The sequence below is a fragment of the Gorilla gorilla genome, chromosome 12 (genome assembly GCF_029281585.2).
Source record: "Gorilla gorilla gorilla isolate KB3781 chromosome 12, NHGRI_mGorGor1-v2.1_pri, whole genome shotgun sequence".
Classification (NCBI taxonomy): domain Eukaryota; kingdom Metazoa; phylum Chordata; class Mammalia; order Primates; family Hominidae; genus Gorilla; species Gorilla gorilla.
The window spans coordinates 78,870,236-79,000,839 of NC_073236.2; the positions used below are offsets into that span (position 1 = coordinate 78,870,236).

Consider the following 130,604-nt stretch of genomic DNA (forward strand, 5'->3'; position numbering starts at 1 on the left):
TGCTTTGAGGAGCACTGAGGCCAAGGTGCCTGGAGCTGCATGAGGAGGTGGGATATGGTGGTACCTGAGGTAAGACAGGGAGTCTAGGCCTGCAACTTTTAAGGACTTTGACTGCTCTGAGTGAGATGAGAAGCCATTGAATGGTTTTGAGCAGATGAATGGTATGAGTTGACTTGTTTTAAAAATAATCATTCTGGCTACTTTATGGGGAACAGAGTGTAGGAATGCAAGGATATAAGAAGAATTTTTGTAGATGACAGCTTCAATCCAGGGAAGAGATGATGGTGGCTTGGAATAGGGCGTTAATAGTAGAGGTCAAAAGAGGTGGTCAGCTTTAGATATATTGTGAAGGTAGGGTCTACCAGATTTGCTAATGGATTGGATATGGGTGCTAAAAGAAGAATCAAGGATGACTTCAGGGTTTTTGGCCTGAGCAACTAGAAGTATGGCATTGCCATTTACTGAGTTGGAGAAGACTGAAGGAGAAGTAAGTTTGGGAGGAAGACCAAGAATTCAGTTTTATGCTGAGTGTGAGCTTTAATTAGATTTCTAGATAGAGATGTCAAATAGGCAGTTTTATGAGATCACAGGGAGTGAGGACATCTAAGAAAGGCGAATGGTCCAAGGAAACTTCTTCCCCTTAAAAAATGAGTGTAAAGCTAAAATCATAGGCAACTTTAAAGGCATAGATTGAAGTAGTATAAAATGTAGAAAACCTCCCATACCTTGAAAGCTCACTTCAACTGCTTTCTGCCCAACTTAACATTTTAAAGACATTTTGATATACATACAAATCTAAGCTCCAAGAAGCCTAAGAAAACCCCTTAGGGGTTACCTTGGCCCATGGGCCTCAAAAATAAAAAATTAAGTTTTTCAATGGCATAGCCATTACAAGTTTTATCTTAAATTTGCTTGAAATTTAAGAATACATTAAAACATTATAAAAAGAAATATAAAAAAGCGTGTTTTTTTTTTTTTTTTTTTTTTTTTGAGACAGAGTCTCACTCTGTCACCCAGGCTGGAGTGCGGTGGTGTGATCTCAGCTCACTGCAACCTCCGCTTCCTGGGTTCAAACAATTATTGTGCCTCAGCCTCCCAAGTAGCTGATAGTACAGGCACGTACCACCATGCTCAGCTAATTTTTGTATTTTTAGTAGAGATGGGGTTTCACCATGTTGGCCAGGCTGGTCTCGAATTCCTGGTCTCAAGTGATCCACCCGCCTCGGCCTCCCAAAGTGCTAGGATTACAGGTGTGAGGCCCTGCGCCTGGCCTCTGAGTTGTCTTTTTATGACAGCTTCCAATTTTGTATTCGCTATGTCCAAAGTTGTATGCTTCTTCCCTGAAAAAAGTTTTTTATATTCTCAAATACAGTATTATATTCTCAGTCAGTATTATATATACAGTATAAATATAGTATTATATTCCCAGTTAGACAAATACAAAATGCTGCATCTATATAGGTGGTATCAAGATTTAAAAGGATTTAAATCTTGCAAGTTATACTTGAAAAAATTCATATGGAAAGGAGTCACTCAATTGCTCATTTTGCATACTGCCAATACCTGAGTACTGACTACCTTGAACAAAACCATGACTGTTTGGATTAGTACTGTTTGATGGTCCCGACTCATTTATCATGCTGTTATCTGCACAACTGAAGTCAGTTCCCTCAAATGCATCTGATTGTGAAACAAAAACAGCAGTATTGGAATTGGCGCCTGCTGACATACTGGAAGAGGACATCTGATGGAGCTGTCTCAAGTCTCTTGGGTCTAACACTGAATTACATGAGGGGTTTTCAAGATTCATGCTCAGAAGTCTTGGATTATCAGTCTCTCCCATGCTGTCACTGCTGGTTGTCATCATATTCACAGAACAATTAGACAGTACGTTGGGATCAGAAATACCATATAAATCTGCTGATGGCATGGATGACGCTTCCATTCCGACTATGTCATTGGCATTATTATAAATGCAAGCATTAGAAGCATTTAAATCATTCCCAACAGGTATTCTCAGGAATGGTGGGATACCTTGCGAATTAGAAGGAAGTGTCCCTGTTGAAAAACTACTCAGTGGGTTTGTATTGCCTGAGCGTGGGGTGGGGTGGGCCACTGATGACCAGCTTGAAGAAGGCAGAGGTGCCATTGAGGCATGATGTGACAATCCACTTGAGATGGGCCCAGGTGAGGGATAGTAGGATTCTGCTTGACTTGAAACCCCTGTAGGCATTTCTCTCACAACTGCATCATGAGAAAACAAGTTTGGTTCTGTGGGAGGAAAAATTTATTTTACGAAATTAAAATGAACAAAATTATAAAAAGTATTTCTAAATTAAAATTGTATAAGCACACAAATATATGTAAAGAAAAATGTCAAGGAAACCAATGTAACATTTCAAATAAAAAAATGTAAAAAGCACTAAAATTATTACACGAATCCAAAATGAAATTCTGTAACATATATACCGTTTTACAAATACAGGTAAAATGATTTTGGCAAGTTACTTTGGCATATGTAATTTCACTTCAATTAAATATGAAAATCTAGTTTCTGAGGCTCTATAAAGGTATTTTTGAAAACTAAAAGACAAATATTAGAATTACAATTAATGGGATTCCAAACAGCCAAAATCATCTCTTACTCTTCACTTTTAGGAGAAAATGGAAGGATGGAGAAAACACTCATTAGGGATAAGAAAATACACATAACTTTTAAGATATATTACAACAGAACCCTAAGAGACTATAAAATTCACAGTCAGAAAAAAATTACAGAAAAAATTAATTCTGTATCTATTTACATATTATACAAATGCTTTACAAACTAAACCAGGAAAAAGCAATGATTTAAGAATGTACGTGGGGGAAAAAAGACTTCTAATTAGCCCTTGGTTGAATTACCTAAACTAGGGATTGGCAATTTTTTTTCTGTAAAAAATCAGATTGTAAATATTTTAGGCTTCGTGAGCTATATACAGCCTCTGTTGGAACTATTCAACCCTGTTGCCGTAGTGTTAAAAAAAAAAAAAAGCAGTTTAGAGATAATATTTAATCAAATATTCATGGCCGTGTTCCAGTAAAATTTTATTTATAAAAACAGGAAACTAACCAAATCAGTAACATTTTTTTCATAACGCAATGTAATTAATAAAATTGCTACCATATGAACAACATGTAATTTCTTGAACAATAAATCCCAAAAACACAATCAGTTTCTAACACAACCTTCAGAAGCCATGCTTAATTCATTCTATACTGAAAGCATGAAAAATGTGGAGAGAAAATTTTCAAAGAAGCAGTTATTCATTCCTAAAAATAGAATTCCAATATATTGTGCAAAGTACTGGTCTTTCTGATCACAAGAAATATGCTATAGGAAATAAAATACCTTTTTTGAAGTATCTTCCTTCTCCAATTGAACCGAGGAGACCAGGTCTTGGTCTCTCAGGAAAATTAACTGTTAGGATAAAGTTTTTCCATTATTAAATGTCATTTGAAAAATAACATTATCAGTTAAAATCTGAAAAATTGGCCAGGCGTGGTGGCTCCCACCTGTAATCCCAGCATTTTGGGAGGCCAAGGTGGGTGGATCACCTGATGTCAGGAGTTCAAGACCATCCTGGTCAACATGGCGAAACCCTGTTTCTACTAAAAATACAAAAATTAGCCAGGTGTGGTGGCACATGCCTGTAATCTCAGCTACCCGGGAGGCTGAGGCAGGAGAATTGTTGAACCTGGGGGGCAGAGGTTGCAGTGAGTTGAGATTGCCCTACTGCACTCCAGCCTGGGTGACAGAGAGAGATGCTATCTCAAAAAACAAACAACAAAACAAAACAAAAATAATAAAATTTGAAAAACTGAATAAAGTAAATAAAACAAAACCTATTTAAATATGAATTGATCCAAAATATTCTTACCGTGATCCTGGCACAGTTTCTGGAAAAGCAGAGTCGTCTTTTGTTTCTTTGCTTTATTGCCGTAAGTATCTGATTAGAAAGAAACCAGGAAAGCAGATAAAAAATTATAGGATTGTATCCTCTTCTTTAATAAACAAATATTTTATTCACATATAGTAAATGTTTTCAATAAATATGTATGTAAGTTGGATTTAATAAGTATTATAGAATATGTCCCAAATCAGTAGTATCAGTAGAAAAGGATATTTTTCTCTTAGTAAAAAATTGTTTAAAGTAATCTCAGCACTTTGGGAGGCTGAGGCAGGTGGATCACTTGAGCCCAGGAGTTTGAGGCCAACCTAAGCAACATGACAAAACCCTGTCTCCATAAAAAAACAGAAAAATTGGCCAGGCGCAGTGGCTCATACCTGCAATCCGAGCACTTTGGGAGGCTGAGGTGGGTGAATCACCTGAGGTCAGGAGTTTGAGACCAGCCTGGCCAACATGGTGAAACCCCATCTCTACTAAAAATACAAAATGAGTCGGGTGTGGTGGCGCATGCCTGTAGTCCCAGCTACCTGGGAGGCTGAGACAGGAGAATTGCTTGAACCCAGGAGGCAGAAGCTGCAGTGAGCCAGGATTGCGCCACTGTACTCCAGCCTGGGCAAGACAGAGCGAGACTCCATCTCAAAAACAAAAAAACAAAAAAACCCCACAAAAATTAGCCAAGTGTGGTGGTGCGCACCTATAGTCCCAGGTACTCAAGAGGCTGAGGTGGGATGATCACCTGAGCCCAGGAGGCTGAGGCTCTGGTGAGCCACGATCATGCCACTGTACTCCAGCTTGAGTGACAGAGTGAGACCCTGTCTCAAAAAAAACCCAAAACAAGCTGTTTAAAATATTCATCTTGTTTTCTTATCACACAAGTCAATAATGTCAACTAATGCAATAAGGTTTGATAAGAAACCAATATAGAGACTACTCTCTGAGTGGTAAGTGCACAAAGACTAAAACAGACCTTCAAAAATAAAATAGAAATTTTAGTAAGCAGTTTAGATACTTTGAAATTATTCCATAATCAAACCTCTTCTTGAAGAAAGAGATGCAGAGACCAGCCTAGCCAACATGGTGAAACCCTGTCTCTACTAAAAATACAATAGTAGTAGCCCAGCGTGGTGGCACGTGCCTATAGTCCCAGCTACTCAGGAGGCTGAGGCAGAAGAATCGCTTGAACCCGGGAGGCGGAGGTTACAGTGAGCTAAGATTGCGCCACTGCACTCTAGCCTGGGTGACAGTGAGACTCTGTCTCAAAAACAAAACAAAACAAAACAAAAAACAACCCAACAAATAAAGAGATGCAAAGAGCATAAAGAAAAAACCAACAGAAAGCTTCCAGGAAAAGAAACACAAATTATGAATATACATAACTGTACTCAAATGAATCTTATGAGAAGATGTTATTAGCAGGACCACTTCAAGAAATATATAAATTATTACCAGCAAAATGTCATACCTTTTTCATCTGGCAGATATCTAAAATCCATAGATTCACTAACTTCCTGGTCAGAAGGTCTCCGCAACTGCATTTTTACTGTTACGGGTTCTGTGATAGCTTTGCAATATGGTGGAGTTTTGAAAACAATGGCTACTTGACGGTGTACATCAGCTTGTGAAAAGATGCCTTTTGCTTCCCAATCGTTCAACACAAAACGAACTTCTATGTCATCTAGTCAATAAGAAACCAAAAAAAAAATGGGAAAACAAAGTAACTGCATCTATTAATCTAAAATTTATTCTAAATTCAATGAAATAAATAAATACCTTTCTGAACTTTGTCACAAAGTAGAAATATTTCATCTCCTCCTCTGACACTTCCACAATTCTTGTTTACACGACAAATCCTTAATTCTGCAGTATTTGGAGCACCTAAATATAAAGGATTTTCAAAAAAATGAGTTGCTACCTTAGTAATATTTTATTTCTTTTTGCAGGGAAGAATTTGAGCAAAAGCATTCACAGAATAAAAGTTTTAGTGTATAGATAAATGACACTAAATACATTAATCATCTATTTATCTGTCCACTTCCTAACTGCTTTACTTTAGACTTTGTGGCTTCATTTCTAGGTAATGACATATTCTCTAATTACATCTCCCTGCTTCTAAATTCTGATTCCGCCAATCAATCCTACCCACTGTCACCAGATTAATCTTCATAAATCATGACCACATCCCCATGGCAATACAATTTTCCCTATGGCAATACATCTCCCTATGGCAATACAACTTTCATGCTTCCTTTATAGCCCTAAGTCTCTCTATCCTTCTACACATAAAACAGGTATATCATACACCATTGGTGGACGTATATATAAGTCTATGTACACACACACACACACATACACACACACACACACACACACACACACACACAGTATTTTGGGGGAAAGTTTCATAATCTTTCAAAATGAGATATATCCATATCCTTTGAGCCAGCATTTGCCATGCAGTGAGCCATGACTGCACCATTGCACTCCAGCCTGGGTGACAGAGTGAGACCCTGTCTCCAAAAAAAAAAAAAAACCAATAAAAAAAAAATATACAAGAATATGTATTGCAGTACAGTTTGCTAGGCCAAAAAGAAAAAATGAGAAAAGAAACAAACCAAATGCCTTGTAAGAGGGTAATTAATAAAATTATGATATAACTACATAATAAAATATGCTGCTACTGAAAAGAATAAGGTGATTAAAAGGAAAATGTCCAAGATATATGGTAAGAAGAAAGTTAGTTTTTAAAACAATCATCACTTATGATTTTAAGTTGCCAAAATTGTACTGTGTCAAAAATGATGATGATGACAATGTATCTGTGTATGTACAGGAAGAAGAAACTGGTAAAATATGCACCTAAGGATAGTGATTATCTCTGGAGGATGAGATTAGAGAAGATTTCCTTTCTGTTATATATTTCTCTAATGTCTGGAAGTTTTCCTATCATGAATATATTGTTTTCCTAATTACCAAAATACTTTTAAGAATTAAACTATTACAAAAAACAAGTTAAGACTACAAATATAAGAAAATGAAGTACTTACGGTTGTCATAAATTGGGTTCGAGACAACAGGAGGAAGAGCAGTCGTCAAATTACCATGTTCATCAGGGAGAAAAACTTGAAAACATAGTCTCACCACATTGAGGTCACAATCTTCAATATCATTCAGCTGTTTTTCAGGGACTGAATAGAAAAAAAAAAATTTAAAAATGTAATAGTCACATAGACCTAAAGACTTGCTAGGTCCTCCTCCCTGCCCATTATAGCCAATAACCTTGAATAGCATCCAAATATGTATGAATAAAAATAGAACAGTATACAATCTCAAGAATGCCTTTTATCATTCTTATCAAGTAGTCACTATCTAACAGTATTTGATAAATTAAAGCCATGTTCAGGAAGTAACTATCCCCTCACCTGGGATTTAAAGCAAAATCCCAAGTTGACATTAATAACAAATCAAAGTTTTAAAAAATAGTTGCAGGTTTGTACACAACAAAGAATGGCATTTACCTATTCATTCAACAAATATGTATTTGGTCCAGTTGTTGTGTTAAGGACTCTGTAAATTATCTCCTAAATCTGTACAAGAATTACTTTCATCCCCATTTTACAAACGAGGAACTGAGTTTAGTTCGTTTTTTTGACATGGGGGTCTCACTCTGTTGCCCAGGCTGGAGTGCAGTGATGCGATTTTGGCTCACCTCAACCTCCGCCTCCCAGGCTCAAGTGATCTTCCCATCTCAGCCTCCTGAGTAGCTGGGACTACAGGCACATGCCACCACGCCGAGCTAATTTTTCTATTTTTTTTGTAGAGATGGGGTTTCACTATGTTGCCCAGGGTGGTCTCAAACTCCCAGGCTCAAGTGATCCACCCACCCTGGCCTCCCAAAGTGTTGGGATTATGGGCGTGAGCCACTGAGCCTGGCCTGGAACTGATTGTAAAGAGATGAATTACTTGCCCAAAGTTTCACAGTGACAGGGTGGAAATGTGAACTCAAGTCATTAAATTTAGAGCCTATGCTTTTAAAAATTGAAATCTATTAGAAAATTGTACATGTGTTGTACATAAAAATGACATACACAAGAGTATCTACTAAATGTGGATCAACATTTTAAGGATGAAATACCAAGAAACAAAAAAATGTTAAGATAGCTAGTTGCCGTAAGAAATTTTATGTGCAAACTTAAAAAATGTTTTAATTAAAAATTTTACAGTTCTATAAAACTAGAAAAGCTCATGATAGAATATAGTATAATAGTTTGTTAAATTAGTATTTGAACCAGAAATCCAGTTCCAAAAGAAAATATTGCCTTTTCAAATGCCATAAGCTATAGCAATAAGTCATATTTTTAAAAAGCAAGACATGCACATTATTTACATAACAATTTTACTTTGCAAAGTATTAAATTTTGAAACACTAAATTTAGAAACATAGTTAAGCCCAAATTCCTTATTTTACAGGCAATAACTAATAAAAATGATAATGTATTTTGTACTGTTTTTATTTAATGACATTGAGAGTCTACTTAGCTATCACAACATTTGTAAGTATCCCAGTATTAGCATTCTTATGCCTAATCTTTCAAACAGTGCATAAAAACACATCTGTACTCTGTACAACTGAAAGGTCAAAATGTTATGATACCAAAACTTGTGTTACAGCAGCATACTCTACTGGCACTATTGTGTAGGCAATATATGAGAGCTACCTCTTCAAAATCCATTTTTACAGCATTATAAATGTAGCATTCAAGATATTAGTGTCTCTCAATTGCAAAGATGAGTAATCAATATGCAAAAAAGATAAATTTGTAGCTAGATGTTCCTGGTAAGTTTAAAAACAAACCTATGTGAACTCTGTGAATGGATAAACAAAGTGTGGTATAGACCTACAATGGAATAAACTCAGCAATAAAAGAGAACAAACTGGCCAGGCGTGGTGGCTCACACCTGTAATCCCAGCACTTTGGGAGGCCGAGGTGGGTGGATCATGAGGTTGGGAGATCGAGACCATCCTGGCTAACATGGTGAAACCCCGCCTCTACTAAAAATACAAAAAATTAGCCAGGCGTGGTGGCGGGTGCCTATAATCCCAGCTATTTGGGAGGCTGAGGCAGGAGAATGGCGAACCCGAGAGGTAGAGCTTGCAGTGAGCCGAAATCGTGCCACTGCACTCCAGCCTGGGCGACAGAGCAAGACTCCATCTCAAAAAAAAAAAAAAAAAAAAAAAAAACAAGCTATGGGTATACACTCCCAAATGAATGTATCTCAAAACCATGTTGAGCAAAAGAAACCAGATACAAAAGTATACTGTATGCTTCCATTTACATGCAGTTTTAGAAAAGATTAATCTCCAGTGACAGAAGGCAGATTAGTAATTGCCTGAGGCAGAGGCAGGGTAGAGAACTGAGCGAGAAGGGGACCAGGGAAATTTTAGGGGGTGATGGAAATGTTCCATAGCTTGATTGTGGTTATGTGGCAGGATATATTCGGGTAGATTTTATTGTATCTCAATAAAAGTTTATTTTAAATATTTTTAAATGGCACATAAAAGAAAAATAAACAAACTGGTCAATAAGCCAAAGTTCAAAAACATTTAGTCACATAATAGTTCTACTACAGGGAAGAAATTCTACTTATTTCTCAAAAAAAATCACTGTTTATGAGATTTTGCTTTGAATCTTCTCAATGTGTGGAAATACAATTACTACTGCATCAGAATTACTTTCATCTCTGCACAACATGGTTAAAAACTACTGACAGGCAAGAATCATGACAGATACCCGTTTTTACCCAATGCAAGATTCAGTGTAAGGCTGAAACCCCAGCTCAAAGCTTCTTTTCTATAAAGCCTAACTTCATCCTCTGCAATGGAAGGAATATTTCTCCTCTCTAAATCAGTGCAAGACTTGACCTATACCTTTCTTATGCCCTTAAAAGTTTTAAAATCTTACATGATAATCATTTATGTATGCCTCTTCTATCCTATTAGACAAAGTTTCAAATGAAGTCAGAAGGGATGTCTGATGTATCTCCACTAGGTGTTGAACCTAGTAGTGATATTTATTATACATTTTCTCAATTAACATAAATGACTGAAGAATTACTTAAAGGCCTATTGAACAACCAAACATTTAGATACTTTTACAAGTTACTGAAGAAAGCATAAAGTAAACGTTAATAAAAAGAAGTTCTACTTTGGTAATGATAGATGATAATCTGTAAACTGGGACCAATTCAACCATGAGAATAAAGTGGACAAAATATGAAACAAAATTCCTCTAATGACATTAGAGAGCTAACAAGGTCATGAAAAATCATGCGACCAAGATATGAGAGAAGAAAACCCACAGTTCAGAATGAGAGGCCACTTTTATCTGAATATAGCCTGACAATTTTCTAAGAGATGGTTAAGAATATATTGAGATGAACTCTCAATAAACTATAGGGAAAAAATAAAGGAGTTGAGAGTTTGCCAAGGATGTGGGATCTGATAAATACCCAAGGCTTTGGGGGATTTGAGGTCTGGAAGAGCTATACCCTAGGAGTAAGGGTGAACTGGAAACATATCAGATTTCAGGGATGAAAGCCCAACTTCAAATAATCTAAATCATTCACTGATTTCAGGTGACCTGGGATTGCTAGTGTACCTGGCCACTAGCCAGAAGAAAATTTTCTGCAGGGAGATAATATTGTAGGCCTAAAATCTTTACTCTTTTTCACAGAAAATGACTGGTATTTTATCTTAAATAACCACACATATGAGGAGGCAAAATAAAATTTTTTTTTTTTTAAAAAGAAAGCAACAGGCAATAAAAACATACCACAAAGGACCCAAATAATGAAGTTTTCAGACATATAATTTAAAGTAACTATACTTAATATATTCAAGGAATTAAGATTGAGAGTTTACTGGAGAACTTGAAACTGAAAAAAAGGAATCAAATTCTAGAACTGAAAAATATAATAAATTGAAATTAAGAATATAATCAAATTTATCAAAAGTTTTATAGAAAACACTTTGTGTCTTGTCTTTTTATACCTCAAGGATTAAAATGTTTACCAACATAGTCTACCAAAAGTTTTTAAAATGTTGATTCACTTTTAAAGCCTTTAATCCATCTTCAGCTGATATTTGTATATGATGTGAGGTAGGGAATCTAACTTAATTAAATAACTATTTTTTTTCAAGCTTCATTTCTCAAACATTTCCTCCTTTCCTCTTGATATGACATGCCACCTCTGTCATACACTAAAGTTGCATATTTCCTTAGCTCTGTTTCTGGGCTCTCAATTCTTTTTTCTTTTTTCAATAATTATACATTTTTATTTTATCTTATAAAAATTGGGTGAATATGTAGATTTAAATTGACAAAACTGTGTATTGAACAGTTTTGTCTTTTATAGCTTAGAAGAAAGATTTTGGGCAAAAATGAAATATCTCTTTTGGAAATGATTTATTTCTATTTTATAATACTTCTGAGCACTGTTGCAACTTCAGAAGATCTTTTATATTTTTAATTTCAAATCTGCTTATATAGACAGTAAGTCTTCACTTAATGTCTTCTAGGATGATGTCTATAGGTTCTTGGAAATTGCAACTTCAAGCGAAACAACACCATAATAAAACCAATTTTACCATAGGCTAATCAATATAAATAAGAGTTAAGTTTCTACGGCAGACTATGGGTCACAAAAACATCACTAAATTTATAAGTAAAGACCAAAACGCTTGCAATATTAAATATTGAAATAAATCTGAGCTATACATACATTTAAGAAAGATTAATAAAAACAAGTTAAGATAATGATTTACCCAATTATTCTAGTTCAGGGTCACAGGTGATTGGAGTCTCTTTGGGGCTCTCAATTCTACTCCAATGAGTCAATCTGTCTATTCTTATCCCAATATGACACTGCCTTAATTAGTATTAATACTTCTATCTGATGAGGTCAATTTTTCCTCATTGTTCTTTTTCTATATTCTGTTCCTGTTTAGAATTATCACATTTAATATGGAGTTGCATTGAATCTACTTATCAATTGGGGGAAAATGACTTTTTTTTTTTTTTTTTTTTTTTTTTGAGACAGTCTTGCTCTTTGCCCAGGCTGGAGTGCAGTGGCACGATCTCAGCTCACTGCAACCTCCGCCTCCCGGGTTCAAGTGATTCTCCTGCCTCAGCCTCCCGAGTAGCTGGGACTACAGGCCCGTGCCACCACGCCCAGCTAATTTTGTATTTTAAGTAGAGACGGGGTTTCATCATCTTGGCCAGGATGGTCTCAACCTCTTGACCTTGTGATCCGCCTGCCTCGGCCTCCCAAAGTGCTGGGATTACAGGTGTGAGCTACCACGCCCGTCCTGGGAAAATGACATTTTTACAATATTACTATTAGAGAACACGGAATACCTCTCCATTTATTTAAGTATTCTCTAAGATCTCACAATAAAATTTTATAATTTTCCCTAAAGAAATCTTATCATTTCTTTGATTTGTTTCTACATACTTCATATTTCCTGACAATATTTGTTTTAATGATGTTTTCCAGTTATTTGCTGCTGAGATATGGAAATATGACTGACTTTTATATATTAATTTTACATCCACTAACCCTTTTAAACTTTATTTTTTATTCAGTCTCCAAAAAGACTGTCAAAAATTGCCAATGCTGACTATACTGCAAGTCATGACAGCAGGATATTAGGAAAAAGTTTTCAATTAACAATAACCACTCCTGAGATAAACCTCACTTGGCTATACTGCCAATGCACAAAGCTCACTCTTTTAAACTTATCTGAATAATATATTTATATATCTTTTGGGTTATCACTATAATAATTTCAAATAATTATAGTTTTATTTCCTCATTTTTCAATCCTATGCCTCTACTTTTTGGGGGGTCTTACTGTACACTGGCTACAATGCTCACTGCTCTGGCTATGACCTTCACTACGATGTTGAATACAAGTGGTAAAAGTGTGCCTTGGTTTCTCATTCTTAACTTCAAAGCGAATGCTTCTGATATTTCTCTTATTTAGGATAATGCTTGCTGTAGGCTTTTTAATAGATACATATCATTCTATAATACAAAATGCAGTGTTTTATTCTGTAATGTCAAAATTGATACTCAGTTTTGTTTGTTTCGTTTTGTTTGAGACGGAGTCTCACTCTGTCGCCCAGGTTAGAGTGCAGTGTTGTGATCTTGGCTCACTGCAGCCTCTGCCTCCAGGGTTCAAGAGATTCTAATGCCTCAGCCTCCCAAGCAGCTAGGATTACAGGCATGCACCACCATGCCTGGCTAATTTTTGTATTTTTAGTAGAGACGGGGTTTCACCATGTTGGCCAGGGTGGTCTGGAACTCCTGACCTCAAGTGATCCGCCCACCTTGGGCCCCCACAGTGTTGGGATTACAGGTGTCAGCGGCCGTGCCTGGCCTGATACTCAGTTTTAACATTTGCAAAAACTAACGGAAGGAAGCATGAGACCAATCGACTTCTCTCAAATTCCTCTTAAACTAGTTTAAAATTTCACTTTGTAGTTAGTCAAAATATAATGTAATAACTGTTCTCTTGTTCTCCTTCCTTTTTATGTTTTTTTTTGTTTTTTGTTTTTTTTTTGAGATGGAGTCTCACTCTGTCACCCACGCTGGAGTGCAGTGACGTGAGCTTGGCTCCCTGCAAGCTCCGCCTCCCGGGTTCACGCCATTCTCCTGCCTCAGCCTCCCGAGTAGCTGGGACTACAGGCACCCGCCACCACGCCTGGCTAATTTTTTGTGTTTTTAGTAGAGATGGAGTTTCACCTTGTTAGCCAGGATGGTCTTGATCTCCTGAACTCGTGATCTGCGCACCTCAGCCTCCCAAAGTGCTGGGATTACAGGTGTGAGCCACCGTGCCCAGCCCCTTCCTTTTTATGTTAAATGTTTAATCTACCTTTAGAAAGAAATATCACTCCTTTAACCCTAAAATCAGTAGGTGTGTAATGAGAATTTCATTCTTAACCAAGAAGATATTATCATGCTATATTTCTTTCATAAGCAGGAATTAAAATTTAAAATCAATTATGATGTCTACTAGCTCTAGAAGTGTAACATTTCTAAAATTCTAATACTGTCAAACACTACTGAAATAAAAATAAACAACAAGGCAAAAATACACAGCATATGGAATAATAATTTTTTTTTTTTTGAGATGGAGTCTTGCTCTGTCGCCAGGCTGGAGTGCAGTGGCACCATCTCAGCTGACTGCAACCTCCGCCTCCTGGTTCAAATGATTCTCCTCCTGCCTCAGCCTCCCAGGTAGCTAGGACTAGAGGTGCACGCCACTATGCCCAGCTAATTTTTGTATTTTTAGTAGAGATACGGTTTCATTATGTTGGCCAGGATGGTCTGTATCTCTTGACCTCGTGATCCGCCCATCTCGGCCTCCCAAAGTGCTGGGATTACAGGCTTGAGCCACTGCGCCCAGCCTGGAATAACAATTTTAAGAACTATGTCTCAGTCGGGCATGGTGGCTCATGCCTGTAATCTCAGCACTTTTGGAAACCGAGGCAGGAGGATCACTTGAGCCCAGGAGTTCAAGACCAGCCTGGGCAACATACGGAGACCCTGTCTCTACAAATAATAGAAAAAAAAAAATGAACTAAGTCTCACTTAAGGAAAAATATAAAATTTAGTTATAATTAATTTATATTTTTGTTACTTAAAAAGTATATAAAGTATCCCATATGTATAATAATAAAAGTTGACATTTAAGTGTTCATGTGCCAGGCAAACAGTAAAGGTGCTAGAAGTATACTAGAAGTATATCATTAATTTACTCAACCTTTCAACATACTTATTGAGTATCTATTATGTGCTACCATAGTAAAGTGTTAGATACAAATAGGAAAAGACAATGCCTGACCTTAGTGAGATGAGTATCTGGATGAGAAATAGATACATAAACTAAAATTATATAATACAACATGAAAAATTTTATAATGGAAATATGCTCAAGGAATACTGAAAGCAAGAAAGTACACAAGTTCTGCCTAGGGTAATGAAAAAAAGGCTTCAAAAACTCTGACTGCAATAAAGAAAGGACAATGAAGTACACATGAGCCATTTTTTTCAAACTTTAAGTTTTCAGTTGTAAGGAAAGGCTTTTTCTTGTATTAGACCAGACTTTAGAGATAAGAATCTATGTTAGACTACTTATTAAACTGTATTCCCTTTCAGACTACTAAGTAATGTAGTTTTCCCAAACTCAACTGTATAGCAGCCTTTTACTCTCATAACAACTCAAGATTCTCTACATGGGAAAATAGTAAACTACCTAATAAAACTTAATTGCAAATTCTTTATTGTCAAAATCAATTTTATTGCACAAAATTTAATATACAGTTTAGATATTCTATGGAGTTTAACTGCCGCATACTAGAAATCCTAATATTTCATTACCAAAATACATAACTAGAAAATGATATATAATTACAAATTTTTTCAGCTTTTGCAGTTAAGAGTCCTCTACAAAGTCTAACTGCCACTCTTGTTCTAGCTAAGTAAACACGGTTAAAATCTGATATTGGAGTCCTTAATTAAATTCCTCACCCAATTTAGACTTTGGCATATATTAGACAATTTGAATAATCCTTTACTTGAAGCCTCAAATTTGACAGTATTAAACTGCTTTATGCCCCGTTTGCTAGAGACTGTTCCTTAGTTTTAAAGAACAAATGGCAAGAAAGATAAAGACCGACCTTAAAACACACTAGTTGGGGAATCTATTGTGTGCAGGTAGGAAACTCAATAGCTCAAGGTACTTAGCTGAGAAGACAGAGATAACAGTAAAACAAATACATTGTTTAGGTGCCAAAGTGAAATGGAAACAAGATTCCATCACAGACCCTGTCCACAAGTAGCATGAAATTAATATTTTAAGAAAATTCCTGAAGAATCAAATGATCTAACAGATAACACAAAACTTTCAATGATTAATTGCTGAGTATACTGTATAATTAGGAAGATGTTATCTCAGACTTAAGAGAACTGAGAAGGCTTTCAGGGCATCTCAGGTAAGGAAAACAACTGTGATATTTTTGGTAGAAAAGTACAAATAAGGCAGGGCGCGGTGGCTCAAGCCTGTAATCCCAGCACTTTGGGAGGCCGAGGTGGACGGAACACGAGATCAGGAGACCGAGGCCATCCTGGCTAACACGGTGGAACCCTGTCTCTACTAAAAAATACAAAAAAATTGGCTGGGCATGGTGGCGGGCACCTGTAGTCCCAGCTACTCGGGAGGCTGAGGCAGGAGAATGGTGTGAACCTGGGAGACAGAGCTTGCAGTGAGCCGAGATCACACCACTGCACTCCAGCCTGGGCAACAGAGCGAGACTCCATAAAAAAAAAAAAAAAAAAAAAAGAAAAGTATAAATACGACATGTTCGTCCATTTATTCTTTCAACCGTTTTAGTTTGTTTGTTTGTTTTTTTGAGACGGGGTCTCACTGTCACCCAGGCTGAAGTGCAGTGGCACAATCTGGGCTCACTGCAACCCAGCCTGATGGGCTCAAGTGATCCTCCTACCTCAGCCTCTGGAGCAGGCTGGGACTTGCAGCACGCACCCATGCCCAGCCAATTTTTTGTAGAGACGGGGTTTCACCACATTGCCCAGGCTGGTTTCGAACTAGACTCAAGTGATCCACCCACCTTGGCCTCCCCAAGGGCTGGGATTACAAGCATGAGCCACCGTGCCTGGCCCTTTCAACACATTTTAATTAAGCTTCTTTCATGTGCCAGAGATACATGGAAGACAGTCCTCATCCTCCAGAATTTCACGATTTAGTGAAGGAAAAACAGGTAATCAAAGTTATAGCAAACCATATTAGAAATATGTACAGGTACTGGCTGGGTGCGGTGGCTCACACCTGTAATCCCAGTACTCTGGGAGGCCGAGGTGGGCAGATCACCTGAGGTCAGGAGTTCAAGACCAGCCTGGCCATGGTGAAACCCCATCTCTACTAAAAATACAAAAAAAATTAGCCGGGCGTGGTGGCGCGTGCCTGTAGTCCCAGCTACTCAGAAGGCTGAGGCAGGAGAATTGCTTGAACCTGGGAGGTGGAGGTTGCGGTAACCCAAGATTGCACCATTGCACTCCAGCCTGGGCAACAAGAGCGAAACTCTGTCTCGGAAAAGAAAAAAAAAAAATATATATATATATATATATACACACACACACACACATATATACACACACACATACATACATACACACACACACACAGGTACTTTGGGAAAACAGAGAGAAGGTCAGGGAAGGCTTTAAAGACGATGTGATCCTTAAACTTGGAGGGTGAGTAAGAAAAATTCACCAGGCAGATCAGGGTATTTCATGCAAAGGAACTGCATGTATAAAAGCACAGAGGTAAGAAAGAACATGGCTCTTCTAACAGTGCAGATAGTTCAGAACGGCAAAAACAAGTAAGTGCATGTGTGCACTCAGTGGTAGAGGAAGGAGGGGTAGGAAGCTGAGGTACAGAATGAAAGCTAGAATGGAAAGGAAGGCTTCCGGATTATGAAGGGCTTTAAAGGCCATATTTGAGAAGCTGAACTCAGCATGTAGATCAGATCAAAGTTTCTCAAAGTATACTCTGTGGATCACTTGCATCAGAATCATCTCAGATAGAGATTTTCAAATTGTAGCTTGGGAACCACTGATTGTAAAATTAATTTAGTGGGCTGAGTAAGCACTAACAATGCAAGAGAGAAAGAAAAAGAAGGGAAAGGAAATGTACAGAATAGAATTGAGTACACTGCATGTAGTGGGGCGATATGGTTTGGCTCTGTGTCTCCACCCAAATCTCATCTTGAATTGTACTCCCATAATTCTCATGTGTTGTGGGAGGGACCCAGTGGGAGATAATTTGAATCATGGGGGTGGTTTCCCCTATACTGCTCTCGTGGTAGTGAATAAGTCTCACAAGATATGATGGTTTTATCAGGGATTTCCACTTTTGCATTTTCCTCATTTTCTCTTGCTGCCACCTTCTAAGAAGTGCCTTTCACCTCCGCCATGATTCTGAGGCCTCCCCAGCCATGTGGAACTGTAAGTCCAATTAAACTTTTTCTTCCCAGTCTCAGGTGTGTCTTTATCAGCAGAGTGAAAACGGACTAATACATAGGATATCGTTGTCCTAAGGGTGTGGTGTATGTATATATATTGAACTGAAAAACAAAATATATTCCTTACTGTGGGTCATGGTGAAAGAGTTAAGAAATACTGATCTAGATGTTTGTTAAAATGCAGATTCCCTCCTCTCCCTCTCCCTCTCTTTCCACGGTCTCCCTCTGATGCCGAGCCGAAGCTGGACGGTACTGCTGCCATCTCAGCTCACTGCAACCTCCCTGCCTGATTCTCCTGCCTCAGCCTGCCGAGTGCCTGCGATTGCAGGCGCGCGCCGCCCCGCCTGACTGGTTTTCGTATTTTTTTGGTGGAGACGGGGTTTCGCTGTGTTGGCCGGGCTGGTCCCCAGCTCCTAACCGCGAGTGATCAGCCAGCCTCGGCCTCCCAAGGTGCCGGGATTGCAGACAGAGTCTCGTTCACTCGGTGCTCAATGGTGCCCAGGCTGGAGTGCAGTGGCGTGATCCTGGCCCGCTACAACCACCTCCCAGCCGCCTGCCTTGGCCTCCCAAAGTGCCGAGATTGCAGCCTCTGCCCAGCTGCCGCCCCGTCTGGGAAGTGAGGAGCATCTCCGCCTGGCCGCCCATCGTCCGGGATGTGAGGAGCCCCTCTGCCTGGCTGCCCAGTCTGGAAAGTGAGGAGCGTCTCTGCCCGGCCGCCATCCCATCTAGGAAACAAGGAGCGCCTCTTCCCGGCCGCCATCACATCTGGGAAGTGAGGAGCATCTCTGCCCGGCCGCCCATCGTCTGAGATGTGGGGAGCACCTTTGCCCTGCTGCCCCGTCCAGGATGTGAGGAGCGTCTCTGCCCGGCCGCCCCATCTGAGAAGTGAGGAGACCCTCTGCCTGGCAACCGCCCCGTCTGAGAAGTGAGGAGCCCCTCCGCCCGGCAGCCGCCCCGCCCGAGAAGTGAGGAGCCCCTCCGCCCAGCAGCCACCCCGTCTGGGAAGTGAGGAGCATCTCCGCCCGGCAGCCACCTCGTCCGGGAGGGAGGTGGGGGGGTCAGCCCCCCGCCCGGCCAGCAGCCCCGTCCGGGAAGGAGGTGGGGGGGCCAGCCCCCCGCCCGGCCAGCCGCCCCGTCCGAGAGGGAGGTGGGGGGGTTAGCCCCCCGCCTGGCCAGCCGCCCCTACTGGGAAGTGAGGAGCCCCCCCGCCCGGCCAGCCGCCCCGTCTGGGAGGGAGGTGGGGGGGTCAGCCCCCCGCCCGGCCAGCCGCCCCGTCCGGGAGGGAGGTGGGGGGTTAGCCCCCCGCCTGGCCAGCCGCCCCGTCCGGGAGGTGAGGGGCGCCTCTGCCTGGCCGCCCCTACTGGGAAGTGAGGAGCCCCTCTGCCCGGCCAGCCGCTCCGTCCGGGAGGGAGGTGGGGGGGTCAGCCCCCCGCCCGGCCAGCCGCCCCGTCCGGGAGGTGAGGGGCGCCTCTGCCCGGCCGCCCCTACTGGGAAGTGAGGAGCCCCTCAGCCCGGCCAGCCGCCCCGTCCGGGAGGGAGGTGGGGGGGTCAGCCCACCGCCCAGCCTGCCGCCCTGTCCGGGAGGGAGGTGGGGGGTCAGCCCCCCGCCCGGCCAGCCGCCCCGTCTGGGAGGGAGGTGGGGGGGTCAGCCCACCGCCCAGCCTGCCGCCCTGTCCGGGAGGGAGGTGGGGGTTCGGCCCCCCGCCTGGCCAGCCGCCCCATCCAGGAGGTGAGGGGCGCCTCTGCCCGGCCGCCCCTACTGGGAAGTGAGGAGCCCCTCTGCCCGGCCAGCCGCCCCGTCCAGGAGGGAGGTGGGGGGGGTCAGCCCCCTGCCCGGCCAGCTGCCCCGTCCGGGAGGTGAGGGGCACCTCTGCCCGGCCGCCCCTACGGGGAAGTGAGGAGCCCCTCTGCCCGGCCACCACCCCGTCTTGGAGGTGTACCCAACAGCTCATTGAGAACGGGCCATGATGACAATGGCGGTTTTGTGGAATGGAAAGGGGGGAAAGGTGGGGAAAAGATTGAGAAATCGGATGGTTGCCGTGTCTGTGTAGAAAGAGGTAGACATGGGAGACTTTTCATTTTGTTCTGTACTAAGAAAAAATTCTTCTGCCTTGGGATCCTGTTGATCTGTGACCCTACCCCCAACCCTGTGCTCTCTGAAACATGTGCTGTATCCACTCAGGGTTGAATGGATTAAGGGCGGTGCAAGATGTGCTTTGTTAAACAGATGCTTGAAGGCAGCATGCTCGTTAAGAGCCATCACCACTCCCTAATCTCAAGTACCCAGGGACACAAACACTGCCGAAGGCCGCAGGGTCCTCTGCCTAGGAAAACCAGAGAACTTTGTTCACTTGCTTATCTGCTGACCTTCCCTCCACTATTGTCCTGTGACCCTGCCAAATCCCCCTCTGCGAGAAACACCCAAGAATGATCAATAAAAAATAAAAAAAGAAAAAAAAAATGCAGATTCCCAGCACACCTGTCTTTCAAGTCACCTGCTTGGCCCTCTTCCAAGTGTACTTTTCTTCCTTTCCTTCCTGCTCTAAAGCTTTTTAATAAACTTTCACTCCTGCTCTAAAACTTGTCTCGGTCTCTCCTGTCTCCTGAGGAGGCAAGAATTGGGGCTGCTGCAGACCCGAACAGATACTTTGGCTGCTAACACACTTTGGTGCCATGTGACTCGGATAAGTTATTATTTTAAAAATATTTTTTAAAATGTAGATTCCCAGGACCTATACCAGCCCTATCAAATTAGTGGAAGTGTGGCCTGAAATCTACATTTTTAACAAGTACTAAGATATTCCTATGCACATTCAAATTGAGAACCACTGCTGAAGGGCTCGGGAAGGAATGAATTTGCAAACAGGCTGGGTGTGGTGGCTCACGCCTGTAATCCCAGCACTTTGGGAGGCTGAGGCGGGTGGATCACAAGGTCAGGAGATTGAGACCATCCTGGCTAACACGATGAAACCCCATCTCTACTAAAAATACAAAAAATTAGCCGGGTGCGGTGGCGGGTGCCTATAGTCCCAGCTACTCGGGAGGCTGAGGCAGGAGAATGGCGTGAACCCGGGAGGCGGAGATTGCAGTGAGCCGAGATCGTGCCACTGCACTCCAGCCTGGGCGACAGAGCGAGACTCCATCACAAACAAACAAACAAAAAACAAGTAAACAACAACAGGAAACATAAATAGTGGGAAGGATGAACTGGCAGGATTGTTCCTTCCCCAAATCAATATTCATCCAGGCAGCATGGTAGAGTTGTTAAAATCATGACCTTAGAGTCAGGGGCTCCCTATGTTCAAATCCTAGCTCTACCACTCATCAGCTATATAACCTTGAACAAATTACTTTCCTTTTCTTTTCTTAGAGACGGGGTCTCGTTCTGTCGCTCAGGCTGAAATGCAATAGTGAGAACACCGTTCACTGCAGCCTTGACCTCCCAGGCTGAAGCAATTTTCCTACCTCGGCCTCCTGAGTAGCTAAGACCACAGTTGTGCAACCCTGCATCTGGTTAATTAAAAAAATTTTTTGTAGAGATGGGGTTTTACCATGTTGCCCAGGCTGATCTCAAACTCCTGGGCTCAAGCAATCCTCTCCACCTTGGCCTGCCAAAGTGCTGGGATTAAAGGCATAAGCCACTGTGCCTGGCCTACTTGATTTTTTTTTTTTTAATAATTTATTTTTTTTGAGATGGAGTTTCACTCTTGTTGCCCAGGTTGGAGTCCAATGGCGCGATCTCGGCTCACCACAACCTCCGCCTCCTGGGTTCAAGCGATTCTCCTGCCTTAGCCTCCTGAGTAGCTGGGATCACAGGTGTGCGCCACCATGCGCGGCTAATTTTTTTTTTTTTTAATTGAGACAGAGTCTCGTTCTGTCGCCCAGGCTGGAGTGCAGTGGTGCAATCTTGGCTTACTGCAACCTCCACCTCCTGGGTTCAAGCGAATCTCCTGCTTCAGCCTCCCAAGTAGCTGGGACTACAGGCGCGTGCCACCAAGTCCAGCCAATTTTTTGTATTTTTAGTAGAGACAAGGTTTCACCATGTTGGTCAGGCTGGTCTCGAACTCCTGATCTCATGATCCCCCCACCTCGGCCTCCCAAAGTGCTGGGATTACAAGCCTGAGTTCACTTTTCTATGCTTCCATTTTCTTATTTTTAAAATTGAGTTATTAATAGTACCTATTTCGTAGGCTGTTATAAGGATTAAATGAAATAAAATATATAAAACACTTACTATCTACCAACAACTATTTTAATTGCCATTATGAGAATTCACTATTAATATCATGCCTGAGTCGGGCCCAGTGGCTCACACCTGTAATCCCAGCACTTTGGGAGGCCAAGGCAGGCGGATCACTGGAGCCCAGGAGTTTGAAATCAGCCTGGAGAATATGGCAAAACCCATCTCTACAAAAAATACAGAAACTCTGGCCAGGCGTGGTGGCTAACACCTGTAATCCCAACACTTTGGGAGGCTGAGGCAGGAGGATCACTTGAGGTTGGGAGTTCAAGACCAGGCTGGCTGACATGGTGAAACCCTGTGTCTACTAAAAATACAAAAATTAGCCAGGCGTAGTATACATCTACAATTCCAGCTACTCGAGAGGTTGAGGCACGAGAATCGCTTGAACCCAGGAGGTGAGGGTTGCAGCGAGCCGAGATTGTGACACTGTACTCCAGCCTGGGTGACAGAGTGAGACTGTCTCAAAAAAAAAAAAAATTAGCTGGGCATGGTGATGCACACCTGTAATCCCAGCTACTTAGGAGGCTGAGGTGGGAGAATCACCTGAGCCTGGGAGGTCAAGGCTGCAGTGAGCTGTGATCACATCACTGCACTCCAGCCCGGGCATCTCAAAAAACAAGCCTGATTCTGAGCTGCCAAAACTAAGAAAAAGAAATTCCACAGACAGCATCTTCCTTTTTAATGCCTTTACCACTGGAGTCAAGGAACCTGCATATGAATTCCAGGTCTGCCACTTATATTTGCAGCATGATTTGGGACAGTTAAATAACAAAAGTCTCGGTATTCTCTTCCATAAAGCAGAATTGTTCCAACGATTAAATAAAGTAGTGTGCATAAAGCACTAACGTTTACTCCCTGACATACAAGAAGTGCTTAATAAATGATAGCTATCACTTATAATTTCCTTGTTTTATACTGCATCTAGACTTACCTGCCTCTTTAAAAGTCTGGCCTATTAATTTGGCAATGAATCACAATTTTAAATGAGCATACTCTTGACCCAGAAATTTTCCACTTCCAAAAATTTATCCAAGGGAAATAATCACACAAGAGCTCAAAGTGTATATTCAGTGGAGCTTTTAAAACAAAATGAAAACAACATACATGTTCATTAATAGAAGACTAAATAGACCGGGTGCAGTGGCTCATGCCTGTAATCCCAGCACTTTAGAAGGACAAGGCAAGTGGATTGCTGAGCTCAGGAGTTTTGAGACCAGCCTGGGCAACATGGCGAGACCCTGTCTCTACAAAAAATACAAAAACTAGCTGGGCATGGGCATGGTGGTGCACCAACAACTTGGGAAGCTGAGGTGGGATGACCACTTGAGCCCAGGATGTCAACGCCGCAGTGATCTGTGATCACATCACTGTACTCCATCCTGGGCGACAGAGCAAGACTACCTCAAAAAAAAAAAAAAAAAAAAAAAAGATGACTAAATAAACAAATTATGTTCTACCCAAACAATAAAATATTCTGTTAAAAAAAAAAAAACAGATTTGTAAGTACTGACATGGAAAGTTTAAGGTATATTCCTGAGTGGAAAAAAATGAAGGAGTAAAATAGGATATATAGCATGATTCCTTTTTTATAAAATATATATGTCTACATATAACTACACATGTATAAAGAAAATTCTAGAAAAATATACATCAAACTTAATAGCAGTCTCCCCTGGTAAGACTGGAAGGGAAGAAGGGGACTTTTACTTTCCGCTTTATACTAAATAGTATGAAAAATAAAACCTAGAGAAAAGAGATGCAGATCTTATGGTTCATAAAACAGTAATTATCTGTGAATATATTCCTTAAATTATCAACGTATCTCAAATTATTTTTATACATCCAGGAAAAATACAAACCAACAGTATCAGGATGTCTCAAATATGACCAAGAAATATATTCTTTGAAAATATTACAGTCATTTAATTCCTGACTTCTGCATATTTAAGTAGCTGCAAAGACTTCAGAATGGAGGCTACTCTAAGTATAGGATGCCAGCATCTAGTGTGGTAGTACTTATCTATTCAAACAATACAGAGTGCTTACAAGTAACAGTTAGCCAGGGAGTATTAAGCATTTATACTTACAGCATGAGGCAGATAGTACCATAAGTATAAATACTTAATAAATGCTATCCCCAATAAAATTCACTGAACAGTAGATATCTAGTCATATACACAAATATGCTATGAAAATACTTTGTGTGATTTCTATTATTTCTATGCTTCTTCTTCCACATTGGGATTAAGTGTTACCCTTGAGCTAAATGCACTCCAATACCTTATAAACACAGTGCCTATTTAAAACTCAAAAGGGGGGAGTGTATGTTGTCTGCTGGAAGTGGCATAAGGAAGGCCATGTTCAAAAGGATCACAACATTTTGAAGTTTTATTATATAAAACAGTGACACTCTCCAACAATACCAAAAACCTCTCTGTGCATAAGATTTTTTTCAACAACTGTGAAGAAACTATTTTAAATAGTATACATCATTCCTCAGATACAGGTACATGTCAACAAGTAGAAAAGTAAACACAGAACTTAAAACACAGGCTGAAGATATAAATAGCTGGGCACAATGGCTCACGCCTGTAATCCCAGCACTTTGGGATGCCAAAGCGGGTAGATCACCTGATGTCAGGAGTTCGAGACCAGCCTGGCTAACATGGTGAAACCCCGTCTCTACTTAAAATACAAAAATTAGCTGGGTGTGATGGTGGGCGCCTATAATCCCAGCTACTCTGGAGGCTGAGGCTGAGGCAGAAGAATTGCTTGAATCTGGGAGGCGGAGGTTGCAGTGAGCTGAGATCGCGCCATTGCACTCCAGCCTGGCGACAAGAGCGAAACTCTGTCTCAGAAAAAAAAAAAAAAAAAAAGGGAAAGAAAAAAGAAATAGAAATCAACACCCAAATAAATAGAAATGATTTTATCAAACATACTTACCATTGAATGGATTGATTCCTGCCTTTATTCTTGTAATAATAGCTTCTTTTACTTCTTTTTTCTTCACACATCGAATACCCAAATTTTGGAAACTAGCAGGAAAAAAACAATATTCAAAACTGCATTATAAACACAAGGAATATTGCAAAAATCAAACATATAGCAATACTGAAGTTATCATGCTGTCAGTTGTACATACCAAAGCATGAATGTGCTTCCAATTGCTCTGATAAAGATGAGAGAGTAAGAAGTGGGATTATATGGCTGGGCGCATGGCTTGTGCCTGTAATCCCAGCACTTTGGGAGGCCAAGGCAGGTGGATCACCTGAGGTCGGGAGTTTGAGACCAGCCTGATCAACATGGAGAAACCCCGTCTCTACTAAAAATACAAAATTAGCCAGGCATAGTGGCGCATGCTTGTAATCTCAGCTACTCGGGAGGCTGAGGCAGGAGAATCGCTTGAGCCTGGGAGGCAGAGGTTGTGGTAAGCCGAGATCACGCCATTGCGCTCCAGCCTGGGCAACAAAAGCGAAACTCTGCCTCAAGAAAAAAAAAGAAGTGGGGTTGTACTTCTAAGAACTGTTAAAAGAAAAATAATATATACTATATCATTTTAACATACAGTGTTTTACAATTACTAATATGCCTATGTCAAACATACCAAAATATAGATTAACAGTAAAGCAATATTAAATGGTAAAATTTGCCTCCCAAACAAATTCAGAATCAAATCAATAAAGTCTGTATGTTTGATAATGTAAAGCAAAAGCTGTAAAGAGATGTTCACAGGTTGAAGCCCACAGGTATGTTTTGCTAGGCTCACAAAAGTGTTGCCTATATTTTTAAAAATCTGCACAGGTTATCTACATTTAGAAATCAGGTAATTGCATATGAACATCTGGATTTCCGGCTTCTCTTGTACATTTTAAAGACCTGGCAATACTAGGTTGGCACAGAAACAACAGGCTAGGGACTGAGCCCCATTTATTCAGGGCTCTTCAGTTTGCTACAGTGCGTGTTAGTCCTCCTACACTTGATCCACACCACTCATTTATGCTGCTTGCCTAGCTCCACAGAGATTTGCTTTTTGAGCCCTGAATTCACTGTTATTAGCAGTAGAATATGTTTTGTGCCACATTATATAAAGTTATAGCCATTCATCATAAAAATTACTAAAATGTTTTTGTATTAGAAAGAAGTTTAATACTAACAAAATTTAACAAGTTTCAAAATGTCATTTATGAAAAACTTCCCAATAGCTACAAATACTACTAATTTGCATATGTGTAGCATAGATGATGGTGGGGGGAACTCCCCCACCACCACCAGTCATACTTGTTCCCACATGGAAAAACCATGACATCAGTAAAATTGGGTGGGCGTGAATAAGGAAGCAAAACTCAATTATAATAACATCACTATTGTTCAAACTTCACATGGCACTTGCAACCGGAGGCTACTTTGCCTGCCTGTCTCCGTACTCATGCTGTCTTATGCTCATGCTCTTCACATCTACAATTTTGCTAGCATCTAAAATATCTTTCACATTTCCTTCCTCTGCCTCCAATAACTACAAAAATAAATCTTAAAAAACATTTTTTTTTGAGACGATCTCACTCTGCCACCCAGGCTGGAGTGCAGTGGCACCATACCGGCTCACTGCAACCTCTGCCTCCCAGGCTCGGGTGATCCTCCCACCTCAGCCTCCTGAGTAGCTGGACTACAGGTACATGACACCCTACCTGGCTAATTTTTGTATTTTTGTAGAGCCAGGGTTTCACCAGGTTGCCCAGGCTGGTCTCAAGCTCCTGGACTCAAGCAATCCGCCTGCCTCAGCCTCCCAAAGTGGTCGGATTATAGGCATGAGCCACTATGCTTGGTCAGCTAAATCTTGACTTCTTAATCCTTTCTTGAAATCTTGCAACTATAATCCTCTTCCTCAAAAGTATTCCACTTCTTTGAAAGATTCTTGGTTTGATTCTTTTTCTTTGGTAAAAGATTTTATAGAATTCTTCATATTAATACATTTATATTACTTCATTTTGTTTCATCTGAATAATCTCATATTTGACTGCTATTCACGGAATATTAGGGGTGGTGGTAATTTTTGAAATTCTGAAATGAAGGATCAAGAGATTGTTTGAATCAATTATTCATTCATTCATTCACAGACATTCAACAAGCTTTGGGGTTCGTACTATATACCAAAAACTCTGCAAAGTAATGGGGATATACAATCCCTTTCCTCAAGAAGCCTACAGTCTAGTGGAAAGATTGGCAAACTGTAACTCATGGACCAAATCCAACATCTTGTCTGTCTTTGCAAATAAAGTTTTATTGGAACACGCCAAACTGATGTTTACATATTATCTATGGCTGCTTTCATGCTACAACAGCAGAGCTGAGCAACAGAGACCATACAGCTTGCAAAACCCCAAACATTTACTATCTAGTACTTTACAGAAAAAGTCTGGTAGTCTCTGGTCAAGTAGATATACATTAAATAATCACACATACACAAATGCTAAACTGCAATCATAACAAGTTTTATGAAGGAGGTATACATGATGTTATGGGAGCCTATGCTGGAACAGAAGAAAGACACTTCCAGGCAAAAGGAACAGGCCACACAAAGACCCCTAGAAAAGAGCAGTGGAAACAGAGGAAACTAAAGGAAGGCATTGTGAGTGGAGTATAAAAACTAAGGAAAGCAGAGTTTAATAGAAGGCTAGAAATAAAGGTGGGTCATGTGGGCCTTATAGGCTATATAGAAGGAATGCTGTCTTTATTCCAAGAGCCAAATAAACCCATTAAAATGTTTTAAGCAAGGGAAAGACAATTTCATTTGTATTTTAAAAGATCACACTGGCTAAAGTGAGGAAAGATAGAGGGTTTGGAAAAGGTACAAAATGGTTGATGCAAGACCAGTCAGGAGGTTATTCCAGCAGCCCCAGTTTAGGCTATAGTGGTAGTATGACGGTGATGAATTTCACTGAGTGAAGTGGATAGATTCAAAACCAGTTGAGAAGGTAACTGTTAGTAGATTCAATGTGTACACCTGGATGAGGAATGCCAGAGATGACACCTATAGGTCTTTTATCGCAATCACTAACATACGGCACATTGGAAGAAGACCAATTATGAGGGGAAAGAGATATGATCACAGTAAAATCACGTTTGCAGAATATTCTATTTGAAGTGCTTTTTTTTTTTTTTTTTTAAAAGAGATACAATCTTGCTCTGTTGCCCAGGCTGGACTCGAACTCCTGGGCTCAAGCAATCCTCGTGCTTTGGCCTCCTGAGTAGCTGTAACTACAGGCATGGGCCACTGTGCCCGGCTACTTAAGGTACTTTTGAGACATTTAAGGGAATACGTTCAGAAGGCAATCAGACTTACTACCATTCCCCACCAGAAGGAACCAAGAATCTCTGGAAAAAGCTGATGACTTCAGGGCTGGGGCAAGCAAAGCACAAGTTGGCCAGGCATGGTGGCTCATGCCTGTAATCTCAGCATTTTGGGAGGCTGAGGCAGGAGGATCACCTGAGGTCACGAGTTTGAGACAAGCCTGGCCAACATGATGAAACCCCGTATCTACTAAAAATACAAAAATTACCTGGGTGTGGTAGTGCACGCCTGTAATTCCAGCTACTTGGGAGGCCAAGGCACAAAAATTGCATGAACTTGGGAGGGGAAGGTTGCAGTGAGGTGAGATCGCACCACCGCACTCCAGCCTGGGCAACAGAGCGAGGCTCTGTCTCAAAAAAAAAAAAAAAAAAAAAAAAGAAAAAAAAAAGAAAAAAGAAAAGCACAAGTCTTGAACATTTCGTTTTGTCAGAAAGTAAAAAAGTGCTCAAAGAAAGAAGACGGCATATCAAAAAAACACAGGAGACAGTTTGAAGAGGCTTGCATTAGTCAAATCTGGGTCAATTTGAAAATCAAAAGAATAACAGAATAACTATAATATATTAAATATAAGAATGCATGAGTTTATGGTGATACTTTTTAAATGGAGAAAGAGAGGAAGGGAAAGTTCTTCTTTATAATAGAATGCCAAGATAATATCGCCAATAATGTAAAAAACTGAAGGGATATTTTCAGAGTTATACTGCATCACTTCTATAGATTTCTTGCCCAAAATGTTTCATGTTAACATGAAAATATTATTCATGTTATTCATGTTAAATATAATGCTACCTATAGTGTGTAATCCTTAATGGGATCCTGAATTGGGGAGAGAGTTGGAACAGCCATAAAGAGCATTATTAGGACAATAAGTGAGGTGGTCCAAAAATTTAACTGCCTGTAACTAAGAAAGAACAGCCAGAAAAGCAGGAAGTAAAATGGAAGTTTGTTTTCACAGAAAGCAAGGAATAAAAATGTTTCAAGTAAGGAGTGATCACAGTGTAAAATGTTGTTGGGAGGTCAAGTAATATAGACAAATATTTGCCAAGTGTGTATAATACTAGATATTTTGTTTTGTGTTATTATTGTAAGAGGAGCATTTAAAGTATTTTTTTTCTAAACGGTTATTACTAATATATGTGGAGACTATTAATCTCTTTTCTATTGCCATTAGTTCATTTTTCCCCAAAAGCCAATACATGTTCATTACAAAAATGAATTATAAAATATAAGTTAAAAGAAAACCATAAAACCCTACAATCTTACCCACCCAGACAACTACTATTAATACCTTAGTATTAACATATACACATCATGTATATGTATAAATTTATCTTAAACAAAAATAAAATTATTCTTTACATATTGTTTTAAAACCTATTTATCTGGCCAGGTGCCGTGGCTCACGCTTGTAATCCCAGCACTTTGGGAGGCTGAGGCACGTGGATCACCTGAGGTCAGGAATTCGAGACCAGCCCAGCCAACATGGTGAAACTCTGTCTCTAATGGTTTAAATACCAAAAAATTAGCTGGGCATGGTAGCACATGGCTGTAATATCAGCTAACATGGGAGGCTGAGGCAGGAGAATCGCTTGAACCAGGGAGGTGGAGGTTGCAGTGAGCCGAAATCACACCACTTCACTGCAGCCTGGGCAACAAAGCAAGACTGTCTCAAAAAGAAAAAAAAAAAAAAACAACAGAAAACCTATTTATCTAATATATTGTGACTATATTTACATACCAATAGACATATTGGCAATATGATTTTTAAGGCTGTACAGGAGTACATTGCATGAATGTATCAGTTTATTTAATTAATCCCCTTTGCTTACTATTTGGATTGCTTCTAGCTTTTTGCCATTACAAAGAGAACTGCAACGAACAGCATTAGAGCGTAATGTCTGAACACACTTAATTATTTTCTGAGGCTAACTCCTAGAAGTGGAACAGCTGGCTCAAGACGCATTAATATTTTTCAGGCTTTTGCCATGTAGTTAAATTGCCTACCAGACGTCTTTATTAATTTACATTCTAACATGATGAATGGGCCCATCTTCTGGTAGCCTCACTATCATGAAGTATTACATGATTATTTTTATCTTAGAACTATTGTTGTATGTTAATTCTATAACCTGCCACTTTCTAAATAATAACTCTAAAGTTTTCCAGTTGATTTTTCTCACATCCAGGCATTTTTATGTTAACTGTAAATGGGCGTGGCACAGCAGCTCACGCCTGTAATCCCAAGCACTTTGGGAGGCCAAGGTGGACAGACTGCTTGAGTCCAGGAGTTCAAGACCACCCTCGGCAACAAGCAAAACCCCATCTCTACAAAAAATACAAAAATTAGCCGGGCATGGTGGTACATGCCTGCAGTCCCAGCTACTCAGGAGGCTGAGGCTGAAGATCACTTGAGTCTGGAGGTGAAGGTTGCAATGGGCCGAGATCATGCCACTGCACTCCAGCCTGGGTAACAGAGCAAGACCTTGTCTCAAAATAATAATAATAATAATAAGTTAACTATAAATGAAAAGACAGAGGCTGGGCACGGTGTCTCACACCTGTAATCCCAGCACTTTGGGAGGCCGAGGCAGGCAGATCACCTGAGGTCGGGAGTTCCAGACCTGCCTGACCAACATGGAGAAACCCCATCTCTACTAAAAATACAAAAAAATTAGCCAGGCGTGGTGGTGCATGCCTGTAATCCCAGCTACTCGGGAGGCTGAGGCAGAAGAATCGCTTGAACCCAGGAGGTGGAGGTTGCAGTGAGCTGAGATTGCGCCATTGCACTTTAGCCTAGGCAACAAGGGCAAAACTCCATCTCAAAAAAAAAAAAAAAAAAGACAGAGTGAAAAATTATTTCAAAAACTGTCCACCCCAAGAAAGGAAATCACAGTATACAATAAGTTTACGTTTACTTTTAATAACAATAAAAATGTCTTCCTGCTATCATAAGATCTGTCTACTAATGAAGAATGAAAGGGTAGTTCTAATGCAAATAGTAAAAATGTAAGTGTAAAATATAGTAAATAGAAGTAGAATGAGAAAATTATTCTGCTAAAAAGTAACAGATTGTCATGGAGAAGAAACAGAACATCCTATGTCTTATCTTATTTCTGAAGATGTCTGTAACTGTGTACTTACAACAAAGGTCTGCGTTCTTGTCCAAATTCCGCTTCATAGTAGCCGTCTCTGCAGTCTTTTCCAACTAAATCATGAGGATGAGGTTTATATGGGTCATTCTTTGTTACTAATGTAATTCTCACTTTTCCTTTTCCATAATAGTTCATAATCTGAAAAAAGGGGGAAATTAAATACATGATCCAAATAGATTGCATTATAAACTGATCTACTAAATGAGAATTCAATTTACATTAATTATAATGTAATTGGCACTAGATAAATAAAATCCAACTGACGAACAACTGCAGTTTAGATGAAACTTTCCAGAGAATACCAGTACAGAAGAACTTACCTCTCAGTTTCTTGACATATTTTCTGCCCTAATTTCAATTGGTCATATCATTTGACTGGGCTTATTTTCCTTTCAAAACAAGTAAAACTCTACCCAAATTTTATCCATAGAACATGAGAAAACAGATGTTAAGTCACTAAATGCCCAGCTCTTTAACGTACTGTCATACCATAAACATTCCTTGAAAATATATTTAAGCCATATTGGAAAGGACAGCACATAAATATGATCATTTTACTTAATATGTGACATTTCACTTCACAAAAATATTTGTTCAGTAAGCATACCCCAAGTGTTTACTCTAGAATAGGCAATAAATCAAATTGAGTTGAACAACATCAAATTTCACATAGAAAGTATAGCTAGAACACAGAGTAAAAAGGAGAGTTTAACATGGAAGAGGAAGGAGGACAGGAATTAATGCTTAGTTTGAAAGCTAGTAAAGTTGCAAGAACAAAGCAGGGACTATAAAAACCAGCATACCACAAAGGAGCAAGGTAAAGTAAGAATGGGTAGCTTACGAGGTAGAGGGCACTAAAATCCATAATTTTGAATTTAAATAGAATTTGAAAGTAACCAAGAAGTATTACATTTCTTTCTGTATGAAAGAGAAGGTAATTGCTCAAGACTATAAGTAAGCAAATACAAAACTCAAGCTGTAAAGTGTTTAGGACCTACTGGAATGGTAAAAATACATATCTTAGAAATAGAGATGTATAGGATAAGATGAATTATGAAGAAAAGTTTAAAAATGACTCAAAAAACTGGACAAATAGTATTTCCTTATTTCCTTTTTATTAGCATCTCATCCATTTTAACATTTAAAAGACTTAGATAACCCAAATCCGTATTACTGCCAAAAATGTGATAAAAATAGAAATCTGGAATTCAATATATATAATTTTGCCATTGGTTTATTCTATAATTCAGCAATTCCCTTTAAGTTAATCAACAGAATAGATTTTGTAAATAATCTAGTTATAAAACAGTGAATTAAGATCTGTTGATAAAAGTAACACTTTTCAAAACAAAAAAACAAAAACAAAAAGCAACACTTTTCAAAATCTACTTTGCCAATAAAGTTTTTAATTGGCATTTAAAGGATAAACCCTTCACTGAAAGTCAAAGAAAAATAGTTTACAAATAGAAAGTAGAAATTTAGTACATTGGGCTGGGCATGTTGGCTCACACCTGTAATCTCAGCACTTTGGGAGACCAAGGCAGGCGGATCACAAGGTCAGGAGATTGAGACCATCCTGGCTAACATGGTGAAACCCTGTCTCTACTAAAAATACAAAAATTAGCTGGGCGTGGTGGGGGGCGCCTGTAGTCCCAGCTACTCGGGAGGCTGAGACAGGAGAACTGCTTGAACCTGGGAGGTGGAGCTTGCAGTGAGCCGAGATCACACCACTGCCCTCCAGCCTGGGCAACAGAGTGAGACTCCGTCTCAAAAAAATAAAAAATAAAAAAATAAATAAATTTAGTATATCTTGGCTGGACGCAGTGGCTCACGCCTATAATCCCAGTGCTTTGGGAGGCCGAGACGGGTGGATCACCTGAGGTCAAGAGTTGGAGACCAGCCTGGCCAACATGGTGAAACCCCGTCTCTACTAAAAAATACAAAAATCAGCTGGGCGTGGTGGTGGGCATCTGTAATCCCAGCTACTCGGTAGGCTGAGGCAGGAGAATCACTTGAACCCAGGAGGTGGAGGTTGCAGTGAGCTGAGATCATGACATTGCACTCCAGCCTGGGCGACAAGTGTGAAACTCCGTCTCAAAAATAAATAAATAAATAAATTTAGTACATCTTATAACTATTAGTATGTTTACCAAAGTCATTTTTGGTCAAAAGCTTTTTAAAATTTATGCTAATGTGAAAAAACTGTATTTATAAAGTGGTATTTCAAATCAGTCAATGACCCAGAGAATCAGAGACAAGGAATAAAGTTAAGAAAAAGGAGAAAAAAATGTTCTAGCCCTAAGACTAGCCAAGAAGAATTATGATTGGGTTCTCAAATCCATGTTTAATCTACAGAATAATATCACTCACCTCTGCAGAGAATGGGTTTTCCTTATTATCTTTGTGTTCCATGAAAAAGAACATGATCCAAAAGCTGCCAGTGTACTCTCAACATTGAGTCGCTCTACTTAGGTTAATACACAAGCACCATAGAACTATCTGCAGTGGGGAAGACTCCATTTTATATTTAAGAAATGTCCTTAGACATCTATCTAATAGATGTCTTTTTGACGGATCCGTTTAAAAAAAAAAGGAAAAAAGAAAAAGATAAACCTGTGGAGATGACTGTGAAGAAACTGGCCCTTTAAAATAATTGCTATAGCTAATATATGAAGCAACTAATAGTGAGATAGACACAGAAGAAGGGTCTATTACCTGGATAGAAGGGTATGTTCGGTTGTTGTCTGTGCTGTGCTCCCCTGGAATGCTGCCTGCTGATCGCCCTTCACATTTGTATCTAAAACGCATTCCCCTCTGCCTGGGTTGTTCAATTATCTCTACATATGGGTTATACGCACCTGAAAAGTTTTTAAAAAGGAGGAGGTCAGTGAGATTAATATAGCAATTAATAATGGATTTTAACACTTCTGTTTTTTTCATAACAGCAGACTAAAACAAAGATTTTTTTCCTCCTAACATTAAATAACAAGGCCAAAATGTTATCTTGGAGATTGGCTGGAAGAGGCACCTTTTTTTCCCATTCAAATTGAGTCCCTAAGTAGTGTCGAAACAAGTCATTCAAACCATATTGACTGGTTAGCACTTTATAGCTTAATATCTATAGCTAACGTCAATATGAAGTTCTGAGATAACCACTTCAGAGATATCTGCCTCCCACGTGAGACCTAGCAGAAGGGTTTCCCCCAAGATTCCCCAAGAAGGGTAAAGAAGGCAGTATTCAGAAGTAAAATATCACACTCCTAAAGTGAGTTAAATATATTTAACTGCTTGATTTTACATCATATTCATAATACTGAATGAAAAGACCATTCACTGAAAATGAAAATGCATTTAAATCCTTGCAGAAGCATATGTAAGTTTTTTATATCTCCATTCAAATATTAAAGGACTTACACACAGTATATCAAAACAAGCCCCAGGAGGGACTTTAGGCTCAAAGAATGCGCAATCAGTCCCATGCAAACCTTTTCTAAAGACATAATAGAGAAAAAAAAGTATTCACTTTCTATAATAACTAAAATTCAAAATATGCATCTGCAGAATGAACTGCTGCTACATATAATAACATGGACGACTCTCAAAATGATTATGCTGAGTGAAAGAAGTTAGACCAGAAGAGCACATACTGCATGATTCCATTTATATGAAACCCTAGGATATGTAAAGTAATATACAATGAACGATAGCAGACCACTGGTTGCCTAAGAACAGGGATATATGGTGGATAGGAAAGGCGGGGGGACATTATCTTGTGATGATGATTCCAAGGTTGTATACATATGTCAAAACTTATGAAATTGCATACTTTAAAAGTACAGTTTGTTGTACATAAATTATATGTCAATAAAGCTATTTAAAATGTATGCAACTTTACTTTTATTATCCAAATTGTGGGGGAAAAGGTAAATAGACACTCAACTGTACTTGCAAGTAGGGGAGTTAATAGGGGTGTGAAGATGTTTCCATTAAAAAATAATAATAATGTGTCCCTTAATCACTTTAGTGCTGACTAAGGCTTATCCTGTTAGAATGCAAGCAATCCTGAGAAATGGTAACACAGTGGGCCTTATCAGAACAGTATGGAGAAGAGGCCTTTAGAATCCTACCCCAGCTACTTCCTAACAGTAAGACCAAGGAAATGTTATTAAAATTAAAAATCTCTTAGTTTCCTCCTCTGTAAAATAGGAATAATCATAATAGCACCTACCTCATTGGGTTGTTGTGAAGATGACAGATTATATGTGCTAAATTCTTATGAAGTGTCATATATACATATACACTCAATAAATGGTGTCTACGTGAAAAAATGCTCATCATCACTGGCCATCAGAGAAACGCAAATCAAAACCACAATGAGATACCATCTTACACCAGTTAGAATGGCTATCATTAAAAAGTCAGGAAACAACAGGTGCTGGAGAGGATGTGAAGAAATAGGAACACTTTTACACAGTTGGTGGGACTGTAAGCTAGTTCAACCATTGTGGAAGTCAGTGTGGCGATTCCTCAGGGATCTAGAACTAGAAATACCATTTTACCCAGACATCCCATTACGGGGCATATACCCAAAAGATTATAAATCATGCTGCTATAAAGACACATGCACACGTATGTTTATTGCGGCACTCTTCACAATAGCAAAGACTTGGAACCAACCCAAATGTCCAACAATGATAGACTGGATTAAGAAAATGTGGCACATATACACCATGGAATACTATGCAGTCATAAAAAAGGATAAGCTCATGTCCTTTGTAGGGACATAGATGAAGCTGGAAACCATCATTCTCAGCAAACTATCGCAAGGACAAAAAACCAAACACCGCATGTTCTCACTCATAGGTGGGAATTGAACAATGAGAACACATGGACACAGGAAGGGGAACATCACACACCGGGGCCTGTTGTGGGGTGGGGGAAGGGGGGACGGAAAGCATTAGGAGATATACCTAATGTTAAATGACAAGTTAATGGGTGCAGCACACCAACATGGCACATGTATACATATGTAACAAAGCCACACGATGTGTACATGTACCCTAAAACTTAAAGTATAAAAAAATAAAAAATAAAAAAAAATGGTGTCTATTATTTCAGATGCTTTCTTAAAAACAATGATTTAGTGATACTATGGTGGTATCCCAACTGTCACTCTAAAGGACCTTATAGAAGAGCAAGGCAAACAACATATATTATTAGACTACAGAAGGAAGGAAAGCACTAACAAAATTCTGCGGAAATAAGAGTGAAAGAGTCAGGAATGCCCAACTGTGTCAGTGGAAAAAGAGCGGTTAATGAAGCAAAAGAGCGGAGGAAATGAAGAGGAAAAAGGTAGGTATTCTAGGGAAAAGGGAACAGTGTGTCCACAGAGGAGGGTTTATTCAAGAATCACCAATGTAAATGGAATACACTTTCTCTCTTAAAAAGAGAACTAAAAGTCAGAGCACATTTGGCAATGTGGATTTCATTTTATGTGTGATGAAATCAATGAATATTTTGATGCAGGCAAATCACATGATCAGATTTGCATTTTAGAGTAAAACTTTTAGTCACAGTGAACAGATAGAAAAAAGAAAGCAACGTCATCAGTTTAGAGACCACTATAATAATGTGGGCAATGATGAGGGTATGTCTGATATATGGCAGTGATAAAAGGAATGAAGGATTATTTAAAAGATAAAATTGACAGCACCTGGTGCCTGAACATTAGGGTTAAGAGAAATTAAAGAATCACTGATAGCTCAGAAATTAAAGAATCATTGATGATTCCATGGCTTCTACTTTGGGTTACTGAATAAAGTATTACTGTAACTTTCAATTTTATTCTGTATGGTGTAAACTCCCTGTGTTTGAATCTACTACCTATTTTTTTATTCAAAAGATGAAGAGCCAGAGAAAACTGACTTTAACCTAAACAAGTTCATAATCCTTATTTCAGTTTTACTCAAAAACATAAGATATGCAGATGAGTATTTCACAATTTTATCCTTGCATATTTTAAATATTTCAAATTCACATTGCAATTTCAAATATTTCATATCCTTATATATCCTTGTAGGAGTATTTAAGAAAGTATATTTTCCTCTTAAAAACTGTTAAAATCAACATTACTTTTTAAGTCACATTTTAAATAATTTATGTGGCTGAAGTAAAGGCCAAATAAATCCCTGCCCACTACTTATTTAAAGGTGTCTTGGTGGGAAACTGATATAAAATGACATCGTTAATGATAAGTGTTTAACTTTGGGAGGAGAGAGTGTGAATAAAACTGCTAGGTTCATAGTGAGCATTCAAATATTTCACTGAGGCTGGGCATGGTGGCTCATACCTGTAATCCCAGCACTTTGGGAGGCCAAGGTGGGTGGATCACTTGAGGTCAGGAGTTCCAGACCAGCCTGGACAACATGGTGAAACCCCATCTCTACTAAAAATACAAAAAAATTAGCAGGATGTGGTGGCAGGCACCTGTAATCCCAGCTACTTGGGAGACTGAGGCAAGAGAATTGCTTGAACCCAGGAGGTAGAGGCTGCAGTGAGCCAAGATTGTACCACTGCACTCTAGCCTGGGTGACAGAGTGAGACTCCGTCTCAAAACAAAACAAAACAAAACAAAACACAAAAACAAAAACAAAAAAACCCAAAACTTCATTGGTTACATGACACTTCTTTAGATTGTTTATAAAAAGAACAGAAAAGTAGTTGTTGAAAAGATTAAATATTTTTAAATAGTAAAAATTACATAAATATCAGTTATCATATAATATTGAGTATTTAAAGTCCTTGGAATTTATTTTTCCTACTGCGGAAGCTCTTAATTGGTAAAAATTAACAAGCTGGGGGAATGTAGAGTATTACAACCAAGTAACACAGTATACTGTAATACTCTACATTCCCCCAGCTGGAAATAATCTCCCCTCCTTTAAACTACCATAGTATTCTGTGTATAGCAATTATTCCAAATAACTGTAATTTAGGGAAAACTTACCGTCTTATTTCTTCTTGAGATAAAGCTACTTGTTTTATTTCTTCAAGCTACTTGAAGGCAGAAATTGTGTTTAACTCATCAGTGCCTTGTACAGAGATATTCATTAAACATCTATTGAATGAATGACTAAAAAATCTTAAGGTCTTTTGTTTATACAAGTTATTCAAACGTTAAATAATCATATAAGTGATTAGTCAGATTTTTTAATTAGATTCCACTACTAAGGAAAAAAAAAATAGTGCTTTGTAGGAACCAGGATTGCTACACCTCAGTATTTCCTCATACTCGTTCCTATTTTGATTTATCTGTGTTTATGATTTTTAAAAAACTTCCCAGCTATAAATCATTTATATAATGCATCAGTATAATGCACCAGTTATCTCCTTCCTCAGTACTGTGCTTTGCACAGTGCCATTCTTCCTGAATATAAAATGTGTTGAAAAGTAGTCATCTATGGAGTGCAAGAGGGTAAAACATAAATCAGGAAATTGTAGGCAAAATAAGTACTCTTAACTAAGATAACCTCAAATCGCCACAGTTTTGAAAAGCACCAAAACGTCTCCAAAATTGACTCTAAACAAATCGATTACTGTATTTTTCTTTAAGCAATACTATGCAAAGCTGGGACTGACCCCTATATTCTGAATAGTATTTTAAAAGACTAATATACATCAGAATAACATCTAAAATACAGCCAAAATGTTTGTAAGATATATCTATGTTTTTATTTGCACTTAGGCAAGAAAGAGTGCTATTTTAAAACATAGTGCCTATCTAATAAAGTATGAGTTTTTAAAATAAAAAAATTACATTGAAATAAATGTTTAAATGGATCATAAATTATCGGAAATAGACACATTATTAACAAACACTTTATTGCTAGAATTAGCAACCAGCGTCAAGTATACAGAAAAAAAAGCTAATTATTGTAATTATAACATTATTTTAAGACCCCTTTATATACATTTCTCATTTGATTCTCTTAACTTTAATCTCCATTTGAAAAATAATAGAAATTATTATCCCATCTTACACATGACAAAACTAAAGTTGAAAATTATATGAAGTTATAATAAAAATGAATTATGAATGGTATGCTAATATGGCAGTGCCAAATTTAAAAAACAAGCATAAAAGCAACTGGAGGTAATAACTGATACAGCACATAATCTGCAATCTAAAATAAATGCAACTTAATTTAAGAAGATAATGCATCCTGGTATAGCCAAATGAGTATTTAGATCCAAAGAAATCCCTAGAACAGAGTTCATACCGGGGATGTACATCAGAATCACCTAGGTAGTTTTTTCAAAACATACATGTCCTTACCCCACTTGAGATGTTTAGAAGAGAAAGAAATCTTCATAGTTTTTAAAGCCCAAATACATGTTTCTGAAAAAGCCTTCCAAGAAATTCTAACACACTCCTGATTAAGAATAATTGTCTTAAAACATGAAATGGAAGCAACAATGCACATATTGAGAGAAGTAATCTAAAAATTCAGGTACAAATATGGACTGGGACATGAGTAAATTAGGCAAAGCAATTCTGGCTACTTGTAACTTGAACTTGTGTTTATCTCCCACTCAAAAAAGAACCTTATTCAAATGCAAGCAAGAAAAATGACAATATAGAGATAACCTTCAAATGCTCTCATTTATTTAAAAAGTAAATAATTTACAACACAAATATTTTAACTCTTGCAACACATCACACAAATGATTGTCACACCAGTGTGTCAACACCACAGTTGAGAATAGCTGACTAGACTGCATGTCTCTCATAAAGGTCCTGGGTGACAGACTTTGCCTGAGACCTAAAGGAGCCAATGGAGCTAACAATATATATTTTTCCAAATATCACCTCTACTCAATTTGGAGAAAAAGAAAATAAGATCTATTATTTTTTTCCTCAAACCAGGTCTCCCATCAGCCAAAGGCTATGCCAATATATCAGGCTGACTTTATTACTCCAATACATCAGGCTGACTTTCAACTGGGCCTTAAGAATCAAAGAAAGGAAATTTTCAGATGAGTATTCAACTGATTTATGCACTACAAGGTAAAAACTGTAAAAGATTCTGGCAATAGGGATTCTGTTACCAAGGGGGAAAAAAGGTAAGTCTTGAAAAAACTCTTGCACGTGCCAGGGTAAAATAAATAAATTTTAAAAGCTGTCCTAGATTATACAGGTATTAAAGTTAAAAACAAATGGCAAGACCAAATCACCTCTGTTTTAAAAATAAAAACAGAGGAGGCCCAGATAAATATGAATTTCAGAAAAACAATTTTATCCCATGCAATATTTGGGTCATGTGCCTACAAACAAAATCATTTTCAGAGAACCCATATGAGAGAAAGTTGGAACAAAATGAAATTCTGAGTCCCTTAAATTGTATTTGAGAAAGATATTATGCATAACCTAGATGTTCCTAATTATGATTCATTGTCTGGCTCCTCCCTAGTCATTACATTAACTCATTCCCTTTATCTGTGCCTATCATACGTCACCTTAATTATTTAACTCCATTGTTATTTCTATTTTTTCATGTGTTGCATTTCTGAAACATTCATGCTCATGTGTGGCATTTTACTTAAAAGAAGAAGTCATTTACTGTAGCTATCCATTCCTAACTTCCAGCTCTGTTATTAAACATTAAGTTGCCTCACGCTTACTTCCATTTCTCCCCTTTAATCGAGAAAAACAACAGTTCTCTTGAAATTCACACTACAAATAGCTGGTAAGAAGTGAGGTTTACAAAAACAATTCATTTCTGTACTTCCTATTGTGTGACACAGAAGAACCATACTAAGAAAAATGTGAAGAAAAATAAATCATCTAAATTTTAAAACATTTTACCAAAGACAGCACTAATTATTAGTTAACAGAGCTATATGCCACACAAAGACATTTTGCTCTTTTTACTGGAACAATGAGAAGGTTTAAATTCAGACATAAAATATCTAATTTTACTTATATTAGATAGAATAAATATACAAAAGCAACAACTGCCTACTATGCATACCTTAGATGGGTTTGGGAACATTTTTCTTCACTATATCTATTATTAATTATGTCAAAAGACTGTGATCAAGGTGTAATTTTTTTAAAAAGCAACGAAAGGCAGCTTAATACAAGCTGTGAAATCCTAATTAATCTGCTAACTTATCTAAACAAAATTTAGAATCATATTATATACACGATTTTAAACCACATTCTAAATTACATAATTTTTCTTATAAGATTATGATTTATGTTACTTTTACATTATAGCTATCACATATTCAACTACATATACCTATTTACATATGACATCTGGTAAGAAATGAAGAAATGCTCTTAAATACTTCGTAATGAATAAAAGTTACTTTCTGAGGTTTTAATACTACCTTACTACAAACAGAATCTAAACTAGACAATGAAAAACTAAGCAATTTATTTATTTTTTTTTTGGTCACTCTTCCGGTTAAATTACTGTTTCAAAACAGAATAGGAATTTAGAATTTTATTAGTGAATCTTTTTCTATCTCTAAGGTCTTTATAACAGATTAAGGAAAAGTACACAGATTCCTCTAAACATTTTTTTTTTATTCCAGGCCTGGCAGTTTTCTAACAACTGAATTACAATTTAAATAACTTGTTACATTTTAAATAGTCCCATTTTAATGCAATTCTTAGAAAAGACCAAAAAAAAAAAAAAAAAGTTAATCACCCTTCAACTTCTAAACCTTTAAAACTTTCCATTTCTTTAAACATTTCCTCCTTACTTTTAGGGAATCCTTCCTCCTCACAACAGCACAAAATACAGTGTCAATGAACAAATTTAAATTGTATCACATTTTAAAATCCTGTGGGTCTTATAATACTCTATATAGAAATGGTTGTTTCCTCTCTCAACTGAAAAAATTAGAAGTATTAAATTCATGCAATATATCAATAGTTTGATTAAATCACCAAGAGCCTGAACTTACTTATAATGCTAGGCATTCTCCATTACTTCCAAACAAAATCTTTCTGATAACCAATACATTAACAAAATATTTGAAGTCATCTTAGCACTTCTAATCTACACATGCTTTGAATTCATAAATTTACAGGATTATCTGAAAGTTTGGTGTCACTTAAGTGGGAAAAGGGAAAGTTGAAATATTTTAAACTACACTTAGTATTCTCACAACCACAAACAAACTGAAAGCAAATGTCATGTGAAACACCCCAATTTCCTTTTCTGCTTACAGCAATAGCTATGGCACTGTTCTGCTCAACCTTTTAAAAAGGTTCTTTAAGCTTCCTACTTCCTCATCTCTACTAGACATCAGCCTACTTCTGAGGGTCACTGGACCAGGCAGTTTGGGGTAAGAGTCAAGTTCATAAACGGGGCCCCCTCTTCATTCTCTTAGTACAGCATTTAACATATGCGTTTAGCCCTCCCTGCCTTTGCTCACGCTGCTTCCTCTGTCTGGAAAGTGTCCCCCACTCACCTTGCCAAAATCCTGGTAAAAGACCAACTCGACCCCAGGCTACTTGATTTATCCCCCCGCCCCGGCTCTCCCGTCCCCCTCAACCTTAAGCTCCAGGCAGCCCCAAACCACATCTGTGTATATAGGAGACTTTCTTGCTCTGCAATGTTTCTTATAAACTTATTCCCCCCCAAAGGGAGAGATCGAGCATTTATTAAGGGAAAATACATAGTCACATAAGTGATAAAGTTGTATTCATTCCTACCCATTATTTTAAAGCACGGATATTCTAAAACTCCTCTTTCCCCTTATTTCCAGCGAGGAGGAAGGGGGATTCAACGCCTCTATTCGTCAGATTAGGAACCTTGAGCTTTATCTCACAGTAAAAACTACATTTTTTTTTTTTTAAATAGAGACAGGGTCTCCCTCTGTCGCCCAGGCTGGAGTGCAGGGGCGCGATCTCGGCTCACTGCAACCTCCCACCTCCCAGGTTCAAGCGATTCTCTTGCCTCAGCTTCCCGAGTAGCTGGGATTACAGGCGCGCGCCACCACGCCCCGCTGATTTTTATATTTTTAGTAGAGACGGGGTTTCACCATGTTTGCCAGGCTGGTCTCAAACTCCTGACCTCTGGTGATCCACCCGCCTCGGCCTCCCAAAGTGCTGGGATTACAGGCATGAGCCACCGCGCCCGGCCTACACTTGGTCGAAGCAACATTAACACTTAAAATACCACGGATTTTGTAATTCGTGTTAAAATACCACGGATGATTTTTAAAGCCGTGCCACATTTTGTACAACTGTCAGTACAAGGGGGATCACCTCTTTGCATTTGATGAAATTAAACTAAAAAGGGGGAGAGAGTTTGCCCGAGGTCTGAAGGTTCCTCATTCCTGTTCTAAAACATAAAACCACCATCTTCAATACATATACATTTTTAATGAGAACTCTTCGTCCTCCTTTGGTTCGCTTATGACTTCCCTAATCCTAAAATCAAGTCGTTGGGAATTTCTAAGGTTCCTGCTATGACAACAGGATCGAATTACAGAGCGTGGCTTGGATTTTGCACGCAAACCCTGAAGCAGGTAACTTTTTTAAAAGCTGACAATTTTACCATATGAGATTTTAAAGACAGAACGCGCCCCAGCAAAAACTGAGCTCCCTGAACTCACTGCGGCAGGACCCCCTTCAGAAGAGCTCCTTTCCCCCGGCCCAGGCCCGCGCCCCGTGAACACTCACCGGAGGCCATGGCTCCGCTCCCCGCACCTTCCCGCAGGCAGCTCCGAGCGTCCTGGCCGGAGGCGGCCGCAGTCAGTCAGTCAGGAGGCCGAGGGACCTCTGCCGGCGGGGCCCCCAGTCCCCCGACCACCCTAGAAGCCTCCTCCTTCTTCCCGCCCTCCGCTGGGTTTGCGGCTCACACCTTCCCAACCCCTGAATTCTCGCACCCCGGGTCGTCCTTGGACCCCGTCGCCGTCCACCGTACGGGAGCCAGGGGCAGGGGGCGGAGCGGGGAGAGCCGAGTGCTCGCCCAGCCGAGAGGCGAGCAGCCTGGCGGGAGGGGAATTTCCCGCGGCTGACGTAGGCCCGACGCAGCAACCCTCACCCGGAGGCGTGGGCGGGGCGACCTCGCGGCCGCCGCGCGCGCGACCGCCCCCAGCGCCCCGCCCCTGCCTGCCCCCGCGCACGCTCCCCGCCCGCCCCCACGCATACGCCCCCGGCGCTGCTGCGGCGGCTGGCTTGGGAGAGGGTCGAGGGAGCGGGAGCTTGGGGTGGGCTTCGGGAGCGCAGGGAACGGCGGGAGCCGGGAGGTGACGGCTAGCAGCGTGAGAAGGCCGCTGGCTCCTGAGAAATCCCCCTCCTCCAGGTTGTTCTTCCGAGTGTGGTTTAAAGTTCAGGAGCGGGCGGGAGGGTGCGGATGACGTAGAGAGGGCCGGCCGCTGGGGAGCTTTTGGGGGCGCGCCGGGCGGCCGAGCGGCCGAGCGGGGCCGAGTCTCCCGGCCTGGGAGGGCGACGGCCGGGGTTTTCGAGAGGTGGTTCCCCCTCTTCCCGACTTCGCACATGCAAATCTCCACCCCCGCGCCAGCGGCGGGACGTTGCGCCCTGTAGGGGGAAGTGGTGCTGCGGCGGGGGTCCTGTCTTCTTCTGTAATTCCTGTATTTGCATACGGGGACCCCCCCCCCCCGACTGATTTTTTTTCCTCCATCTAAACTGCGAGGGCACTGTGAACTTTACATATTTTACCTACTGAAACCCGTTTAAACTCAAAAGGTCCGCACTTGGAGTTCGTTGTCTCATTAGGCAGTGCACTGAAGTTTAGTGGACACTATATCCTGAGATTTCACACAGATACCAAGAAGGGGGAAATGGAGCAAACATTTAGTGCATTAAAGGACCTAGGATAACTTCGTTTCCTTCATTTGAATAGTACCTGCTATGCATCAGATAATGTCCATACTTAATCTATGACGTATTTATTATTCCTAACTTTATAGATGAAGTATTCGGGGTTCAGAGAAGTTACTTCAACACACAGTACTAAAGAATGCTGATAAAAGGCACAGTTTAAAGCCAGGGTTGTCTGACTCCAAAGCTCCATGCGCTTGCCCCTGTCCCTTACTAGTTAAAATTAGTACGGAGAGGTAATGGGGAATATCAGCCTGCCATACAAATGCCCAAAACTGGGGGACCCATGTGGGCAAATAATTTAAAATATCCTGCCAACCCCAAACTGTTCTTTCCACGAAATGCGCAATGTACAACAAAAGAATGAAACAGTTTTATTATTGGATATGTACTAAAACGTACCATGATGCACATCACAGGCAATCCACTGAAGAGAGTGCAAAGACCAAAAAAAAGGAAATCTCACCGTTTCATATGGTCAGGCGCGTACAATCCATTACATACCTATTAATTGTCTTTATCCAAAGGAAAATAATGGGAAGTTATCTTGGAACCAAGAGCCAAGGCTTAAACCCTCTTAGAGACAGAAACATGGAGCACCATCCTTGATGTTCACATTTCCAAGAGATGGCTCCAAGGCCCGCAAGAAAGACCTTCTGAGGACGCAAAACTAGCAAGAGGCTTATTTAGCTTTTTAAAATATGTACATACATTTCAAAGAGATGGAAAACATTTTCAGTTCTCTGAAGGAATTTCAAAATGAAAAGTGACTGGGGGAGAGGAAAGTTATGAGGAGGTGACATTTGAGCTGAGTCCTCAGTTTAAGAAAGAGTCGGCCACGCGCAGTGGCTCATGCCTGTAATCCCAGCACTTTGGGAGGCTGAGGCAAGTGGATCACGAGGTTGGGAGTTCAAGACCAGTCTGGCCAAGATGGTGAAACCCCGTCTCTACTAAAAATAAAAAATTAGCCAGGCGTGGTGGCGGGCGCCTGTAACCCCAGCTACTCAGGAGGCTGAGGTAGAGAATTGCTTGAACCTGGGAGGCGGAGGTTGCGGTGAGCCGAGATCATGCCACTTGCACTCCAGCCTGGGCGACAGAGCGAGACTCCGTCTCAAAAAAAAAAAAAAAAAAAAGGCCATTCACAGGGAGATTCAGGGAAAGAACATTCCAGCTGGGGGAACAGCAGGCAGCAGGTCCTTGAGCCTTGAGATAGGAAAGAGCACAGTCAAGAACTGTCCCTCATCCTCATGACCTTCAAATGTCTCATCATTCACTTTCATGTAGTTGAAATGCCTATTTTAATAATATATGGTTAGAACACAACTCCCTTTCATATATAGATATAAAATATTTTTGTATGGTTTTTAATATATACTGAATTTCCTAGGAATGCAAATATTGTATAAATTGAGGGCAGACTTTTATTAAAAAATGTTTTAAAAGTTGGAAAATTGTAACTCTGACAGCTCATCAATACAAAACAGTATGCCAGCTGTGGTGGCTCACACCTGTAATCCCAGAACTTTGGGAGGCCGAGGCGGGTGGATTACCTGAGGTCAGGAGTTCAACACCAGCCTGGGCAACATGGTGAAACCCTGTCGCTACTAAAAATACAAAAATTAGCTGGGCGTAGTGGTGTGCTCCTGTAATCCCAGCTACTTGAGAGGCTGAGGCACGAGAATCGCTGGAACTGGGGAGGTGGAGGTTGCAGTGAGCCGAGATCACACCATTGCATTCTAGCCTGGACGACAGAGCAAGACTGTGTCTCGGAAAACAAACAAACAAACAAAAAACCACAGTAGTATCAGGCTGCATTTGCAGCACTTGCATTCACACTTATTCTAGGTACAAGTACAAACATCTGGCAACTTCATTATGTCTTTTTTTTTTTTTTTTTGGAGACAGGGTCTTGCTCTGTCACCAAGGCTGGAATGCACTGGCATGAACACAGCTCACTGCAGCCTCCACCTCCTGGGCTCAAGCTATCCTCCTACCTCATCCTCCCAAACAGCTGGGACTACATGCCTGTGCTACCACACCCAACCCATTATGTCTTTTTTTTTTTTTTTTAAGAGACGGGGTCTTGCTATGTTGCCCAGGCTGGTCTCAAACACCTGGGCTCAAATGATCCTCCCGCCTCAGCCTCCCAAAGTGCCGGGATTATAGGCATGAGCCACTGCATCTGGCCCCATTATGTCTTTTAATGTAGTTATGCCCAAGCATTTACATTACTGAAGTCGATATTATTTTCATAGAAATTGCTTTCTTTTTAATTCTTAATATTGCTGTTAGAACATAATTTTTATTTATTTGAAAATATTCCTGTAAGGTAGATTATAAATTCACTTCAACCTACTAAAGGGGTTGTTACAAATATATGTTATAAAACAATGGGCACTGATCTGAAAGGGCAGAGAACCTTTAGAACCTTTAGAACTGTTGATGCTAAAGAACTTACCTTAAACATATGAAAAAAAATTTTTTAATGATGCAGCAGTTAAAAAGTCACAGTCCTCCAGGAAACAAACAAATCTGATTAGCAAATGGATGTGTTCTGAGTCTGTGATCACAGAATATGAAAAAGTAAGAGTGAGGGGTTAAAAGTGAAATTGCTCCATAAGATATTTTTTTGTTGTTGAAAGAACAAGACACCCATCATTAAACTGAATGGATACAGTTACAACAGTTTCAGAATAAAATCAAACCTTGTGGTCACCATAGGTTCATAGAACTGGAACAAACATATATTATTTTGGCATTCTTGAGCTTTCCCAGGCAGTAACTAAAGGTGACCGAAGTCATCATCCTAGGGGCATGCTAGTATTTGTTTAGGTCTGTTAGTGTGGCGCATGGATAAAATAATGTGTGCTCAGAATCTGCAGTAGTTACAGGCCAAGGCTGAAGCCTAGTGGAGAACAGGGCTCAGAGAAGCCTCTTCAGAGTGTCATCAAGGAGAGTCTTTGTAACCCACTACCCGGATTAAGATACAGAACGCTTCCAGCCAGCCACTCAGAAGGCTGCCTCGGAGCTGCTTCCAGTCAATATCCACCCCCAAAAGGCACCCGATATTCTGACCTCCTTGACGATAATTAGTTGTATCTGTTTTTGAGCTTGATATGAATGGATTCATACAGTGTATACTCTTTTAAGTATGACTTTCTCACTTAACAATTTTATGTGTCATGTCCATACTGTGTGACAGTAGTACATTCTTTTTCATTATTGGGGAGAAATCCATTGTATGAATGTAGCACATTTTATTTATCCAGTCTACTGTTGATAAATATTTGAGTTGTGTCCACATTGTTGTCCATCTTTTGGTGGATATAAGCACTTATTTCTGTTGATATACACCCAAGAGCAGTACTGCTGGATCATATGGTAAATACATGTTAGTTTTAGTAGACACTGCCAGTTTTCCAAGGTTGTTGTACCAAATTATACTCCCACAAAAAAACTTAAGAGGCCGGACGGACACGGTGGCTCACGCCTGTAATCCCAGCACTTTGGGAGGCCGAGGCAGGTGGATCACCTGAGGTCAGGAGTTCGAGACCAGCCTGACCAACATGGAGAAATCCTGTCTCTACTAAAGATACAAAATTAGCCCGGCATGGTGGCGCATGCCTGTAATCCCAGCTACTCGGGAGGGTGAGGCAGGAGAATCGCTTGAACCCAGGAGGCGGAGGTTCCAGTGAGCTGAGATTGCACCACTGCACTCCACGCCAGCCTGGGCAACAAGAGTGAAACTCCTTCTAAAAACAACAACAACAACAACAAAACTTAAGATAATTCCATTTGTTTCACCAACACTTGGTATTGTCCTTTTAATTTTAGCCATTCTGATGGAGGTGTAGCAGTACTTTTTTGTGGTTTTTATATACATTTCCCTGATAACTAGAGATGCTGAACTCCTTTCCTTTCTTTCTTTTTTTTTTTTTTTTTGAGACGGAGTCTTGCTTTGTCGCCCAGGCTGGAGTACAGTGGCGCAATCTCGGCTCACTGGAACCTTCACCTTTCAGGTTCAAGCGATTCTTCTGCCTCAGCCTCCCAAGTAACTAGGACTACAAGCAAGCCCACTGCGCACGGCTAATTTGTGTATTTTTGTTTTGTTTTATTTTATTTTATTTTTGTATTGTTAATAGAGACGGGGTTTCTCCATGTTGGTCAGACTAGTCTCAAACTCCTGACCTCAGGTGATCCGCCTGCCTTGGCCTCCCAAAGTGCTGGGATTACAGGCGTGAGCCACTGCGCCCAGTTGTATTTTTTTTTTTTTTTTTTTTTAGAAGAGACGGAGTTTCACCATATTGGCTAGGCTGGTCTCCAACCCCTGACCTCGTGATCCACCCTGCTCTGCCTAACAAAGTGCTGGGATTACAGGCGTGAGCCACTGTGCCTGGCCAAGATACTGAACACCTTTTTACAAATGTACTAGTCATTTGGCTCTCCTCCTTTGCAGAGTACCTGTTTGAGTCTTTTGCACATTAGAAAAAAAAATTGGGGCCGGATGCGGTGCCTCACGCTTGTAATCCCAGCACTTTGGGAGGCCGAGGCGGGCAGATCACGAGGTCAGTAGTTCGAGACCAGTCTGACCAACATGGTGAAACCCCGTCTCTACTAAAAATACAAAAATTAGCTGGGCATGATGGCGCGCACATGTAATCCCAGCTGCTCAGAAGGCTGAGGCAGGAGAATCGCTTGAACCTGGGAGGCAGAGATTGCAGTGAGCCAAGATCACACCACTACACTCCAGCCGGGGGACAGAGCAAGACAACATCTCAAAAAAAAAAAAAAATGGATTATCTATCTTTTTCTTATTGATTTGTAGACATTCTTTATATATTCTGGATATGAGTATACCAGTTGGGTCCTTTGGGAAGCCAGTACCAACATGAAATTAACAGTGCAAGAGATTTATTGGGGGTAACATCTGTGAAAGATAAAGGGGAAAGAAAAAAGTTATAGGCAGGGAAAATCTTAAGATGCGGGTCTGACACTGGTGAAAAGAAAGGGGGAAGGAAGGTAAATTTGGTAGAAAGAAAATGAGATGGGAGTGCATCTTTGAGGAAGTCTCAGTAAATCCAATGGGGAGCTCTAACACAAACACTGTGCACAGAGATAGTTAGCCCTTATACTACCTCTGTACTTAATAATTGGGTAGGTGGCTCCAAGGAAATATGTGGCTTTGGCTTGAAAGCTGAGGCAGATCCTCTCTAGATGGAGATCTGAGCAGAGCACCTCTATGGATGCCACAGAGTTGTTATAAAATATATGCATTGCAAGTATCCTCTCCTAGTCTGTGGCTTGCCTTTTCATTATCTTAGTGAAGCTTTTTAACTTAATGTTAATTAAGTCTGATTTATTTTCTTTGATAGTGTTTTTTGTGAATGTTAGAGAACTCTTCTTGGACTGAGGTTATGAAAATATTTTCCTATGTTTTCTTCTAGAAGTTTTATAATACTCAGTAATATTTAATGGAGGCTCTGAAAAACATCTGCTGAATTCTCTGTGTTCCACAGCTAAAGGCCCTGGCTTTGCAAACACACAGGCCTGGATTTGAATCTTAGCTTGTCCTAGATTGTTAGCTGTGAGACTCTGGGCAAGTCCCTTAGCCTCTCTGTGCCTGTTTGCTTATCTGTAAAATAGGGGTAGTAATATGGTACCTACCTCACAGGCTTCTTGTGAGGGCTAATTGAGATCACTAACACAAAGTGCCTGACACAGGGAAAGCCCTCAGAAATGTTGGCAGTTTTTTTTCCTGTTTTATCATAAAAATTTTTGGGGCCAGGCATGGTGACTCATGCCTGTAATCCTAGCACTTTGGGATGCCAAGGTGGGAGGATCACTTGATCCAGGAGTTCAAGACCAGCCTGGACAACAAAATGAGACACCATCTCTACAAAAGATTTTTTTTTTTTAATTAGCCAGATGTGGTGACACATACCTGTGGTTCCAGCTAAGCCCAGAAGGGCAAGGCTATAGTGAGCCATGATCCTGGCACTGCATTCCAGCCTGGGCAACAGAGAAAGACCCGTCTCAAAAAAAAAAAAAAAAAAATTCAAATATACAGCCAAACTGAAAGATTTTTTTTCCGGGAACATATGTACACCCACTAACTAGATTCCACCATTAACATTTTGCTGCACTTGCCTTATCACCTGTCTGTTTATTTTTCCATCCCTCTGTCTATCCATTCATCTATCTGGTTTTTAAAAATGTATTTCAAAATAAGTTGCAGACACTGGTACTTTGCCCTCTGAATAAGTCAGCATGTATAACTGTGATTCTTACACTACTCTAATAACCAGAATGATTGTATCTGTTGGATTCATTGGGGTTCTCCCTCAGATAATTCTAGATAAATGGCCAAATTTCGTCTTTGATACCCCCATTATCTGAGTTACCTGTCTTCCGTTATGTAGTTTATGTAGATGCTTTACATCAGTTTAAGCCACATGGTTCTCTTACAAAAAATTAAACCTTATCGAGACTACGCCCTAGTCCCAGTTAGCATACTGCAAATCACTGCCCAACTCTCTGTAGTGAGGAGGTGTCCTTCCTATTAAGGACAAATAGCGGCAACAGCTGGGTTCAACCACTATGAGTGAATTTTACCAGTACTGTTGGCCAAACCCCACTCCTGCTCTCCTGTTTACTTACTGCATTAGTATTGTTTGAGATCTCTGAAACTCAATTATGTGATTTATAAGGTTGTAAAAAACAAAACTTAAGGGCAAAAAAAAAAAAAAACCCATAAAGAATGAGAGCCAGGTGTGGTGGCTCACCCATGTAATTCCAGCACTTTGGAGACCAGGAGTTGGAGACCAACCTGGGCAGCATAGTGAGACCCTCATCTGTACAAAAAAAAAAAAAAAAAAATTAGCCAGGTGTGGGGGCATGCACCTGTAATATTAGCTACTTGAGAGACTGAGGTGGGAGGATCACTTGAACCCAGGAGTTTGAGGCTGCAGTGAGCTATGAACACACCACTGCACTCCAGTCTGGGTGACAGAGCAAGACCCTGTCTCTTAAAAACATTTCATAAATAGTTTGGCGTGTGGCAGCAGACCCAGATCCTGTCATCACTTTTGCCTGCTGTCCCTCCTATCTAAGACAAGTTCATGTGCTGCCGTCTTTAAAGCACACTTTAGGAGAAAGGGATAGTCCCTAAAGTAAAAACTATACCTCTGAGGAAACCTGCCCCACTCACCTATTTTCATTTAAGGAACTGAAACATAAGATTAATGAACACCCAGAGAAATGAAATCTTAGTACATAAAAACTCCAAAAAGCATTCGTAAAATATCCATTGTTAAAAATTTTCTTGGCTGGGCACAGCGGCTCACACCTGTAATCTCGACATTTTGGGAGGCTGAGGCAGGAGGATTGCTTGAGCCCAGGATTTCAAAACCAGCCTGGGCAACATAGCGAGACCCTGTCTCTATTTAAAAAAAAAAAAAAAAAATCGGCGGGGCGCAGTGGCTCACGCCTGTAATCCTAGCACTTTGGGAGGCCGAGGCGGGCATATCACTTGAGGTCAGGAGTTTGAAACCAGCTTGGCCATCATGGTGAAACCCCATCTCTACTAAAAATACAAAAAATTAGCTGGGCATGGTGGTGCACGCCTGCAATCCCAGCTACTCAGGAGGCTGAGGCAGGAGAATTGCTTGAACCTGGGAGGTAGAGGTTGCAGTGAGCCGATCTCGTGCCACCGCACTCCAGCCTGGGCGACAAAGCGAGACTACATCTCAAAAAAAAAAAAAAAATCTCTTTTTAATCTTTTTGTTTATATTGTGTAGGCCCTATACTGTGGTATGCTAGTTTTGCGTATATAGCACTGCTTAGAAGTATGACACAGTGTGCTAACTTGGGTTTCTCTAACTGTAGTAATGTCTGATGTGTCACAACCATGAGATCCAGTGATTACTTGTTCCGATTTAGAATTAACATTTTTCAGAACGAGTAATGAAGTCATCATCACCTTCAAGTCATATGGTGCCTCTTTTATGTCTCAACAGGAGAGAGTTGGTTCAATTTTAGGGTTGGAAGGAACCCTGTAGATCATTTAGTTCATCTCCCTCGTTTTACACATGAGGAAAATGAGGCACAGGAAGTTTAAGTACCTTGCCCGTGTTCATTAGGTAGTTAATTGCTGAGTTGAAACTTGAAACCAGACCTCCAGACTCTTTGTTTCTTTTTCACTATGTCACATCACATTTCAAAATATGACCTAAGATATAAAACAATATAACTGGCAGCCATAATCTTACTAATAAAAATGCAAATATATGAAGGTTTAGCGTTCACAGGTTCCATATCTTTTAAGACTCTTCATGTTCTTTTCCCCAAAATTCTCAATTCAATACCTGTGTAGGAAAAGTAAAAATCAGTGCATTTACTTCTTTAATTAAAGGCATTGACTGTGTCTTGTTCATCTTTGATTCCCTAGAGTGGCTAGTACAGTGCCTTTAGCATTGTAGGTGCTCATTAAATGTCGAATAAAATATAAATTATTACACATTGAATCACACCAGTATTGATATGAGTGACAGTGTATCACCACTGGGCGTTAGATACCATCAAGAAAAAAAGAGGCACAAGGCTCAACTCCTGCCCAAAGTGATAACTATGCCTGCAGAGAGGTATGATAGTGATTATATTAAGACGGGTATCAAAATCATGGATTACTGTCATGAAAGCAAGCAAGCTGGGCCAACCAGTTACTAAGTTCATATGTATATTTTACTTATTTATTTTTAGATTGAGGTGGGATCTCACTATTGTTACCCAGAGCTGGTCTCAAACTCCTGGGCTCAAGCAGCCCTCCAACCTCAGCCTGCCAAAGTGCTGGGATTATAGGCGTGAACCACTACTCCCGGACCTAAATTCTTTAATAACATTCAAAGTATTTAATTTTTTGCTAAAATATGTTTATTTTTAAATTACAACCTAAAAAAAGACACATATAAAACATTAAAGAAAGGCTGGGCATGGTGGCTCACACCTGTAATCCCAGCAGTTTGGGAGACCATGGTGGCAGGATCAGTTGAGGCTAGGAGTTCAAGACCAGCCTGGGCAACATGGTGAGACCCTGTCTCTATAAAACAAAACAAATAAACAAAATTAAATAAAGATTGGAGAAAAGAAAACTCACTTATAATTCTGCCTCACTAATACAGACATCACCTACGTGCATGTGTGAGTATGTGTGTATGTGTTGTCTTCTAGAGCTTTTTCATATGCAGGCTTTGGTTTATTTCTTCTGCTATTGCTTGATCATGGTAAAAAAATTAAGGCAGAGAAAATGAAAGTCAAGTAAAATGACCAACCCCTATGCAAAAAATAACCAAGAGTAGTGATTTGGAGTATATCCTCGTGTAACTTTTATATATTTTATATCACTATGTATCATTTATACATAAACTTTGGTAGCCTGGATTTTTTTTTCACTTGACATTATATTACATTTGCCATAGATTTTTTTTTTTCTTTTAGAGACCAGCTGTCACCCTGCAGTGGCACAGTCACGGCTCACTGTAGCTTCAAATTCCTGGGCTCAAGTGATTCTCCTGCTTCAGCATCATGAGTAGCTGGGATTACAGGGACAAGCCACCACACCTGGCTAATTTTAAAATTATTTTTGTAGAGATGGGGTCTCCCTGTGTTGCCCAGGCTGGTCTCAAACTCCTGGGTTCAAGCAGTCCTCCTGCCTTGGCCTCCCACCGTGCTGAGATTATAGGCGTGAGCCATCGGGCCCGACCTGGATTTTATACTGAGCACTATAAGGAAGGAAATTGTCTAGAGAATAGATATCCTAGGAAACTGGGAATGGTTCCAAGCCTTGTAGGTCCTAATCAGCTTAAAGAACAGATTTTATGTAACCAGGGAGTTGAAAAATTGGAAAAGTAGGAAATTGTGAGCAGGAGGTTGGGCTTTCTAAGTTATCGCATTAAAAAAACAGGCTTGGGCTGGGCGTGGTGGCTCACGCCTGTAATCCCAGCACTGTGGGAGGCCAAGGCGGGTGGATCACGAGGTCAGGAGATTGAGACCATCCTGGCTAACAAGGTGAAACCCTGTCTTTACTAAAAATACAAAATGTTAGCCAGGTGTGGTGGCGGGCGCCTGTAGTCCCAGCTACTTGGGAGGCTGAGGCAGGAGAATGGCGTGGATCTGGGAGGCAGAGCTTGCAGTGAGCCAAGATCGTGCCACTGCGCTCCAGCCTGGTGACAGAGCAAGACTCTGTCTCAAAAAAAAAAAACAGCCAGGCTTGTATTTAGATATCTAACACCACTGAAATTGAAGACAAGCATAACTTTCACATAATAATATTTACAGCAATCTATCAAAAAGTCTAATGAGATTTAAAATATATTAAACCTAATTTTGGACATTCCAGATGAAATGTTTTCATTTTCTTTCTTTCTTTCTTTCTTTCTTTTTTTAAGACAAAATCTCACTCTGTCACCAGGCTGGAGTGCTGTGGCGTGATCTCGGCTCGCTGCAACCTCTGACTCCCTGGTTCAAGTGATTCTCCTGCCTCAGCCTCCCAAGTAGCTGGGATTACAGGCACGCGCCACCATGCCCAGCTAATTTTTTTTCTGTATTTTTAATAGAGACAAGGTTTCACCATGTTGGCCAGGATGGTCTCAATCTCCTGACCTTGTGATCCGCCCGCCCCTGCCTCCCAAAGTGCTGGGATTACAGGCTTTGGGAGCCACCGCGCCCAGCTGAAATGTTTTCATTTTCATAGTAAATGTATACATCTTTATTTTTACTTAGTGCTTAATTAAAAGTGATAGATCAAGTCGGGTGTGGTGGCTAATGCCTGTAATCCCAGCACTTTGGGAGGCCGAGGTGGGGAGATCACTTGAGGTCAGGAGCTTGAGACCAGCCTGGCCAGCCTGGTAAAACCCTGTCTCTACCAAAAATATAAAAAATTAGCCAGGAGTGGTGTTGCACACCTGTAATCCTAGCTACTTGGGAGGCTGAGGCAGGATAATTGCTTGAACCCGGGAGGCGGAGGTTGCAGTGAGCCAAGATCGTGCCACTGCCCTCCAGCCTGGGCAACAGAGCGAGACTCCATCTCAAAAAAAAAAAGAAGAAGGTGATACATCAATATTATAAATAATATACTTTCCTATTACTGGGTATATTTTGAATACTTTTTTTACCTTAGACTTTTGAAACAATCTTGGTCACATTACTTTTTTTTTTTTTTTTGATACAGAGCCTCACTCTGTCGTCCAGGCTGGAGTGCAGTGGCACAATCTCGGCTCACTGCAACCTCCACCTCCTGGGTTTAAGTGATTCTCAATACCTCAGCCTCCTGAGTAGCTGGGACTATAGGCATGTGCCGTCATGCTTGGCTAATTTTTGTATTTTTAGTAGAGATGGGGTCTCACCATGTTGGCCAGGCTGGTCTCAAACTCCTGACCTCAGGTGATGCACCTGCCTTGGCCTCCCAAAATTCTGGGATTCTGTGTGCAGCCTGGAATAGGTTTTTGCTGTGGTTTGAATGTGTCCCTCAAAATTCATGTGTTGGAAGCCTAATTCCCAATGTCATAATATTAAGAGGTGGGGCCTTTAAGAGATGATTAAGTCATAAGGGTGGTGCCTTCATGGATAGGATTAGGGCCCTTATGAAAGGACTCAAGGTTGAAGGGGGAGCTCTCTTGCACTCTTACCCTTCTGCCATGTGATGACACACCAAGAAGGTCGTTGCAAAATGTCAGCACCTTGATCTTGGACTTCCCACCCTCCAGAACTGTGAGAAAATGAATTTCTGTTCTTTATAAATTACTCAGTCTCCAATATTCTGTTATGGCAGCTCAAACGAACTGAAATAGTTTTTTGGGTTTTTTTTTTTTCCCACTCATAAAAAGGAGCACCCAGGAATTCACTAGACTTTGCTGTGTCTGCATGTGATAAGTAAACCATAGAAGCCATTTTAAGACCATGAGTTAAAAATAAAGCCACCATGGGCTGGGCACAGTGGCTCATGCCTGTAATCTCAGCACTTTGGGAGGCCAAGGCAGGCAGATCACTTGAGGCCAGGAGTTCAAGACCAGCCTGGTCAACATGGCCAAACCCCGTTTCTACTAAAACTATAAAAATTAGCCAGGCGTGGTGGTGCACGCCTGTAATCCAGCTACTTGGGTGGCTGAGGCATGAGAATCGCTTGAACCTGGGAGGTGCAGGTTTCAGGGAGCCAAGATTATGCCACTGCATTGCAGCTTGGCAACAGAGTGAGACCCTTTCTCAAAAAATAAAAATAAAGCCACCATGCTGAAGATGTTAGAGTAGAAAGAACTGGAAGGAATCTGAGTTTTTGGTGACATGATTAGCTGCTGAATTGGAACCATCCTACCTCAGACTCCTTGTTATATGAGATAATAAATGTTCCATTATGATGTAAACCAGTTGAGTTTCCTGTTATTTGCAGCCAAAAATAAGAGAGATCCAACTATCCCTAAAAGAGAGACTCAGTCTGGCTGAGGTCTGAGCTCCTGAAAAATGGTCTCTACCATGTATTTCCTTAAACTGAGCATTTAATTCTATCAATCTTAAGACATAGTACTTTAATTTTCACTTCCTGTATTATACTTAACAGTTACCGTATGCGTACTGTTGCTGAAGACCACTGGCGGATTCAGAAATAGAACACAATGCCTAGGTCAAAATGGAAGTTTATAACTTTAATGAAGCCCTTTGACAGAGGACAGGAAATCAAAGTCAACCAAACAGGAAGTAGGCAGAGCAGAACAGAGCAGCCGGAAATATTTGGGCCTGGCACAAGAATTGGTCTATATACAGAACATATATAAAACAAACAAAATATTTAGAGCTGAAATCTTTAAATTGTAAACACTTAAAGGGGATCATTTAAAGAAGAAAGAGAAGGAAAACAAGGAAGTAAATGGAAGACAGAAATGTCTCTTGCCAGAGTAATTATTGCGTAAACCAAAGAATGTTTCTGCACAGCTTGTAGCAGTTTTAAAACATTATTTAATTAAATTAATTAATTTATTTTCAAGGCAGGGTATTGCTCTATCTCCAGGCAGGAGAGCAGTGGTGCAATCACCGCTCACTGCAGCCTCCACCTTCTGGGCTCAAGCAGTCCTCCCACCTTAGCCCACCAAGCAGCTGGGACCACATTATTGGCACGCCACCAGGCCCAGCTAGTTTCAGTTTTAAAACATACCTGCAAATTCCTTGATCTCCCCCCCATGACGAGGTGAACTTTGTGGCCCTCCCTTTGAATTTGGGCCAAACATTAGTGACTAGTTGACCAGTAGGGTATGGCAGAAATGATTCTCTATGACCTTCCGGACTCAGTCAAAAAAGGTGGTGCAGATTCTCCCTGGTTCTCTGGACCGTGCATTAGAGCCTTGAGCCACTGTCTAAGAAGCATTACTACCCTGAGACCATCATGCTGCGAGGAAGCACAAACTAATTCATGTAAACAGATCACATGGAGAGGCCCTGACATCCCAAGCTCTCCCAATGCCTGCTCTTCCATCTCCTGCCACTGCATGTAAGACATTAAGCCAGAACCACTCAGTGGAGCTCTTCCTGAATTCCTGACCCACAGAAACCATGAGATAATAAAATGATTGTTGTTGTTTTAAGCCAGTAAGCTTTGGGGTGGATTGTTAATGCAGCAATAGATAACCAGAACAGTAGATGAGGTGATTTAAATGCTATAGCTCTTTAATAAGTAAGGAAAGAACTCAAGGACTCATTAAAAGTCATTATAACTAATTACTATAACCATCAAGATGAAGTGGTAGTTTCCAGTCGGAGGACCTGTTAGCAATAATAAAAGCAAATAATTATTGGTGAGGCCGAGCATGGTTTAAAAAAAAATCTCGCTTCTGAAAGAACACTTTAGTTAAAATGAAATATTTAAATACTATGCCATATTTCTCAAGAGCAATTTGTGCAAGCAATTCTCTTTTTACCACTTTTTCTTCCCATCTCAGAGATTCATAGTATCTATAAGCTATGACAGATATTTGGGCTGATTCCTGACATATCATAACTCAGCAACTCAAAAAGCTACAAACTGGGAGATTGAGGACTCCTATGCACTGGGTACCACTTTCTTGGCCTTTGGATATTCAATCATTTAACATTTCTGTAAGGGAAATGTAGCCAGTGGGACCCTATCTGTGGGATAAATTTCATGATGGAAAAGATAGGATGTTAGAGGTGTCAAAGACTCCTAAGACTCACACTTACAGTATTGATTCTTGTTTTAAAGTGTTAAAAGGACATAAATAAAAATTAAGATCAGTCAAAGCAAATACAGAAAAGTGATATGGAAAATGTATATGAAATGTCCAGAGTAGGCAAATCCATAGACAGAAAATAGATGAGTGATTGCCTGGGGCCAGGGGTACATGGGGTCTGACTACTAAGGGATTTCTTATGGGGTGCTGAAAATGTTCTAAAATTAATTGTAATGATGGTTGTAAAATTGAATTTACTAATATCCATTAAATTGTATACTTTAAATGGATGAACTGCACAGATGAATTGCATGGTGTGTGAATTATATCTCAAAGCTGTTATAAAAAAAGTAACTGGAAAATTATATAAGATGAAAACAGATTAAAAATAGATCCTTTTTATCATAATAAAAATGTTTCTACTTATGCTTAGAAATTCCCGGCTAAATGAGTAGGTGACACTGAGATTCCTCTAGAGAAGAGTTCAGCAAACTTTTTCTCTAGTAGGCCACATAGAAATATTTTGCAGCCCGGGCAACATAGCAAGACCCCATCTCTACAAAAAATTTTTTAAAAATTAGCTGGATATGGTAACCTGTGCCTGTAGTCCTAGCTACTTGGGAGGCTGAAGTGGGAGGATTCCTTGAACCCAGGAATTGGAGGTTATAGTAAGCTATAATCAGCGCCACTGCACTCCAGCCTGGGCAACAAAGACTCTGTCTCTACTTTTTAAAAAAGAAAATATTTTATGATTTGTGGGTGTGTTAGTCCGTTCTCATACTGCTTCTAAAGACATAACTGAGACTGGGTAATTTATAAAGGAAAGAGGCTTGCTTGACTCACAGTTCAGCATAGCTGGAGAGGCCTCAGGAAACTTACAATCATGGCAGAAGGGGAAGTAAACACATCCTTCTTCACATGGCGTCTGGAAGGAGAAGTGCTGAGCAAAGGGGGAAAAGCCCCTTATAAAACCATCAGATCTGTGAGAACTCACTCACTATCATGAGAACATCCTGGGGCTAACTGCCCCCATGATTCAATTACCTCCCACCGGGTCCCTCCACAACAGGTGGGGATTAATGGAAGTACAGTTCAAGAAGAGATTTGGGTAGAGACACAGAAAAACCGTATCAGTGGGCCAAGAGGCAAAATTGTGGATATTATGTAGGTCCTCATATAACAAGAGAAAACAAACTTCTGCACATTTTAAATAGATGAAATTAAAACTTTAACAATAATTTAGTACAATGTTTTTGTAATAGAAGTCTACTAATGAGAAGACAGATTCCTTTTCAGGGGATAATGTTTTGTTTAAGTGATGTTTAAAGTTAGTGTTTCCTATCATCAGATTGACTGCAAATGTTATTCTGAAAAAAATAATCCCTAGTTCATGGGTCATACAAAATCAGGCAGTGGGCTGGATTTGGCCCATGGGCTATATAGTTTGCCACCCTGTGCTCTAGAGGAATAAATTCCTAAAGGTTGATACATCATTTCTTAGGGCTTCTGTAACAAAGTATCACAAGCTAGGTGGCTTAAAATAACAGAAATGAATTGTCTCACAGTTCTAGAGGCCAAAAGCCTTAAAGCAAAGTGTTGGCAAGGCCATGCCCCCTCAAAGGCTCTAGAGGAGGATGCTTCCTTTCCTCTTCCAGCTTTTAGTAGCCTCAGGTGTTCCTTGGCTTGTAGCAGCACAGCTCAAATCTCGGCCTCTGTCTTTATGTGGTCTTTTTCCCTCTGTGTCTGTGTCTGTGTCTGTGTTTTGTCTCCTCTTCTTCTAAGGACACCAGTCATACACTAATTCAGTATGATCTCATCTTTTTTTTTTTTTTTTTTTTTGAGACGGAGTCTTGCTCTGTCTCCCAGGCTGGAGTGCAATGGTGCAATCTTGGCTAACTGCAACCTCCGCCTCCTGGGTTCAAGCGATTCTCCTGCCTCAGCCTCCCGAGTAGCTGAGATTACAGCTGCCTGCCACCACGCCCAGCTAATTTTTGTATTTTTTAGTAGAGATGGGGTTTTGCCATGTTGGCAAGGCTGGTCTCAAACTCCTGACCTCAGATGATCACTCCACCTCGGCCTCCCAAAGTGCTGGGATTACAGGTGTGAGCCACCACTCCCAGCCTGATATCATCTTAACTAACTACATCTGAGATTCTAGAGAGGGCTAATATTTGTTTCTTTAGTTTGTCTCCACTTTAAAACTTTTTAAAACAATATAATGTGTAAAGATTCTAGTAACACCCACCACCCCCAAAAGAAGAAAATGATAAAGCTCACAAATTTGAAATCCATCCCTGTTTGTGCCATCAGAATCTGGGATGTCTCAGTAGGGTAAAGTTTGGAGGTTTTATGGATTGTCTCGTGCACCAGAAGGGTAGCTAGAAACATCAGGCCACACCTGTAATTTAACTTTCTTGAGGGAGAGGGGATAAACTCTTGGAAGCAGAGATGCCTTTTGACCTGTGAGACTGTTGCGTATGTTGTATTTACCAGTAGACCATGGACAGGTGGGAGCAGCAGAGTTGTCTCATGGATTTCCTCTTTATGACTGAGACTTCAATGGTTAAAATTTGAAAAAAAAAAAAAAATTTCCTCTTTAACCATGTTATCTTCAACTGAGCAATTTTGGTGTTCAAAGAAGTGCTTTGCAGTCATAAAATCATGAAATGTTCACATTGGAAGAAACCTCACGTCCTCTAGCTTAACAGATGAAGAAACTGAGGCTCAAAGTGAAAAAACTATGGGCTCAACATCATTCATTCATTCAACAGATGTGTATTAAACAACCACCACAAGGCAGGCTGTGTGCTAGGCCCTGAGACCTAGAAGTGAACAAGGTAGACACAGTTCCAATTCGGAAGGAGCTTCAGGTCTAGAGGACATGACCACATAGAAAGTGACCACATATCGATAATGGTGACAAGTGTTACACAGGACAAGTGCAGGAGCTGGAGCCCAGGCAAGGAATGAAAGGGCCGGGCTGGGGATGTGGGAGCTGATGGATGGAGCTTTCTGGGCAGATGGAACTGGAATGGAATGTTTGATGTTCTGAGGTGGGGAGGAGCAAGGCGTTTAAAGGAATAGAGAAGGCCAGTGTGTCTGGAGTGCTGTGTGTGAAGATAAATTTGTTCTTCATGAAGCAAGCCAGGGGCAAGATCTTGAAGGGCCTTTTAAGCTATGGTGAGCCCTTGGACTTGATCCTTAAAAAAAGCTTTTTTTTCCCTCTTACTCTCCTTCCCAATGGACTTTATCATATGACCAGTTGGGAGCCCTAAAAGCTTCTAAGAAGGAGAATATCATGCTCAGATTTGATTTTAAAACATGTGAAAGGCCTTGCATACTGATTGAAGAATGGTTGAGAGATCAGGGAAGAAGAGAGCTGAGCTCATAGAACTGTAAGTTAATGCTATGTCCAGGCAAGAGTTGATGATGGCTTGTACTGGGGTATAGCTATGATGGTGGAGAGAAGTGGACGGATTGGATAAATGATCTGTTCATAGGATCTACTATATCTGAAAATTCATATATAGAAGGATGAAAAAGAAGGTGTCAAGAATGACTTTCAGGTTTTGGGCATGAGCAACAGTATGGAGAGTGGTAACATAGAATGAAACAGGAAACACTGGAGGAGCCCCAGGTTTGAGGGTAGAAAGAGGAAGATTATGAGTTTGCTGTGAGTATGTTCAATGAGGAGCCTGTGGAACAACAAGACAGCTGTCTATATGAGTCTGAAACTGGAGATATATATTTGAGAGTGGTTGTTGGGATTTAAGGGAACCAGTGAATGATGTCCCATACATTCCGAGTGCGGAAGCAGCTGAGAACTAGATATTGATCTTGGGAATCAAAAGTCTCAATTTTTTTATTGGTTAAACTGGATTATAGAATGGATCTTTTATCCATAGACAAAATTGGGCTTTTTAATATCTTCCCCCTGAATTTCACCTATTGGACCCTGATATAGTTTGGATGTCCCCTTCAAATCTCATGTTGAGATGTAATCCCCAGTGTTGAAGGGGGGCCTGGTAGGAGGTATTTGGGTCATGGGGGTGGATCCCTCAAGGCTTGGTGCTGTCTGCCGCATAGTGAGTGAGTTCTCAGGAGATACGGTCTGAAAGTGTGTGGCACCGTCACTCCCTCCCACTCCACCCCCATGCACTCCTGTTTCCTCCATGTGACGTGCCTGCTCCTGCTTCCCGTTCCATGGTGAGTAAAAGCTTCCTGAGGCCTCCCTAGAAGCAGATGCCAGCACTGTACAGCCTGCAGAACTATGAGCCAATGAAACCTCATTTCTTATACATTACCTAGTCTCCAGTATTTCTTTATAGGAATGCAGGAATGGCCTAATACAGTGCCCAACTGCAGACCTCCCTATTGCAGAACAGAGCCTGGCCCAGTAAGATTGTGTTTTGTAGGAGAGAGGACTGGGTGCCTGGTGCAGGGGCACCAACCCAGAGAGGAAGGGAGAGGAGAGGAGAGAGAGGCACTCAGCTGTCTGTGAGTCACCCACTTCGGGAAGGACTAAGTGTTCCAACAGGAAACAGATGGTACATTCAGAGTGGAACCTGAAGAGAGTTTAGCAAAGGGACACCACCTTTAACCATGTCCACACCTTGCGGAGGTGTGGGCAAGGTTAAAAGTACCAACGGGATGCAGATGCATCCAGGAACTAGATACTAGGAAGTTCTAGTAGGGACAAGGGGCGGGAGCTGTTACTGTAACTCAGTGGGAGCTGTTGCCAAGGCAGGCAGTGATGCTGCTCAACAGGAATGTGGCAGAAGAAAGAAGCCAGAGCCAAAACTGACTGGCCAGGTGTGAGTGTGGGCTGTGGGGGGAGGTAAATATCATCCTGTCTACTTGCTCTTCCCCCCTTATAACTCCCTCCTATCGATGAAACCCACCAGAAGCCAGAGGACTGTCATGAGTAGGGAATGTAGTCTGCAGCAGTCAGCCTGCCCAGGCACAGAGCAGGGCAGAGAAGGGTGGAGAGTGGGCCATTCGAAAATTACCAGCACGGGTAATGAGGGCTGGAGAGAGGACAAGAGGCATCACTCTGCTGTCCTACCAGTGAACTTCCCTGAGGTGAGCCTTGGAGACCTGCTACCCTGCTCCCGTTTTATAAGGCTCACCTCCACCTCTCTCTCCATAAAATCCATTGCTCTTTTGAATTTTTTCTTCAACCACTCATGGGTAGTTAGCCTTTGTTCCAAAAAGGCTGTGAAGTGGGAGCAGAACCATTCTTTAATTAAATTATCAATGCCTACTGCACCTTGGGGTGAAAACTCATCACTGTTCTATTTCTTAATCTCATATGTCCTCAGCTGTAGCATCCAATTGGCTCACCAGAAGATATGAAGTAGATCAAATGATAATAGAAATGTATGACAATATGCTGTCTGACAGTGATACAATGCCAATAAAATGGAAATGTCCTAAATAACCTACTTTTATTACAGTGTTTCATTGAGTCTAAGATGTCCACGTTCATTTTCTTCCCCCACATTTTTTTTTTTTTAAGAGACTAGGTCTTGCTATGTTGCCCAGGCTGGTCTTGAACTCCTAGGCTCAAGATATTATCCCACCTAAGCCTCCCGAATAGCTGGGATTGCAGGCACCCACCACCATGCCTGGCAATTTTTCGTATTTTAACCTCTCTCAAATTGTTATTCATATTACAGTCTCATCATCCAGGCTGCAGTTACGATGGAGTTGTCATTGTCTGCACATGTGTATTAAAACTTTAAGAACAGACACCAGCAACTTGGAAGAAAATCCTGGAGACAAAACGAAGCACTCTGCTATAAAATGCTCTATCATCAGTGCTCTTGGTAACACAGAGAGTGACACTGAGATGCACACAGGCCATTCTGAATTAAAAAGTGATTCAGTCAGAAAGAAAGATGAGTAGTTGCAGGGGCTGGGGGAGCAGGAGGAGTGGAACAGGGAGTGACTGCTAATAGATACAGGGTTTCTTTGGGGAGTGATAGAAGTGTTCTGGAATATTCCCTTGAAGGATTTTAATTTAAAAAGAAATCAAGAGAAGTGTTCTAGAATAGATAGTGGTGGGTTGTACAACTTTGTGAATGCACTAAAAACACTGAATTATACACTTCAAAGGGATGCATTTTATGGTGTGTGAATTATATCTTAGTTTTCAAAAAGTGATTCAGAACATGGGGAAAAGCTGGATAATGAGCACATGAGAACTCTACACTTACTGTGCATCCAAAATTATTTCAAAATAAAAAACTTAAAAAAACCTTTTGGAATATCATCCAAAATTGAGGTCCTATATAGAAAAATCTGTATTCAGAGTATGTTACAGGCTTGTGTGAACTATGTCTTAGGGGGGAAAAAAGACATTCAATAAAAACTTGTCCAACTTTCAGCTGGGCGTGGTGGCTCATGCCTGTAATCCCAGCACTTTGGGAGGCCGAGGCATGTGGATCACCTGAGGTCAGGAGTTCGAGACCAGCCTGACCAACATGGTGAAACCCCGTCTCTACTAAAAATACAAAAATTAGCCAGGTGTGGTGGCGGGCTTCTGTAATCTCAGCTACTCGAGAGGCCAAGGCAGGAGAATCGCTTGAACCCAGGAGGTGGAGGTTGCAGTGAGCTGAGATTGCGCCATTACACTGTAGCCTGGGCAACAACAGTGAAACTCTGTCTAAAAATAAAAACAAACAGAAAAAACTTGTTCAACTTTGAAAGCAAAGATGATTCAGAATATTTGGATTCCTAATATAAAGAGCTTCTAAGAGTACTTTACGTTATTTTGCTTCTATTTTCGTTCTTATGCATGCACAAGAGCAACCTATGATACAAATCTATGTCCAAGTAAGTCTGAAATAGGTTGTTAATGAAGTATAAACATTTTAAGTGACAAAAGAGCATTTTGTCAAAGTTTAGCCAGCATTTTTCCCCTTCTTAATAGTATGTTATTAAATACATTCCCAAGGAGGTATGCCCCCCAAATCAAATTTCCTTTCTCTTATAAGGTAAAGACCAAGGATATTAAAGTCTACGAAGATCTCCTGCACTCTCATACCGTTCAGCCTCAGCCCAGGGCCTTCACTCAGTGACTGCAGCCAATGTCTCTTGTGTGTTCCACTTTTAGAGTCCATCGGGTTAAAAGGACAGAGAAGATTATCCCAGCACCAGCCCCACACCTGACTTAGAAAACATGAACTAATCTGCTGGCCCCTACAGCAGTTAGACCAGTTATATCAGTCCTGATTCTAGGTTATGAGCCACAGAAACCAACATTGCCTGATTTAAGCAAAGAAGGAATTTATCCATAGTCCATTGGGTAGTTGGGGGAATTACAGGGAAGACAGGAAAACCTGGCTTTGCGTAGTATGACCTATGAACTAGTCTGAAGAAGGCATTGGTGGCAACTAAGCGGTGTCCCCATCATCATGGGGAATTCTCTGTTGGGCCTCATCTGTGCATTGCTGACTCCTGGTTCAAAGTCCAGAGTGGGTCCATCTCGCTGGCCGAGCCTTGGTCACATGGCTGCATCTTGGCCACATGACTGCAAAGGAAGCTGGGAAAGTAAGTGACATTTTATGCTTCTATAAAAGGAGATAGACTCTGCCTCCCACCAAGACTTTTAAGGAGGGGAAAGAGGTTCAGTTGATGAACAGACAAAAATCATATGAACATCTACTTCACCAATCAAAATAAAGTCCCCAGAATCCCAGAATACACACATAGTATTGGCACCAGCTAACAAGCCTAGCAGAGGCCCAGCAGTATCTGTGGGAAGTAGAGAAAACAGAAAAGAAAAAAACTTTTAGATATCAGCCTTGTCTTAATACCTCTCAATCTATGTCGATTTTCCGTAGTTCTTGACTGGTGAACTTTACACTGTGTTAGGAGAAGTCTTTCATCAAGAAGTTAATTATGGCCTAGGGCACGTCTGGAAATTGAAACCTTCCTGGCCTCTTGCAAAATTTAGAAATTTTCAGTGATGCTTTAGAAGTTACTGGAGAATCCTGGGGTCAGGCGTGGTGGCTCACGCCTGTAATCCCAGCACTTTGGGAGGCTGAGGCGGGCAGATCACGAGGTCAGGAGATCGAGACTATCCCGGTTAACATGGTGAAGCCCTGTCTCTACTAAAAATACAAAAAATTAGCCAGGCATGGTGGCGGGTGCTTGTAGTCCCACCTACTCGGGAGGCTGAGGCAGGAGAATGGCATGAACCCAGGAGGCGGAGCTTAAAAAAAAGTTACTGCAGAATCCTTTCTTCCCCATTCTGTAGATTTAAAGCCCCTTAATTTCCATTTCCCTTGTGTCCCCGTCGAGCCAGGAACACAGCCCCATGTCCCCTCGTAAGCAGCCATTGGAATGGTGTGCTGGTAAACTGGCTCTCTCAAATAAATAAATGAATAAGCCCTGATTGGCAATATTTTCTCATTTGGTGTAAATACTCTCTCTGTGGAAGATTTTAAGCTGTTAAGGTTGTGCCATGCAAAATTCCTAAATATTTATCACCCCTTTTGAATGCCTGGGAGCGATTGCCCTCGCTCTGTCACCCAGGCTGGAGTGCAGTAGTGCAATCTCGGCTCACTGGAATTCCCGCCTCCCTGGTTCATGCGGTTCTCCTGCCTCAGCCTCCCAAGTAGTTGGGATTACAGGTGCACGCCACCGCACCAGGCTGATTTTTGTATTTTTAGTAGAGACAGGGTTTTGCTTTGCCACGTTGGCCAGGTTGGTCTTGAACTCCTGCCCTCAAATGATCTGCCTGCCTTGGCCTCCCGAAGTACTGGGATTACAGGTGTGAGCTACTGTGCCCGGCCGTTGCCTGGATTTTCATAAGGCTGTGATACCTGCCTCTTGGGGCAGTTTTCTCACTTGTTTAATCTGGAGAATCACTAGTAGTGGATTCCTCAACTGAAGCTGCTATGGAATGTATGTTCCCAGGGGCGGAGGTCTTCATTTTGTTCACTGCTGTACTCCCAGTGCCTAGAACAGTACCTGGCACATAGAAGGTTCTTAGTACATGTTTGTCTGTGGTTCTGAGGCTTTTCACTAAGGCCTAGCGAGGACAAATATCTCTTCCATGTGCTGGTCCACAGAGCACTGCCTTTCCCTGCCTTGAGGATTAAAGCTGTGTCAAAGGCAGCAGCAGATTACGTTATGTTCTGTCTTTTACTGAGAAGTGGAATATGTGTGTGATCGTCTATATGCCTCTGTTGTTCCACTTCTCTTTTTAGGACAGGGCAGCCCAGTCTTTCACATTTTACCTTGCTTCTTCAGTTGACCATTTCCTTCTTTATCGCATGTCAGCCAGCACTGTTTGCTGTACTGATTAGTGTTTTCATCTTTATTTCCCTTTGTTTTTGAGTCAGGACATTTGTTCTTCTGATATGCTCCTTAAGTTCTGCTTCTTGGGGTACACCATAGTGAGCAGTATGAAATTATGAAGTTTTGAATCTGCTAACAACATGACTGTTGAAACATATCTTGTCCTTCTTTCTCCTTGCAGGTGGTTTTGTCCTTTTGGACCAATTATCTAACCTGGGCCTGGATTCCATCTACCACTGTCCTGCCTGGTTCACTGCAGCTCACTTCATCTTCCTGTGCCTTCTCTGAAAGGGCCCCTCCAAAAGTTTCCTGGGTATGTCCCCTCAAGGTACATACCATGACTATATTCCCACCTGTAGTATTCTAATTGAACCACCTTGAAACTCACTGGTAATGCTGGACACATTCTGTGCCCATCTTCCCAGACCTCCCTCCCCAAATCCGGCCACAGTTGCACGACTACCTGGTATAACTTTTGTAGTCTTTAAAGGGCGATTTCCCCAATTAAACTTACTGTTGACTCCTTATCTGACCTTTTAAGAGAGGACCTCTCAAGAGCTTCCTGGAACTATGCTCCCTGGTTGAGGGTGGGATAGGTGTGCAGATTATTCCATTCTCTTCTCTGAAGTCTCTCCTTTTTTGTTGGAGTTCTTTGGACCCGAGTCACCCTTTCTGGCCTAGTAGTAGCCAAAGGAAAAGAGTCTCTATTAATAATACCTTATTTGAGAGCGGTTGGGTCCAAGCATATCTCCCTTTGCCTTTTAGATTGGACTAGTCTTGCCTTCACAATCAAAACATTTCTCTTAAGGAAATCCTTCCCTCTACATGGCAGTGGTGGTAAGGCTCAGCTTTAGCCAGTCAGAATGGACACTGGCTGCAAACAACCCAGGTTTGTCTCTGGCTGAACCCCAGGCTTCTTCCCCTGCTGTCCTCCCTTCCCCCATTATCAGCCTAGCTGCATTACTTCTCTTTCTCTCCAACTGCTCTCATTCTGACTTCAAGGTCAACATGTCTCAACCAGTTCAGCTCCTCCTTGATTCTTGGAGACAGTATGTTCTTGCTACAGGTCTTTTTACTATTCATTTTTGGTTTTTTGGTTTCTTTTTTTTTTTTTGAGATGGAGTCTTGCTCTGTTGCCCAGGCTGGAGTGTAGGGGCGTGATCTTGGCTCACTGCAACCTCCATCTCCCGGGTTCAAGTGACTCTCCTACCTCAGTTTCCCTAGTAGCTGGGATTACAGGCATGCGCCACCATACCTGGCTAATTTTTGTATTTTTAGTAGAGACGGGGTTTCGCCATGTTGGCCAGGCTGGTCTCAAACTCCTGACCTCGAGTGATCTGCCTGCCTCAGCCTTCCAAAGTGCTGGGATTACAGGCATGAGCCACCATGCCTGGCCAGTTTTTTTCTTTTTTTTCTTTTTTTTTTTTTTTAGACAGGGTCTTGCTCTGTGCCCAGGCTAACTAAGTGCAGTGGTACAATCATGGCTCACTGCAGCCTTGATATCCCGGGCTCAAGCAATCCTCCCATCTCAGCCTCCTGTGTAGCTGGGACTATAGGCATTTATAAACAGCCACTCCTGGTTAATTATTTATTTATTTTTTTTTAGAGATGAGGTCTCATTATGTTGCCCAGGCTGGTCTCAAACTCCTGGAGGCATGCAGTCTCCCCTCCTTGTTCTCCCAGAGTGCTGGGATTACAGGTGTGAGCCACCCCATCCAACCTATTCCTCTTAATCTTTGGTTTTACTAATATTTTCATTAATGCCCCAAAAGATGGCCAGCCACCTGTAAAATAAGGTCCCCAGTTTCTCTATCTGTTCATTGATAAAAAGCCACTACCCTCTGTGGCTGAACCTCCAAATCTGGATCTCTGATCAAAACCATGGCCAGGGTTAAGTAACAAATCTACAGAGGACTTTAAACTATGCCATGGGTTTTGAGGGTGATTCTAGGAGTCTGGAGGTAAGTGTACAGAATCAGGATATTAATTCCACCACAGTTCTTTTCTTGGCCCTAAAATCGGATTCAGGTCAACATAACATAAATAGGAAGAGAATTTGAAGCAGTTGATTGAATGCGTGGAAGGCTAGAACCACACAGGCTAGTGTACTCTAACCCAGTGGTCCTCAGACCAGTAGCATCACCTAGGAACTTGTTAGAAATGCAGATTCCTAGGTTTTACCCCAGACCTACTCAATCATGGAGTGGAAGCCCAGGAAACTGTATTTTAATAAGCTTACTCAGTGACTCTTATGCATGTGAGAGTTTGAGAACCGAAGCTGTAGCCCACATGGAGCTTAGCTTCCTTTGGCCTGTCCCTGCCTGAGAAGCATGGTAGGCACGACAAAAAAGTATCCCAACTACTGATATCTAAAGAATGTAGTCACTGAAGCTCTGCAAGTTTTAAGTGACTGAACGATTCCTCTAATGTTGGCTGCACCTGCTTAGATCTATCAGTTACAAAAGTCTGCGCAACCTGTGTATACTGAGGTAGCAAAGGCCTGAGTTTGCTGAGGTCCTGTGACACCAGTCTCATTAAACTGCTGTATCCTAAATATGTCAAGGACCTAGAATCCCCTCCTGTCCAAAGCATCCTTCTTACTGGGTGTATCTTAAGTCTCCATCCCTGTGCCTGTTCCTTAAGCTTTCCTGGGCTTTGGGCCCTGTGCGGGTTTTGAGGGTGGTGGTAGACGTACACATCATCTACCTTCCACTGAGTTGGAACCAACTGAGAAGTAGAATGAGTCCACAGCTAGGGATCAATATCAACTTTATTGCTGATAAAGTTGGATTGGAAAATGCAGCTGGGACTCTGCAGACACCATTAATCTTCCTAATGCCTTCCCCTGCACTGAATCTCCCCACTCCGCTGTGGACCTCCCCTCGGCAGAGGCAGAGGCCCCTTGGTGAAATTGCCAGACCACCCATATGGTCCAGTTTGGCTCCCTAGAGCTTATGCAGCCTTTCCCCAAACCCCACTTCCATCCCCCCATCGGTTTATTTACCTGGTCTTTGGAAAAGAGTGGTAAATGGTGGAGAGACAGCCAGGGGAGGTGATCCAGTACTGTCCCCTCCGGGATGGACGTGAAGATAGAGAAATAAGGCTTTCCCTGGCTGTGGGAATCATATCTGAGGTCATGGAAAGAGTCTAGAATAGGAAGAGAGGAAGGTCAGGACTGAGGCTTGAGTGAAGCTTACATGTAAACATGGTTGCAAGGAGGAAGCCCCAAACTAAGAGGAAAAAGGAGAGTAGGAGGAGAAACCCAAGGAGCGTGTGGCGTCACAGAGGCAGAGGCAAGAGCATTTTAAGGAGAGAGTGATCCGCAGGGTCAGAGTTTCCTAAGTGGGCAGTAATATGAGGAACAAAACCAGTTCCTTGGGCTTAGCCACATGGAACTACTGGTGACTTTACAGAAGGGTGGAAAGGGGAACTGAGGTTTAAAGTAGTCACTGGAAGGAGACAGGGTGTCCAGGCGGAGGCTAGAACTTGTTTGAACACTGACACAGAAGGACAGCCACATGTACTGTGGAGGCTATGGTGGGGGCTATAGCCCAGGCCCCACACTCCTGGCCAGGCACCTTGGGTGCAGGCTCTGTCAGTCTATCTGGAGGACCTTCCCTAATTTGCACAAAAATCCTTCGTGAGCTAACAGCTGCCCTGGATAGGAAAGATCTCCCAGCTTGAGTCCTGAGATACCTCCAAACCCCAATTAGGGCAGCAGCGACAAAGGCACTTCTTCATTTAGAGTTTGCCTGCAATTTTGTTAGGACCTAATTATGTTAGCACCCATTGATCAAGTATTTAAATTCTAATCTGATAAAACATCTAAACTCTCCCTTGGTGACAACTCCTTAGTTTCCTAGGAACCACACTTTAGATTAACAAGGAGGGGACTGCAAAGGCAATGGGGCAACTCTGACTCTCAGGATGGGAGAGCATCTCCCTGGACCAATTGCTGCCGTCTCTCCTGTCCTGATCCTCAGAGCCCATATTCCCTAAGAGCTGGTCTTCAGGCATGGTTTTTAGAACCATGGATTTAACTCTTATTTACAATATCTTACCTTTTTCAATGAAATAACTTCCAACTATGATATCATAGAAACATTACTACCACCAGAGACATCTTAATAATAAGCTGCCCCTGCTAATACCACACGCGTACAATTTCCCACACAACTTATCATATGTTCACATTTCTAGAAAACCAAAATAAATGGGATTGGAAAAAACTGTTTAGCAATTTTGGTCAGGGTGCATTTATTTATTTATTTATTTGTTGTTGTTGTTTTCTTTTTTTCTTTCCTTTTTTTTTTTTTAACATTCCAGAGGTCTTTTAATTTTTTTTTACACCGATTACACCATGAATTCATCATAGGGAAGAGAGTCCAGCAGCTCAGGCTGTTTCCTGTTGGCTCTCACACAGTGCACTTCTCCGGGTGAAGCAGGCTGGCACCTCAGTTGAACCCAAGTGCCTTCCTCATTGGCTTCCTTCTTTTTCTGATCATTTTCCGTCACATGTTTCAGGAAGCTATGGCGGCTGTGCTTAATAATGCTATGGTGGCTGTGCTCAATAAATACCCACATTAATTCTCTTGGCAAGAATCTTGCCCTCAACTCGTTTGTTTACAACAATGCCAACAGCATGCTGTGGTACACTGTAGACTCTTCCAGTCTCGCCGTGATAACATTTGTGGGACATTCCTTTTTGAACAGTACACATTCCCTTATGTCTACAATATCACCTTTCTCGTAGATTGGCATATATGTGGCCAAAGGAACAACTCCATGTTTTCTAAAAGGCCTAGAGAACACGGGTTGCATGCCTCGCCTCTTTGTGTTTGTCATTTTGGGAAATTACTGGAAGATGCCAGTTCTGGCTGAAAGGGTCATTTAGTTCATATTAAGATTTAAATCTGGCTGAGTGCAGTGGCTCACACCTGTAATTCCAGCACTTTGGCAAGTTGAGGCAGGAGGATCCCTTGAGCTCAGGGTTCAAGACCAACCTGGGCAACAAAGTGAGACCTTGTCTCTAAATACAAAAAGAAGAAAAAGATATAAATGTGTTATTAAAGGGGAAAACTAGGATCGATGCTAAAAGTTTATTTTAAATTGGCCTCAGGATAATTTAGATATATAAATTATTTTTTAACACACACACACATGCACACGCACACACACTCCTATGAAACAACCAGATTTCCTTTATTTTATTTTATTTTTTATTTTTTATTTTTTTTTGCCTTAGATCCAGGGACAGACTGGATGACAGCCAGATTTGAAATGTCTGCACTTTGGATGCTATAATTAGGAGTCAATCAACTATTTTATGTTAATAAAAATCTACCCAAGTTTCTGGTATGCCAAGGTAATAGAAATGACAAAACAAAATGATTTATTATCAGGAAATGACTGAAGGAGATAACTGCAATATAAAAGATAAAGAATGATAATTACTATTATACATGTGGTAGCCAGAAACTTAGACCGTTTTCTGGGGAAAAAAAATTAGTACAGGCACATTATCCACTGTAGGACATTTATGACAAACTCTTTTTTAGGAGATTAAAATATGATACTGGAATGTAATAGGCTTCAAAATAACATAATAATAAAACATGTTAGGGACTTATTTACAGATGAAAATGACTTCTAATGGGATTTTGGCACTTCCTTTCTACAGGGTCCAAGGTGGGGTGATCTATGCAAAAGTCCATTCTAGGCTTAACAAGGCCTTCTAGAAGTTTTAACATATTCTAGTCTTCCTGCACGGCCTAGGAGGGAACCAGCTATATCCTGTCCTGGAGATGGAGGATGCACGACTACTTTGAAGAGACATAACAGATCTATGTAGAGGAATGGTTCCTGGGTTCAGACAGGGCTATTGCATGCAGGAGTGAAGAGAGAGGGGTCAGGATGGCCCCCTGTGTGTACAAAATTGTTGCCAATGGGGATGTGGGGTGGGCATTGGGGAATGAAAATGAAAGGAAATAAATACATAAATAAAACAAAAGTGACCTTTTACCACGCAAATATATAATAAGGATGATGATGATGTGCCATGAACTGGGGAGTAGGATTAATGGTTCAATTAAAAATGCATACATCGGCTGGGCACCGTGGCTCATGCCTGTAATCCCAGCATTTTGGAGGCTGAGGCAGGCAGATCACCTGAGGTTAGGAGTTCGAGACCAGTCTAGCCAACATGGTGAAATCCTGTCTCTACTAAAAATACAAAAATTAGCCAGGTGTGGTGGCAGGCTCCTGTAATCCCAGCTACTTGGGAGGCTGAGGCATGAGAATCACTTGAACCTAGGAGGCAGAAGTTTCAGTGAGCCGAGATCGCACCATTGCATTCCAGCCTGGGAGATAGAGCGAGACTCTGTCTCAAAACAAACAAACAAACAAACAAAAAATGCATCACACATACATGAATAAAATATACCCAAAGAGAGCAAGGTTTGTTATCAAGTAGGTTTGTTTTCAGTGCCTTTTTACTTTCCACTCACCTCCTTTCACATTCCTGCTTTCCTAGCTTTTCTTTCCCCAATCTTGGGATGGCCCCCTGGCGGCCCAGGGACTCCTCACTGTGAGCTCCTCCCCAGGGAGCATCCCATGCTGTCCACACATTCTCCTTTCTCTCTTCCTTGGTATCTCTCTGTCCTCTGCTTCACTCATTAGAACTGGCAAGAGGGCCCTTGCCCTGAGTCCTGCACTTTAGAGGGGCTGCCATGCCCCTCTCCATGGGGTGAAGAGTCCTTAGGACCAAGGGTACTCCTCCCCAGCCCGGAGCCCATGCTCTCCTTCAAGATCACAGTTTGGGAACCTGAGAACTCAAAGAGCCCCAGCTCTCCCGCAGGCCTGTTCCCAGTGTCGGTGCTCTCAAGGGCAGACTACGTTCGTGGTGTGTGCATCCCAAAGCCCAGAGTACCCAAGGGGCAGCTGGACAGAGCTTGAAAGTGCAGGCAGGGGTGCCCACATACCTATACGGGAGGCCCCTGTGGTGTGGGAGGGATCTAGGGTGGGAGGAGAAGGGAGGCTGGACATTAGCTGGGGCTAGGGGCTGGCTGGCCCTTCATGTGCCACCACTTCTGGCAGAGAAGTCTAAGTAGAGTCTGAGAATTCTGAAGTTGAACCCAGCCTTCCAAATTGTCATCAGGGTAGGAAGATGGAACATATTTCATCAGTTTGTTGGCTTGATTATAACTTTTAAATATTTAGACACATATGGTGTAGACCTCTTTTGGAACTGGCAGGTGTAAAAGATTGTCTTGGATTGAACCCTCTGCATTCCACAAGGACATCTGGGGCTTTGAAAGGTGGCCCCTGGAAACATGGGGTCTTTACCCAAGGAAGGGCTATCCTGATCAGAGCACAGTAAATACCGTGGCAAGGGGTTGGTGCAACAGAGTCTTTGGTCTCCCTCTGATCACACTAGGTAAGTGGCTGCCTCATCTGTCTTTGATGGCTGGTCCCAGCTGGAGGATGGGTTGGCCATTCAGTGATCACTACTGTATATAAATGAGCAAAGCAAACTGCCCCCTCTCTACGAGGCACTGGGGCTGTCAGCATCTCCTCCACCCTCTCCCACCTTTAATTTACACAGGCTGAAAATAGCTTTTTAATTTTTTTCTTAGGACATGCCACTGGATAGTGTTGGTTTTTTTTTTTTTTTTTTTGAGATAGAGTCTTGCTTAGTCACCCAGACTGGAGTGCAGTGTTGCAATCTCAGCTAAGTGCAGCCTCTGCCTCCTGGGTTCAAGTGATTCTCCTGCCTCAGCCTCCTGAATAGCTGGGATTACAGGCGTGAGCCACCACACCCTGCTAATTTTTTTTTTTGTATTTTTTTTAGTAGAGATGGGGTTTCACCATGTTTCCCAGGCTGGTCTCGAACTCCTGACCTCAAGTGATCCGCCCACCTCGGGCTCCCGAAGTGCTGGGATTATAGGCGTGAACCACCGTGCCTGACCAGGATGATGGGAATTTTTAATGGGAAGGCTGTGACACAACCTAAAAGAGGCACCATTAGTGAGGCAAGCAGGCAGAAGTCTTTGGATAGGAGGAGCAATGAACCTGGGAGAGAGCATCGAGCAGGGGCACATGTGGAGAACCTGCTTCGGAACTTATTAGAGGCAGAAAAGACCCTGGGCAAGTCCAGTTCCCGTGGATCAGGCATTCCTTGGATTGTCCGCCCTGCATTTGTCTTCTCTCTTTCCCTTTTCCTTGCGGTACCCCCAGGCTCCCACTCCTGTTCCCGGAACCAAGCTAGATCCGGCTGCATTTTCTGGAGGCCCAATAACAAGAAGCAGACAAACTAGGAAAGAAGGGAATTGACTACTATAGCCGGGTACAGGGAGAAGGCCAGAGATAATTCCACCAGACCAACTCAAAAGTTTTAAAATTTTCTTAGTGCAGTCTAGCATTCGCCTAAGTCTACTGGTAACTGATTTTGTTTCAACTAGAAGGTCAGAGGCAAAAAAAAGAAATGCTAAGTCCGATTAAAAGGGCCCCAGTACCTTCAAGGCCTGTCTATGGTAGTACGGAGTGATTATTTCTATCTTATCTATTTTACAGCTTGGTCTGGAGAGCTGCCTTAGACTTCCCAATGAATTTATTAAAACAGCTGCCTCTGTAACCTTGACTTGTCTCAGATTTTGTCGACCTGAGATGGGTCCTGGCACTAGGAATGTAAAACTGTCTCTATTATTTTGGTTTGCTCCAGCAAGGGAGAAGCCCATGCAAGGCTCCTACTGACTGTATGTTTCATTTCTAGCTTGGATGTCTCAGCACTGATTTCTCTAGGTTTAACTATTTGCTCAATGTTCAGGCAGCGCTGTGGAAATCTGTCTGTGTAACGGGTGCTACGCAGGCCTGTCTGTGCGACTGTCATGCAGGCCTGTCTGTGCGATTGTCAGGGAGAATTGGCCTGCTACACTCCCACTCATTTCTGCATTCTCATTAAGGCATATTAAGGATTAGAAAGGGATTGCTAGGCCAGGCCTGGCTAGTCTTCCTTAAATGGAACTTTTAGAAAGAAAGGGGAAAACCAAAACAATTTCCCCCTTCAACTTTTTAACTGTGTTTCTCTCGGGCCAAAGACCTCTTAGGGTTTCCCCCGGGAGCTCTTTTCGCGAAGGATGTTTTGTTTTTCCTTTGTGAATAGGGACTAATTCATTCATTAAAGCAACATCTACTGAGCTTGTATTACAGGTAAGCACTGCTCCAGGTGCTGGGGAAAACGGAGTGAACTGAAATCACAAAAACCCTGCAGCGCTCATGCCATGTACGTTCTATTGAGGAAAACAAGCAATAAATAAGATTAATAATAACAGCAAGCGTGTGTGCACACGTGTGTGCGAGTGTGTTCGGTGGTGAGAAGTGCTAGGGAAAAAATAAAGGAGAGTGGCCAGGGAAAGCAGCACTGAGAAGGTGACAGTTAAAGACCTGGGCCAGCACAGTGGCTCATGCCTGTAATCCCACCACTTTGTAAGGCCGAGGTGGGCAGATCACCTGAGGTCAGGAGTTCAAGACCAGCCTGGCCAACATGGCGAAACCCTGTCTCTACTAAAAATACAAAAATTGGCCGGGCGTGGTAGCAGGAGCCTGTAATCCCAGCTACTCGGGAGGCTGAGGCAGGAGAATCCGTGGTAGCAGGAGCTTGTAATCCCAGTTACTCTGGAGGCTGAGGCAGGAGAATCACTTGAACCCGAGAGGCAGAGGTTGCAGTGGGCAGAGATTGCGCTACTCAGCCTAGGTGACAAAGCAAGACTCTGTCTCAAAAACAAACAAACAAACAAAAAAAGGGAGGAGGAGGGAAGAGGCATGAGAACATCAGGAGGTGAAGCATTCCCAGCACAAAGAACAAGTGCAAAGGCCAGAGGCAGGAGCAAGCCTGGCAAGGTTAGGGATCCATCCGCAGGCCAGCGCGGCTGAATTGAGAACAGGGTGAGCATGGGAAAGAGTAGAAGGTGATGTCAGAAAGGTGTAGGTGTGTAGGTGGGGGTCATGGAGGGCTTTTCTTAGGACTTGGATCTACTCTGAACCAGATGGGAAGCCACTGTATAATCTAAGCAGTGCAGGGACAAGATCCGAGTTACATTTTAACAAGACCACTCTGGCTGCTGGGTTGAGAATAAACTGTGAAGGACAAGGGTGAGACCAGGTAGGAGACTATAGCAGTAATCCAGGGAAGAGAAGAAAGCATCTTAGACCAGGGCAGTAGTAATTGAGACATTGAGAAGTTGTGAGATTCTGGAAATATTTTGAAAATAGAGTTACTCGGGAGACTGAGGCAGGAGAATCGCTTGGACCTGGGAGATGGAGAATAAACTGTGAAGGACAAGGGTGAGACCAGTTAGGAGACTATTGCAGTAATCCAGGGAATTTGACTTGAGCAACTAAAAAAAGGGAATTGCCATGAACTGAAAGAGACGACTTAACGGGTCCAGGTTTAGGGAAGATCAGGTATTCAGTTACGGGAGTTGACATCCCTGTGAGATGTCCTAGTGGAAAGGCCAAGTAACTAGTCAGTTTGGAATTCAGTGGAGAGGCCAGGGCCTGGAGATAAATTTTGGGAGTCTGGAATTAATAAATGGCATTTGAAGCCAAAAGATGATGGCTGGGTGCCGTGGCTCACACCTGTAATCCCAACACTTTGGGAGGCTGAGGCGAGTGGATCATTTGATGCCAGGAGTTCGAGACTAACCTGGCCAACATGGCAAAACCCCATCTCTACTACAAATACAAAAATTAGCCAGGCATGGTGGCGCACACCTGTGGTCCCAGCTACTTGGGAGGCTGAGGCATTAGAATCACTTGAACCAGGAAGGCGGAGGTTGCAGTGAGCCAAGAACGCGTCACTGCACTCCAGCCTGGGCGACAGCAAGACTCTGTCTCAAAAATAAAGTAAAATAAAATAAAGCCAAAAGATGATGAGACTTTTGAGAAAATGATGGTAGATGGAAAAGAGAAGTCCAAGGCATGAACTCTGAAACAGTCTAGTGTTTGTGATTACGAAGAAGAGGAAAACAAGCAAAAAAGACAGGAGGGCCAGCCAGTGAGACAGGAGGAAAATAAGGAGAGTGTGTTGTGTATCCTGGAAGCCAAGCAAAGATGAATCAAAAAGGGAGCAATTGACCATGCCCAGTGCTGCTGATGGAGCAAGTAAGATGAGGACTGGGGAATCCACTATTGCATTTAGGAAAGTCAAAGTCATTGGTGACCTTGAAAAGAGCTGTGCCAATGGAGTGGAGAGGGTGAAAGTCTCATAGAAAAGGTTAAAAAATGAAGAAACATTGGGAGGCCTAGGCAGGCAGATCACCTGAGGTCGGGGGTTCAGGACCGGCCTGACCAACATGTAGAAACCCCGTCCCTACTCAAAATACAAAATTAGCCAGGTGTGGTGGCACATGCCTGTAATACCAGCCCCTCAGGAAGCTGAGGCAGGAGAATCGCTTGAACCCGGGAGGCGGAGGTTGCGGTGAGCCAAGATGGCACCATTGCACTCCAGCCTGGCTGACAGAGCGAAACTCTGTCTCCGTAAACAAACAAACAAGCAAACAAACAAAGAATTGGAATCAGTGACCACAGACAACTCTTTGAAGGACATTAGTTGTAAATGGAAGAGAGAAATGGAAGTAGAGGAGGAAGAAGAGTTGGGAGAGTTTTTTTAAAGATAGGAGAGCTGGGTGTGGTGGCTCACTCCTATAATCCCAGCACTTTAGGAGGCTGAGGTGGGCAGATCCCTTGAGCCCAGGAGTCTGAGACCAGCTTGGGAAACATGATGAAACCCCATCTCTACAAAAAATACAAAAATTAGCCAGGTGTGGTGGTGCATGTCTGTGGTCCCAGCTATTCAGGAGGCTGAGGTGGGAGGATCGCCTGAGCCTGGGAGGTCGAGGTGGCAGTGAGCCATGATTGCATCGCTGCATTCCAGCCTGGGTGACAGAGCAAGACCCTGTCTCAAAAAAAAAAAAAAAAATAGGAGAAATAATTGCCTTTTATATTTATGGAAAAGATCCAATAGAGAGGAAAAAACAGGATTCAGTAGAGAGGGAAAAATTGAAGATGTAGAGGACTCATGGGCTGTTTCTGGTAATATTAAGAATATCAGGCTGGGCGCAGTGGTGCACATCTGTAATGCTAGCACTTTGAGAAGCTGGGGTGGGAGGATGGCCTTAGCCCAGGACTTCAGACCAGCCTGGGCAACACAGTGAGACCCCATCTCTACATAAATAAGTAAATAAAATTTAAAAATTAGCTGGGCTTGGTGGTACATGTCTGTAATCCCAGCAACTCAGGAGGCTGAAGCAGTAGGATTGCTTGAGCCCAGGAGTTTGAGGTTACAGTAAGCTATGATAGCACCACTGCACTCCAGCCTGGGTAACAGAGCAAGACACTGTCTAAAAATAAAAATTAAAAAAATCTACATTGTATTAAATGCTCACTATTGTTTTTATAGATAATATTCACTTCTTAGAACCTAAAGTATGTATATTATTATTCCTATTTTACTAATGAGGAAATCGAGACTCAAAGAAATTGAACCCTTTGTCTAAGGTCACCCGGTGAGGACAGGGAAGAGCTGGGGGTCAGAGCCTAGCTGGTCTGAGGGACACTCAGGCCAAATTGCTCCTGAAGGCACCCTTCACTTTTCTGGTTGTGTAGAGTCCCAGGCACAGAAGGGACACATTTCCTGTTCTTCATTCCTGTCTGAAGGGAGGGTCTCTGTGTTTTTCACAACCAAGGCCTGAGACTTTGGTGGCAGGGAAAGTCTGAGTCATTTATTCTGCTTTCTTTTTTTTCTTAAACTCTGGTACAGAAACTCTCAAACAACTGAGAAGGTGCCTTGACATCCGATTTGCCCCAAACCTCTATACACTGGACATCTTCTGAATAAGGCTGTGTTGTATGTTGGGACAAGCAAAGGGATGGAAATCAAGAATTCTGGGTTTTAGTCCTGACTGTCACTACATGGCTGTGTTACTTCTGGTAAGTCAATTAACTTTGAGTTGTGTCCTCATTAGCAAAAAGGGAACACAAATGTCTGTACTGTTTTCTTCCTGGATAGTCGTGAAGACATCATAGTCTATGCCCTGTATCCCTAGCACTCCAGCACACGTGAGACCATACGCCATTTGCAAAGCATGTGATATATGATGGCATTGGTGGTTCTTCTCCTCATGCACAGCAGAATCACCCAGGGAGCTTTTACGTATACTGCTTTCTTGCTAGAATGTGGAGCAACTAGAATTCACAAACATTGCGGAGCAACTAGAATTCACAAACATTGCTAATGGGAGTATAAATTGGTAGAATCACTTTGAAAAGCAGTTTGGCAGCATCTACTAAAATTTAACCAAAACCTACCCTGCAATCCAGCAATTCTGCTCCTCAGTTTCTACCCAGATAAAAGTGTGTGCACATGCACTGGAAGGCACATGCAAGGATGTTTGCAGCAGCATTATTTGTAATTGCTCAAACTAGAAACAACTCAAATGCCCAGCAGAATAGACAAATTGTGATATATCCAGTTATGCAAATATAAAAAAATGTATGTTTTGTGATAATTCACTGAGTTGCACACATGACTTGTGCACTTTTTTGGCTATTTATATATTACTTCAACTAGAAAACAAAACTGGCTGGGCACGATGGCTCATGCCTGTAATCCCAGCACTTTAGGAGGCTGAGGCACAAGGATTGCTTGAGCCTAGGAGTTTAAGGCTGCAGTAAGCCATGACTGAACCACTGCACCCCAACCCTGGGCAATGGAGCAAGACCCTGTCTCAAAAACAAAACACACACACAAAAAAACAAAAAGCAAAACTGCTGCTTAGTTTCCCACCCCAGACCAATTAAATTAGAAGCCCCCGGGTGGGGCCCGGGACAGGTGTTTTCAGGAGTGCAGCCAGGGGTGAGAACACTGCCCTCTCCTTTGTTGGTGCCATTCCGTCCCAGGGGGAAGATCGAGGACTGTGTCTGGGTGCTGCTGAAAGTACCTCTAGGTGGTGGGGGAACAGGGCTGTCTTCGGGAGGGAAGGAAGGCAACAGGAATGGCCCACACCTCCACACCTCTGAAAGTGAGGACAGGCTTCTCCCCTGAGGTAGTGAATGAAGACTACCACCAGCCTTCAGGGGCTGCTCCTGACCGTGCTCCCTTAAGCAATTCCTGAATTTAATTTCAGGCTTACTATTCAGAACAGTTGCAGCTTTTCAGTATTTTTATTTGCCTGGTCCTTTGTGGAGGTTTTGTCTCTTCATTTGTATTTTTGTGTTTTACTGTAGTGGCCTAGTTTAAATTCTTTTCTGTCTTCCTTTTAATACTATAATCTTTTAGTCTGCAAATTAAACAACCACATCCAGTTGTGCCATCATCTGCCAGGTGGTGTGGGCTGGTTTTCTAACTCTTGTCCTACATGTGAGAGACAAATTCTGAATGCATGCCACTCTTAGTCTTCGCTATTCGCGACTATTCTCAATTAAGAAAAGGGTTATAAACGTGGAGACCCTTTAGTATCTCCTGACTTTATTCTGATTTCTTTTTTCTATGGATCTCCTCTGTGGAGATATTCTGGTTTCATAAATGAAAACCATTTATGGGTCAAGCTATGTAGCTTGATAAAAGATCCTACTACAATTTTAACATATCAGGGGTTTTACCAAAATAATACCACTAGACCTCAACTTAAATAGCATTTTAACAAGACTGTGGCCTCTTTAACCTTTGTTAAAATAGCTATAGATTTTTAAAGTTATTTTTATTACATAATATTGAAGATATTATCAAAAGAAATAAACTTTGTTATAATTCTAAACTCATAGCAAAAATTATATAGATTTTCTGTATTATATAGATTGTATAAGGACCTTGAAATAATGCATAAATATCTTTCTAGATGCAAACACATTCTTCATATGACCATTATAATTTCTGAAAGAAAATCTGTATACATACTATGTATTATGTGGAAAAAAAAGCTGTCTACTGTGGCTATCATTGGATTATGAATGATTTCACATATTTTCACTTTTTTTTTTTTTTTTGAGGTGGAATCTCACTTTCGTCCAGGCTGGAGTACAGTGGTGCCATCTCGGCTCACTGCAACCTCTGCCTCCTGGGTTCAATCAATTCTCCTGCCTCAGCCTCCTGAGTAGCTGGGATTACAGGCACGTGCCACCATGTCCGTCTGCTTTTTGTATTTTTAGTAGAGGTGGAGTTTCACCATGTTGGCCAGGCTGGTCTCAAGCTCCTGACCTCAGGTGATCCACCTCCCAAAGTGCTGGGATTACAGGCATGCACCGTGCCCGGCCTGTTTTCACTTTTGTTTGTATTTTTTTGCTTCAGTAAAAAAGAGTTGAGAATAAGTAGAAAATAAGAAATATAGGCATCCTTCTGTACGTTGCAGTGAAGGTCTTAATAGCAAAGAAACTGGCTTCTGGGACCAGCAGTATCAGCATCACCTGGGAACTTGTTAGAAATGCAAATTCTTGAGCCCACCCCAGAGCTGCTAAATTAGAAACTCTGGGGGTAGGTCCAGCAATCTGCTTTAAGGAAACCTCAAGGTGACTCTGATGCATACTAAATTTGAAGACCACTGTTCTAAAGGATAGCACAAAACCAATTTGGCAAATGCTTAAGAGAGATCCAGTCTGGGAATAGATGTTTTGTTTTGTTCAATTTGGTCTCTGCCCCTTCCCTTCCTCAGCCACCCCGATTCATCTTGCTGCAATCAAACCTGTACCAGTGTTTCTCAGCCCTGGCTGGGGAGCTCTTAAAAATGCCTGTGCCCTGGTGTCTCCCCAGGCCAATCTAATCACACCCTCTGTGGATGGGTCCCGGGCATCCAGGTGCTCCTGCTGTGCGCCAGGCTTGACAAATTCTGTTCTATATTCAGGTACTTTTGCGGTTGAAACAGATGATTGTTAACACCTGCCCTCAACTTCGTTCATTTATTTCCTGCAGACTCTGTGAAGCAGAACTCGGGCCTCTAGCGTCTGCTAGTCTAGATCTAAAGGTGTTTCCTGACGGACAGTTTGGCCTGGCATGCAGGTACCTCTGCAGACCACAACAGTGCGCAGAAAACACCCCCTCCCAGCACACACACAAGTCTGGCTCCTCAGCCGAACATCAAACACCAACACTGCTGCCCATGCCAGATGCCAAGTGAGATAATGTGTGTTATACCCTTAGTGTGTTACAAAGAGAAAAGATTAATAAATGTTAGCTATCCTTATCTTCATTATCTAAATAAGGCATGTGGATCTCTTTTCATTTAAACTCACAAAATACCTGCTTAGAAGGCCTATCATGGTTGTTTCATCTTGAATTTTGTAACCATCAACTTTCACGTGAAGCCAGTGAGTGACCACTCACAGTCATGAGAGATGTTCTAAGCCAGCAGTTCTTAAAATGTGTATCACACGGGATCTTGTTAGAAATGTAAACTCTGGGCCCGGCACGGTGGCTCACGCCTGTAATCCCAGCACTTTGGGAGGCCGAGGCAGTCGGATCACGAGGTCAGGAGATCGAGACCATCCTGGCTAACACGGTGAAACCCCCGTCTCTACTAAAAATACAAAAAATCAGCCGGGCGTGGTGGTGGGCACCTGTAGTCCCAGCTACTCGGGAGGCTGAGGCAGGAGAATGGTGTGAACCCGGGAGGCGGAGCTTGCAGTGAGCCGAGATCATGCCACTGCACTCCAGCCTGGGTGACAGAGCAAGACTCCGTCTCAAAAAAAAGAAAAGAAAAGAAATGCAAACTCCGCTAGGCCTGGCGGCTTGTGCCTGTAATCCCAGTGCTTTAGGAGGCTAAGGTAGGAGAATTCTTGAGCTGAGGAGTTCAAGACCAGCCTGGGGAACATAGTGAGACCGCCCCCCGCTGCCCCCACTCCACCACTTCCCTGCTCATAAATGAATGAGTAAAAAGAAATGCAAATTCTTTATTTTATTTATTGTTTTTGAGACAGGGTCTCACTCTGTTGCCCAGGCTGGAGTGCAGTAGCTCCATCTCGGCTCACTGCAGCCTCCATCTCCTGGGTTCAAGTGATTCTCCTGCCTCAGCCTCCCGAGTAGCTGGGATTACAGGCACCTGCCACCATGCCCAGCTGATTTTTGTATTTTTAGTAGAGATGGGGTTTCACCATGTTGGCCAGGCTGATCTGGAACTTGTGGCCTCAAGCCATCCACCCGCCTCAGCCTCCCAAAGTGCTGGGACTACAGGTATGAGCCACCATGCCCAGCCAAGAAATGCAAATTCTTGAGGCCTACCTTAGTACTACTATATCAAAAACCCTGGAGGTGGTGCCCAGCCACCCATTTTCACAAGGCCCCCTGTGTTTCTGATGCATGCTCAGGTTTGAGAACTGCTGCTCTAAGCCTTCAGCCTCTCGAGCTTGTTGGAAATGCATGACCTCAGGCCCCACCCCAGATGACTGATTTAGAATCCCCAGGTCATTCAGATGCACATTAGAGCTTGAAAAGCACTGCTCTCGACTGTCTCCCACGGGCAGATTAGAATTAGAGCACCAGAAAGGGGTACTCTTAGATCGAAGCTTCTCGGCACCCCACAGAAATGCTGTCACAAGACAACAATTTAGGTGTAAGAAATCAACGCATGAAAGACATTTCTGTATCTGTGAAAAAGAATTTTACTGCCATTCACCATCCCTGGATAAAGATTCTGTCAGCTTTCTTAGAGTTTAGAGCAAGCACGTGTGTCCTTTTTTAGAAAAGAAGGTGAAGTTATGAAACTCATGATACCTAAATTGCCAGGACACTTTCATTTTAGCTCAATTCTTTTTTTATTTTTTGAGATGGAGTCTCGCTCTACTGCCCAGGTTGGAGTGTAGTGGCGTGGCCTCGGCTGACTGCAACCTCCGCCTCCTGGGTTCAAGTGATTCTCCTGCCTCAGCTTCCCGAGTAGCTGGGATTACAGGTGCCTGCCACCACGCCTGGCTAATTTTTGTATTTTTAGTAGAGACAGGGTTTCACCATGTTGGCCAGGCTGGTTTTGAACTTCTGACCTCAAGTGATCTGCCTGCCTCGGCCTCCCAAAGTGCTAGGATTACAGACATGAGCTACGGCGCCCAGCATTTTAGCTCAATTCTAAGAAATATTCTTAGTCTAGGTTTTCTCATATAGCTCTCTCTTCTCTTCCTTAAAGTGATCTTTGCTTTCCATTCTTGTTTTAACAATCTATTATGGCTGCATTTTTTAAATAAGTAGCTTCAAATATTGTGTGAGAACATAAGGAGAAATATCTTTTCCTCACCCATCGCTAGGTTTACAGTGGAGAAAGCTCTATAACAAAAGACAGATTAACAAGAGAAAAACATGCAAATTTATTTGGTATGTTTTATGTGACACAGGGGCCTTTGAAGCAAATGAATACCCAAAGAAACAGACTTGTGTATTATTGCTAGCTTTGATGAAGAGTGGACGGTCATGGAGAAATATAACAGGACAAAGGGGATATGATCTAATGATAATAAACTGCAGGGATCTTAGCAACATACGTTTGTTCAAATTCTTCTTTGTGTTCCTATGTCTTCAGAGATAAGAATGTTCCTTTCTTCTGACCGGGCACGGTGGCTCACTCTTGTAATCCCAGAACTTTGGGAGGCTGAGGTGGGCAAATCGCTTGAGCCCTGGAGTTCGAGACCAGCCTGGACAACATGGTGAAACCCTGTCTCTACTAAAAATACAAAAATTAGCCGGGCTTGGTGGCACATGCCTGTAATCCCAGCTACTCGAGAGGCTGAGGCAGGAAAATTGCTTGAACCCAGGAGGCAGAGGTTGCAGTGAGCTGAGATCGTGCCACTGCACTCCAGCCTGGGTGACAGAGTGAGACTCTATCTCAAGAAAAAAAAAAAAAAAGAAAAGAAAAAAGACTGTTCCTTTCTTCTGGATATAGGGAGGGCACCTCTTGAATAAAAGTCTTATGATCTGCTTCGGGGCAGAAGGGCAGGGAAGGGTCAGAGAGACCTTCCAGTAAATGGTTTCTCAAATTCCTTCAGCTTGAAATACTCAGTGTGCCAAGGTGCTGTATTTTGGGGATACCATGTCCTGAACCACATCAGGGCTACTAAGAAATGAATATCTGTGCTATGTCTTGAAGCATCTCTGCCTGGATAGAGCACAGTGACCCCAAGAGCTCCATTCAGATTCCCTTTGCTCCATGAAGTGTTCCTGCTGTTCCCTGGACAGCTGTAATTAATATGGCCCCAGATAACACAGTTTGTGATTTGTCATTATACATCACACTCTGCCTTATATTTTGAGGTATGTTTGTAAAGTGCTTAGAGTAGTGTAGGAACATACTACACTCAAATGATGATGATGGCCATTATTATTGCTGTTGTTTATGTATATATATGTGTCATTCCTACTCAACTGTAAGCCTTGTTGGGGTGAGGAGAGGACCTTATTTACTGATGGATTCCCAAGCGAGCCTGGTTTATGCTGCACTCCTAACAGTTTCTTACATATAACATTAATGAGAGTAAATATTAGAGTACTTTGAAAAGGAAGACATGATTTATTATCATGAATTGGAGCATTGGGTCTCAGCCAATCCTATCCAAAAGAAGCTGTTTGACCAACAAGAGCACCACATCCCCTAGCCTCAGCCCCAGAGGGCAGCAGAAAAAAAAAGGAAGTGAAGGATAAATGTCACCGAAATTCTCAGTGAAACAGAAGAAACTCTGACCAAAACCAAAATGGAACCCACTGAAAATGTTAATGGTCATTTTTAGTAAGTCACAAGAAGGTTAAGAAATGCTATTTTAATAAGTAGAACAATTTCATTTTCCATATAGCCTGGGAAATTGAGATCTAGATGGTTTCTTTTACATAGTCTCAGACCAACTTTGCACCTCTTTAGCTGAAAGCAGTATGGTTTCGCCTTCAGTAACTTGTGGAAAAAAAGAAGCAAAAGGGATAACATCTTAAGTAATTGTTTACAAGAGAAAAGCACGTTGGAAGTGAATGTTATATGTAGGATTATCCAACATAGTATTCTGGGAGGAAAAAGTTCAGACAGGAGAAGAAAATTGAGCAAAGAATAAGTTTGCATGATGTATAGAAGCAGGTTCATGGAGAAACCAATAAAGACTGAGCCCCAGCTTCTTCCAACACCCCAAGAGGGGCCCTAGCGATTTTGTGTTTACAATTATGCATTAGTGTTCATGAAAAGGGCTTCCTAAGGTGCATACGTTTCAGGCTCTATAAAACTTGAACCACTCCTGATGAAATGGCTGTAAATTTGTGTAGCTCTTGTTTCTCAGCTTTACTTTTTTGCAATCATTTAGCTCTGCCTTGCTAAATGAAGTGATGCAACAACTGGGGACTTGGCCATAAGGAAGAAGGTCCTTGGAGAACTGCTATTTGGGGAGATCATCACAGCTGAGTTCAAAGTAGTAAAATGTGGACACTAGTATGGTTTTCATCAAGGATTATCATTGTACTTCTAGGGTAGTGATTCCCAACCAGGGGCAAATTCTACCCCCAGTGGGGAGGGCTGCTACTGGCATCTAGTGGGTAGAGGCCAAGGATACTGCTAAACATCTTATAATCCACAGGACAACCTCCACAGCAAAGAATTATCTGGCACCATATCTGGTTAGTGCTGAGGTTTAGAAACTGTTCTAGGGTGCTCCTTTTACTACAAGTCCATTGACAATCCAAGTTGTCAAAATGAATGACCAGCAGCGTAAGGTAACATCTCAAAGGCATTCTGTCTCAAAGGCATTTGTTGGGTCTGTCATAAACCATTGTTCATCATATATCTGGCCCTTCCTTCTGTACACACACATAGGAAGGTTGTTAGGGCAGTGACTTGAACGAAAACTAGTGGAAACCTGTCTAATGCTAATGGCTGCGAAACAGGGAGTCCTAGAATTACAGGCACCGGAGTGGTGCTTTGTTGTGCAAACCCTGATCAAAAGATCAGCCTCCCTAAAACTAGAGTTTAGACACTTCCTTCACGGATGTGAGTGTCCACACAATGTTAATGGAAATGTCAATCCCTCTCCCCGGCTGCTGAGATCCCACTCCCAGGCTGCTGAACCCTACCAGTTAAAGTCCCAGAGTTACCAATGGACTGCCCCAAATTCCTGCCCTTGGACCTTTGCTGGTCCTTTACCACCTCATGGCCTTCCTTCTAGTCACCTTCTGACTATCTCTGTAATAGTCCCATGGTGGCTCATTTCCCCAAAGCCCCTAAACCATCCTCTCCTTGTTACCCTTCTGTGGATGCCTACACCTCCTGCTTCCCTGAGATGAGTTACAGTAGTAATCACAGCTGCTACCATGTATGCAGCAGCCACAAGCACTAGGCTGGCGCCATAACTACACTTCATCTGCGAGGCGAGTATCAATAACCTTGTCTTGCAGATGATGAATCCCGGGTTTAAAGAGGCAACTTCCTCCAAGTCACAATGCAGGCACTTGGTCCTCCAAGTCACAATGCAGGCACTTGGTCCCAGGACTGCCTGGCTCCAGTAGGAACTCCCTATGCTTACTTCTCTCCTCTCCCCAGAAAAATCTGTTTTTATATTGATCCCCGGATTTATTTTTTCTTTCTTTCTTTCTTTTTTTTTCTTCTTCGAGATGGAGTCTTGCTTTGTGGCGCAGCTGGAGTGCAGTGGAGCAATCTCAGCTCACTGCAACCTCTGCCTCCCAGGTTTAAGTGATTCTCCTGCCTCAGCCTCCTGAGTAGCTGGGATTACAGGCATGCACCACCACGCCTGGCTCATTGTTTTTTTGTATTTTTAGTACAGATGGGGTTTCGCCATGTGGGCCAGGCTGGTCTCGAACTCCTGACCTCAGGTGATCTGCCCACCTTGGCCTCCCAAAGTGCTGGGATTACAGGCGTGAGCAACCGTGCCCGGCCAATCCCTGGATTTTAGATGAGGAAAAGTTCTTTCAAACCAAAGTTGACTCCTCCATCTTGATCTTCTTCTGCTGTCTCCCACTGTCCTTCACTCTGTCTTTCATCTATCACAGCCTCTCCTCTCTAGCGGCTCCTTCCTTTACAAATGCACCCCCGACCCTGCTTCATGAGCACAGTCCTGCCTCAACTGCTTCCTTTGCTTCACTGTCAACTTGTCAAAGGTAAGAGGGTCTCAGTTTGGCCACTCGTCTGCTCCCTCATTCATTTCCTGTCCTGTCCATGAACAAAGTCTTGTTCTCTTCCCTGGCCCCGTGCCTCAGGATGGTGATTTGTCTGTGTACCCTTGGGACCCTCTGCTCTCTCTGGATGGAGACCATGTCTACCTCCCACCCTTTTGTTTCTCAGTGCCTGGGACAGTGCCCTGAAGAATGTGCGTGATGGGGATGACCTCACATTCAGACCAAGGCAAAAACCAGATAAACCCCTCCCTCCCAGGGGGCCAGGGAGATGGCTGAAGCAGGGCTCCTAGGGAAATTCCTTCGGGCTGGAGCTCTATTCAACAGAATGACAACACACTATTGACATATTTAGAGCAGTGATTACCTCATGGAAATACCCTATTTTCACCAGGGACTGAGATCTGAGCTTCATATCTAAATGTCATGTATCTCTTCACTATAACTGAGGCTCTGAGAAAACAGAAACACATGACTACATACTAGGGGATTCAATTCCTGTTTTTCCTTCCTGTTTGTCCTCTTCTAAAATAAAAAAAAAGAAACTTCTTGGTATTGTTATCCTGAGGGTATATTACTCCTACATATGTGGAGATAAAGTTAAATGAAACAAGTAGTTTCTGAGCTGTTGGCAGTAAAGGCCATCCATTTTTAAAAGGAAATTAAGTAACATCTAAATCTATATTTGATGGCAAAGATCCCTGCTCTGGATAATTCCATTCTCATACCCTCTCCACTGAAATGTCTGTAGGAATTTCCATAAGTTGGTATTAGGCTTCTGTCTAACCTTCATCCATCTATCTACTGGTTCATTCCTTAATTCAACAAATCTTTATCCAACCTGTATGCTCAGTCATTGGACAAGAGAGAAGAAAGACACTGTGCCTGTTCTCAAAGAGCGAAGTCTAACGTGGCACCTACAATTCAGGGTGACAGGTGCTGGATAAGAGAAATGTAGGGTGTGGCAGGAACATCCACATAGACGCTGACCCCAGACTTGGGGGCAGCCAGTCAGGGACAGTTCTAGGAGAAAGTAACATCTAAGGTAAACTCTAAAAGCGGTAGGTGAAGGTGGAAGGGGTCAGGTTGCGAGGAGAGGCTGACCAAACAAGAGAGAATAACGTTTAGAAGGCCCAGGTCAAGGGAGAGAGAAACAGAGACAGAAAGACAGGAGAGAGTTTTAAGGGACCAACAAGTTAATGCTTACTGGATCAGAGAAGAGGAGATGAGTGGAGAAAGATTCAGGCACATGAAGTGGGTGCCATTATCATCCTCACATCGCAGATGTGGAACTGAGGCACTGAGAGGTTAAGTAACTTGCCCAAGGTCATCCAGCTAGTGCGTAGCAGATCCTGACTAAGCCTAGTATCTGTGCCCTTCACTGCTGCCTTTGAGATCATTTTCTTTTCTTTTTTTGGAGACCGGGTCTCGCTCTGTTGCCTAGGCTGGAGTGCAGTGTTGTGATCGCAGTTCACTGCAGCCTTGATGAGATAATTTCAAAATTCCCTCCCAGCTATGGTTTGGAGGCTCCAGGAGAAAAGAGTAGATTGAGGCAGTAATTTTATATTCAGTGGGAAGTCTGAGTGGGAATGTCAGCCCCAGAAAACCTGTTCTCCTCTGCCTGCTGCCCTCCATAAGTCAGATTAAGGCAAAAGTACTGCTATTCTGGGGGGATTTTCATTTCAATGGGGTAGGGCTCAGCACGTTTTCAGCACCCTAACTAGCAGGGGAGATTGAGGGAGACATTTTGGGATAGGGGTCCAGCCTGTGTCCCTTCAAGGGGATAAATATGAGGGACCACATCATCATATAATCAGAGGCATCTTTTTGCCTAGAAAGGTTGGTATGAATCACTAAGCTCTTAATTTTCTGTCAGAGAATGACTTAGGCTCTTGAAAGTTACACATTAGGAGGTTTTTTTCCCCCTTATAATTACGAATGGCATAAGTGAGAATTACTCAAGTTGACTCAAGGAGTAAATTGTTTTATTCAAAGGAGCTGAGTTTTGTTTCATTCAGTGACTGATTTTGAGCTTCATAGCCCTTAAGGGGGAAGACAAATAGGCTTTAATGCCATACATTTTGCAAGGGAAGACTTCAAAGTGGTGAAGTGTGTGAACAGTTCACCCAAGCGTGGGACATGGAGAGCAGATTTCTCACGACCAGATAATTTCTCATCGCCAATTACCCACCAGTGAGATTAACCCTTTAGCCAATGAGAAATTGAACATTTGTTCACAATTAATACTCCCTAGAATAAAAATACTTCAGTTTGAGAAGTGTCACCCCCAAATGCTCACTTTTCTTGTTTCATTCCAGTTGCCTAGTTCCTTCTCAAGGGATAGACTAATCCCTTGGCTGCTGAGACCAACTTGAGTTGAAAGGCCCATCTCCAAGACCGCCTATGGTGATATGGATGAGGACTTTTCCATGTTTATTTTCAACACTGGTGGAGTTGATGGTCTGGAGAGTATGTGTGCTTATACATATAATATAAAATATTATACATATTATATATACACAAACATGTATTATGTGCGTGTATATATATAAATATATATGAAACTGGATATATATCATGAGTTGGATTGGAAAAGGAGCTTTGGAAAAGCTGATGACCAATGACTATGAGCATGAACATATTGGTTTGGTTAAGGCAGAAAGAGTGTGTGTGTTTTGTATCCTTGTTTATACCAGTGCCTAGGGAACTCAAAGTCACATGGAAATTGGATATGGTTTATCAGTTAGCTCTGTCTACTCAAACCATTCCTCCCACCAAAAAATGGACAGCCCTTTTACTACTATTTAAAACTCTTTCTTCCACTTGGCCAGATCTGATTTTGTAATTCCTTTCAGGCAAGTGGATAGAAAGCTTGGTTAAAACTTCTGCTTGTTGAATTATTGTATAAATCATTAGTTGATTCATCACTATGAAAATTCAAGAATGCCGGCTATAATGTGCTATGCTGATCAGGTGTCTGCTCTGCTCTGATTTTGGCATCAATGTGGTGACCTCCCAGGAGCAGGGGACCACTAGGTTGCCTAAGGAGGGGTAAACCAGCCCAAGTTGGAAATGGAGCAGGTCAAAACTCCCGAGCTGATCAGTAGCAGCATCGCACCTGTGAATAGTCACTGCCCTCCAGCATGGGCAACATAGTAAGACCCTGTCTCTAAAAGAAAAAAAAGAAAGAGAGAAAAGAAAAATCAGGAATGTCATTTATATAGTGATTAACCCGTTTTTTCATTGGGACATAGGCTGACATATGTGCCCTTTAGATCCATATTGTGGTCAGAAAATTAGCAGTTAGCAATAAGCCTTTATCCTTGTTTATTTCTCTGTTGCCATTGAGTTTTCTTGTCACCGTAGTGAGAAAATAGATGGCATGGCACTTCTGGCTTGGAAGTCATTGAATGGAAGAGGAGAAGGGAAGTGAACGACTAACAAACTCAACTCTACCAAACCAGTGTCTTCATGAGTGCTGGAACAATAAGCATGCCATGGTGGTTCTCATTCCACAACCATTTATTCATTCATACAAATAGAGCTTACTATGAGCACACACTAGGAAGACACAAGGTCTGACCTCGAGAGCTCACGCTAGGACTTGCCCAAAAGTGGTCCCATCAAAGGTGCTGAAAAGAACAGACGTGCATTTGCAATCAGCAGACTGTCTCCCCTTTTCACAAGGCACAATGGATTGAGTTATCTTCCACATTCCTCAGTCCTGAACTTACCTGTATTAGTAAAGTTGAGAGGGACAGGCTCAAAAAGATTTAGACAAAAGAGGAGATTGATTGGAAGGCATATAACAGAAAGTTCAACAACCAAATCACAGGAAGGGCAGGGCATCAGGGATGAGGGAACCAGCGAATCCCTCCCTCCCTCACCCCTGCTCTCCATTCCACACTCCTCTCTGGCCAACTCACTTCCTTCTCTCTCTGTGGAGAGGGGCTCTCACAGAGAGCTGGTGGTGCCCCAGCCTCACATCTTCCAGACTTTATCCTTTTCCTTCTCTGTCTCCTTAGTAGGCTCAGCCCCCTACCTGCCCATCAAATGCTGGAGTTCCTCCAGGCTGCATCCTAAGCCCTCTTACTCCCTCCCTGAGATCTTGCTCATGTGAGGTCAGTCACCACCTCTACCTAAAGGATTCTCAAATGTATTCTCCAACACAGACCTTTCTCCAAGCTCTAGGCCTGTGTATCCAAATGCCTTCCTGATATCTACTCTTGGGTATCTCAAAGGCATCTGAAACTTTCCCCTTCTTTCTTGGTAACAGAATCCCCATGTTGTGGGAAGTGGCAATGAACTCAGTGAAAAGATGACATTTCCCAGCATCTCTTGCAGCCAGAGGTAGACAATGAGATGTAAATGGAAGTAATTAGATTGAGTTCCTGCAAAAGTCCTTCACAAAAGGCTGATTCAGCTGGATGTTTTGCCATTTTCATCCTTATGCCTTCCTCCTTCTGCCTGGCATGTGGACATAATAGCTAGTGCTACAGTGGTCATCTTGAGACTATGAGAACTTGAAGATGGAAACTAGCACCCAAAATGGCAGAGAGAATTGTAGAAGGATCTTGGGATAAAGGTACCTATTTCCTAGCTTTAGACAACTTTTAGGTGAGAAATTATAAATTTCTATCTTATTGAAGTCCCCTCTATTTATAACTAGAAGCCAAACACAATTCCTAACAGATATAACAGCCTCCTCCTACCCTTCCAGCCTTATCTGGAACCTGGCCCCCCTGCACCCTTCTTCCTCTCTCGTCACACTGCCGTCTTGCTCTCCCTGCACTTGCCATGCCCTCTCCTGCCACTCAGTCTTCTCACATGCCATTCCCACTACCTAGATCTCAGCTCCGTCATCGTTTCCTTGGGGAAACCATCCCTGACCTACTTCCCCCGGTAGTTCCCCCACCACAGGTTCTCAAAGTGCCACCAGCCTCTCTTTTTTTGCATCTGTCTTCAGTGTAATTTTATATTTATTTGCATCAGCTTTGAACTCACACATATCCCTCTCACTAGATTGTAAGCTCTGGGGAGGCAGGGACTTTGACCTTTCCTTTTCTTACTACTGTATTTTTATACCTAAGCACGGTATTATAATAAGTGTTCACCCCAAAAGAGAAAAATGTTGAATACATTAATGCACCACAAAGGAATTACTCAGACCTCTCTGGTCTATGTTTTTAAAATCCTGGGGAAGAATTCTGAATGGCCTAGCTAGGACCAAGTTTCCACCTCAGGACTGTGGCCAAGAGCAGGCTCTATAAGAATGTGGCTGGCCGGGTGCAGTGGCTCACACCTGTAATCCCAGCACTTTGGGAGGCCAAGGCAGGATGATCCCTTGAGCCTGGGAGTTCGAGACCAGCCTGGACACCAAGCCAGACCCAGCCTCTAAATAAAAATAGAAAATAAAATTAGCCCAATGTGGTGGCATGTGCCTGTTTTCCCAGCTACTTGGGAGGCTGAGGTGGGAGGATAGCTTGAACCCAGGAGTTTGAGACTGCATTGAGACAATGATTGCACCACTGTACTCCAGCCTAGGTGACAGAGCAGATCCTGTCAAAAAAAAAAAGAAAAGAAAAGAAAGAAGAAAGAAAGAAAGAATGAACGTCGCAGCCCCCATTCAAATCACATGTCCAGAATAGGGAAAACAATAATCCCAAAAGAAACGAAAGGAGATGGGCAGAACAATAAACATCCACTCTTAAGGCCATCCTTGATGCATATTCTAATATGATTTTACCTGGAGGAGAGCCTGTGGAAGGAGAGTACACAATATAATTTGGCTCAGGTCCTCCATGCCCTAGGAAAGGATGTGGTCCCCAAACTCCTCTACATAAGGCTGGGACAACCTTGTCATATTCCCCCGGGGTCTATTATGCATTCATTGTCAATAGATTGAAAAATGAGAAACCCTGTTTTATCTGAATTTATGATTCCCATTCAGTTCAACAGACACCTAGAATAAAATATAAGCTCTTCACTTAGCCCAAAGCCCTTACCCCCTCATACCTCCACTCCTTCCTGCCCCCATTGAGTTCCATCCACTCAGGCCTCCTCTGATTTCTCAAAGCCTGAGCTCAGTCCTGCCTGGGGAACTTTACACTGCTGTCCCCCTCTGCCTGAAACTCTCTGCTCCTAGATCTGGGCAAGACTGGCTCCTACAGAGGCCAAGCCAGCAGGGCTGCCAGTTTGGGCACTGCACAGAGATGCTGGACTGTGGGGGTGGTGATATCTGAAATTCAGTCCCAGTGCTGTCTGCTAAGTCTTGTGCTCTGAGAAGAGGTACATTTTTCTTCACCAAATACAGCATCCTGTAGCAAAGTCAAGGGTCTTTGGAGCTACATTTGGCTAAAGGGGAGATCTTTGTCTAATTTATATACACCACGTAAGGCTAGTAGTGGTGGCTGGGCTAGAGGGCCTCCTCATCAGAGCTGGAGAATTTTCTCCCCTACTGGATGATGACCATGTGGCTAAGTTGACACTAGAGCCAGAGTCTTGAAACTTAGGACAAAGGTCACCTGGTCGTCAGTCGACCCCTCTAACTGAAGATGAGGGAGAGGGAGCTTCAGAGGGTGATCCCAAAAGCTGGTTCTGGGCTCTGCCTGTCTCCGTACTTTTTCAGTTCAGTTACTTCTTCACCTACACACTCCATGGCCCACTATCTGAACTCCCAACATGTGTGAACCAGGGATTACAGACCCTGCTCTCAGGGAGTTTGCAGTCCACAGGGAGAAACAAATAAAATAATCACACCAACAACATGGACATTAAACTGTGATGAGTGCCAGGTGCAGTGGCTCACGCCTGTAATCCTAGCACTTTGGGAGGCTAAGACGGCAGGATCACTTGAGGTCAGGAGTTTGAGACCAGCCTGGTCAGCATGGTGAAGCCCCTTCTCTACTAAAAATACAAAAATTAGCCGAGAGTGGTGGCACACGCCTGTAACCCCAGCTACTTGGGAGGCTGAGGCAGGAGAATCACTTGAACCTGGGAGGCAGAAGTTGCAGTGAGCTGAGATTGTGCCACTGCACTCCAGCCTGGGCCACAGAGCCAGACTCTGTCTCAAACAAACAAACAAAAACTGTGATGAGGGCCAGAAAGGAGGAGTGGGTGGGCTTTGAGAGCACGAGGTGGAGGAACTTCACCTAAGGTGGAGGGGTGGGTGTGAGAAGACGTCCTTGAAGAAGTGATTCCAGTTGAGAATAGAAGGACAGTGGCCAGGTGCGATGACTCACGCTTGTAATCTCAGCACTTTGGGAGGCTGCGGTGGGTGGATCACTTGAGCCCAGGAGTTCAAGACCAGCCAGGGCAACATGGGGAGTCCCGGTCTCTACAAAAAATAAATAACTAGCTGGGTGCAGTGGCATGTGCCTATAGTCCCAGCTACTTGGGAGGCTGAGGTGCAAGGATCTGCTTGAGCCCGGAAGATCGAGGCTGCAGTGAACCATGAGTGTGCCACTGCACTCCAGCCTGGATGACAGAGTGAGACTTCGTCTCAAAAAAACAAAAAAAGAGACTAGAGGGATGGGTAGAAGGTGACCAGGCAGAGAAAGGATGGGACATGTGGAAAGCAGTAGCCTGGTCCAAAGAAGTTCTTAAAGGAAAAACTTCAGCCGAATTAAATTTAAGAGTTTGAGCATAAAAGGATTCGCAAATCAGGCAGCCTGCTGAGCCAGAGTAGGCTCAGAGACTCCAGTGCAGTCACATAGTGGAAGAAGATTTATTGACAGAAAAAGGAAAGCGAAGTACAGAAAATGAAAGTGAGGTACAGAAACAGCTGGAGTGAGGCCAGGTGCAGTGGCTCACACCTGTAATCCCAGAACTTTGGGAGGCTGAGGCAGACAGATCACCTGAGGTCAGGAGTTCGAGACCAGCCTAGCCAACATGGTGAAACCCTGTCTCTACTAAAAATGCAAAAATTAGCTGGGTGTGGGGTCATGCACCTGTAATCCCAGCTACTCAGGAGGCTGAGGTGGGAGAATGGCTTGAACCTGGGAGGCAGAGGTTGCAGTGAGCTGACATCACTCCACTGCACTCCAGCCTGGGCCACAGAGCAAGACTCCATCTCAAAAAACAAAAAAGGAAAAGAAAGGAAAAGAAACAGCTGGATTGGTTATAGCTCGGCATTTGCCTTATTTGAGCGCAGTTTGAACAGTTGGCTACATTTGATTGGCCAAAACTCAGTGATTGGCACAAGAGTAGTCTACAGTCTGTCTACAATTCCATTTAGGTTATAGTTCATGGTGTACAGAAAAACATTTAGGCTGAACTTAAAATATGTAAAGAGGTAGCTTCAGGCTAAACTTGATATAACAAAATACAGAGGCCTGGACCCAGCTCATGGTGCAGGTCATGCTAGTGCCCAGAAGTGTTTCAAACAAGGCTTTTTGTCTTTTAAGAATCTGCTGTTATTCATCACTGAGATGACATCTGCATATCATTCTGGCAAGTGTTCCCTCAGGTCCAAGTAGAGCATGACTCAGTGGCATGTTGGAGAAGGTTCCTTTCTGCTCGCAAGGGCTGATTGTGCATATCCCTTCCCAACTGCACATTCAGTGATGTCACATTGGTCTAGTGGCACTGTTGCTTATGGTGGCAGTATTTGCACCAGGGAAATCAGCACACACTGCAAAGCAGGGCATTTTGTTTTTCTTAGAGAGCTGATGATAAATATTTACTAGCATGCCACAGCATGAGCCACCTTTCACAGTCCCAGAGAAGATGCCCAATTTCTCAGAGCATCACAAATTTTCTTGAAAAGTTTGGATTTATGACAAAGTGACACGACAGCCTTTGGATCCTGCCTCAAACAGCTGGAAAAAGCTGCTGCCAACCTACTAAAGATCTAGCATGATTTCTGTCACTCATGGAATGTTTCCTGCAATGGGCTTTCAAGAAACAGAACTTCCTAACTGCTGTCATTTGAGGGGGATGGAGGGGGTTGGACTTGGCCAGTCAGCACTGCTTGCTAATTCCCTCCATGGCCAGAGACTGTTACCACGTCCTGGGACAAATAGTAAAGGCACCTAGGACCTCATCTCTCTCCTCTGAGGACTAGCAGTTGATTAGCAACATAGGACAGTTAGAAATTATGGGTGTAGGCCAGGCACAGTGGCTCATGCCTGTAATCCCAGCACTTTGGGAGGCCGAGGTGGGCAGATCACCAGAGGTCAGGAGTTCGAGACCAGCCTGACTAACATGGCTAAACCCCATTTCTACTAAAAATACAAAAAAAATTTAGCCAGGCCTGGTGGCGGGTGCCTGTAATCCCAGCTACTCAGGAGGCTGAGGCAGGAGGATGGCTTGAGCCCGGGAGGCAGAGGTTGCCGTGAGCCGAGATTGCGCCACTGCACTCCGGCCTGGGGCAACAGAGCAAGACTCTGTCTCAAAAAAACAATACAAAACAAAACAAAAAACAAAACAAAACAAAAAACCCAAAAGCAAAACAAAACGTAAAAACAAACAAAAAGACCTCACAAATTATGTGTGTAATTCTGTAATTCTGATCCCCAGCTTTCTACCACCCTAGTGCTTTTGGGAGGGCCTGATTCAGATGAAGAGTCTCCTGAGAGCATGAACTGTCTCAGGTATCCGTGTGTTCCTCAGTGTCTGGCTTGGTGACTGGCACACAATCTTGCACTAGATACTGGCTTTTGAATTAATGCACGCCGTGAAAGAGAACCCAGAAAGTCTGCACAGCTAGAGCTTCTCCTCACCCTGGTTTCTTTGTGATTTGACTTGCTGGTGATTTCTATTTATCCTGCTAAACTCAACTCAGGGGAGCCCTGGAAGCCCCTCCTAGTACGCTGACACTGGGGAGATATGATCCTCCTTATCACAAGGTATCCCCAGTACCTGTCCCCCCAGGTGGTTTTCCCCACTCTGAGTGTCTACATCTCATTCATTCCTCCAGTCCCAGTCCTTGGCACAGTGCTTGGTACAGAATAGGTGCCAGTGACTATTTAATGTGTGAATGAGGGGCTGAAGCTAGTGCAAACAGGAACTTAAAGTTCAGGAAAGATTGGAGAAAGCGACACTTAACAAGCTTCTTCTGTATGCCAGGTATATGAAGGACAGCGCAGAACACGCCACCCCAAAATATGCTACTTTGGCATAGGATTATTTTGAGCTGACAACCATTGAGAAGAAGCAGATACATGAAAGGCTCTCTGCTTGCCCTCTATTTGCCCAAAAGCAAGACACAAATTTTTTTTTTTTTTTTTTTGAGATGGAGTTTCACTCTTGTTGCCCACTCTTTTTACTCCCAGGCTGGAGTGCAATGGTGTGATCTCGGCTCACTGCAACCTCTGCCTCCCAGGTTCAAACATTTCTGCTGCCTCAGCCTCGTGAGTATCTGGGACTACAGGCATGCACCACCACACCCGGCTAATTTTTGTATTTTTAGTAGAGACAAAGTTTCACCATGTTGGCCAGGCTGGTCTCGAACTCCTGACCTCAGGTGATCCGCATGCCTTGGCCTCCCAAAGTGTTGGGATTACAGACATGAGCCGTGGCGCCTGGCCCAGGACACCAATTTGTAAAGGTTTCTCCTCCTCTCCTCTCTACCAGGAAGGACAGAAGTTAATCACTGGCGAGAAGTCTAGACCTTTATAAACCCAGAGAGGGCACCAGAGGAATACGTACGTACGTGTGATGCACATGTTAATCTATTTTCGTCAGTTGAATTTACAGGGCCCCAGCTGGAAAATTTAGGAGAGTAGAGGGAAAAAGATTTTCCTCCCCTACGCATTGTACAAAGTCCTTGCATACTTTCTCTCTTTTAATTTTTACAACAACCCCTTGAGGTAAATTCTACTATTCCCATTTTACAGAGGAGGAACTGAAGATCAGAGCTGTTAAGTAACTTACTCAAAGTCACACAACTTATCACAGGAGGGCCTCCTATTAGCGTCCAAATATAACGTTGTGCCTTCTACTGCACAGTGATGTAGGGTGGGCTGGAGTCAGAACACTCAATTGCAGCCCATGAGACACTGCTGGGTATAAGGACCCCTTTCTTCGCCTGCTGCTTGCCTGCAACATTACCACCTTCACCCCTTGAAGCCAGTTTGTCTGCATATTGATTTGATTTAGGCTTACAGGACTTCAGGGTCTATTTCCATTGTGCTTCTCAAGGAACATTTTGCAATATTTGTTTCATTCACTTCAAGTTCTTAAGACTTATGTTTTCCCATTTATGGGTACATGGACCAAGAAGCTGATGGAATCAGTAAGTGTATTCTGCTGAAACTCTTGACCAGTGTGTCTTACAGTGAAAACTAAGACTAAAATCCTAAGCACCCAGTCAACTGCATGGACCCCCTCTTGGTCAAGGGGAACCCCCGAGACAGCCGAAAAACAGACTACCTGGCCATAATGGGAAGGAGGGTCAGACCAGCCTCATTATACCCACTCCCTTTTGGAGTTTAGGCACAACTGGCCAGCCTTAATGTTAAAATAGAGATCACAAGACTGACAAAACAGATTCTTTGTGGCACTAAGATTCCAGATTTTAAACCATGCGAGGCCAGGGTAAAGTCATGCCTGCAGGCCATCAATTTTGCTACGCAGCATCCTTATCTTAATTTAAAACATTCTTTTTTGCTGACGCCAAATTTTAGACAGAGCCTTATTCCTTTAACCAACTGTAAATTAAAGAATATCTGAATCCACTTATAACCTGTAAGCCCTCCACGTCAAGATATCCCGCCTTTTTGGGTCATACCAATATATACCTTCCATGTATTGATTTATGTGTTTGCCTGTAACTCTTGCCTCTCTAAAATGTATAAAAGCAAACTAATCTGACTGCCTTTGGCACACTTTTTTTTTTTTTTTTTTTTTTTTGAGGCAGAGTCTTGCTCTGTTGCCCAGGCTGGAGTGCAGTGGCGTGATCTCAGCTCACTGCAACCTCTGCCTCCCGGGTTCACACCATTCTCCTGCCTCAGCCTCCTGAGTAGCTGGGATTACAGGTGCCTGCCACCACGCCCGGCTAATTTTTTGTATTTTTAGTAGAGACGGGGTTTCACCATGTTGGCCAGGCTGGTCTGAAACTCCTTACCTCAGGTGATCTGCCTGCCTTGGCCTTTCAAAGTGCTGGGATTACAGGCGTGAGCCACCTTGCCCGGCCACCTTTGGCATACTTTCTTGGGACCTCTTGAGGCTATGTTTCCCCAGGCCATGGTCATTCACATTGGCTCAGAATAAACCTCTTTAAAATATTGTACACAGTTTGTTTTTTTCCATTAACAGAGTGTAGCTCCAGGATAACCTGCATCAGAATCCCTGGAGCCATGGGTAAGATTTAGCGTCTCAGCCCATAGAGCAGGTCTTTGGATGAGACCCTGAAATATGCATCTTACCCAGGAACCCCTGTCTGAATGTTTTGAAGGAATTTTCAAGGATCTGTTTAAAATTTTAAGGTACAATTTACATAGAGCTAAGTACACAAATCTTAAGTGTATTATAGCTAGAATTTTTATATAAGGATACACATTTTAACCTAATTACATATTTGCGGAATAACCATTCAAATCAAGATAGGGAAGAAAAATTTCCCTCTAAGTCTTCCCTGAGGTACATACTATGCTGACTGTCACCATGGGCTAGTTTTTGTTGTTCTTGAACTTCATAGATCATACAGCACATACTCTTTTGCATCTGTTTCCTTTTACTTATACTATGCTTTTGCAATTTGTCCATGTTGTATGTGTAGCAGTAGTTAGTTCCTTTTCACTGCTGGTAAAATTGCATTGTATGAATATAGCCCCATTTACTTATATATTGATTGTCTTGTTGAAGTTCATTTCGATTGTTTCCAGTTTGTGGTTATTATGAATAAAGCTGCTGCGAGCATTCTTGTAATAGTCTTTTGGCTGTCTTGGGTACTTGAGGTTTTCTTGGGCAACTACCTAGGAGTGAAACTGCATCAGGCTTAAGGTTTGACAGAGAGGTAGGTGAGGGCTTATATATAACCATGAACAAGTAATGCATGTTGGGCAGGAACATCAACAGCTGCCACCCCAAAGGAAGAGAAGGCCTGGTGGGGCACTCAGTGGCTGAGCCTAGCTCATGGACTTCCAAAAGGTGATATTGAGGCTGGGCACAGTGGCTCACGCCTGTAATCTCAGCACTTTGGGAGGTCGAGGTGGGAGGATCATGAGGTCAGGAGTTTGAGACCAGCCTGGCCAGCATGGCAAAACCCTGTCTCTACTAAAAATACAAAAATTAGCTGGGTATGATGGTGTGTGCCTGTAGTCCCAGCTACTTGGGAGGCTGAAGCAGGAGCATCGCTTGAACCTGGAAGGTAGAGGTTGCAGTGAGCCAAGATTGTGCCACTGCACTCCAGCCTGGGCGAAGAGCGAGACTCCATCTCAAAAACCCCAAAAATCCAAAGGTGATATTGCCCCAAAGGGGCTGAAAATTGTTTACTGAGAGGGATGTGTATGTGGAAAAAAATCTTAGACATTACAATGGTTTGTGGCCTTTAGATATGCTGACATACAGTAATGTCATGGGGAGAGGAGCGATAAGAAAAAAAATATCTTCCAAGGCTCCTGAGGGGGTGAAAATGAAAAAAGCTTGAGAAACATCAGTCTAGATAAGTCTGGACTTTCTCATATCTCCAAACCAGAACCTGCAAGGGTGATCTCACTCTTTGGTCAAGGAGAGTAAATTGGGAATAATAAGCCTCACAACGCAGAGATGCCCAGGGAAAACCAAACAGCTAGGCCAGGTGTAGTAGCTGCCGTCTAACATCCCAGCACTTTGGGAGGCCAAGGCAGGTGGATAGCTTGAGTCCAGGAGTTCAAGACCAGCCTGGGCAACATGGGGAAACCCCATCTCTATAAAAAATACAAAAATTAGCCAGGAGTGGTGGTACATACCTGTAGCCCTAGCTACTAGGAAAGCTGAGGTGGGAGGATCACTTGAGCCTGGGAGGTTGAGGCTGCAGAGAGCCAGGATCGTGATGTGGACAGGAGACAAGGAAGTACTGGGTAGAACAGGGTGGTTCCCCGGCAAAGACCTCACCCTCAAGCCTGAAGACCTGTGGCCCTAAACGAGGACAGGCATTCCTGTTTTCACGCCCCAAAAGTTGCCTTTTGGCCTGCCATGGCCCCTATCCTGTATCATCCTGTACCCATATAAACACCAAACCCCAGGCTCCAGAAGCAGACAAGCAGGTGAAAAGATGAGAAGACAAGCAGATGCAGGGTGGAATGGAGGGCGCAGCAGAGAAAGACAGAAGAGGAGAAACATCTGAACGCCGAGAGGAGTTGGGCTGTTGGTGGTGGGAGAGGAGTTCAGCGCTGGACGGCCCGGCTCCAGGGGAAGACTGTCTTCCCACTCCATCCCCTGCTTCTGTCTCTCTATCCATCCCCGCTGAGAGCCACCTCCACTACTCAGTGAAATTCTCACATTTATCCTTCAAGTTCGTGTGTGACTGGTTTTTCTGGGATGCTGGACAAGAGCTTAGGATACAGAAAGCTGTCACATTGGCCCTCTGCCCTTGCGGAAAGGCAGAGGGTCCACGGAGCTGGTTAACACTTGAGCCGTCCATGGACCGCAAGGCTAAAGGAGCACATTGTAACACACGCCCACTTGGGCCCCTGCACCTGTCCATCTGCGTGCTCCCCCTCCCTTAAGGGCTTTGAGCGACGGTGGCGGCGGCGACCCAACAGGTGAGCCACACCCCTGTTGTGCATCCTGCGGGGGGATCAGGGAACTCTACCATTTCGGTCATGCCACTGCACTCCAGCCTGGGCGACAGAACGACACCCTGTCTCCAAAATAAATAAATAAAACAAAAACTAAAACTAAAACTCCCAAATCGCTAAATTCTTGTGTGCATGTCGGGTAGGGTAGGGGCTTGTAGGGACAAGGACACAATAGCGCCCTGAAAGGACAGGTAAGTAACCACAGTCTAGATAGATCCTGCTCTAGTCGGCACAGGGACCACCTGACCTAGAAGAGGAAAAGTTTCTTGGGTTCACACCTTTCGTTGAGGGAGGAAGTGATGAATGTCTCCGTAGGCCCTGCTGGGCGTCACTGAAGATCAGATCCGGCGTGGAGGAAGCTTGGGAACCACAACACAGCCGCCACACTCGAGGCTTACTCGGCACCTCTCACCCATTGTTCTCCTTTAACTCATGCATGATGTTTCCGCCCTCAGCAGGTCTTCCCTTGTGAGCGAATGGAAAGAAAGTAAAAAATCTGGAAAGAATGAATGCGCCAAAGAGAGCAAAAACCATGAATCAAGCCAGAGGGAGACACACTCAGCCCACAGACACCAGGAAGGAAGGGAAGCTTTGAGAGAAGGCTTGCAGCTCTCCTTCACCCCTGTTCTCTGTAAGCCAGGTGTCTGGTGGGCCGCTCACTGCATCTGAGGGGTATGTGGCCAGCTGTGAGAAGGACCACAGGGGCAGTGCACCCCACCAGGCCAGGCACTGCCTTCAGCCCTGGATGACACATACCGGCAGTGTAGGACGGTGGTGGAACCCACTCATAACCAGTGTGGCCTGAGCAGGTTTCAGACCCATCCATTCTTTAGCTTTCTGTGCTTTGGTCTCCTCATCTGCAGAACAGGGCTGGGAATAATGGTCTCTTCCTCACTGTGGTGTTACGAGGATTCAATTGGTGAATATATGTTAAGTACTCAGAACAGATCTTGGGACATAGTCTCTCTATGTGGGCACTGGCTTTCCTTTTTTTTTTTTTTTTTTTGAGACAGGGTCTCGCTCTGTTGCTCAGGCTGGAGTACAGTGGCAAGATCATGGCTCACTGCAGCCTTGAACTCCTGGACTCAAGGGATCCTCCCCCCTCAGCTTCCCAAATAGCTAGGACTACGGGTGTGCTACTATCCTTGGCTAATTTTAAATATATATTTTGTAGAGATGGGGTCTTGCTACATTGCCCAGCCTGGTCTTGAATTCCTGGCCTCAAGTGATTCTCCCACCTTGGCCTCCGAAAGCATTGGAATTACAGATGTGAGCCACCACACCCCACCAAGGACTGGCTTTTATTATTACAAAAAACAAGTGATACCGGCCCTCAAGTTGCTCCCACACTAGGGAGGGTACCACCTTTCCGTTTCTTATTCAACTGAAAAGGCTGACAGGAAAGAATGACATTAATAATACTTTTGCCTGTTCTTCCCTAGACTTCAGGCAGGGATACTGCTGCCCCCTTGGGGTTGTCATTTCTTGACTGACTCACTTTCCCCTTCTTTCCCCCTCAGCAGCCAGGCTCCCAAAGGGGATGATCACTGACTTTGGGGTGGGGGTGGGATATGTAGCCAAGAGGAAATGTTGTTCGAGCCCCTGATGACTCATGAGTCACTCTACGTTGGACTCCACAGGGTGAGGTCACAGTACAGACAGGGAACTCAAGCTCAGGGTCTGAAATGGAGCTTGGCCAAGAAATGGAGCTGTTTTCACACAAGGCATGCTTCAGAGCCGTGGCGGTAACTGTGGACCCTGCACATCACATTCTCTTCCTTCCCATGTTATTTTGTTAAGAGGGATATGATGAGCTGGGGTCACGAAAACACAGGTACGATTGATTCCTCTGCTTGTTGGTGTGGCTTTCAGGGGCCCAGCTTATTTGTTCTGTGTCCACCTACCCATAGATCCTTCAACCTCCTTGGGAAGCCATCGAATGAATTATTCTGAGCATCATGGGTTGCATTCTCCAGGAAACAGTTTCCACGATGGCAGTTTGTGCACAGAAATTTTACTGGGGAATGCTGTCAAGATTAACACCTGTGTGGGGAGAGCAGGAAGCCAGATGAATAGAGGAAGAAGCTGAACTTTAATGCTGTGGAAACAATGGCTTCCACCAATGCCACAAGGAGCTCTGGAGCAAGGATAGCCCTTTGAAATTGGAGCATAGGGCAGGTTGCTACCCTTGCATTGACCATGGGATACAGCCTGCTCTAGAAAGTAGTAATGGCCTTGAGTGAGGCAGCTTCTCCTCAGCCCAGGGCAAACCCTGGAAAAGATGCAGCTGCAAGCTCCAGCTGCCAACACTCCTGGGAGCTGGCATTATCAACACCTCTACTGCAGCCCAGCATCCACCACACTGGGCATAGGCTTTAGACCTTTCTTACTTTTACCAAGTGTGTTTGTTTGTTTGTTTGTTTTGACAGTCTCACTCTGTTTCCCAGGCTGGAGTGCAGTGGTGTGATCTAGGCTCACTGCAACCTCTGCCTCCAGGTTCAAGTGATTCTCCTGCCTCAGCCTCCAGAGTAGCTGGGATTACAGACATGAACCACCACGCCTGGCTAATTTTTTGCATTTTTAGTCAAGACGGGTTTCACCATGTTGGCCAGGCTGGTCTCAAACTCCTGACCTCAGGTGACCCGCCCATCTTGGCCTCCCAAAGTGCTGGGATTACAGGTGTGAACCACCCCACCCAGCCACTGCCACGAGTTTAAATCGTTTGCATTCTCTACGATCTTTAAGTATAATAGTTACGGACACAGGTTTTGAAGTCTGACAGACTTGTGTTCACATCCCATTCCTGCCATTCATTTGACAATATTTATGGAGTATCTCTCTATTTCAGGTGCTGTTCAAGGCACTGAGGGTACAGCAGGGAATAAAAGAGGTAAAAGCCCTGCCTCTGGGGCTGATGTTCCATGAGTGACAGGAGGACACAGATGATTAACAGAGAAACATGGAATACATGATGATTAGTGCCATGTGATAATATATACTTATTACACTTAAAAAATTAAGTGGGGCATGTGGGGGTGGGGGCAGGGGGGAGGAGGGAACTCAGGAAAGGCTTCCCTGAGAGGTGTGGCCATGGAGAGATCAGGGAAGCTGGACTGGGGGTTGGGGGAAACTGTGCAAAGACCCTGGGAAGAAGGTGTGCTGGGGGTGTACAAGCCACGCAAGGAGGAAGAGAAAATGGGTAGAGAACAGGGTTTCAGAAGTAGGAGATAAAATCAGAGAGGTTTATATGAAATATCCAGAACGGGCAAATCTATAGGCACAGAAAGCAAGTTGCTTAGGGCTACAGGAGTAGGCACAATGGGGAGAGGTGACTTTGGGGTGCAAGTTTCTTCTTGAAATAATGAAAATAACCTGAAAGGCACTGAGATGACAACAGCTGCACAGCTCTGTGAATATATGGAAAGTTATACAATGGTTTTTTCAATGTACGCTTTAAATGAGTGAACTGTGTGGTGTGTGAATTGTATCTTAATAAAGCTATTTATTGTGTGTGGGTTTTTTTTTTTTTTTTTTAATGGAGTCTTGCTCTGTCGCCCAGGCTGGAGTGCAATGGTGCGATCTCAGCTCACTGCAACCTTTGCCTCCCAGGTTTAAGAGATTCTCCTGCCTCAGCCTCCTGAGTAGCTGTGATTACAGGCACCTGCCACCATGCCCGGCTAAATTTTTTTAGTATTTTTAGTAGAGACGGGTTATCACCATGTTGGCCAGGCTGCTTTTGAATTCCTGACTTCAAGTGATCTGCCTGCCTCGGCCTCCTAAAGTGCTAGGATTACAGGTGTGAGCCACTGCGCCTGGCCAATAAAGCTATTTAAAGAATCAGAGTAGTGACTGACACGGGACTGTACCACGCAGAGCCTGGTGGTCCACGGTCAGGATTTGCACTTTGACTCAGATGGGACACTACCAGTTGATTTTAACAGGAAGAGTGAAATGATAAGATTTACATTAAAAAAGAATCCCAGGCTGGGCACAGTGGTTCACGCCTGTAATCCCAGCACTTTGGGAGGCCAAGGCAGGTGGATCATGAGGTCGAGAGATCGAGACCATCCTGGCCAACATGGTGAAACCTCGTCACTACCAAAAACACAAAAATTAGCTGGGTGTGGTGGTGCACCCCTGTAGTCCCAGCTACTAGAGAGGCTGAGGCAGGAGACTTGCTTGAACCCCGGAGGTGGAGGTTGCAGTGAGCCGAGATCGTGCCACTACACTCTAGCCTGGCAACAGAGCGAGATTCCATCCCAAAAACAAACAAACAAACAAACAAACAAACAAACAGAATCCCTGCTGAGACATGGTGGCTCACACCTGTAATCCCAGCACTTTGGGAGTCTGAGGGGGGGGATTGCTTGAGCCCGGGAGTTTGAGACCAGCCCAGGCAACTATTGCAAGACCCCATATCTATTTCAAAAATTAAAATAAAAAAAAAAGAAATAGAAAAGACTCTCTCTGCTGCTGTGTTGAGAATTGGCTGAAGGGGGACACTCGTGGATGCAGGGAGAGGAGCAAGGAGCTTAATGCAAGAATCCAGGTAAGAGGTGATGGTGGCTTCCAACCAGGTGCTGGAAGCAGGGGCGCAAGTGGTTGAAGGTAGACATGCTTCAATATCAGAGCTGGCAGCAAGTGCCCCGAGTATGGCTGGCTGTGGGTGTGTGAGAGAGAGGAGCTGAGGTTTCTTGGTTCTAGCTTGTTCTGGAGTGGAGCTGCCATTTACTAGGATGGAGACAGCTGTGGAAGCAACACATTTGGGGTTGGAATCAGGAGTTTCTGTATGATGTGTGAAGTCTGAGAGGCCTGTGAGAGAGACCTCCTAGGCAGTTGGGAATTGTGTCCAGAATTCAACATGGGAGCAGTCTGCGCAGGAGACTGTGCAGGAATCTGGGAGCCATCAGCATATCATGGAATTTATTCTTAAGATGGGATCAGACCCTCAGGAGAAGCAGAGACACACAAGTTACAGACAAGTGTCTAACCCTTTGAGGCTTATTGTCAAAGCTATAGGATATCTACCTTGCATGGTGGTTGTGAGTGAACAGCCGATGCAGAATGGACCCAGTGCTCAGTGGGTAGCTCTCTCCCACTGAATTTTTTTTTTTTTTTTTGGTCTCAGAATGGCACTATTGTCGGCTTAGCTCCATTTGGATCTTAGTGTCTTCAGTCTTCTTTCTTTTTTTTCTCTACCCTTATTAGAAGTGAAGGCTAATCCTCAGCCTTATTATTTAACTACTTGATCCAGCTCAGCACTGAGCACCAACTGAGAAAAAGCTGCTCTGCTAGAACATCAGCTACCTGAGGATCCTGGCCCACACTTTCCACTCCTCAGGGATGCACCTTCCAATGGAGAAAACAGAAAACCCCATCGCCTTCCTGAGAATGTACGGCCAACAGCAAGGCTGTGCAGGTGCAACACTGGACTGGGGCTGGGGAGACATTAATTCAGACTGAGGACATTTGTGGGACTCATCAAGGAAGCAGAACATGAGCTTGAGCTTGAGAGTTGAAAAGGAATGTGTTGGGGAAAGGTGAAGGGCAGATGGGGTGGGAGTGGAAGGGAGGGCAGCACAGGCAGATGTGACGAGAACAGACCAGAGAAATCCTTTATGGCTAAAGCAGGGTGTTTGTGGTGATAGGGCAGAGGGGACTCAGACTAGCTTGAGCTAGACTGGAGGAGTTGACAGGGGGCCACTCCATGTTAGCAAGCATCACCCACGGGTACACCCTGAGTTGTCTAGTTCCCAGAATTCCTCCCCTAAAATCTTTTGGCTCCTCTCACTCTTAAGCCCAGCCCATCAACTCATTAGTTTCAATGAGACTGCCATTTTCTGCCCAGCCATCCAGGAGCTAACCTCCTCTATTCCCGTCCTGTGGTTCTATCACTGTGGCCCATCTCTTGCCAGCATCCTCAACTGTTTGCCTCTTTGGCTTTTGACCCATCATCTTATAAACTTTGAGTCCTGGATCATTTCAATAGCTTCTCTCTCTTCTTTTATTTCAGGATGTCAAGGTGGTTGGACAACAATCCTTCAACTGCATATGGCAGGAGCTTTGACTTTGTTGCCACTAGTCTCAACTGGGTCCTTAGGAGTACTGTTCCATTCTTTTATGCATCCTTACCCAGCTTAATTTTCCATTTTCATGGTGGCCATGCCAAACCTTTGTTCCTCTTCTTAACTTGTTCTCAGCAAAGAAAATGGAAGGCTTTGGGGCTCATGCTCCTTCAAATGTTTGCCTTCCCTGCATGCAAACTTGTGTACTTTATTTTATTTTATCTTTGAGACAGGGTCTCGCTCTGTCACCCAGGCTGGAGTGCAGTACATGAACATGGCTCACTGGAATGAGGCGCTTCTTTATGCCACCACTCACAACAACCACGCAAGGTAGATCTCCTAAAGCTTTGACAACTAAGCCTCAAAGGGTCAGACACTTGGCCATGACTTGTGTGTCTCTGCTCCTCCTGAGGGTCTGATCCAGTCTCAAGACTAAATTCCATGAATACGCTGATGGCTCCTAGATTCTATCTCCTGCATAGATGACTCCCATGCTGAATTCTGGACACAGTTCCCAAATGCATATGGCCTCTCTCATAAGCCTCTCAGGACTTCACATATCACAGAGAAACTCCTGATTCCACCCCAAAATGTGTTGCTCCTGCAGCCGTCTCCATTCTAGAGATAGCTTCCACCTCCTGGGCTCAATTGATCCTCCCACCTCAGCCTCCTGAGTATCTGGAACTACAGGTGCACATCACCATGCCTGGCTAATTTTTGTATTTATTTTTTGTAGAGACAGGGTTTCACCATGTTGCCCAGGCTGGTCTGGAACTCTGGTGCCCAAGTAATCCGCCTGCCAGGTGTGAGCCACTGTGCCTGGCCACTTGTCTACTTATTAGCTGTCTATTGCTGTGTAATAAATTACTCCAAAACTGAATGTCTTAGAACAATAAACATTTATTATCTTATAGTCTGTAGACTCTGGTTTTGGTTTAGTTGGGTATCTCTCCTTCAGGGTCTCTCATAAGATTGCAATCAAGCCATTGGCTGGAGCTGCAGTCACCTCCAGGCTTGACTGGGGCTGAAGGCTCCTAAGGTCGTTCATGCAGCTTTACATAGGGTTGACTTAAAACAATATGACAGCTGACTTCCCCCAGGGCGAGCAATCCAAGAGAGAACAAGACAGAGTGCCTGTGATATTATGATATATATAACATATTACATATATGTGTGTGTTTTTGTCCACAGTTCCTGGCTGATAACTCCTATAGTCCTTCTTAGGAGTTATGTGACTCCTAAGTTAAGTGACTAAAACAATAAGCATATCTTTTGTTAAAGTATTTGTCCCTTTGTCCTTGTTTCCTAAAGTAGCTTCAGAATGATAAAGGTGAAAGACAGTGTTTTGTTATAATGTTGGGGCACTTTAGGCCTCAGGAAGCAGAATCTCTTTCTCTGACCTTCTCCTGCGCCCGTTTCACCTGATCTTTTTTTCTCCCCAAGGCAGGCCATAGGAACTAAAAGTATAATCTTCCCCCACCTTTCTGCCTTGCTACTGGTCATAAATAAATTCTCTGGCCTACCTTGCCTGATTGTAGGTTATAAGACCCCCATTTCAGAAGGGGTCGTGCCCCATACCCAGGAGAAAGGAATGCTGCACAGAGGGCCAAGAAGAATCTAAACCAATGGGCCTTGCTGAATTTCCCCACTCAGCCTATTCGTATTAGATTATACCCTTTCGGTCCAATCACATTTCTACATGGTTGTCCAGGCTTCAGTCATGCCTATCCAATGAAGTCTCCAGGCCCAGGAAGACGGGGCATGTCAATCTTCTGAACAGCTGAACTCATGGAGGCTTCCAGGAAGGTGAATAAAAACTCATTAAAGAGGCCAGGCATGGTGGCTCATGCCTGTAATCCCAGCATTGTGGGAGTCTGAGGCAGGTGGATCACTTGAGGCCAGGAATTTGAGATCGGCCTGGTAAAACTCTGTCTCTACTAAAAACACAAAAATTAGCCGGGTGTGGTGGCAGGTGCATGTAATCTCTGCTACTAGGGTGGATGAGGCAGGAGAATTGCTTGAACCCCGGAGGCAGAGGTTGCAGTGAGCCAAGATAGCGCTGCTGCACTCCAGCCTGAGCAAGTCTTAAAATAAATAAATAAATTTTAAAATAAATAAATAAATAAAATAATAAATCAGTAAACATAAGTGTTTCCCAGAGTTTCATGAGCCACTCCAGCAAATGAATCATGCCTACAGAGGGCATCGTGGGAACCCCAACTTGAAGCTGGTCAGTCTGAAGTTACGGAGGCCTAGACTTGCGACTGGTGTCTGAAGTGGGGGCAGTCTTGTGGGACTGAGCCCTCAATTTGTGGGATCTGATGCTATCTCCAGGTAGATGGTGTCAGTGTCAGAACAAAACTGAATTAGAAGACATCCAGCTGGTGTCCACTGCAGAACTGACTGCTCGCTTGCTGGTGGGGAGAAATCTCCACACATTTGCTCACAGAAGTCTTCTGTGCTGATTACTGTGATATGACAGCAGAGGAAAAAGTTTGTTTTTCAATACAGTGCCGAAGATGAAAGCCACATGCTTTTTATAACCTAATATATCAGAAGTGACATCCCATCACTTGTACAGTATTCTTTTTTTTTTTTTTTGAGGCAGAGTCTCTGTGTCACCCAGGCTGGAGTGCAGTCACACAGTCTCAGCTCACTGCAACCTCTGCCTCCCAGGTTCAAGGGGTTCTCATGTCTCAGCCTCTCGAGTAGCTGGGACTACAGACATGCACCACCACGCCTGGCTAATTTTTGTATTTTTAGAGAGACAGAGTTTCTTTTTTCTTTCTTTCTTTCTTTTTTTTTTTGAGACGGAGTTTCGTTTTGTTGCCCTTGTTGGAGTGCAATGGCATGATCTCAGCTCACCGCAACCTCTGCCTCCCAGGTTCAAGTGATTCTCCTGCTTCAGCCCCCTGCATAGCTGGGATTACAGGCATGCGCAACCACACCCAACTGATTTTGTATTTTCAGTAGAGATGGGGTTTCTCCATATTGGTCAGGCTGGTCTCGAACTCCTGACCTGAGGTGATCCGCCTGCCTCGGCCTCCCAAAGTGCTGGGATTACAAGCATGAGCCACCATGCCTGGCCGAGACAGGGTTTCACTATGTTGGCCAGGGTGGTCTCGAACTCCACCTAAAATGAGCTGCCTGCCTCAGCCGCCCAAAATGCTGGGATTAAAGGTGTACACCACCACACCCAGCTATGTGGATAGTATTTTATGTGCTAGAGGTGGGTCAATAAGTGTAGTGCCCCCTCAAGGGGAGGGGTTACACCAAAGCATGAACACCAGGAGGCAGAGATCGTTGGGGGCCATCTTAGAAGCTGCCTACCGCAACTTCTCCTCTTCTTTCCATGTTTCTACTTGCCTCCAGGGCCAGTTCCTCAATATGTGCAAGTGTCCCTGTCTTCTGGCTCTGGCTCTATAGAGTATCCACCATTGTTCCATTGCCTTCTTCCCCTCAACCTTAAGCCATGTCCATAAATCTCCCAAGTTAAAAATAAACCTTCCCTCCACCTTGATCTATGACCAGTAGTCTCTCCTTCTTTCCCCTGCAACTCTTCTTGAGAATGTGACCTTTCTTCTCTGCAATCACTTCCACCTCCACAGCACTGCTCTGCTAAGGTCATCAGTGACCTCCAAATGCCAAATCACATACGTACCTTTTAATCCCAGTCTTAGTTGTCCTCCGCAGCACTGAATGCCATTAACCCTCCTCTTCAGCTTCTCCTGTCTCGCTGACTTCACCTTTTTGGCCTCCTCTATCTTCACTTACCCCTAAATCTGAGATTGTCCAGGCTTTGCCCACACTCCTTGGCTTCACTCCCTCTGAATCCCCACCTCCCGTACTTCCAGCACCTCTATGTTCTGATTACTATTGCTGCTGTGAATTTTAGTCTTCCAACTCACATGTGAAAGAAGTAACACAGGTTTTTTTGGGTTTTTTTGTTTGTTTGTTTTGTTTTTGTTTTTTTAGACAGTCTTGCTCAGTCCACCTAGGCTGGAGTGCAGTGGCACCATCTCGGCTCACTGCAACCTCTGCCTCCCAGGTTCAAGTGATTCTTCTGTCTCAGGCTCCCGAGTAGCTGGGATGATAGGCGCCCACCACCACGCTCGGCTAATTTTTGTATTTTTAGTAGAGATGGGGTTTCACCATGTTGGCCAGGCTGGTCTCGAACTCCTGACCTCAGGTGATCCACTCACCTCGGCCCCCAAAGTGCTGCGATTACAGGCGTGAGCCACTGCACCCGGCCATGACACACTTCCTGACTTTGTTTAAATCAACTTCAATCTGATATTGAGCCGCCTTCTACTGAGCTGACAGGAAATTAATCTCAGTAATTGCTGAATGTCCCACATTCTACCCAGGGGTGTGCCAAAGTCGGCTCCTCCTGGGAAGTCTTGCTAGGCAAAGGCACTGGTCTTCGGCTCATGCTAATCACTGCTGAGGTGCTTCCTGGTCTGACTGCATTGTCCCTTGAGGTTTAATAGCCTTGCTGCTTAGAGCAAAGGAAACTTTGGCAAAGTGAATGCTCCCAGGCCTGGGATCCAGCCTTCCTAACTACACAGATCAAACCACCCCCTTGAGGACTTGTCACCTCCACCAGTGACCTGACATGGAGCAGCACCCAGACCCCAGTCTGCTGTAACCTGTTATTTCCTCTCTCCCAATCCCAGGGTGACTCTCTTCTCTCTCCTCTTGCAGCTCTCAAAGTCCCCACCCCACGAACACCAAACAAAGACAACCAGTATCTGTTCTTTACCCTGCAAAAACATCTCAGGAAAGGAACTAGGCCTGGCCACCAGCTTGGAATGCAGAGGAGGGAAAAACAGCAAACAAAACACAAATTAGCCTGGCACAGTGGCTCACACCTGTGATCCCAACACTTAGGGAGGCTGAGGCGGGAGGATGACTTGAGGCCAGGAGTTTGAGACCAGCCTAGGCAACATAGGGAGACCACAATTCTCCAAAAAAAAAAAATTTTTTTTAAAGCTGGGCATAGTCTCAGCTACTTGGGAGGCTGAGGCAGAAGGATCGCTTGAGCCCAGGAGGTCAACACTGCAGTGAGCCGGGATCACACCACTGCACTCCAGTCTGGGCAAGACAGTGAGCCTCTGTTCCAAAAAACAAACCAACCCACACAAATTAATACTGTTGGGAGCCTGCCAGTGGGATTCAATACACGACACTCTCTTTTCTCCCTTGTGAGTTTAGGACACAGACGGAGTCCAGAACATTTGCCTTATTACTAATACAGCTCATTGAAGACAGCGGCTTCGAGTGTGCTCCAAGCACGGGCTCTTCACAGTCAAGGCCACCCGCAGGCACAGCAGAGCCACTGCGCAGGGCGGGAAAAACGTAAAAGGGAGGAGCCACGGAGTGTGGCTGCACATGCTTCGTTCCCTCCCCAAGCTGACCAATCGGGTAAGCCACCCCTCCTGCTTGTCAGGGCAAAGCCCAGAGCGGCCCGCAGTTCCTGCAGCAGGTCTGGGAAGGTAGGAACCGAGATTCCCCCTTAACAAATATCCATAAAGACGAGTCTGTCACGCTGTGAAGCCTGGACATCCAGCCAAGGCCTCTCTCCTGGGCTCCAGACCAATACTTCCCATCGTCTACCGTACATCTCCACGTGGATGGCCATGAGGCAGCTCCAGTTCAACACCCCCAAATCTAAATTCAGGTACCCTCTCCTGCAGCCCTCCCCTGGTATCTCAGAGTTGATTAATGACAATACAGTCAGCCTTCCAGTCCAAGGAAGGTGGGCACCCTCCTCCACTCTTCCCTGAATACAGTTTGTCAGCGACCCCATCCTTTCTACCTCCAAAGTTTGGAACGTATTCCTTTATGTTACTTTAGTTTCTTCTCCCCATCTCTTAGCCCACTGCAGGAGCCTCCTTATCCTTACCATCTCCATGCCTCTGTCTTTTCCTCTCCCTCTCTTGTCCATGGGAAGCAGGACTCTGTCTACATTCCAGCCTCATACCTTTTCCCCAAATGCAACTAATGCTCCTTTCACGCAGCCCTACTACAACATCCAATTTCCAGAACCTTTCCAGCCTTCCACCTCCCCCAGCTTTCACCTGGAAAACTCTTAATTGAACTACAACATTCAGCTTTGGGGTTGTTGTTCCCCAACACCATCCCTGACCAAGGCAGAATTAAGGGGTCCCTCTGCAGTGCTCCCAACAGCACAGCATAACCTAGATATTTGTCAGCTAACTTTCTACCAGTCTGAGAGGTCCTTCAGTGTAGGGACACGTTTAAATCTTGTTTATGCTCGGGGTGCCTAGCTAGCTCAATGCCAGGTGGATGCTAGGGGCTCGATAAACATTTATGGAATAAATAGCCATGTCCCACGGGCCCCATCAATTTAACCTTGTCAAGCCCATAGCATCTTTTCTTCTCTGCTTCCCCACGCCCTTCACCTGGTGACCTTGGTGCAGCTAATTGGTTGAAGAGTGCACAGGGAATTTAATGGTGCTTTCCCTCTGGTGTGCTCAGCTGGAGGCAGGCAAAGCAGGCTTCTCAGCAGGCAGTGAGTGGGCCATGCTAGGGGAGTGACTGCTTTGTGCAACCTCGGGGCCTCCTGCAAATCAGACTCAATCGCCTTCACTTCCTGTGCTTAGGGAGATTAGATACTGCCTAATCAACGCCAATTTTTTTTCTTTTCTTAATATTTGAAACTACCAAGTACCAGTTGCCATCCTAGTGGGTGGCTTTCAGAAATCCCCTCTTTTCTGGTGTTTGACTTCTTGTGAGTTTCAAGAAACCAATCTATTTGGAAAGAACCTGCACATAGAAGTTCTTTGAACTGCTGAGAAGCCCTGGCAGGAAGTGACTTGGGATCTGGGTTAGACAGTTTTGTCTCACTCCCAGGAGAGGTGGGAGTAATGAGATACAGTTGCATCTGGGTGTGGGCGTGGCTTTAGATCATTCCTGCGGCCATCTCTCCATGTGTGGCCCATTTTCTAGATCTAGTCAGAGCTGAAATTAGGATGGCTGTTTCTGCTATAGAACATCTATTACACATTGGTGCTGCACTTTGCCAGGCATTCTGGGAGTCCTGGGCTGGCAGAGATGAGCTTGATAAGCTTTTTCATCTCAGTTTAATGTTGTAATCTTTTGTTGTTTGTTTTTTTGAGACAAGGTCTCACTGTCACCCAGGATGGAATGCAGTGGTGTGATCACCGCTCACTGCAGCCTCAACCTCCCAGGCTCAGATGATTCTCCTCCCTCAGCCTCCCGAGCAGCTGGGACCACAGGCATGTGACACCATGCCCGGCTAATTTTTTAATTATTTGTTGAGACAGGGTCTTCCTATGTTGCGCGGGTTGGCCTTGAACTCCTGGGATCAAGTGATCCATCTGCCTTGGCCTCCCGAAGTGCTAGGATTACAGGTATGAGCCACCATGCCTGGCCCTATTATAATCTTTAAGTGAACTAAAGTACTCAGTGAAAAACTTTTTTCTTTTCTTTTTTTTGCCAGAGACAGGATCTCACTTAGTTGCCTAGGCTGGAATGTGGTGGCACAATCATAGCTCACTGTAACCTTCAACTCTTGGGCTCAAGCAAACCTCCTTCCTCAACCTCCCAAGTAGCTGGGACTACAGGCACATACCACCATGCTTGGCTGATGTTTTCTTTTGTAGAGACAGGTGTCTCACTGTGTTGCCCAGGCTGGTCTTGAACTCCTGGCTTCAAGTGATCCTCTCGCCTTAACCTCCCAAAGTGTTGAGATTACAGGCATGAACCACTGAGCCAGGCCTTCAGGGAAACTTTGTAAGAATTCAGTGAGTTCTACACATTTCTCTGAATAAAACTGTTTTGAGAGGTATACTTGGAGAAGGGCTTGGTGACAGGGCAAAGGCCATGTATTTTCACACTATTGCACAGGAGGTGGAGATCTATTCCTCAGTCTGGCTGGAGGGACAGACACTGGCCTTCTTCCCCGATTCTTGTGATGTATTTTTAGGAGAGGGGATGCTCACTGTGGGTCAAGCACCATGCATAGTGTATGACATATGCTATTTCATGTAACTCATCATGCCACAAAAAAACTCTTGAACTCCACTTTATACTAGGAACTTTTGGATTGCCTCTTTTAATCCATTTAGCAGCTTTTTGGGTGTAGAGTCTGTTATGATCATCACCACTTTTTCAGAAGAGAAAACTGAGGGACTGAGGCATTAACTTCCACCATTTCTTATAGTCAATAAGTAAGTGCTAGAGCTGGCAACTGAGGCTAGGCCATTGAACTACAGAGCCTCTTAAACCCTTCATTTTTTGTCATATGAAATAAGTGTTGAGATTCCACTTTACAGATTAGTAACCTTGAACCCAAAGGTTAAGCAATTTGTCCAAGGTCTCACAGGTGGTAAGAGATGTAGCTGAGGTATCTACGTAGGTCTGTGGGCTTCAAAGTCTGCAACATTCTCCTACCCCCTACTGGTTAGACAGTGGATATATTAGTTTAAAAGCCAAAAAGTTCAGCTGGGCGCGGCAGCTCACGCCTGTAATCCTGGCACTTTGGGAGGCCGAGGCGGGCAGATCTCCTGAGGTCAGGAGTTCGAGACCAGCCTGGCCAACATGGCGAAACTCCGTCTCTATTAAAAATACAAAAATTAGTTGGGCATGGTGGCACATGCCTGTAATCCCAGCTACTCAGGAGGCTGAGACAGGAGAATCACTTGAACCTGGGAAACAGAGGTTATAGTGAGCTGAGATTGTGCCAGTGCACTCCAGCCTGGGCAACAGACCGAGACTGTCTCAAAAAAAAAAAAAAATCTACTTTCCTATTTCCCATTCTTTGTATCTGCTCCCTAGAGGCAAACATTTTCATAATTTTAAGACTTTTCTCCTGATTACTTACAAATTTCTAAATAACTTGCATATATTATCCTAGATTTTTGTCTTAGATATTTTCTACTCACTGCCACTGAAGATGAGGATTTCACTCTCACACCCTGTCCTACCTCCCTCCCCGATTCTTCCGAATATAGTTACAATTTTTGGCTAGTTCAATATTCTCTATTCTCTACTTGTAAAGACTATGTGACCATTCACAGCCAAGCCACTGATGGCAGCAGCGGCCCACCTGGAGCGGCCGCTGCGAAGATGCCGGCTGCAGCAGGGAAGGTGCGGCCAGAGCTGCGTGTGCCATGGAGCCAGCAGGAGCCTGGAACAGGCGGGACCCCTGCCCACTTCTGAATTGGCAGTGCAGGAGCCTGATGTTCCTGGGTGCAGCTGCAGCCACCCAGCCACGACTGCGGACCCAGGCATCCCTAGCTCTTGGGGACCTGGGAAACCCCTCTTCCCCGACAGGCTCGGAAGTGCCTGCTCCCGCTGCTTGGCCTTTCCCTGCTCCCGGCTCCCACTCCAGGGCAGAGCAAAGTTGGAGCCGAGCTTGGGTGCTGTCACGACCCGGCCAGGTGTGCGTGCGCTCGGAGTGGCGCCGACATACCAGCCCCCTGCTGCCTAAGCCCCTCCGGACTTTGGGCACCGAGGAGCACAGGACGGGGGCCAAGGGGGTACTGAGGGTGGCTCCACGCAGGCCTGCATGTGCTCCTTGGTAGGAACAGCCTGGGCACCATGGATGGCATGATTGATGGAGGCAGGAGGCAGACAGGCTCCTGAGTGCAAAGGGGCAGGTCCCTGGTGAAGCCCCAGCTTCAGGCCAGGGAAAGGGGCTGGGGTGCCAGTTCCGGGTGGAGTCTGTGGCCCAGAGTGGGAACTTATGGTGCTTTTTCTGGGGCCGCCCATGGCCACCCATGGGCCAATCAGCATGCACTTCCTCCTTCTGAGCCCGTAAAAAGCTTGGGCTCAGACAGACTCACACAGATGTTGGGACTACCAGCTGCGGGAAGGAGCTTGCCACTTCGGGTCTTGGTTCGTCAGGATGAGCTGCCTGCAGAAAGGAGCTATCCACTCCAGGTCTCCTCTCTATTGAGAGCTGGACACCCATCAGGGTGACCTGCCTGTGGAAAGGAGCTATCCACTCCAGGTCTCCTCTCTACTGAGAGCTGGACACCTGTGGGGGTGACCTGCCTGCAGAAAGGAGCTACCAGCTTCAGGTCACCTGAGAGCTGTTCAGCGGCTCAATAAAGCTCCTCTCTGCCTTGCTAACCCTCCAGTTGTCCATGTACCTCATTCTTCCTGGACGGGAAAAGAACTTGGGACCCGCCGAACGGCTGGACTAAAAGAGCTGTAACACAAATAGGGCTAAAACACACTCCCCCACACTTGCCATGCTGTGGGAGACAAGAAAGAGAGAAAGCTACGGCCCTTTGGGGAGCCCAGACCTAGACGCTCCCTGAGCCAGGACTGTGACCATGCTCTTTGGGGCTCTGCAGTTTGTGGCATCTCCAAGCTTCTGGGCACCACTGCATTCCCCTCATCCAGACACAGCTGCCCACAGTGGAAGCCACTTGCGGTGCAGCTGATCCAGTCACAGGCTTGCATGGAGGTGGTGCCTGGAGCTGCCTGCCCTGCCACAGCAGCTGGCGTGCTTTGTTGTGCGCAGTGGCCAGACCCCTGTGCTCACTTGCCCACACACCCCTCGCCGCTTCATGCCTGGCACACATGCAGGTGTGGGATCCAGGCTGGTGGTGCAAGCTGAGTGTAGCCTGCCAAGCTAAGAGGGCAGAATGAGCCCAGTGGGCCCAAGCAAGGCATGGGCAAAGGCGCCACTGGCCACAGAGTTTTCCTGTAGGAAAAGCGACACCTGAAGGATCCTGTGACACCAGGTGAATGCTGCAGTTACATTTTCTTTTATTTAGCTTTTGGATTTCTCTGGAATATGTATCATTTAAAAAAATTTTACTTGGTTATTTTTGGGCCAGGGGTGGTGGCTCACGCCTGTAATCTCAGCACTTTGGGAGGCCAAGGCGGGTGGATCACGAGGTCAGGAGTTCTAGACCAGCCTGACCAGCATGGTGAAACCCCATTTCTACTAAAAATACAAAAAATTAGCCAGGCATGGTGGCGCATGACTATAGTCCCAGTTACTCGAGAGGCTGAGGCAGGAGAATTGCTTGAACCCGGCAGGCGGAGGTTGCAGTGAGCCGAGATCACGCCACTGCACTCCAGCCTGGGCGACAGAGTGAGACTCCGTTTCAAAAAAAAAAAAAAAAAAATTAGCCTGGCATGGTGGCATGCGCCTGTAATTCCATCTGCTCGCAAGGCTGAAGCAGGAGAGTCCCTTGAGCCCAGGAGGTGGAGGTTGCAGTGAGCTGAGATCGCGCCACTGCACTCCAGCCTGGGTGACAGAGCAAGACCCTGTCTCAAAAAAAAAAAAATTAACTTGATTATTTTCAAGCTCTTTGACAGAATCGTTAATATCTTCTCACAATGTTCAACCATACAGATAAGCTTTCATTTTCTTTTTTCTTTTTTTTTTTGTCTTCTTGGAGATATTCCTCCTGGATCCCTTTGTCTTTCTGCTTCAAGCTGTCCTGATGGGTAAGGAATGCTACGTAGCTATTATATTGGGAGATTAACTGTCCTCCCTATTTGAAAACTCCTGCTGATCTTTTGGAATATTTTCATGTTATAGCTACCCTGTGAGGTTTGAAGGGTAAGTGTTTCAGCTGGGAGAAAACAAAGCATAGGGAATTAAGTGTCAGTTAAAGTTACACAGGTGCAAGCGGCAGAGCCTGGCTAGAACTGGGCTCTCTGCAGGAGGCACAGTGCCCCCTGCAGCCTGACACAAATGACCACAGTTGCCACTGGCCAGGCTACTCTCAAAAGTTCCAGATCTCATGGAATGACACAGGATGGTGGGAATTTGACGCACACATCTCCGTCTAACTTCTTTCGTAAGTAGAAGATGGGGTGGAGCACTTGGACTTTGAGTCTGCCGCTTAATAGTTATGCAATTTGAAGCCGGTCATGTAATCCTTCTCAGCCTCAGTTTCCTCATCTGTAAAACAATAATAGCGCTATTAAAAATAGTGCTAAGATTAAGTACCATAATGTTTTAAAAGGCACATTGTAAACGCTTAGTAAACATTAAGTGCTTTTTATAATTATGGTATAGAACTTCCCAGGAGGTAGTAATGCTTTTACTATCGGACCTCTGCAGTCCAGTATCCTTGAGTGTCTGGACCGTGTTGGGATATATATAAGAGAGTGGTGTACGCAATCAGATTTTCTAAAGGAGTAGTTTGTGCATCTCATTTGTGCAAATCTTTGTTAGTAAGATATCCTTGTCATTCTTGAGTTTACCCCAGTCCACTCTCTGAGCATCTTGCCATCTCTTGGCCCACTGAGGTTAACTAACATTAAGATGAATACCTTCCAAATGTCTGAATTCATGCGTTTGGCATTTATTTATTGAGCCAGAGTCTCGCTCTGTCGCCCAGGCTGGAGTGCAGTGGCATGATCTTGGCTCACTGCAACCTCTGCCTCCCAGGTTCAAGCAATTCTCCTGCCTTAGCCTCCCGAGTAGCTGGGATTACAGGCACCTGCCACCACGCCCGGCTAATTTTTTTGTTTTTTTAGTAGAAACAGGGTTTCACCATTTTGGCCAGGCTAGTCTCCAACTCCTGGACTTCAGGTGATCCGCTTGCCTTGTCTTCCCAAAGTGCTGGGATTACAGGCGTGAGCCACCACGCCTGGCTGCTTTTGGCTTTTACATTTTTTTATTGTTGATTGATGCAAAGATGTTCTTTAGGTAGGAATTCTTCCTTGGGGGCTGAGCATGGTGGTTCATGTCTGTAATCCCAGCATTTTGGGAGCCTGAGGTGGGTGGATGGCCTGAGGTCAGGAGTTCGAGACCAGCCTGACCAAAATGGTGAAAACCCATCTCTACTAAAAATACAAAAATTAGCTGGGTGTGGTGGCGGGCACCTGTAGTTCCAGCTACTTGGGAGGCTGAGGCAGGAGAATTGCTTGAACCCAGGAGGCAAAGGTTGCAGTGAGCTGAGATCGTGCCACGACACTCCAGCCTGGGTGACAGAGTGATGCTCCATCTCAAAAAGACAAAAACAACAACAATTTTTCCTTGGGACAAAGGATTATCTATTCTTCATCTACTTTTCCCACTTCCTTCATAACACCATGCTTTACAGAAGTGTTTGCTTTAACAATCTGAATTATAGAACAGACAGAAAAAAGAAAGATGACTAAGTTTGAGACGAACTTTTGGGAACTTCTAATGCAGTGTATTTCAAACTGTACGTCATGACTCAAGACAGGTTGTAAAATCACCTTAGTGAAATCACAGCACTTAAAAAAAGGAAATAAAATAATCCTTATCACATACAGTAAGGAAAAAATTGTTTTGTGGTTTTATGTGTGTATATACATTTATTTACACACATATTCATGTATATATGGATACGTGTCCTGGCTTGCAATGTAAAATGTATTTCTTGTTAAGGGTTACAGTCTAAATTTGGAAAACATATCTTTTTTTTTTTTTTTTTTTGAGACAGAGTCTTGCTCTGTTGCCCGGGCTGGAGTGTAGTGGCACTGTCTCAGCTCACTGCAACCTCCGCCTCCCGGGTTCAAGCAATTCTCTTGCCTCAGCCTCCCAAGTAGCTGGGATTACAGGTGTGCGCCACCACGCCTGGCTAATTTTTCTATTTTCAGTAGAGACCAGGTTTTGCTTCGCCATGTTGACCAGGCTGGTCTTGAACTCCTGACCTCAAGTGATCTGCCTGCCTCGGCCTCCCACAGTGCTGGGATTACAGGTGTGAGCCACTGTGCCCAGCATAGACAACGCGTCTTAATGGCCTCAGGAAGTTTTTTTTGCCTTCTTGCATCTTAGTTCCTTCATTGGGCTTCTCTTTAAGATAATCCTATTTAAATTTAAAAACAAAGCAATCCTACCCCTCAAACCAAACAAGGACTCATGTGTTTTCCTCTTAAATATTTTCTGGGTATTCACTACATAAAGATTTTTGGATAAAGGTCACTTTCTTTTTTTTTTTTTTTTAAGACATGGAGTCTCACTCTATCACCCAGGGTGGAGTGGAGTGGCGTGATCATAGCTCACTGCGGCCTTGACCTGCTGGGCTCCAGCAGTCTGTCCACCTCAGCCTCTTGAGTAGCTGGGACTACAGGTGAGCACCACCACACTGGGCTAATTTTATTTGTAGAGACACTATGTTGGCCAGGCTGGTCTTCAGCTCCTGGCTTCAAGCGATCCTCCTTCCTTGGTCTCCCAAAGTGCCGGGGTTACGGGCATGAGCCACTGTGCTTGGCCAGAGGTCACTATTCTCAAACCTACAATCTTGTCAGGGGAAACAGGTAAACTGAGCATTACACAAGTCAGAATAATTTAAACATTCAAACGTACAAGTAACATACTGAAAAGGTAAGAGTCTGGCTAGGGTATCATGGAAGTCTCTATGCAGCAGTAAGCCAAAAATGTCAATAATCAAAGATTGGCAAGGAAGGCCCTGAAGTATATATTTTTAAACACTATCCATTAAAACAGTTTGGCTGGATCATATGGTTTGAAAGATGGTTTTTAGGATAGGGGATTAAAAAGCAATACATTATTTTATTTTTATTTATTTTTTGAGATGGAGTCTCGCTCTGTCTCCCCCATGCTGGAGTGCAGTTGTGCGATCTTGGCTCACTGCAGCCTCTGCCTCCCGGGTTCAAGTGATTCTCCTGTCTCAGCCTCTCAAGTAGCAGGGATTACAGGTGCATGCCACTACCACCTGGCTAATTTTTGTATTTTTAGTAGAGACGGAGTTTCACCATGTTGGCCAGGCTGATCTTGAACTCCTGACCTCAGGCCATCCACCCGCCTCAGCCTCCCAAAGTGCTGGGATTACAGGGGTGAGCCACCATGCCTGGCCCAATATATTTTATTATTTTTTATTTTTTGAGACAGGGTCTTACTCTGTTGCCCAGGCGGGAGTGCAGTGGCATGATCTTGGCTCACAGCAGCTCTGCCTCACAGGCTCAAGCGATTCTGCCTCAGCCTCCTAAGTAGCTGGGATTACAGGTGCATGCCACCACCACCCGGCTAATTTTTGTATTTTTAGTAGAGACGGGGCTTCACCATCTTGGCCAGGCTGGTCTTGAACTCCTGACCTCAAATGATCCACCTGCCTCGGCCTCCCAGCGTGCTAGGATTACAGGTGTGAGCCACTGCACCCGGCCCCAATACGTTTTATTTTTGCCCTTAGTACTGTAACACATTTGGATCCACAAAGAACCTGTTATGATGTTAATTGACTTTAGAAAACATTTTATCACAGCGTGGTAATTGTGTTAGTATGTTATGTCCTAGGAGCAGTGAGTTGCCCCAACCAGAAATTTACACTCCAGAGATGGCCACCTAGCAATCCAATCGAGAAGCCCACACTTCAAAAGGGACTACTAGAAGCCTTTGTTATCCATAGCTCAATCAATGCAGACTTTGCCAATTAGCTTAATAAATGTCAAATGTGTTTCCATTGGTGCCATGAACAGCTTGCTAGTAATACTAACGATGCGGACACAAGCTCTTATTTGTGAATTCAGCACTAGCACATGGATTGGCTAAAAACCAGTCACTGTCCATTCTTACAAGAGGTTTAAGAATGTAACGAGCCCTGTAACCTGTACTTGTATGCATAGTACCCAGAGCTTGATCCTGTGTCCAGCCATTATTAGTACGGAGGACTGATTGCCTGATCCTGATCAGAAGGGTGACAGAATTTTGCCCCTAGTGCTTGACATAGACACCTCAAGTGGCCTTTTCATGAAAGGGTGGTCAGACCACCAAAAGGGACAGAAAACTGGGACACTCCATTAAGCTTATAGAGCAGATTGTATAAACTGTTGTGCCACCGCTTGCTGATAAACGTTTAATAAATGATTCTGTGTGATGCACATTAGGTCTGAGCTTTGCATTCATACTAAGTGGGTAGTAGATACCATTATCTACCAAAAAGAGTCTGAGTGGTAAATGACAAAATTGGTTGTCACTGAAAAGACTTCTGGTACTTTTGAGTTAGTCCCAAATAACATCACTCAATCATCACCTATTTATCAAAGCAATTTTATTTGATTACTTATTCCAGGCAAATAATGAGGTTCATGTGTACAACTAAGAAATCAGACAATCCAAATAAAAGGCAGGGTAAATTAATATGAACTACACAAACAGCTAGCTAGAAAGGAACAGCAGCTGCATTCATTTTACGTAGTACTGTAGAGTGATGTAGCACCATTAATCTCAAAGAAATCCTAAGTACTTTCTAAGATAAGTACGTGGGTCTTTGTTCAAATGTAGCAATAGCTTAAAACTTATAGCAAGCTTGATGATCATCTTATGTTCAACTAATTTCAAATATAAAAGTATATCCGAAAAATTATTTCAGAAAAAATAGGGGCTGGGCACGGTGGCTCACGCCTGTAATCCCAGAACTTTGGGAGGCCGAGGCGGGTGCATCACTGGAGGTCAGGAGTTTGAGACCAGCCTGGCCAACATGTTGAAACCCCATCTCTACAAAAATTAGCCAGGCCCACGTGGTGGCAGGCGCCTGTAGTCCCAGCTACTTGGGAGGCTGAGGTAGGAGAATCGCTTGCACCTGGGAGGTGGAGGTTGCAATGAGCCAAGATTGCACCACTGCATTCCAGCCTGGGTGACGGAGCGAGACTCCATCTTAAAAAGAAAAGAAAAAAGAAAAAATAGACAATTTGGGGGATGACGTGACCTTATGCAATTGAAAAAAAAAAAAAACCATTATTGAGACTGGTTTTCTTCCATCATCTGCACTATTTGCTACTATGACCAATTTAAATTCTAAGCTTTGGATGATTTAATAGGTAGTTATTTGAACACACATACAATTTTATTTATACAAAGTTTTTTTGTTTTTTTTTCCCTAAACTATCACTTTTATATTTATTGGTCTGTTTAGTTTGTTCTGGCCTGAACTACAAACATGCAGGAGCAAGAGAGTTTTCATACTACAGAACTCAACATTTTGGGATTTTTAATGATTTATTCTATTTTCTACCATTTCTAATGATCATTCTAAGCTATTGTACTGTGATAATATTGGGTTGAAATTTGTTGAACTAAAGTTTGACCCTGTTAACTAATCTAAGTTATCATTGAGGCCATCTGTAAATCTGAGATTAAGCATTTTTCTAAATACCGAGGACTTTACAGTTTCATTTTAGGTTATAAACTTAGAAATTCAGAATTCCAGAGTCCCTCACCAGCCCATTTTACTAGTTAGGAGCCACAGCACATTTTCAGAAATATACCACAGCAAAATCAAAAGTAGAAAATTATATAATATTCCAGGATTATTCAATCCTGGTGGTTCCTAACCCTAACTCCCATACTTTTGCCACTTCAAGAAGCTGATCTAAACTATGCACTTTCCCCAAGAAAAATGCATGTAAACTAGAACTTCTTATACACAATTATAAAGGATTCCCTAAGGGTTCATGATTCTCAAGTTAGGAATTCCTATTTCAAAGGTGTGGAACATAGTGGCAAATAAGTTTAGCCCATTTTGATATTGCCCATCTTTACCTAATTGCTACTATAGTGAAGCAAGCATTTTAATAATGCTACTAAATTGCTGCTTTAAAACAAAGCACTCATTTTAAACACTAACATAGATTTTTAAAATTCATTCTCCTGGCTGGGCACAGTAGCTTATGCCTGTAATCCCAGCACTTAGGGAGGCCGAGGCAGCCAGATCACTTGAGATGAGGAGTTCAAGACCACCCTGGCCAACATGGTGAAATCCCATTTCTACTGAAAATACGAAAATTAGCTGGGCATGGCACCAGGCCTGTAATTCCAGCTACTTGGGAGGCTGAGGCAAGAGAATCACTTGAACCCAGGAGGCAGAGGTTGCAGTGAGGTGAGATCATGCCACTGTGCTCCAGACTGGGTGACAGAGTGAGACTCTTGTCTTCATAAAAAAATAAAAAATAATAAAAAAATAATTCTCCTGTCCCAGTTTTACAAAGTTTTAAGCCATGTACCTCTATCTTGAATTGGTTAAGTCCCTAAGGTTTAAGCTAGCAGGTAATTGTTTTCCTTTCATACATATTCTCCAGAGCTACTGAAAAATGAGCAAATTAAAATGTAATGCCCTTCTGAAAATGAACATGTGTCTATATACTGAAGAACAGATTATTTGACTTTATAAAATATACTTCTAGGTATTTTTTCACACTTGAAAACAAACATGGCTGGGTGTGGTGGTTCACACCTGTAATCCCAGCACTTTGGGACGCCGAGGCAGGTGGATCACCTGAGGTCACAAGTTCGAGACCAGCCTGGCCAACATGGTGAAACGCTGTCTCTATTAAAAATACAAAAATTAGCTGGGCGAGGTGGTGGGTGCCTGTAATCCCAGCTACTTGGGAGGCTGAGGCAAGAGAATAGCTTGAACTAGGGAGGTGAAGGTTGCAGTGAGCCGAGATCGGGCTACTGCACTCCAGCCTGGGCAACAAGAGCAAAACTCTGTCCCAAACAAAACAAAACAAAACAAAACAAAACACATGTACTTAGTGCCTC

General features: G+C 43.2%; 1 protein-coding gene, 1 long non-coding RNA gene and 1 other non-coding gene across 5 annotated transcripts; 1 reads left to right on the plus strand and 2 right to left on the minus strand.

Moving 5' to 3' along the window:
* Nucleotides 1-517: 517 nt before the first annotated feature.
* REL (REL proto-oncogene, NF-kB subunit) lies at nucleotides 518-44,905 on the minus strand. Of its 2 annotated transcripts, XM_004029282.5 has the most exons (10): nucleotides 44,500-44,905; nucleotides 34,512-34,654; nucleotides 31,786-31,934; nucleotides 25,239-25,330; nucleotides 6,995-7,135; nucleotides 5,721-5,825; nucleotides 5,413-5,625; nucleotides 3,921-3,989; nucleotides 3,392-3,460; nucleotides 518-2,271 (listed from the first exon to the last, which is right to left on the minus strand). In XM_004029282.5, the coding sequence occupies exons 1-10, from the start codon at nucleotides 44,507-44,509 to the stop codon at nucleotides 1,499-1,501; spliced, it is 1,764 nt and encodes a 587-aa protein (XP_004029331.2). In that variant the 5' UTR covers nucleotides 44,510-44,905; the 3' UTR covers nucleotides 518-1,498. The 2 variants fall into 2 exon arrangements, with proteins under 2 accessions (XP_004029331.2, XP_055233925.2); XM_055377950.2 differs by lacking the exon at nucleotides 3,392-3,460 and having other exon boundaries at nucleotides 44,500-44,850.
* Nucleotides 12,593-12,732, minus strand: LOC115933684 (U4 spliceosomal RNA). Its single transcript, XR_004069538.1, has one exon. It is a non-coding gene; the product is annotated as a U4 spliceosomal RNA (small nuclear RNA).
* Nucleotides 44,906-44,960: 55 nt separating the features above from the next.
* Nucleotides 44,961-85,444, plus strand: LOC129531609 (uncharacterized). Of its 2 annotated transcripts, none has more exons than XR_010129974.1 (4): nucleotides 44,961-45,124; nucleotides 69,382-69,528; nucleotides 82,018-82,187; nucleotides 85,162-85,444. It is a non-coding gene; the product is annotated as an uncharacterized lncRNA (long non-coding RNA). The 2 variants fall into 2 exon arrangements; XR_008676891.2 differs by lacking the exon at nucleotides 44,961-45,124 and adding an exon at nucleotides 67,215-67,445.
* The last annotated feature ends 45,160 nt before the right edge of the window (nucleotides 85,445-130,604 follow it).

Coding starts and splice junctions, on each gene's coding strand:
- REL (XM_004029282.5), bottom strand. Junction 3,461..3,920: donor GAAACTGTGCCAGGATCACG/GTAAGAATATTT, acceptor TTATCCTAACAG/TTAATTTTCCTGAGAGACCA. Junction 2,272..3,391: donor AGGAAGATACTTCAAAAAAG/GTATTTTATTTC, acceptor TTCCTCCCACAG/AACCAAACTTGTTTTCTCAT.